At 39.0% G+C, this 121,896-nt stretch overlaps 3 protein-coding genes across 4 annotated transcripts; 1 reads left to right on the top strand and 2 right to left on the bottom strand.

The window, feature by feature from the left end:
- The first annotated feature begins 7,359 nt into the window (after positions 1-7,359).
- On the top strand, positions 7,360-34,278 carry LOC121488637 (2'-5'-oligoadenylate synthase 3-like). Its single transcript, XM_041750968.1, has 9 exons — positions 7,360-7,518; positions 8,842-9,028; positions 11,846-12,036; positions 14,571-14,731; positions 19,180-19,304; positions 23,952-24,141; positions 27,172-27,381; positions 27,877-28,029; positions 34,091-34,278. The coding sequence occupies exons 1-9, from the start codon at positions 7,360-7,362 to the stop codon at positions 34,173-34,175; spliced, it is 1,461 nt and encodes a 486-aa protein (XP_041606902.1). The 3' UTR covers positions 34,176-34,278.
- Positions 34,279-34,421: 143 nt separating this feature from the next.
- On the bottom strand, positions 34,422-86,396 carry LIX1 (limb and CNS expressed 1). Of its 2 annotated transcripts, none has more exons than XM_041750970.1 (6): positions 85,992-86,396; positions 67,538-67,701; positions 49,745-49,885; positions 47,432-47,527; positions 38,713-38,790; positions 34,422-36,353 (listed from the first exon to the last, which is right to left on the bottom strand). In XM_041750970.1, exons 1-6 carry the CDS (start codon positions 86,071-86,073, stop codon positions 36,066-36,068), a joined length of 849 nt encoding a protein of 282 aa, XP_041606904.1. In that variant the 5' UTR covers positions 86,074-86,396; the 3' UTR covers positions 34,422-36,065. The 2 variants fall into 2 exon arrangements, with proteins under 2 accessions (XP_041606904.1, XP_041606905.1); XM_041750971.1 differs by lacking the exon at positions 85,992-86,396 and adding an exon at positions 85,199-85,430.
- A 10,446-nt stretch (positions 86,397-96,842) lies between these two features.
- On the bottom strand, positions 96,843-119,815 carry RIOK2 (RIO kinase 2). Its single transcript, XM_041753028.1, has 10 exons — positions 119,637-119,815; positions 115,702-115,840; positions 114,786-114,902; positions 113,043-113,218; positions 109,889-109,977; positions 107,765-107,956; positions 104,893-104,985; positions 103,809-104,327; positions 101,954-102,050; positions 96,843-97,165 (listed from the first exon to the last, which is right to left on the bottom strand). The coding sequence occupies exons 1-10, from the start codon at positions 119,700-119,702 to the stop codon at positions 97,001-97,003; spliced, it is 1,653 nt and encodes a 550-aa protein (XP_041608962.1). The 5' UTR covers positions 119,703-119,815; the 3' UTR covers positions 96,843-97,000.
- Positions 119,816-121,896: the final 2,081 nt, after the last annotated feature.

The raw sequence follows: 121,896 nt of genomic DNA, 5'->3' as shown, positions 1-121,896 counted from the left end.
ATCCCGTCTAGGAGGAGTCAGTGTGTGGACTTAGGGGGAGACTACCAGGACCCAGAGGTGGGAAGGTGCAGCCAGGTCCCTACAGGAAGGAATCTTCTCCAGGATCTGTGAAATAGGGGTTCCCGTGGCTTAGGCAAGAAGACTGTGGCCCTCAGAGGTGTTCCTTAGTTGCCTTGCAGATGGTTGTCCAGAGTTAGCCCAGGAGCAAGCTCAATTCATACTGAGGATGAAGGATCGACTGTGGTTTGCCATGAAATGTGGTTCCAAAGGACCTCACGCTGACTGTGCAGAAGAGAACTACAGCTCTGGGTCCTCAGCCTACTGTTGCTCCAGGAAAATATCCTCTTTCACTTGTTACCACGCCAGCTCTGCAAATAGTTGGTGGAAAAACATAGAAGATACGTTCAGACCAGACTGAAAGGATGGGTATTTGAGGGTCTTGGTCACTGGACTTCTGTTGGAGAAGGCTGTCTGGTAAACGTGCCCTCTGTGACTTTCATAGCTCCACTCTCCACAAGGTTTGTTCAAGGTGATGATGCTTTGAGGCAGGTGCTTCATGACTTAGAATACCAAGCTTTTTCATGCTCCATACACACTAACAGTCCACTTTTGCAGACTCCCCTAGGAGAAGCATCATCATCATCCCTGGAGCAGGGGAGCCTCTCCCTTGCTTCATGCAGTACAGCAAGTGGCTGAGGATGGGGTGGAGAGAGGCAGGTGGATTAAAGTTTATAACATCTCAAGTGTATAGTGCTACTCAGTTCCTCAAGTCCTTGTATGCCACTCTTAACTCCTTTCCTACTATGGATAAATCATTTCTGGCCCCAGCAAAGTAGTAGAAGTGGAAGATATCACATGAAAAGAAAACTACAAATCAATATTTTTATAAATATAGATGCAAAAATCAACTAAATATGCAAACTGAATCCAACAATATGCATAAAGGATTATTCATCATGACCAAATGAGATTTATCCCAGGAATGCAAGGTTGGTTTAGCACTCAAAAATTAATGTGACACAGCATATCAATAATATATCATACAATAAGACATAAAAACAACATGACTATCTCACCAGATGCAGAAAGAAACACTTGACAAAAACCAATGCACTTTCATGAAAAAACACACAATGAGGGATGCCTGGATGGCTCATTGGTTGAGCGTCTGCCTTTGGCTCATGATGTGGTCCCATAGTCCAGGATCAAATTCTACATCGGGCTCCCTGAGAGGGGCCTGCTTCTCCCTCTGCCTGTGTGTCTGCCTCTCTCTGTGTGTCCCTCATGAATGAATGGATAAAAATCTTTAAACACACACACACACACACACACACACACAATGAAGTAGGAATAAAGGAGAACTTTCTCAATCTGCTAAAGGGCATCTATGACTCACCAATTGCTAATGTCATATTTAATGGTGAAATATTGAAAGATTTTGTCCTGAGATCAGAACAAGGTAATGAGGCCAACTTTCACTACTTCTATGCAACATCATACTGAAGGTTCTAGCCAGAGCAATTTGGCAAAAACAAAACAAAATACCATAGCAACAACAACAAAAACCCAATAATAAAAGGCATCTGATGAGAAAGGAATAAGTAAAAACATCTCTATTTGTAGATGGCATGATCTTATACATAGAAACCCCTTAAGTATCAAAATATATATATATGAGAGCTAAAAAATGAGTATAAAAGGTTACAGAAGACAAGATCAATGGTACAAGTCAGTTTTGTTTCCAAACACTAACAATGAATAAGCCAAAAGTGAAATTATGGCATCAATTCCATATATAATAGCACCCAAAAAATTAAAAGACTTAGGAATAAATTTAACCAAAGAAGTTCAATATCTGTACTCTGAAAACCATAACCATTGCTTAAAGAAATCAAAGAAGACCTTGATAAATAGAAAGATCCCACATTCATGGGATCACTGGAACACGTTATATTGATAAGATGTCAGTACTCCTCAAACGTATCAGAATCTATCAGAATCCCAGCTACCTTCTTTGTAGGAATTTATGACCAGATCCTAAAATGCCATAAAAACTCAAGGAACCCAGAATAGCCAAAACAATGTTGAAAGGAGAACAAAGTTGGAGGACTCACCCTACACAATTTCAAAACCTACTATGAAGCTACAATAGTCAAGACACTGTGGTAAGAGCCACAGGGACAGGCATACACATCAATGGAATAGAACTGAAAGTCCAGAAATAAACCTATGCAGTTGTGGAGAATTGATTCTTTTTTTAAAGATTTATTTTTTAAAGTAATCTCTGCACTTCTTGTAGGGCTCAAACTCAGAACCCTGAGATCAAGAGTTGCATGCTTCAGAGACAGAGCGAGCCAGGCACCCCTGGTCAATTGATTTTTGACAAGGGTACCAAGATAATGCAATGGGGAAAAAATAATCTCTTCGACAAATGGTGCTGGAACAACTAGATAGCCACATATAAAAGAATGAACTTGAACCACTACCTCATACCATACACAAAAATCAACAATTAATCAAAATAGATCAGAGGCCTAAATGTAAGGACTAAAACTATTAAACTCTTGGAAGGTTTTTAAGATATGACACCAAAAGCACAGGCAACAAAAGTGGAATACATCTGACTTCATCAGAATTAAAAACTTTTGCACATCAAAGGACCCTATCAGGAAAATGAGTAGATACACCACAGAATGGCACAAAATATTTTCAAATCATATATCTGTTGAGAGTTTGGGATCCAGAATTTATAAAGTATTCATATAATTTATTTTTTTAATTTATTTTTTTAAAGATTTTATTTATTTATGAGAGACACAGAAAGGCAGAGACACAGGCAGAAGGAGAAGCAGGCTCCATGCAGGGACCCTGATGCGGGACTCAATCCTGGGACTCCAGGATCACGCCCTGAGCCAATGTCAACTGCTGAGCCACCCAGGGATAACCCCCCTTTTTAAAAAGATTTTATTTATTTATTTATTTATTCATTCATTCATTCATTCATTCATTTATGAGAGACACACACAGAGAGAGAGGCAGAGACACAGGCAGAGGGAGAAGCAAGTATTTGTATAATTTAACCATAAAATGACAGCCCAATCTTTCAAAAAAGAGACAAAGGATCCAGACATTTCTCCAAAGAAAATATACAAATAGTCAGCAAGCACGTGAAGATCCTCAATGTCATTAGTCATCAAGAAATGCAAATCAAAACTCATGAGATCCACTTCACACTTAGGAGGATAGTTACCATTTAAAAATGGAAAATAGGGGATCCCTGGGTGGCGCAGCGGTTTGGCGCCTGCCTTTGGCCCAGGGCGCGATCCTGGAGACCCGGGATCGAATCCCACATCAGGCTCCCGGTGCATGGAGCCTGCTTCTCCCTCCGCCTGTGTCTCTGCCTCTCTCTCTCTCTCTGTGACTATCATAAATAAATAAAAAATTTTTAAAAAAATGGAAAATAATAATAAAAATGGAAAATAATGTCGGTGAGGATATAGAGAAATTGGGACCCTCATACATCGGCTGGTGGGAATGTATAATGTGGAGATCAGTTTGGCTCTTCCTCAAAGGGTTAAAGATAGAGTTACTGTAAGACCCACTTTCAGATACCCAAGAATTCGAAACAATGTTTATACCAAAATTGGTAGTTGTATGTGTGGACGTTCATCACAGCATTGTTCATATTAGCTAAAAGCAACAACCCAAATGTCCACTAATTAATGTGTGGATTAATAATCAAAGTGGTATGTCCATTCAGCAGAGTATTCAGCTGTAGAAATGAATGAGGTGATGATACAATGCTTGGATACATATGCTTGGATCTTGGAAACTTACACTAAGTGAAAGGTGGGAGGAGAGCGATCTCACTGAGAAGGCCTAGTTAATCCCACTATTCTCTTTCCTTCAGTCTTTTGATTCTGGACGCACAGCTCATGCTGGGAACCTCTGAGTGATGTGCTAGGTCATATCTGTGAATGCCCAGCGTTGCCTCAACACCCTTTCTTGGAGAAGTTGGTACATAGGCTTATGGATGAGTTGTGTACCTGCCTACCCCCTTCCCTGTAGCTAAGGTTGACTGGCCCAGGAATGAACACCTGGTGTAGGAGAAACAAATCACAATTTGGGCAGATCCACTTAAGTTCTCCAAACTCCACAACATTGGGGCTTGGAGGAACTCGGTGTGATAATTCACAGGGACTGGCTGCTTTTATGAGGCCGAGTCTGAAGGCATCCTCTGGTGCAATGGTAGGGTGACCACCTCCTTCTAGTTTGCCCGAGACTTTCCTCGTTTTAACACTGATAGACTTGCATCACAAGAACCCCCACAGTTCCAGGCAAACTGAGCAGTTTGTCACCCTAGAAAGGGGCCATTCTGGAACAAGTATACGTATTTGTGCAGAAGGAGGCAAGGGAAGCAGACATATGTAAGCAGGGATGCAAAACTACAGAGCCAAACCTAGAATCAGTGGGAGCTGCTGCCTTGATTCCTGATGACTCTCCAGTTCCTTCCTCTACCCGCCTGTTCATCCATGTAGTGGACCAAAGGTTATTGAACACTCACCTTGTTTTAGGCGATTTGGCAAGAACATAGATGACCTTGAGGTCTGGGTTTACTTCCCATTCCTTGGATTTTCCAAGATACCCGAAACTGTTTCAATAAGCTCCGTTTTATGTTCAGCAGATCTCTATTCCTTGCAACCAAACTATCCTTAACATACTCGCCCACGAAAATGTTGGAGGGGACAAGGAAGAGGGAAGGAAGAGGGGGTTTGAGCCTAAAAACTCCACAACTCTGCATCAGTGCATAAAGGACTCTCCTGTTTATGGTCTATGTCAGCCTGTGTCCTTGTGTGGGATCAGGTCTGGGGACAGTGACATCCATAGATCTTAATGGCTGGGAACAGGAAGACTAAACAGACATTCTAGACATGTAACTTGGATGAAGAAAACTTCCATTGTTTTCTAAAAGGTCTCCAATGAATTCTGGATGTTCTCACTAGGCCAGTGGCTTTCAGATGTTTTTTTACTTCTATCCAATGAAAGATGTACAGCAAATAGGGTAGATATCACCATGGATTACTCTGTAGCAATGAAAGCGATGGGCCAGAGTGTGGATAGTGTCTTTTCAGTTTAATTTTATATCAATAAAAACACGAACCCAGAGTAAAGAATATTTTACAAAAACATACAGAAAACGAAAATAGAAGATACATTTAACTCATTATAATGGTTGCCATTGGGGTCAGGGAGGTGAATTGAAAGTGGCAGATGGAGGATTAAGGGAAACAAGGGATGGAACTTCTGCTGACCAATGAGAAGATCTGAAATAAACTAATTAGTGTAATTGCGATTTTTTAAAAATACATTTTACCCTGCAACCCAGCACACAAATGCATATGTTTAGCTGTAATGAATATTTCACAAATCATTATTTACCTTCACTATGTTCCGTGTTCTCCAGTTTTGTCTTATTTGATTTTTTTAAAACACTAATCACAACCCACTCCTTTGTTTTCACGTCTTCCTAACGTGATAGGACCTGTAGTTGGAGAACTGTATCGCACCTCAGTGAGAACACCTGCTGGGCAGCTGTTCTGTGTGACAGTCTGTGTGACAAAGACTCCAAAACCGATGTTTTTGCAAGGAGAGGAAACAGTTTGCCGCTCTTTCATTTCATATAGATACATCCGGGGTTCATTTCTATTTCTGATTGAAGTCCAGAACTACAGTGTGTTAGGCAAAAAGTGGTCTCACAGGGCAGCCTGGGTGGCTCAGCCCAGGGCCTGATCCTGGGGACCCGGGATCGAGTCCCACGTCGGGCTCCCTGCATGGAGCCTGCTTCTCTCCCTGTGTCTCTGTCTCTGTCTCTGTCTCTGTTTCTCATGAATAAATAAATAAAATCTAAAAAAAAAAAAAAGAAAAGTGGTCTCCTAAAGGCGTCCATGTCCTAATCTTAGGAAGCTTGGAATTTGTTACCTTCCATGCAGAGGAGAATTAAATTTGCAGATAGCCTGAAGGTTGTCCAGAGCTGACGTTAAAATTGGGAGACTAGCCTGGATGATCTCATTGGGCCCAGCGGAGTCACAGGGATCCTTAAAAGTGGAAAGGGGAGACATAACGATGCAATGTGAGCAGGACTGCGCTTCCTTTTGCTGCATTTGAAGATGGAGAAAGGGAGCCACCAGCCAAGGAATGTGGATTGACCCTGGAGGCTGAAAAAAAAGCAAGGCCGTGGATCTTACCCAGAGCCTAGGGAAAGGAACTCAGCCTTGCCAATGCTTAGATTTTAGCCGCTGAGACCTCTATCAGATTTCTGGCCAACAGAGTCGTAAGATAATTTCGTATGTTTAAGCCATTAAAGTTTGTAATCATTTGTCACAGCAGCAGATACAAAATAATTTATGAGGACAGTTAGAAAACTTGGATCTTGGGGTGCCTGGGTGGCTCATTTGGTTAAGGTGCCGACTCTTGATTTTGGCTCAGGTCATGATCTCAGTCAGGGTCTTGAGATCGAACCCCACATTGAGGTCTGCACTCATTCTGCTTGGGATTCTCTCTCTTCCTCTACCTCTTCCCCCACAAATTAAATTTAAAAATCTTAAAAAAAAAAAAAGAAGAAGAAGAAAAGTTGGATATAATCAATTGCTAAGAGGCTGGTACCTATAAATCCCATAATTCCAACCTCTGAGGAAGAAGCTCTAAGCTTCAGACAAGCTTTACAAATCCAAGCAGAGTTACTTGGCAACCAGGAAAATAAACAGTTTCAGGAGCAGCCTGCTGGAGATTGGAATCGCCAACATCTTCCTGACTGTGTCTCTTGGTACAAACTTCTGCTTTTATCTGCTTTAAACTACTTTTAAAAATCCAGGGAATGATTTAGAAGATATATAAATCATCACCCATGATAACTTTCTCAAATATAGGAATTCACGGGGTGGTAAAAATGGAAAAGACAGTGGCTCTCGGAGAGTCCTTGAGTCAAGCTTGTGTCTAAATCACATCTGCTAACATTTTGGGGTCACAGATGTACTTGAAATCCTTTTTAGAAGAATGTGCGTGTATACCTGTAGACAATTCTGCGTTTGGTTTTACTGATGCCAAAGCCTCCTTACTGTTTATAAGCCCAGGTTTACAAACAGCTCATCTATGTAGGTGTTTTCAAGGTGTTGTGTTTGATTTGAGTGGGGGATAAATTTCTTAGAAGATATTCATGGGACTGAGTGCAGATTAGCAAGTGCACTCGAAGCGCTGTCTGTATGCCAGTTAACTGCGAGGGGCTAGGTTTTCTTCAAAGGGCTTATGCTTTTTTGTTTTTGTCATCAGTAGGATCCGAATCTAATACTTCATTGGGAAAGGATGTGGGCTCTTAAATGCTATAAATGTGAGTGCTGTGGGAGTGATTTTGTCAGCTGCAAGGCTCTGAAGTATCACTTTCGACAGAAGCATTTTGGAAAAGCTCCCTGTGAAAAATGTGGCCAAGAAGTCCTCAGGGAAAACCTGCAAGATCACAGTAAGGTACAAGTCGGGGAACGTAGGGGGAGACTTGGGATTTTGCTCCACTTTTTCTAAAACACCCATGCTTTTTATTTTTTTTTATTTTTTTTAAGATTTTATTTATTCAGAGAGAGAGAGAGGCAGAGACCCAGGCAGAGGGAGAAGCAGGCTCCATGCAGGGAGCCCGACCGACGCAGGACTTGATCCCTGGTCTCCAGGATCACACCCTGGGCTGAAGGCGGTGCTAAACCGCTGAGCCACCCAGGTGTCCCTTTTATTTGTTTTTTTTTTTTAACTCTCTTCGTGGAGATTTATTGACAGAAAACCAAAAACGAGGACAAACATGCAGTCATAGGCCGGACGGTGGGATGTGGCTGCTGAGCTGTGTGTCTCAGTCCCTGCTCTGAAAGCTGCCCCTGGGTACGCTCAGCAGAGTTCACTGGGCACAAGTGTTGGATCCAGGGCAGCTGCTCTGGTTTAATCATTATTCCAAAATGCTTGTGAAGTGAGAGGATTCTCACAACCCTAGAACTACTTCCATTGTAACCTTGGAGGTCGATTACTGAACTTCCCCCCACCCCTTTCACAAATGAGGGAGCAGAGACCCAATGAGGTTAAATGATTTGCCCAAAGCCTCCAAATAGTCAATGTCAGAAAAAGAGCCAGGATTTCCTTCTTCTGATTTTATAAAACAAAACCTAGTGCTTTAAAAAAAAATTGTATCTCTTTTTCAGCACTGTGGTTCTCATGGTTCATTTATTCATCTACAGCAGAGTTCTATCCATATCAAAAGAACAAATATATAAAAGATAGTGAAAGGGAATAAAGGGGAAAGGAGGAAAAAATCAATAGGAAATACCAGAAAGGGCGACAGAACATGAGAGACTCCTAACTCTGGGAAACGAACTAGGGGTGGTGGAAGGGGAGGTGGGTGGGGGGTGGGGGTGACTGGGTGTCGGGCACTGAGGGGGGCACTTGATGGGATGAGCACTGGGTGTTATTCTATATGTCGGCAAATTGAACTCCAATAAAAAAATTAAAAAATTAAAAATAAAATAATGTGTACAATAAAACAAACAAAAAAAAACATACCAGCACTAATAAAATAGGCAAATCAATACTGGAAAACAAAAACAAAAACAAAAACAAAAACAAAACAAAAAAACCAAAAGAACAAATGGGCCCTGCTGTGCTTCGGAGACGCAGAATGAGAATCTCTCTGCTCCTGAATGGCAGCATTTAGTGAGAAGCCAAATGAAGATGAGGAGGTCTATCAAATAGCTCTTGTAATTCCTTTTTTTTTTTTTTCTCTTGTAATTCCTATGTTATGTTTCTTTTTCTTAGTCTGTATATGACAGGTCAGCCATGGAGAGACACAAGCTCAACTGGGAAAATCTAGAAGAAAGGAATATAAAGCATAAGGCTACAGAGATATCAAAAACCTGCAGGATGTGTTCTAGGCACTTTGGAACAGTCTTTAGTCGGAAGAACCATGAAATACAAGAGCATCACTTCACAGCCAATAAAAGAGGTAAAAAAAAAAAAAAAAGACACCTGGCTCTTTCCCTCTGTGTATATTTACGTAACATAGAAACCATACTTTGGTTTTCCCTTAGTGCAAGGCTTCAAGGGGTGTTTCTAGGGACAGGAAATAGAGAAGGAAGAGGATGGAGACTGCATGCTCCTGGAGTGGCAGGGCCGAGGAATAATTTTGCAAAGCCAAATTTGAGGAAGACGCTGGGAAGCCAGGGTGTCATTCAAAGAGACAACACAGCAGGATTCTGTGGGCTTGCAGTCAAAAGTGAAACAGTGTCAGGAATTCACGTGCGAGTCAGGTTAGGGTCCATCCATGTCAAAAATAACCACGAAACTAGGATCTTATACCTTTTGTTCTCATATTTGTGGTCTGACCTCTAAACTAACTGCTGCTCTATGACAGTCTTTATTAAATTAAAATTTTTTCCAGGAAATAATAATTGGTTCTGGATACAGGGATGTCACGGAAAAGTAATTATTTGTTGATGAACTTTCCCAAAAGACAGTAGTATACAAATTGGATGTTATGTTTCAAGCAAACGAATCAGAGTGTCAAAAAAAAAAACCAAACAAACCCAAACCACAACACATCACAAGAATCTATCAACTTGGCTTAATTGATAAACAGGGGCCATGTATTCCTTGAGCACTGATATAAAATTTCTTTAAAAATAAATAAATAAATAAATAAAATAAAATAAAATAAAATTTCTTGTTACTGATTAGTTCTGAGTATGTTCTGATTTCTGTTATGATTTCTTCTGTGAGCCATGCTTTATTTAAAGTACGTATTTCTTAAAATTTCTTAAAGCATGGTATATTTTTAGGTATTTTTATTACCGACTTCTCATTTAATCACATGGTGCCAGAAAACGTTATCCGTGGGATATTAGTTCTCTGATATGAGCTGAGTTTTATCTATAGCTCAGTATACATTCCATTCTTGTGAATGTTCTATATATGCTTGAAAGTTCATTCCGAGAAAAAAAAAAAAATAAGAAAGTTCGTTCCGAGAGAGAATTAACGAATTCTTTAAGGCATTTGAGTTCTCCAGCCAGAGGCCAATCTAAAATTAATTTTCAGTGCTACTATGAATTGGTTGTATAAACCTGAATGAGGGATACTTTGTGATTGCAGATACTGAAGGATTTTTTTCCCCCCTGGTCCATCCAATGCAGAAATGATGTAAGTTTCTTTGCTATTGAAGCGGCTCCAGATATGCCACCCCAAATTATGCCACTTTGGTGTACTGATTATTTGGAGGTGAGGCAGTTGAGAAACAGTAAAAGCAAGAACACCCCACTCTCCCTGCGTGAGAGCAGGCCAGCCAGGCTCCCGCTCCCTGGCCTGGGATGAGGAGGGTAGCCTTTCTCCTTGGAGGCCTAGAGATGGCACATGAGTCATTATAAACAAACCTTCATAACCTTTATCTTTCATTAGTTCCCCCTGTATGTTTCCTGGTCACCTTCCCACAGTCCATTGGCCTTCGAAGGCTCCAGCCCCCTTCCCTTTGTCGAGTCACTTCTCCACCATTTATTGTCCTTTGCCTAAGTGGTATACAAGCCCCCAGGTCTCAAGGCTACTTGAGAGTTTTCATTTCTTTTCTGTAAAGAAGCCTGTGCATATATATATAAAAAAAAATGTTAACACCAGTAATATTTGTGTGCCTCTTCTGCTAATCTGTCTATCATCAGTTTGGTTCACATGCCCCTTTCACTGAACCTGGCAATTCAGTTACTCACTTCCTTCTCGTGGAGGATGTGGTCAGTCTCGTCAGCTCTTCTGGCTCCAACCAAACACACAGCTATGACATCCCTGTTTTTTATATATATATATATACTTGTTTATTTATTCATGGTAAACAGAGAGAGAGAGAAAGAGAGAGAGAGAGAGAGAGAGAGAGAGAGAGAGAGAGAGAAACAGAGGGAAAAGCAGGCCCCATGCAGGGAGCCCGATGCGGGACTCGATCCTGGGTCTCCAGGATCACGCCCTGGGCCTAAGGCAGGTGCTGAACCGCTGAGCCACCCAGGGATCCCCGATGTCCCTGTTTTTTTTTTTTGTTTGTTTTTTGTTTTTTTTTTTTAATGTACTATCTCCTGATTTCTAGATGTTGGCTCAGTCTTTTCTTTTTGAAAGCACTGTGCAGGCCAAACCAAACACTCTGGAGGCACAAATATGGCCTTCAAGCTGACAGTTTCGCACCTTTTAATAGATGGTTTAATGTGGAGTTCTCTACCCTGGGATCATTCTGTTGAAACTTGTTAACAGACCTGTTTTTCATTTCGGAACTTGAAACAATTTAGTAAATTGGAGCAAAGTTTTTTTTTCCTTCACATACGAATGTCGGAATATGTGTTTTCTGAGAAATTCAGCCATTACTCTAAGGGACCAGGGGTTAAATGTCAGCTAATCTGCAGGGAGTGAAGCTTGCTCCCTGGCACCGAAGGTTCTCCACTTGATGTCCTCCCCGCAGAGTCAGTCTCCCTGTTACCACAATGAGGTAGTCCTGGTGATTAACTAGACATAATTTGCATATAAAATTGGATTCTTGGGGATCCCTGGGTGGCTCAGCGGTTTAGAGCCTGCCTTTGGCCCAGGGCGTGATCCTGGAGTCCCGGGATCGAGTCCCACGTCGGGCTCCCTGCATGGGGCCTGCTTCTCCCTCTGCCTGTGTCTCTGCCTCTCTCTCCCAGTGTCTCTGGTGAGTAAATAAATAAAATCTTTAAAAATATATTTTAAAATTGGATCCTTGCCTTAGACACACATCATTTCTGTGCGGTGTATGCCAAATACTGATCATGTCTCTATGCAGCCCAAATGTCTATAGGATTTTCACCTCAGAATATGCTGGAGTGTAAGAGTCCCCAGGAGCTGCAGAGATTCGCAGATGAAAATATCCACCCGGCCCCGGGTGCTCTGAGCGCTGCCTGCGTGGCCGAGGTCGGGGCCCTGCTCCAGCTGCTGCGGGCCTGCTTCCCGGTGCCCGCCTCCCGGGTGATCCAGGTGAGCTGAGCCCTGGCCCCCCCAACCGGACACACAGCCCAGGGACCGTCCCTCCCCCTGGAGCTAAGCACATCAACTGGGCAAGGGCACATGCTCAAAGGCCAGCGTGCCTCCTGCGTGGGGTGACACGGCCTCCAGGAAGCCCTTGGAAATGCCAGGGTAGGCCTCAGGTTGGCGGGACAGGCACTCAACTGTGGGACACCTGGAGCCCATTAAGATTGGCAGTTTTTGCCCAAGGGATGAAAGTGCCTTTACGTTGGCAGGGCCTAGGAATTGGCTCACACTTGACCGATATTTGTAAAAGCTTAAGGGAATTTCAGGCCAAGGGGTGAGCCTGTCCCCCAGGGCCCTGTTTCATGCCTGAGCAGTCTGCCTGTGGAAATAATTAGGTGCCGCGCTGATGGGCTCCCTGTCAACTTAAAGACCACTCGGTGTGTCTAGGAATGGTTGTCCACAAGAGCGCAGGACATTCCTTACAGAAAAATGGCCTGAACACAGGAAAGGAATCCAAGTAACAATGACGATGTGGGTTCCCCCCATTGTTATTATTATTTTTAACATTAATACCATCAGTGTATACTCTCTAATCAGTGTCTAGAGAAAAAATCCAGGGCAGGGATCCCTGGGTGGCTCAGCGGTTTAGCGCCTGCCTTTGGCCCAGGGCGTGATCCTGGAGTCCCAGGATCGAGTCCCATGTCAGGCTCCCTGCATGGAGCCTGCTTCTGCCTCTGCCTGTGTCTCTGCCTCTCTCTCTCTCTGTGTCTTTCATGAATAAATAAATAAAATCTTAAAAAAAAAAATCCAGGGCAGTTCTGAGGGCATTTTATTCCAAAAATTTTTCTACTCCTTCATTGAAAAATGCACACATCGGGGTGCCTGGCTGGCTCAGTGGGTAGAGCATGAGACTCTTAGTCTCGGGGTCCTGAGTTGGACTCCATGTCAGATATGGACATTCCTTAAGAAAAATTTTTAATATTTTAAAAGATGCCCCCAGATGCACATATAATTGTTATAAAATCATCTTTAGGCCATAGGTTGATGTTAAAGCAAAATTTATTAAAGGCCAAAAATGATCTTTTAATGTAACTCTCTAGCAAATAGGACTTATGAGTATGATTAAATTCCTCCTTAGGCTAGCTATGGGAAAGCCTGGACATGAAACTATGTATTTTCCTCTACAGATGTAAGGTGCAGGCACAGAGCTGGAAACTGGGAGCCAGCCGTTCTAGTCCCATCCCGCATGACGGGCCGAAAACAAGGGCCAACGATCAAGTTGCAGAATTGTTGTGCCCTTCACTCTGCTCTTGGAGATCGACAGTGCATGTACATTAGCGTATTGAGAGCTCTCAGGTTAAGGATGCTAAAAACTACATTTCTCATATTCCTTTGTCACTATGATTTCTGATGGGAAGTACGTTTCATAAATTAGTTGCTCTAGCGTGAACCGTGTTAAGAATGGAGTTAAGTTGTGGGGGAGCCCGTGGGGCCTGAGACACCCTCGTGTTAGCTAGTCGTTAGCTAGTCCTTGTGACTAGCAGAAACAGAAGGACTTTGGAGCCAAGCTTTGGAATGGTTTCTAACGTCGCATGAAATTGCATTGTCCCTTCATGTGTCACCGTCTCCCTTTGACAGGTTGCTTTTACCCAAATCGCAGGTCACAGGTTTCTCTTACCGGTGAAGAGATTCCTTTGGGAACCTGCAGCCCAAAGTTTTCCTTGGGTGCTAAGGAAGGCAACAATGTACTGTTAATTACTTCGAGTTTTGACTTTTATGAAATTACATTTAGCAAGAGATCTGAAGTAGATTCTTATTAATTCTACTTACAGAACACTTTAGTAAAATCATCCAAGATCTATTCAGAAACTCAGCAAACTAACGTCCACCAGAGCATCCATCGGTCCCTGATGGTTCTGACTGTCCCAGGCGGGGTTTGTGTTAGGGCAGTGGGCCTGGGACGCCCGCAGCCCACGTGTGAGCTGTAGACTGTGCGGTGGTGAATTTGATTCCTGTGCCAGTAGGTTCCTTCCAGTCCAGTGGCTTTCAAGCAGAAAGAGTCTGAGAACTTGTGGCTCTGAGTCTTAAGGATTTTCAGGCTTTTTCTGCAAATCATGCTTTCTTGTTCATAGCTGGACCTAAGTTCTCAGTAGACCGTGATAGATTGCTTTCTCCTTCTGTCCTTTTCTTTTTCCAGGGTGAGGAGCATTAAACAGCACATATTTAAGCTATTGCACAATGTCAATTTTTTTTAAGTTTTTTTTTAAAGACTTTATTTATTTATTCATGAGAGACACACAGAGAAAGAAAGGCAGAGACACAGGCAGAGAGAGAAACAGGCTCCACACAGGGGGCCCCATGTGGGACTCGATCCTGGGACTCCAGGATCATTCCCTGCACCAAAGGCAGATGCTCAACCACTGAGCCACCCAGGTGTCCCCCACAATGTTAATTGACCTTAAAATGCTACAACTTGAAATCTGTGCTTTCCTCAAGGTTAGTTGAGGTCTTACCCACGTTGTATCATTCGCCTTCTACAGGGTGGTTCTTATGTAAAGGGGACCGATACCCAAGGATGCTCTGAGATCGACGTCGTGTTGCTCAGTGATGTGTTTGCCAATGTGAACCATTGCAAGAAACAACTGAGAGAAGGGTTGAACGCTCTGAGAGAAAACTTGAAGCAAACTTCACGTGGAAACAGGTCTGGGTGAAGGTGTTCCTGTGAATTCTTTTATTCCACAGGTGGAAAAGTCAGCTAAGGGAAACTCTTAGCCTGGCACAAAAGGGCATTATTGGGTAATAATTACTTGTGTATGCTAACATTAAATTCTTGGGAGCAAGCTTGGAGAGGCTGCCCCAGAGGCATTTTTTTTTAAAGACTTCTAGCTAAACTTTCAATGAAAGTTCATGAATTTGAGATCCCATGATTTAAGGACTAATTATGTCTTCTCCAACGCACCTTTATTTAATTTCCATCCCCTTAGCTGAAATCTGACTCTGAGGAATGCAAACAGGAAGGGGTGGGCAAGGTGCCCCCAAGTACCAAGAGTCTTTGAGACACGTTTGTCTGATAAACATTCCCTTCAGCGATATCCTGGGGTCTCTTGCTGATGTGGCTTTGCTGACATTAAACACAATATGTCTTTGCTCCAAATGTTGAACTAATCAGGCCTGGTTTTTTGGTGTTTTTTTTTGTTTTTTTTTGTTTTTTGTTTTTTTTTTTGGTAAGTTTCAGAAAGAGAAAAAGAAATTAAAAAGCCTTGACATATTGTTATTTATTTTTCTATTTCATTTTTACATCTTCTGTTATTTTTTTCAGTCTAGTGAATTGTAGATGAAGAAAAATATCTCTGTTGTAAAATGAAGAAAATATTTTTTTCCTGAGAAAAAGAGACCAAGCTGTGTGCCACTAGAATTCTAAAATAAGATCAATGATTTAAAACAATGTCCCAGAACTGTTTCTTAATTTAAATAATTGATTCATTACCAAGCCCTTGCTTCAACTGAGTATAGAGAAGTAGCTTGAATGTGTCTTTTATTGAAAAATACTACCTTCAGGAATACCAAGCACCTACTAAATTGTGGCAGTTAGCAAAAGACGTCAGATGAATGGCATAATGGTGACTATAATGAAGTCCATTGGGTTGGAAACGCAGAAAGGGAAATGTTGGAGTTTCACATGCGATTACACTTAGGATGGAGAAAGACCACCTTTAAGACAAAAGAAAACAGAAAGGAGAAATGGGAGAATGTGTTTTTCATTTTACCCATTGCTTCTTCCAAGTTTTCCCCATTAAATTTGTAAACTATGGGGTACATTATACCATTGTTATTATTATTTATCAAAACAGAACGTTAATGTACTCTAAAGACACATTAAAAATAAGAGTTAGACTATATCCTTTTCATGGTGACCTTATTTGGAATCAAAATATTTGTTTTTCATTGTTAGGTCCTTTTTCTCTACTCCTTGCCCACACAGCTTCAAAGAACCTTATGGACGCGCTCCCCCTAAAGCTTTTCCCCCTCCTCCATATCTCAGGTGCCCTTGGTCCTGGAAAAAAACAGTCCTGGAAGGTCTGTTTAGATTTCCAGAATGAGTTTTGAAGTAAAACCCATGAAAAAATAATAGCCCTGAAAACCTTGGTTCATTTGCTCTAATTGTTCCCAACTAAAAACAAGCGAACTCATTTTCTCATCTGTGTTCCTTCTGTTCTTTCAACTCATTAAATAGTTTAATTGAAATCCTTTAAAGTTGAACTGAATTCCCAGGCAACCACCATCTTTCCTTTGCACCTGTCAAGTGCCTGTTCATTTTCTCTTACCCCAAGTGGTTTTTCCAGGGACGAATTGTTTTAATTCAGCCTAGAATCTATTTTATCCCACGTTTTGTCTCTCGGAATGGCTGAAAAGGAGCATGTTTGCTAAGGGCTGAGTCTTAGAGGCAAGCCCAGGAGGGACTGTGAAGGCAGGGAAGGAGGCCCATTGTCCAGGGTGTTGTCCTGTGCTGAGATCTGTACACAGCAGGCGCTTTGTCAGGCTTTCTTTTCCCCTACCCAGAGCAACCAAGACCATACCACAATCCATGTGAAGGGAAAATTAAATTAAACGTGGAAAAGAAGCAGATATGTGGGTCTGACAGTTGGTTTTGACTCCCACCCACGGAGAGGGTAGAGTTTATTGTTTCAGTTGATGCCTGGTTTTCAGTGATATATTGTTTGTTGCTGTTATTTTAAAAGCTATTCAGTTCCTTTATTGTGAGAGATGGATGTGAGAAAAAAACTCTTTCTTTTCCTTTGAAACTAGTCCATGTCTTAACCTACCAGTAACAGCAACTGTTCTGTGTCAGTCATTTGCAAGGCCCTGCTGGTGAATGAAATCTCAGGAGACCTGGCCAATAAGCCCAAGGTACTGGAAATCATTTACACGCCAGAGGAACTGTGCTCCTCTCTTTACACATCAGTGTGTTTAGTATTTAAAAACCACAGTGGGAAAACATACTCTCAGTTTTTAAAGGAGACAGTGCTGTAAAATGTGTCGTGCCTATAGTGGTTATGGTTATGACGGGGATTTCTCCCCATTATCTCTTATTGCTTTGACTTAGAGGTCTTGGAAACAAGGATCCCTGTTTCGTTTTATTATCCAGTCAGAGCATCTTCAGGCTCTCCTCTGGGAAATAGTCTTTTGGCGCCACATGGCAGGACGTGGAGTTGTCCTGATAAGACGTGGACAAGACAAGGCATATTCGTGGACTGGGTGGGAAGAGTAGGAATGGCTAGTAATACCACCTGAGGGCTCGTGAACGGGCACTGCTAGGACTCATGCCTCATTTCATCTAATAACATTAGCAAGAATCCGTTGGGATACTCATTGGACAGTAAGGTGCCTGTAAAGTAGCACTGACATTCTCATTAACCTTGACCCATTCTAGATAGAACACTGAACTCCTCGATGGATTTAATCCTTCATTCAAGCTCTCTGGTATTCTCAAGAGTAAACTTGACATACGTCTGGCCATGTCTCCCATAGCCCTGTCTCTTGGCATTTCTAGTGATTTCTTAAGATTCAAGCCAGGACACTGTGCATACAAAATCCTAGAGGCTTCAGCTGATGTTCTTTTTCCAAAGAGGGTTTATGCTTTCTTTCTTCACCAGTTGGCGAGAATAAGAGCTGATTACTCACGTCGCACCTCATATCCGTTAAAAAAAAAAAAAATGTCTGGAGGCGAGAGCATCCTAGTTTTTAAGGATCCCCAGGTATTTCGAATATGCAGCAAAGCTGATGGACCACTGGTACAGCCCTAGTATGTTCACCAGAGGGACTCCCCCTAGGCCTTGTCTCCTCAGCCCTTGAGGCTGAACCATAAACCATGTTGTTCACCCTGGAAAGACTGTCAACACTCCCATTCACATCTTCAAGGCATCCTGCTTTGTTTCCTGAACCATACTTGTCTCAGACATCTTCAGAATTCAGCGGATGTTTTAAGGGAAAAGGTCATATTTCAGGTTCAGCTCTCCATCCTTCCCTTTTCATCAGGACTGTGGCCTCCAAGTCTCTTAACGTCATGTCACCCCCATGAGCTTGACAGAGTTCGGCTGGTTTCTTTAATACCAGCAGCTTCTCTTTAGTCACATGAAATCCATATCTTCAGCCTCTTGTCTGTTCCCCAGGTCAGTGTATGTCATATGTCCCCAGAAAGAAACCAACAGAATATCTATCCACCTCTCCAGGATCTGATGCCCCCACCCTTATGGGACCTCAGCTTCCCCAGCTTCATCAACTCCCTGGTGCCTCTCAAATATGCTTATGCATGGTTTTTAGAATCTAATTTTCTAGTTCTTTTTTTTTTTTTTAAGATTTTTATTTATTTATTTGACAGAGAGATCAAGAGCACAAGCAGGGGGAGTGGCAGAGGGAGAGGCAGACTCCTTGTTGAGCAGGGAGCCCAACGTGGGGTTCAATCCCAGGATCTGGGATCATGACCTAAGCCGAAGGCAGACACTTAACCGACTGAGCCACCCAGGTGCCCCTTCAGTTGTACTTAATGAGGCTCAGCCTCTTATAAACAACTCCTTTATACCAGGAAGTCGAAGTCTGATTTCTTTCAAAATATTTTGCTTAATCATATTCATGATTAGCAATATCTTGTGCTCCAATCCATATTCAGATAATAATTCATTTAACAATTACTTGTTAATCACCTACTATGTGTCAGATACTAGGGACAGGGCAGTGAACAAAGCATACACAGCTCCTGCCTTTGTTCAACTAACACCCTAGTGTGAGCGAAATAAGCAAAAAATATAATTCCAAGTGGTAACCAAATGCTGTGAAGAAACATAAAGCAGGGTAAGGGGGCAGGGAACAGGAAGGGAGCTCTTGTTTTAAAGGGTGGGCAGGTAAGGCCAGATGGGGCAGTGGAGGCCTGAATAAAGCCAGAGCTGAATCCACGTGGGTTATCTTTGAGGAGCATATTCTAGGTATAGGAGCAGCAATTGCGAAGACCCTGAGGAGGGAACATTTCTGGAATATTCAAGAAATAGCCAAGAGAGTAGCAGAGCTAGAGTAAGAGGAAGGATGGTTGAAAATCATCTTGTGTTTTCTTTTTTCTCTTTTATTTCTCATGCCACGTCATGTTCCTTTTTTAAGGATCCTAATGGGAAAGAAAGCATCATTGTCTTTAAGATTCAATTTTTTATGTACGGAAGGTCTTCACAGTCATTCCTTTGAGATCATGGCCTGCTGTGACGTCCTGGGGCCTGCCCCCTCCACAGGTAGGATGTATTTGTTTTGTTCCACAGGAAGCCTTAAAATGGCTGCTTATTCAGGTTGTCTTTCAGGTTGTCTAATCCATGATGGGATTAGAGCCCCTAGACAGGGAACCAGACTGCCTATAGCAGAACTGGAACATGTAGTGTTTTTAGGAGCCACTTTTCTATAACACGTAAGCACCATGCATCTGTATGCTGCCAGTTTTTAATTTAAGAACCGTGATTGGGATCCCTGGGTGGCTCAGCGGTTGAGCACCTGTCTTCGGCCCAGGGCGTGATCCTGGAGACCCGGGATCGAGTCCTGCATTGGGCTCCCTGCATGGGGCCTGCTTCTCCCTCTGCCTGTGTCTCTGCCTCTCTCTCTCTGTCTCTCATGAATAAATAAATAAGATCTTAAAAAAAAAAACTGTGATTAAGGACTAACTATTTGTCAGTATGATGGAGTAGAGAAAGAGTGCAAAAGAAGTATGGGCATGCCTGCAAGGAGCTGCTTCTTGTAGTGGGAATCCTTATTTGTGCCTAAGTAAAGTTTGCACCAGGATTCAGCCACAATCTGGTGGACTCAGGAGGGTAAACAAGTCTCTCCCAGTGGGAAAGATGGATTAGAAACACAACTTTGGTCCAACTTCAGATCAGTATTGAAGAGAGAGTACTCAGCACCAGTGGACTCAGCACCAATGGACCCATGCGTCTGTCTCTTAGAGAAAGATTTCAAAAAAATTTTTTTTGAGTGAACACCAGAAGAGCTGCATCCTGGCTGTCTGCTATGGCAGCCAGAGCTCAAGTCAGTGCAGCTTTGCAGCCTGAGTGGCAGAGTACAGCTCAGAGGTGATTGTGTGAGCAAGGAGGGCATCCAGAAGGCCTGAGCAGCCAAGAGGCACCCTCACTTGGACTTGTGAAGATGCAAGAACAAGCCCCCCTCCTCGATGCTCTTACTTTCCTTGTACTAGCAGAAACAGTTGTGACTTTGGCAGGCATGGCCACACCTTATGGTACTGCTGGTTTTGGTAGGATCATCAATGCTTTTGGTAACAGCAGCCACAGAAGACACCAGACAGCACAAACGATGGGGGAGAAGATGGTAATGGCCAATAGCATGTGGTAAAGAGTCTGCAAGCACGTGTGAGAGAGTCGAAGGGGGCATCTTAGATAGGGGAGGAATTTGAGGGAACTCCCTAAAGTAATGTGAAATGAGAAGAACAGAGTCATAGAATGACATCGTTATGGCCGTTGTCGAGGTTGTTTTTATCCCTAAGGTGTTGTGGTATCTGGAATGAGATATGAAATATAAAATTTAGTCATACACATAAAAAGGGAGAACAGAGTATCTCCATTAGGCAAGAAGATGAAGGCCCTGTTATGGGCCCCTCTAAATTCACATGTGGAAGGCCTAACCCCCAGTGTGACGGTATTATGAGGAGAGGCCTTGGGGAGGTAGTCAGCTAAGATGAGGTCATGGGGCTAGGACCCCCATGATGGTATTAGAGCCCTTAGAAGAAGAGGAGACCCCAGAACTTCCTCTCTGGGCCATGCAAGAAGGCTGCTAATTGCAAACCAGGAAGAGACCTATCACCAGGAATCGAATCTACCAGCACCTTGATCTTGGACTTCTCAGCTTCTAGAACTGTGAGAGAATAAATTTCTATGTTTAAGCCAACTGGTCTGTGGTATTTTGTTATAGTAGCCCAAGCAGAGTCTCAGATGACTAAGTGATTTATGTAGATGTATATATATTCTCCAGAGAAATTGGGAGTTGAGTCTAGGGTTTTGCTTGACTAGAAACATTTATATGTGTCTTCTTTTTGAGTCAATAGCTTGGAACTGAAAATGCCATTGCAGCTCATGAGCCAACATGTGACCAGTGATCCACTTATAGCTTAGTAGGACATCTTAAATATTTTCATTGATTTTCTCATTTATCTCATTCTACTATTATTTGTGGAATATCTACCATGTGCTCTTAGTTACTTACAATGAATTAGATGAGAGTTCAAGATTTTTGTTCTTCTGGAGCTCATATATTATAGAGAAGAGATTCATGAGCCAAGTAACTCTGAAACTTTCAAGCCTCAGTTTTTCATCTATAAAACAGAGATACTTGCAAGAATTAGCAATGGTTTGAAGTCATGTGATAACATGCTTGGCACAATGAATATTAAAAAAAAAAGATAACTCCATCTCCTTAAGTCTTGTATAGGCTCACGAAGCTCTCATATTTATGCAAATGTTTTCTTTCGTATGTGTGCCTGCACAGACTTCAAAAGCACAATTGTTAGCCAACAGTAGCTCCTGGTAATTGTCTTGAGGATTTGAGGCTATATCAGTAGCTCTCGAGTGAAAATGTCTCCCAGAGGAGCCAAAGCATATTTTTACACTGGCTTCTGAGTCCCCTAAGTTCTTGAGCACAGCTGTGTGAAATGAATTGAAAAATTCTAGAATTATTATGTAGTCCTGCTTCTCTCCCCTGATGATGGGAAGTGGGTTTTACAGGACAACAACAATCCAGCAACTCAGACAAGTCCTAGGATTCCAAGGAATTTCTGTGGGCAACTAAATGTTGCTACAAATTGTCAGAGTGAGACTCAGATGATCAAAATCTTCACAGATGTCCTGAGGTTATTGCCGGCACATCTTGCATATGTGCTGGACAATTAACAGCATGACCCATGTGCCACAGAGCAGCCCAGGGCCATGAGATCTGATAAGACTGTGATTGACAACATTCCTGCTTCAGATATGGTTCACAGATCAGCACTACCAGTGTCACCTGGGAACTTGCTAGGCATACAGAATCTTGGGCTCCATCCCAGACCTGCTAAATCAGAAACTTGGTTTCCAAAGATCCCCACATGATTCCTGTACTCATTAAAGTCTGAGAACCACTGAATTAGCCACCATTAGGAAGCATTTGGGCTCAGGTCTAACCTGCAATAGAGGGCGGTAGGGTGACAACAGATGGCTTAACACCCCACCCATGCTGACTTCGGGGAATCTACTCAACCTCTCTGACTCTATTTCCTCATTTGTAAGCTGGAGAAAATAATAGTTCCTGTATCTCAGAGATGTAAAAGAGTAAATGTGTTAATAATTATAAAGCACTTAGAAGAGTACCTGATTCAAAGCAAGGGAGCTAAGTCTTCCTGCTTTACAAGTGATGGTGATGATATGATCATGATAAAATGAAGCTTAATAAACTCGCCTAAGTCACATAGAGTAGAAACAAAAAATCATAAGCCTCAAAAATGAGTTAGAGACCACTAACTTGGGTTCCTGCCAGTGAAGAACTTTAAGGGAGGTGAAATGTTGATATAGTAGTGGCTTTGAGTAGATAATCCCTGGGTCAGCCATGGCATCTTATCAGATAGAGTAGGTCACCAAATACCTGACATGCCTATTGAGTACCAAAATTTGAGTTGAATTATTGTGTCTTTATCATCGTAAATCGGAGTTTCTGTCCAAGTCTGATTGCTAAGAAAGGCAGAGAGCCTCCCAGTAAAACTGAAAGGTCTTTTTAATAGACTGTTGCTTGGAAAGTTTAGGACTAGAATAGATTTGTTATAATATGCCTTGGTAAGAGTACTTTCCATATATAACTCTATTCGTTTATATCTATCATAGAAATTCGATTTTACTTTCTAACCTGTTGATAATCAACCCACTATTATATCTCTGATTTGGTCCTCAACGGCTGGACCAGTATGAAAAGACTGTAGAGATATGCTTGAAATTAGGAATCCAGATCAAACTACATATAAGGGTTTAATTTTTTTGTAAAATGTATTTTATAAGTAAAATAAAGTTACTGGGCAGTTAACTTTAAAATACATATTGTAGATTCAAAATTTGCCACGATTAACTAGTGTGTCATGGTGTGACAATTTAGTTGGGCAAAAGGATAGGTACTTATAAGGGCTGTCCAAAATAAATTCATATTAGAACTTATAATTGTGTTGAATTGGGAAAATTTAAATAGATTACGATGAAAGATACTAAACATTTATATTCCATACAAATAGAATAAGCACAATCCAAGGTGATGTTTTAGGGGATTGTAGTATTAAGTCGTCGATGATTATTTGAACATTCTTGCCAATTTAGTCTAGTCTTCGTCCCTCATAGTATATCACTAACTGAAGTGGATTATTTGTTTTAAATTTGATCTAAATACATCTTTTAAATCATCTCTACCTTGATAAATATAACAAATTTCCTCCAGCGTCCAGGTGGCGGGATCTCTTCTGCAAGAACGTATACGAATAGGAACAATTTAGATATTAACCAAGGGGGACTATGGAAGTTATTTCCAGAGAGCCTGGTGACATTTAGTTTACATGGAGATGATATTTGCATAAGGTAATGAAATCTGCTTCTGGGAAATAAACTTCTTCCACGAATAGACAGAAAATCTGCCTCATTAGATTTTCTTGTACCAGAGTTTGCTCCATTCAAACTGCTCCAGCGTCATGATGTTTGAAGCTTTCTCTTTTAATTACTTGGGTAAACTGGAACAGCTTTCCTAAAAAGAAAACAACTGCTTTGTTTTAACTGACCAAGGTCTAATTGATCAGAGCTCCTTTGTATCAGGGGAAACCAAGAAAAGAGAGGAGGGAGCAAATTCTCACAACTGTCTTTGTTCCTTGGTGTTCACAGATTTGAGACTTCACCTTTACCGCCAACTGTACCTCTGTCACGACAGTGAAATGGCACAGCTGTGGGCCTTGGCCCTCTTGCCATACCAAGTGGATTTTGTCAAGGCATCTGTGATGAGGGTGAAGGAGCTCATTCGTTTAATGGTACACTGGTTCAGGACATCCTTTGCCAACTCCACGGAGGAAAATAAGTATGTAGCCAGCACGGGCACCATGGGCGCTTCCTCGTTTCAGATCCCTTTTCTTCCTTTATACTTCTAGGCCCTACCTCTTTCCTTGGTAGGCACAGGAGAGGGAATATACGGGGAGAGAGAGAGAAAGCAATGTCCAGAATAGGAACATCTATATTACGTTATTCCAAAACAATATAATGGTTTGGTAGGAACCAGAGAACAGAAACAAACACATTCAGTGGCATAACCAGATGGATTGGCACAAAGAACGAAGGTGCAGGGAAAAGCTCAGGGGAACTACTAGCATGTTTGAATGGGATGTTTACTGTTGGAGCTCCAGTTGTTCCTTCTGCCTGGGGCCAGTTCAGTCAGAGGCAGAGTTGTCTTTCAGAGAAGGGGGGATCCTCACAAGTTGATACGCCCGTGTTCTTGTATCTTTCCTTGCCTTTGGTAGGAACAAGCTCTAATTTAGGATGAAGGGATGGGAGGGAGACTCAGGGACTCGTTTGAGTATTTAAAGATAAACTTTTGATAAAGAAGTAGAAACGAACTCTCTCCACTTGGCAGAAATAGCAGAGACAGGGATTTTACTATAAGATACTTATATATGGCACTTTCTACAAGGATTATGTCTTCTTTGTCTTTGTATAAAGTTGCTAATAATCCTGATTTGTTCATCTGAATCGCACATTCTCTATACTCTGTATTTTTCTGTTTACCATTGAAATCATTAGTCACTTTGCAAAAACATATAGTACTTCGATATAATTACCTCCTGTATCTAAACATCTTTAAACATTCTATATGTTTTTTTCTTATTTGGTTGAGTAAAAATGTATTATTAAAAAATAGAACAGAAGAACAAAGAAATAAAGCTTCCTACCTAAGTAGATCCGTGGTTGGATAACAGGACTGGTTTTGAAATCTAACACTTTTTTTTTTAATGGAGACCATTTATAGGTCTGCAAAAATAAACTTATCTATTAATATAGCAGAACAATAATTCTAAGACTTGAAAAGGTGGTATTGTGGGGAAATTGGACCACATATGTTATAATATGGTAATTGGTTTTCTATTTTGGGAAAGTAATCTGGTAATGTTGTATTAAACATTTATTATGTGTTAAGGATTTTAAAATATTCAAACCATTTGTCAAGGTAATTCCCTTATATGAAAAAAAGTGACAGTAAAAAGTAAAAAAAAAATGTTTATTTATTACTCAGTTACAAAAAAAGAGTTGAGGCCATTTATGACATTAAAAATATGTCATAAAGAAAGAGTACATAAAATATAAGTTTAAAAAAAGAATTGAGAAATACCTAGAGAACTAACCTTAGAGAAAATAAATCACATTTAAAAAAGGAATTTGTGTAAATATGTTCAGAATAGTGCTGCCTAAGGTAAGGAAAACTGGGAACAACAAAAATGCCCCTGAAGAGCAAATAAACTTGCACACCAACTATGATGAAATACTATTCAAGGCAAATTTGGGAGCATTGTAATACCTGGAAGAGGTTAAATGAAACAATGTTAAATGGCTAAAATAGAACCCAGGATAGTGTGAACATGTATCAGAGGTATGTAAGTACACATGTAAACATGCTGTAAAATGTCTTTCTCCCCCGTTAAATTTACTCTCATGAAATATGAAGAGCATCTCCTGCTTGAGTCGTTTTCAACCGTGGCTTGCTTTTGGCACATGGGAGTATCAGCTGGTTCAAGTGGAGATGGATTTGAGGTCTGGTGTTTGTTGTTGTCAACCCCTAAGGGTGTATTGCAAGAAATGAATTATTGATCAGCTGAAATCTAGCTTGCTGTCCCATTACCAGGATAAAATATTTCGTCTAATTTTAGTTTTTCCTATTTCCTTTACTGAAGTAAAAACAAATGACCAATAGTGATAGTAAGAAAATGTCTCCATTCTATTAGGGAAAAAACTGCTTGATTTTGCAACGTATCCTCAAAAGAGATTACTATGGCTAATGAATGCCAGGGTAGCAAAAATACATATTTGGATAGCAACCAACATGAAATCCTGAAATTCTCTGTTTTTTCTTTCCTCCCATGAGTTTGTTTTTAACCCTCAGCTTTAGTTTTTATTTTATTTTTCCCTGATGTACATAAACCACAATTTAAAAAATTAATGTAAGAAAAAAAATTTTTTAATTAAAAAAATTAATTTAAAAATTAATGTAAAAAAATTCTAACAATGTTTAGGACATATTTTGCCAAATTTGTTTTTTTACATATGCTTGGTTTTTTTAAAAAAATACAAAGGGTTTGCAGTTTGTGTATCACTATGAAAATTGTTTTTTCATTTAACCTGTATCTTTTTATATCTGTACTGAGAGATCTTAGAGATCTACTTTCTTTTAATGACAGCATAGCACAGATCACTGCTGTGGTTCAAATCAAACTACATATGCAATATTAGATATTCTTTTTTTTTTTTTTTAATATTAGATATTCTGGTAGCTACATTAGAAAGGTAATAAGTAATAGATGAAATTAATTTTTTTATGAAATTAATTTTAATAATATATTTAGCTCACTATGCCCCAAATATTATCATTTCAACATACAACCAATATAAAAAGTAATAATGAGTATTTTCCTTTTTTTATTTTTTATTTTTTTTCCTTTTTTTAAATCTAAGTCTTCAAAATCCAGTGTGTGGTCAAGTCAGACTAGTCACATTTTCTACAGAAGGAATAGAAATGGAAAATGCTATTGAAAGGGATGGAACATATCAAATTCAAATAGAGTTTGACTGCATTAATTTACAAAAAAGACTGTATTAATTTATAGTCTCACCAATAGAGTATGTCTATTTTCTCACAAACTCACCAGTGTTGGATATTATACCTCTTTATATTTTGCCCATCTGATTGGTGGAAAAATTATTGTTTGATCAACAGTGAGATTGGAAATAGGATTTCTTCTCCTGTAAATTGCCTGTTGAGCTTAAATTTTTCTCGTAAGTGGATAAATCTGTCTTCATCCTCTGGGTTAAGGGAAGCAGACAGTCCTTCATTCTGTGTCTCTAGGTTCCGGAGACTTCCCTCATCCTACACAGTGGAGCTCCTCACCATTCACATCTGGGAACTGGCAGGAAAGCCCCTGCTCTTCAGCCTGGTGCAGGGAATGAGGGCAGTCCTCAAACTGCTGGTTCGATATGCAGAAATCGATGTTGTTTGGCACAGACACTACCATCCCAAGTTTCCCATTTTTGTAAAGGTGAACCAGAAACACACAAGGTAACTATTTATCTTTCCTATGCCCTGAAGATAGAAGAAGCACGTTTGCCATCAAAAAAGAAAATCCAGAGCAGAGATAGTTCTATTGTGATACACTGTAAAATGAGAAGGCCTTAATTGGCACAAAACCAATTCCCTTTGATTACTTCTCACAGAACTTTAATTCTCAAGTGTGAATTATGAGGAATTTGAGTAGAATGAATCAAATGTGGATACACATGGCAAACGAAGAGGAAATTGAAGGCTGAAAGCAGGGAGGAAATGCCTCCCAAGGTAAAGAGGAAAAATGAGAGGGAGTCAGAGTTGGGGGAGCAGAAGCAAGATGCTGTTTTCTGATAGATATTAGCCCTCCGTGGACTTGCTTCCACCCTTCACAGAATGCTTTTCTGCACCAAGTTCCTTTTTGAACTCTGACGTTCCCTTTTCTCACTATGCAACAAATCAAAACTGAGTTCAGACATGGATAGTTTTGTGTTTTGTTCTGTTTTATTTTAGGCCGTTCATTTTAGACCCTGCCAACCCTACTGTCAATGTGTGTGACACCTGCAATGCCTGGGACGAAGTTGCTCTGGTGGCGAGACATAGCCTACTGAAGCCTCTTTTCAGCAGAGTGAGGGCTGAGCCCCCTTGGCTTTTCACAAACAACTGGTAAACTGGATAAGGAGCTACTGTCCTTGGATTTCCATGAAGAAACTAAAAAGGATGCAAAACATATTCTCAGTTAGAGTGCTCTGGAGGAAAGGCAGTATGAGGGAAGCTTGTCTTAACTCTAATTGACTACCTTAGTGACCCAATCTTTAACAAACATATGGATGTGAGTCATCATTTAGGATAAACCAATCCACTTCAGCCTTTAGGAGAATTGGAGCCTCCTCTCCTTTCCTTTTTTTTTTTTTTTTTATTTATTTGCTTTGGTGGCCTTGTGGCCAAAACACATTTTAAAAAATCTAAGTAGCCACAGTGAATAAATAAATAAAATTCCCAGGTCCTTTCAGAGAAGATTAATTGAAAGGGTAAAATCACTCCCCTTTTTTTTTTAGTTTTAACTCATTATGGTTTCAGGTTGACTTTTCAACTCTCCGTGTGGTCTGGTATTTCACTGAGACTCCTGTGTTTTCAAAATTTCCCCATGAAAACCTGCTTGCACTAAGTACAGCCTATTCACTTCTAGACATAAACTAACAAATCACTACCTGGAAACATGGAAATATCTGGAAGAAACACCATGGGTTGCCTCAGAATAAACTGTTTCCAAAATCATTTTATGACTGCCTATGTCACAATGCATGGGTCAGAGTGGAGCCATTCTTAAAGGTTGCAAGGGGCTCAGTCATAAGTAGGGGCAAATTAAGTATCCAGGCTATGAACTGTCCAGTTTTGCCACAACTATTTTCATTTGGTGGTATCAACTGTTTTCTTTTCTATTAAGTAGCATTAGTAGCCACTGATAATGAAAGCCAGGGCCCACCAGAAATAGACCAGAGGAAATTTCCTGACTCACTTGCATGGCAACAATTCATCAGCATGGAAGATGTATGAAGTGTGACTTCAGATTAATGCGAGTGATTAGGCTTCTCCACATGACAAGAACGCTTACATATAAATGAGTATTGGCCCCTTCAGGCGAGTCCTCACAGAACTTGTATGCTTATTACAGTGATGTGATTGGTCTGGAAACACTTTTAGACTTCCCCTCAGGGGGGAATGTTCTTTTGAACATCCTTAATGGTGACAAAATTTGTCCTTTGAGGGTGGATTTGACTTTTGGAAATGGTACAATGTATTCATAGTGGGCATCTGTTATTTTTTTTGTCTACCCAGAATCCTTTTCCCCAATTCATGGTTGGAGAGTGCATTTCTTCTATTCATTCTGCCTCTGAAGCCTCTCCAGGGAAATGCTTTTTAAATGACCTGGGAAATGGTCATATCTCCTCACTTTGGTAACTGAACCCATATTTCCCTCCTTCTCTACTAGGCCTATGTTGTTTAGGTGGGATGAATTGACCACAGGTTCTAGGGAGACAGGGACAGATGTGTGACTCGGGAATGGCACAGGGATTGATCGAACTAAAACACCACTATAGTGCTCGGTTCTGGGATTTGGATTTGAGCTGCTGGGAAGAGAATTTCTTCTGCTGCTATGAGGGAAGTGTGAAACTGCTGGTCACTATCTTGCTGCTCCAAGGAGACAGTCTGCCTAAAAACAGGGCCAACATAAAAGGAAGCTGCTTTGAGAAATGAGGAATAATACACATAGATGCACATATGTACACATCACTGTCACGAGAGAGACCAAGTCCTGGTTTGTGCTCCTGGATACAGACGGGACCTGGAGCAGAAACTCTTGTGTCACAAGCCAATAAATTCCCCTTTTGCCTAGTAGGTATGATTTGGGTTTCTACCTTACAACCAAGTGAGTCCTTGACTAGTCCAGTAGGAAAAAAAACAGGTCTGGTGAATGAATGAACTCATCATCAAGGAGTAAGGAAGGCACCAACCCACTGATAACAAATTCTACTCAAGAAATATTCACTGAGCACCTGCTAAGTATTTGATCTAATGGTCCAGATGCTAAAATAAACTAGTCAGTTCAGGACGGCAAGGAGCTTTCAGCCAACAAAAGACACTGCTTTTCTTCTTCCTTTGTTCACATGGATTCAGAGGACCATTTCCAAAGACAAGTCCAAGACTGGAATGTCTTTGGCAAAGGCTATATTTTTGAGCATTGTCAGAGCTTGTTATTAGCTTCCTGAGGTAATTAATTTTTTAAGAGAACAACAGTTATTGGATGTTATGAATTCTATCTTTTTCAAAATAGAGTCCTGTTTTCCTTCTGTGATCATACATCCTGTAGAACATGAGAACACAGGAATTTCTATGCAGGGGAGCAAGGGCAGGATGATCAACACGTAACACATAAATTTATTTAATAGTTTGAAGGACTCCTGACTACTGTGAGACCTTACAGTGGAGTGGGAGGGGCAGTGAGTGGGGAAAATGTTAACTCTGTCACCAACCAGTTCTAGACTTACTTTTCTCAGCAGCATTTTTATCACTTGAAGAGGCTCTTCCTCATGTTGGTTTTTTGGGTCTTCTCTGAATATAAAAAATCCAGAATAATATTGTGTGATTTTGCTCTGAATGAATAGGGTCCGTTTTCTTGGGCTGCAAGGTATGTGATCCACTCAGATAAAATCATAAGAAAATTTATTGCAGGGCACTTTGGCCAGCAGCTCTTGCCATCCCCTCATGGGCTTCATGCTTTTACCTTCTCCTTGCGTCTCTGCCTCTCTTTGCATCTGCTCTCTGCACCCATTAGTGTCTCCTTTTTCTACTGAGCAGCTTTCTCTACTAACTCCTTGTTCCTTCTTCCTCCTCACTTCAGTTTGCACAGACCATAGCTCTCATGAACATGACTTCCAACTTCCCCTCCTAACTCAACCTGCAAATTCCTTTCATGTTTCTTAGTTCACATTCCTGATCAGTCCAGTTTGGAGTTTTGAGCTAGATTACCCAGAATCACTGGCCAGTTACGGGGCAGCTGTGATCAGTATAGGGCAGTGTCGTGTGGAACCTAATGAGAACACCAAAGAAGCAGGAAACCGTAGGAGTATGGGTGCATGGGATAGGCTCTGTGGCTACTGTGCTCAGTGTAGTCCTGCTTTGGGTGCCTGTGCCTTTCCTCACTTATCTACACACTGAAAACAGTCTGCAGAGAAGCTTAGTAGCTGCCATTTTCAGGTCACACAAATATTCCTGTTTCTCTAGTGATACCAACTCTTAGAAATTTTCAGTTTGTAAGAAGGCAGGAAAAAGTTACCTTTTGTTCAGTACATCAGCAAGTAGAAGAAGCATAAAACCATGATCGGAAAAGCAGCAAGTTGGGAAACCATGATCGGAAAAGCAGCAAGTTGGGATGCCTGGGTAGCTCAGTGGTTGAGCATCTGCCTTTGGCTCAGGTCGTGATCCCAGGGGTCTGGGACCGAGTCCTGCATTGGGCTCCCCACATGGAGCCTGCTTCTCCCTCCACCTATGTCTCTGCCTCTCTCTCTGTGTCTCTCATGAATAAATAAATAAAATCTTTTTTTAAAAAAAGGAAGAAGCAACAAGTGATGGCAGTGGGTAGGGTATTGGCAAGGTAATCTATGGGGGGCATAAAGAGAAAATAAAGAACCTGGAGATCCAGTTTGTGAGTGACAAATATGCCCCGGGGGGGTTATCAATACTATGCCTTAGACCCACAGCTGCCCTTGTTCTATTGTCCCCTGCCCACTCGCAACCTAGAGGATGTATGAGGTCCCATAGATCAATGTTTGGGGGTACCCTACTGCTTATATAGGCTCATTTGGGAAACTTGCCACCATGTATGACCTTGTTCTATAGATAAATGCACCCTCAGGGTTGAACAACTGACTTAAAATGTATTTATGGTACGTAATTGTTGCTAAAATTGGGAACTGCTATAAATAGTAATCTTGGATTTTCACTTGCAAACCACTGGCAAGTCAACAGCTCTCAAGGAGCTTCTGCTTACCTTTCCCACAACCTACTTTGTTCCAAGGTACAATGTGCTACCAGGGTTTAGTCAGGTTTAAAGGAGCGACTTTAACCATGAGCTAAAAGATCTTTCCACGGTCTCTAGTAAAGGGATTAGAAGTAATTCCAAATGTTAAGGCCAAAGTGATAAAAGGGTGGAAGCTACTCTTTTGGTAGAAAAAAGGCAGCCATATCTCTTTGCCCCTTCTGTTTTTCTCCAGCTTCCAAAAAGGGTAGAGAGGCAACATTCCCTTCTCTCCTTTATTCCTTTCTGCACTCTACCATAAGAGGTGGTTAGGTCCAAAGGGGCAGAGCTGTGCTGCCCACCAAAGGATGTGTTAGGTAGCTTCAGGCCAAAAGAGCTCAAATTTAAGTCTGATCAGAAACACCTGGTAAATCATCCAGACCTTCTCCTATAATTTGGTCAGCAGGTCTAGGGTGTGGCCCAGGAACTTGTATTTTTAAATGAGTACCCCAGATGATTCTGGTATGGATATTTCATGTATCATGCTTGAGAAAGCAAGCCTGGACCCTGGGGCAGAATCTGTCTATACTGCTAAGATATAGTGTGTGTAAGTATACTCACACACACACATGCATGTGCTTGCCCTGCTTTAGCTCTGGGCTCTAGGAAAGCCTGTTGCTCAAGCAAAAGATTTTGGTCCTACCTAGCTCAACATATGAATTGGGGCCAAGACCAAGTGGAGTAATAGCTCCCACTGGTTAGGCCAAGGACCTAAGAGCCAGACCTTCCTGGGTCGGGCAGACATTCTCAAACCTTGTTGCACATTGAAATGACCCGAGGAGTTTTAAGAAATACTGATGCCTGGGCCCCATTTCCAGAGAGTTTGATTTCATTGGTCTGGATATAGTTTAGACATTTAGCATTTTTTTCAAGCTCCTTGGGTATTTCTAATGTGTAGGCAAAGTTGAGAACCACTGTAGTAGAGAAAACGATTTTCATGTTCTGAAGAGCCCTGGCTAAAAACAATATTCACTCTTTAACACCATAGATACCAAAGAAGAAAATATCTGCATTTATGTAAGGCAAAAACAAAAAAGTATCAACAATATATAAGTGATAATATCTTGAATAGTGTTTACTTGTAAACGTAGTCAAGGATAATGGAAATATTCTTCATCTGACTTCTTCAGTTCTTTGGAAAGAAAGAAAAGTATGGCATGATATAGCTCAGAACTCTCTAAAGCATTTCAGAGATAAAGTCAACTACATCAATACTGCTAGCTTCAAAAGTTTCTCCCCAAAGAAACAGGGAAGTATTAGATATTTATGCTTTCTTTCTCTTTTTCCTGAGACATTAATGATCAGTTCAAAGTTGACGTAGGTACGGCATTTCAGGAATATCTGTGATTTCTTTCTTCTCCTTTTCTAGAGGTAACTAACTGAATGAGTTTAGCAGAAAATATATCAGTGAACTACAGCTTTTAAACCAAATTCTGATCATTAGAGGAACAATGACTTCATTAAATTGGTAATATTCTGATAGGTTCACACACATTTAGTGACCAGTTTGCTTTAAGTGGCTTTTTCATAACATTTTGGTACATTTGGATTTTGTGAAAATTAAACTATCTCTTGTTAAAATGCAGTACAATTCTGTATGTAAGGATGATGACATTTATCTTAGAGATGGGCTACATGGGGCTAGTGTCTGAACTCGCTTGGATCCCTGCTGAAAAGCTTAAGAGACAGTAAGTCTGCGCTCAAAATTAAGAGTTCTAAACTGGAGGTTCTTGGACAGAGCAATCCATGCGCTTTGGAGAAGTCCACAAACTCTCTGAAACTGTTTGTGCAAATTTGAGTGTATATACTTCACTCTATTTTCCTAGGAAAAGATCATGACTTTCATCAGATTCTCAAAAGAGTTATAACCACAAAAGTTTAGGACTCAGAGATCCATGTATTTAAATAGAAAATCCTCCACTCTAATCCTTTTCAACACGGTGTGTCTGTGTGGAGAACAAGATACAGAAAAGGAAAAATAATAATAATCTTCTTTACTTTTCAATCTGGCTTTTCTTGCGTCCAGAATTATAAATGCTTAAGTGATGTACTGACAGCCCTTTTGTCTTAGCTGGCATTGATTTTGCTATTGAGCATCAAAGGGCCCAGCAACAGCAAAGATTCTGACTTTTGTTTCTTTTTCTGTAGGTTCCGTACCATTCCAGAAAGAGTAGGCAGTTTGGGCCAGCTGAAAAAAAACCGCAATGGGCCAAGGGAGAACTTCTGCTTTTAGTTTACACAATGGTGCACTTTTCTGATTGTAAGGTAGAGAATAAATTGAAGTATTTTCCCAGCTGATTCTGGTTCCTATATCTAATTAGATCGTGCCAGCCTGAGGTGGACATTGTCAAAGTCTGCAAATGCAGAAAAGATGCACCTACTTTAAACATACCTAGCATGGGAAATGATTAAAAAGTGATGACTTTAAAAAAAAAAAAGTGATGACTTTATGACAAAATTACTTTAAATAGAAAGCTTCTTTAATTTTAAAATTTATTCAACTTACAAATATTAATTCTAATACCTCTTTGGGATTATAAGGGAATACAGTTTTATTCCAGGTGACATTTAGCCTCATTATAGATAGGAATGTGACATTTGTTAAAACAATATTTTTAAGTTTATCTAATACTATATAGTATTACCTTTAGCCATTTGATTAGGACAGATATGAAACTAAATTTTCCCCTAATGTGAGAGATATAATATATGAAATTAATTTTTTACACTCATGCCTACTTCCAAAATACATGATCAGTATACATAATTTTCATGGGAACTTAAGGAATGATGATTACATCTGCACATCTGCACATTTAGATATGAAGTTAAACTATCTGTGAACTTCAATGTAAATATAGTGGTTTTAGCCTTCAGGAAACAGTTTGCACTTGCTTAAACATGAAGAAAAGGAAATCTTGTTTTACATTGAAAAAACTGTGTTCTTTATTTTGAAATTTTGGACTAAATGCAAGGGTTATCTTCAGGTTATAAATATGAAATTTCCTACAAGTGTTTAAAATTGATACCACTGCCATTCTGAGTGACCAAAAACTAACCAAAGATTAGTCTGTATTTGCTTTTGGCTTTCTTATCAGTTAATTGACCCAAGCCATTTTCAAAGGGAGATGTCTAATTAAAACCTAAAAGTGACACTACATTTGAGCTACTCATGGCTTATGTTGTTGAACAACAAAAAGACAGCTAAAGATTTTTCTCTAATGCATGAGAAACTAATGAAATGCAAGCATGTTAAAAGCTAATAATGACTTTTCAAAATGTTTTAACCTTTAAAATGCCATTAATTTTTTCCATTATAGATACATGACTGTGGTGGCAAAAGTAGAAACAAATCAATTCAAGTAATCTATTTGCAAATTAAAAATGAGCATGACTGATTGCAGGGCTCATAAAAATTAGATATTAATTCTTCTTGAGGAATACAAGTGAATGTACTATTCTGGTTGACATCCTCATATGGAAGAGTGTAGATTTTTAAAAATTATTATTACTGGCATTTTAAGCCAAATTAAACTTAAGTATTTTCATACCATTATGACTTTAGGATCTTTGATAGCAGGATGTCCAGATAAAATACTGACTGTAATTTTGGGTTACACCTAGTAGAGTATAAATATCTCTTAGCTTATGAAGCTTAGGAAGAAACTCTGACCCGTGCATATTTTCTACATTGTTTATTTAGTCCCAAGTATTTTCAAAAATTGCTATCATGCTACTTTCCCCAGACCAGGCTAATGTTCTTTTGGGGGATACTACACTGACCTATTGTTTAAAACAACCCTTATAATCTAGCAAGGCACATGTCAACAGGGCTTTAGGTTGAAGCCAAACCTGGAAAGTATTTTTCAAACAATCTTATCTCCATCCTTTCAGTAAGAAGAGAAACTCTTGAAAGCACAATGGGAAAATTGCATCGAGTGGGATGGTGGGTCCTGTAAGGGTCCTACTACTCTCAGATTCTCGGAATGGAATGGATGGGAAGAATTAGTACAGCCTTCAGGTAATAGCTATAGGTGCTAAAGCCTCCAGTGACCTTCACTGAGCTCTCTAATGTTAAGAGTCCGGCCTCTGCCAACCTTGAGGCAGCCGACATCTGGCCTTGCTAGTGGTAGCCACAAAGAGCCGTTAGGCTTAGCTGATCATCACTGGGTGAGGAGGTGTCAGGATCACTGTAGATCTGAGTCAGGGCTAAACTCAGGATTTCTTTCTTTTCTTTGTAAAACCGCAGTTCTTGTCCCGCTTTCCTGGCTTCCTCCAACTCCCTCAGGGCCATCCGGAGCTCTTGAGAGAGGATTCCTGGTGACTCCTTCTCCTTCATGATCCAGTCCAGGGCCATATGACTGCGCATCTTTTCATCTAGGGAATACTGGGAATAGTAGGAGATGACTTCCTGGGAGCCAAGGAGACAAAGTCCAGAGTGTCAGTGAAGAGCAACAAAGGCACCTGTGTTCATGGCCTTCCAACATTTCATTTCCTTTGTCTCTGCAACCCCCCACATTCATATCCATAGGAGTTTTGCCAACAACTGGACCTCTCTGATGTTCACAAACTGAAGGCAAATCTCAATACACATTTCTTAAAACAGATGAAGGGCTAACCTGGTCAAGCAAAGCAAGGTCACTTCAGGTTGAGTCAAAACATTCCCACCAAGAATGACTCAAAAATGTTCACAAACAGAACTCTGACCTTGCTAGAAAATGTCTTCGTTCGAAAATACATTCCTCCGGGACACCTGCACCCCGATGTTTCTAGCAGCAATGTCCACAATAGCCAAACTGTGGAAGGAGCCTCGGTGTCCATCGAAAGATGAATGGATAAAGAAGATGTGGTGGATGTATACAATGGAATATTACTCAGCCATTAGAAACGACAAATACCCACCATTTGCTTTGATGTGAGTATTATGCTGAGTGCAGTAAGTCAATCGGAGAAGGACAAACAGTGTATGTTCTCATTCATTTGGGGAATATAAATAATAGTGAAAGGGAATATAAGGGAAGAGAAGAAATGTGTGGGAAATATCAGGAAGGGAGACAGAACATAAAGACTCCTAACTCTGGGAAACGAACTAGGGGTGGTAGAAGGGGAGGAGGGCGGAGGGTGGCGGGGAATGGGTGATGGGCACTGAGGGGGACACTTGACGGGATGAGCACTGGGTGTTCTTCTGTATGTTGGTAAATTGAACACCAATAAAAATTAATTTATTAAAAAAAAACCATATAACAAAATAAAGTGCCTCTGAAATAAAAAAAAAAAAAAAAGAAAATACATTCCTTCATGCATGAACATCACCTCGTTTATTATTTGAACTCTTCTGCCCAGCATTATCTCCTTCAGCAAGACAGAGAGACAGAAACAATTATATGGAAGGATTAGGGCAGAATTTGGTTTGGTCACACCCATTGCAGAGAGCAGGAGGCTTTGAGTCAGGACAACGCTTAGAAACAAGGAGAATCAACTTCCTAACTGCTGTGTTGTTAACATAAGATAGATGGCAGTCCAAATGGTTCACAGAAACTACAGAAAGAACTTTAAAAGTGTACTGTGGAACGTAGGCATTATTGATATCATAATGGTACCTTCATGTACATTCTCTTTTCTGTTAATAATTCAAAATTAGTCACTACCTGTCAATTCTCATGTGAAAAATTTCCCAATGCATCATAACATCATGTATAGGTTTGATGGATACACTTTAAGAAGATCTTGTAGAGGGGATGCATTGCTTATTTTTATTTTCAGGAACATGTGGTATTTATTTATGACCTTAACAAATTAAAAACAACCATGGAAAAGTGTTTATAACCAACCCAGCGAATTTCAAAGGCCTTTTATAAAATCAAAGGAAAAGAAAAAATAGCCCAAGCCATTGTCAACTACTCATTTCTTTTCCATCCTTGACATTTTGAAAGCCAGACTTTCTAACCAGAGAACAACTAAAAACTCCTGGGGCTGCAGTAGATGGAAAACTCTTATATCCACCCACATCTAGCTGACTGGTAGAGGCTTTATTCCTCACACAAATTCCTGTTAGCAAATTCTAAAAAAAAAAAAAAAAAAAAAAGTCATTTTTCAAAGTCTACTGGTGCACAAAGGAAGGATAAATCTTGGAGGATAGTAGGTGAAAACTGTTAAAGACACAGGAAGGGAATTGCCTTTGCCATTAAAAAAATGGGGGGGGGGAGGGATGCTTCTTATAGGATTATATATATCTTATATCTTATATAGTGAGACTTTGTTTCTGAAAAATAAAGAAGAAACTTCTAAACCAAAAAACTGAAGTGACTGAATGCCCAACATTATAATCATTTCTGTTGTCTTTTGGGGACTTCTGGTGGGTGTGAGAAAAATCCTCCAGCTGCAACCAACTTTACCTCTCTTTAGTAAGGAGGTTCAGAAGCAGTGCATTCTCAAATTTATTTCTGCATGGAGAGTAGAAGAGGGCACAGATTCTAAGGTGGGGCAGGTGCGAAGAGAGATTCAGCATTTGACTTAGAAACCAAGTCTAAAAGATCCCTCCATTCTGGCATTTAGTATAGGTATCAGTCCTACATGCAAGCAACATTCTCCTTAGCATATGTGGTCAGTCTCTGGCTCAAATGGGACTGGTTTTCATGTATCCTCTGCTCTTACTAGATAAAGTACCAGATTTAAACAGAGAAAAATCCAAATAAAGGAAATCTAGGAAGACAACAAGCCATCTGCTCAGTCCATAGGACATAAATTCGTTCTCAATTGGAAAATCTCACCTGTCGGGAACACTTTGTTTCACGAAGGGCTTTTAGGCTTCCATTCCAGTGCAGTAGCTGGAAAATGGTCATCAGCTCCTGCAAAACCCAAATACTTGCCATTACTCTCAAAGCAGAAATGTAAAACAAAGTATAAAAGCTGGGCAGGGCATAACTCTGATTGCAACTATCTCAGGGAAATAGAATATACAATATCAATGGAACACTTTAAGACATTTCAAACACCAGAGTCCTCCAAGCTTCTGGAGCATTCTTCCTTCCCTCCTCTATTATATTAATATTTGCACAATAAAATGACTAAGATACCAGTTGACAAGTATCTTTCAACATTAAAAATACATATGCTTGGGGCGCCTGGGTAGGCTCAGTCAGTTAAGCATCAGGCTCGATTTTGGCTCAGGTCATGATCTCAGGGCCATGAGATAGAGCCATGCTTTGGGCTCCCACTGAGCATGGAGCCTGCCTCCTCCTCTTCCTCTGCCTCTTCCCCCAACTCTCTTAACCACCCCCCCCCCCAAAAAACATATGCTCTAACAATTTTACACCCAAGAAGTTATCTAAATATACCAGCACATCTCAGAATAATGTATAGGCAAAGTTATTCACTGTATTGTTTTTTAGAATTGCCTGAGGCTGGGAATGTTTTAAATGCTAGTTTTTATTTGTATTTATTTCTAAAGATTTATTTATTTATTTAAATAGAGAATCCTCCACTCTGATCCTCTTCAACACAGTGTGTCACTGAGAACAAGATATAGAGAAGGAAAAGGAATAATAACCTACTTTGCTTTCAACCTGGCTCTTCTTGGGCCTGGAATTATAAATGTTTAAGCGACATACTGACAGGTACTGACTGATGTGCCTTATGTCGTAGCTGACTGATTTTCTATAAATGAACATCAATGGGCCCGGCAACAGCAAAGATTCTGACTTTTGTTTCTTTTGCTGTAAGTTCCATACCATTCCAGAAACAGTGGGCAGTTTTGACCAGCTGGGGAAACTGGCATTGGCCAAGCGAGAACCTCCGCTTTTAGTTTACAGAATGGGTACAGTTTTCTGATTGTAAGGCAGAGAATAAACTTAGTATTTTCCCAGCTGATTCCAGTTCCTGTATCTAATTAGGTAGCGTCAGCTTGAGGTGGACATTGTCAAATTTTTCTTTAAAGACCTATTCATTTTAGGAAGAGTGTGTGCATGAGTGAGGGGAGGAGCAGAGGGAGAGAATTTTCAAGCAGACTCCCCGGTGACTGTGGAGCCCAATGTGGGTCTCCCTCCATCTCACCCATGAGGTCATGAACTGAGCAGAAAACTGAATCAGGTACTTAACCGACTGAGTCACCCAGATGTTCAAATGCTCATTTTTAAAGGAATAGTTTAAAAAAGGATGAGACTGAAGAGTAGCAGAATTTGCTGCCCAAAAATAAGAGTTCAGGACATGGCACCCTAAAACATGCCACTTTGGTATATTAATTATTTTAAGGTGTAAGCACTTGAAAAACAGCAAATGAAAGGAAAGGCTTTCTCTGAACTCTGCTTATCTGCCTAAAGACACATCCTCCAAAAGGAACCCAATTATGAGAAATTCCCTCCTGAGGAATTTCATCAACCAGGGAACATTGACTCATCACAGAAGACCAGACCAACATAACTGCCACCTATTCTTCTAAGGGTCCATTCATCTTTCTTAAAAATCATTTACTATCCCCTAAGAGGCCTACACCCCCCTCCTCTTTCCCTGTTAAGATGGTATTTGATCCTAAATTCCAAGCCGCCACAGAAAGATACTATTTCACCCTCAGTATCTCTCATGTATACATGAAGTATATGTGTCAATAAACTTCCATTTTTCTCCTATTAATCTGTCTTTTATTACAGGAGTCTCAGCTAAGAGGGTACAGGGAAAATTATTTTTCCTCCTCTACAATACATTCATACCACTGAATCCTTTCATTCACAAAGGATGAGAAGGTCTCTAGGTTTTAAAATAATCTCTATGATGTGGTGTTAAAAGAAAAGCGAGGTCCACAAACATATACTGTGCACTTAAAAAAGAATAGAGAATCTCTATAAATATTTGTTTGTAAGTGCCTATATGAGTTCTGGCAAGATACAAAAGAGCTGGGCAACATAATTGTCTCTGGGATGGGAACAGGAATGCCTGTGGGGCAGGAGTGGGAGGGAGACCTCCCTCTGACATTCTTTTGTACCTTTTGAGTTTTGAATCACATGACAATATTATATATTAAAGAAAACCATTTAAATTTTTTAAAAAAGTCAGCCAAAAAAGTAGATCTAGATAACATATAATGGACAAGCTACAGAAACTGTAAAATACTCCTATGCTTATAAGTTCAGTCAAGAAAGTCCTGAAAAAGTAGATAGGTTGAACTGACATTAAAACCAATCCATAGTTTTCACATCCAATGGCCAGGGCTGAGCAAGGCATTAAGCTTCTAGTAGCCTTTCCCTTCATCATATTAAGGGCAAGCCAAACTGTATAAATACTGAAGATTTTACTTTCCTAATGTGATTAGAAGTAGCAGTCTTGTATCTGCATCTTTTTTCCTTTTTGGTCAGAGAGACATCTATTATGGATTAACGGCATAAACCACATACACACAATACAATTAAGGAAATTCTTGGTCGTGACACTAGTTATGAAAATGTACCATCTAGACAGTTGTCCTACTGACCATTCAAAAAAACGATTTTTATTGTCTTTATCCGTACATGCTCAGGAAAAAGTTTAAATTATGAAAATGAGGAGACTTAAGACATTCTGAGATTTCAGACATCTTAAAATTATTAGGTAAATTCTAAAGCTATAAGATAATCAGAAGAGCAAATATCATCATTCTTATGTCTGAAATTGCCAGTAGAGTATAATAGGGTTTTTTCCCCTTCTTTTCAGTTGGAGATTTTGTCTGTATTCCACTGTACAGTAAGCACTCAAAGAGCCCATAGAGACTTCAGTAAAAGTAAAATCATGTGTTTCCATTAATTAAAATGAGACATGGATACCCGTGGAATTATTCCACCTGCCTCAAACAGAGACGCCGCCATCTGCCTAGGGTCCTGGGCCCACTGCCCAGGGAAGCCACCCACCCCTCTCATGTCCTCTCTCCTCTACTTGTCCCTGTCCCATCCAAATTTGCACTTTGTCACATCACTATGATAATCTGGAAAAGTGAGAGTGGTTAGTTCTATAGCCAAATCTTACGTAATCTGCCTCTTACCCCTGTGCTTCTCATCAAAGTTACCCCAGTGACTCCTCAGGATAAATCTGTGCTGCCTTTCTCACTGTACCTTTAAACCCACTCACTAAAGACTTTGCTGCCATAAAAATGAAAAGGATCACTTTTTATGTCCTGATAAGGAACAGTCTCTGTGCTGTTACAGAATAGTCACTATTTCCAAATAAGACGTTTCTTTTCATTTAATGTTTTAAGACTCCCCTTGAATTTTGCATTCTAGTATATGTCCATTTTTAAAAATAATAAATACCACCTCCCTTCCCCCATCTTCCCCTTAACCCAAGTTTATAATGATTAAACTCTGTATGACCCAGAACGATATACCGAGTTCTTCGGTGACTTTCAATAGCCATCTTGGTATTGTCCTGGTATTCTTGTGGCCCGGTTTGAGAAACAGCCTGCAGGGCTCTTAATTCCATCCTCTGACAATTATTGCCTTAGTAACATATTCTTCCTCCAATGTTTTCTAAGCTCTCATTCTTATTTATATATAGTAACCATTGCCCCCCTTCCAGATAAACCCCTGTCATTCCACCCAGCAGTCCTCCTAAGACTTTAGAACCCACAATTCTTCTATGAACAGAGCCAGAAACCATTCTCATGTCTCTTGGCAACCTACATCTCTCAAAAACTTGCCCACAGAGATTTGAACTGTTTTTGACTGCAGGAGACTCATCCCCCATATCTCTTCTGGCTTACCTAAATTCTCATTCCATCCCCAAAGAATTTTTCCTGCAGCAGTAACACAACTGCCTCTTCCTCAGTGTTGTTCTCTTTCCCAAAAATTCCACAGGGAAGATGACCTTATTTCTGCCTTCGTACATTATGTACCAATCTAGTTCTTGCCCTCTTCTGTAGAGATACTAATCTTACCATCACTATGTAAAGTATATTGAAATATTTCCATATTCTTTCTATCCTACTTCTTTATTTCTCCTCATAATATCAAATTTACTATCCTCAGATAGTCCCGAAGCTGTACGAGTCCAGGTGAGCCCAGGAAATCCTTGTATGCTTCTCACTGATTCCATTGGAAATCCTTGCATTACTGTAGACTGGTAAGAAGGGGGCTGTGGACTTCTAGAAGGATTCATTCCCTAGTTTTACCATGAGTCCTTGCTGCCTGGTTTTCATCGTTTTACCTGTCAAAGCCTTATCGCTTAAAGGAAATCTGTTTGGTAAGTTATCTGTCCTGCTCCTCATTCATGGCTTTGAGCTGTGCTATTTGTTATGCACCTGATCTAGAAGACCAGGGAATCTGGGTAGGCGGACAGATAAACCAGAAGCTGGCCTATAGGTTGGGTTGGGACTAGGATGACGTGAGTGAAGCAAGATTTAAGGTGACTAATGAAAGTCCAGGGCCTTTTATTTCAAAATCTGTCTTTAGGGGCACCAGGTTGTCTCAGCTGGTTAGGTGTCTGTCTTTGGCTCAGGTCATGATCCCAGGGTCCTGCTCAGTGGGGAGCCTGCATTTTCCCTGGCTCCACCCCCCCACCCCACCCCATTGTCTCTTTCTCTCAAATAAACGAAAAATTTAAAACAAATTTTGTCTTTATTTAAAATTTTGATATTTTGTTTATGAATTTTTTACACATTCATTTTGAGTTTTTAAAATATTGCATTATAATATTATCTTGATCACTGAGTTTTTTGACACTCCTTTAAATTTTGTGCCTGAGGTGAATGCCTAACTCCTGTTACCCTAGTCTAGTCCCTTCTGGTGAGTCTCTGTCTCAGGGACAAGGCCGGCTTCTCACAGGATCCCAAGCTTGATTTCATGCTCCCCTGACTTGAAATTCTTAGTGATTCTTTAACAAAAGGCCTTGCATTTTCATTTTGTATGAGCCCCAAGGATTATGCAGCCAGTCCTGACCAGTAAAATAAATTTGAAATCAAATGGAGAAGCAAGCCCTGTGTTTTCTGCATTCAAGTTTCAGCTTTCCTTCTACAGCTTTCCTGGTTCGATTTGTCATTCATTCAGTTTAAACCACCAACAGCTGGCCTCTGTCCTCATAGTGCTCCATGGTGTTGCTTCCTGTTAGGAAAAATGTTTGCCCTTTCAGCTACTTTGTGGGAAGAAAAGGCACTCTGCTTCTCTCTGGAACTTTGTCTGGGAGACTCGCTTGGTTCTGTGATTCATCAGAAATAAGAAAAACAAACACTGTAAATGGAGAACTTGAAAAACAGGTGGGCACCATCTCCCCACCCAAGAGAATGGATTTAAGAGGAAATTTGTTTATGGGATGAGGTTTTAAAAGGCGACCTGGAGAATTTAGCAAAGATGTAAATAAACAACTTGTCCTTGGACTGCATTAGGCTTCAGAATAAATATATTAACCAGCTTCAGTCAAAGTCCGCCTCAAATCTGACCTTGACAAGACCCAGTGGCTAGTGCTGTCGCCATCCCTCCCCCCAAACTTAAGGCAGTTTTGGGTATGGCAAAGCTACTCAGCTTCCCTCCCACGAAGTGAACGTAAGCAGAAGCCTATCACATTTCCTCTGAGTGCTGCCTCCTTGACAGCCCCCCTGGAAAGCCTGCAGGCAGTCAGGAGACACCAGCCTTGTTTTTATATGGCATACTCATCCGTAGCTACATACAGACACACATCTATTACCCACCAGGGGTACTGAATTGCTGTGTTGGTTGCAAACAGCCCAGGTCTGTGGTCAATTCCCATTATGTGCAGAAACAAGCTGATGCATTTAACCCAGGCCACCAAGGAATGTGCCGGGACCCAGCAGGCAACCTAGAACTGGCGGAAGGAAAAGGGATGTGCTCAATAGCCCTCCTCCTGGGTTGCCAGCATACCTACTGGGGGAGTGAGTTTGGATTTTTCCTGCCCTCACATCTTCCTCTTCCTTTGTCCCCCATCCTGCTCCCAGCTTCTTTTATGAGAATTTATGAAGCATTTCCACAGTTTGATTCAAGTTATTATTTCACACATTTAAACACCTTACTACATAGACCACACAGAAAACATACAGCCCATCGCAAGGTAATTAAGAATTACTAAAAGTTTGAGTAGAGCCATTCATAGTACTTGGACAAAATTTTAAGATTTATTTTTTTTAATCCTGCCTTCTCCTATCTTTGGCAGACTAACTCAATTGCATTCAAAAATTATTCTTTTTTTTTTTTTTAAAGATTTTATTTATTTATTCATGATAGTCACACACACAGAGAGAGAGAGAGAGAGAGAGAGAGGCTGAGACACAGGTAGAGGGAGAAGCAGGCTCCATGCAGGGAGCCCGACGTGGGATTCGATCCCGGGTCTCCAGGATCATGCCCTGGGCCAAAGGCAGGCGCCAAACTGCTGCGCCACCCAGGGATCCCTCAAAAATTATTCTTAATTTTCTGAAAATAGCTATTAAATCACATACAAGCTATTACATACCAGGGCAGGCAACATTCATTTTATAATAAAAAAAGTGCAATATTCTTTTGTTGGGGTTGAGAGGGGAGGAATTAACATAAATGGAGTTCTTCCTTGGGGAAATTACTAGACGCTTTATAAATATCATGTTGTATAAATTTCACAAAAATCCTATACAATGGGCATTATGATTTTTATTTTGTCAGTTTTTAAAAATCGGTGTTCTTTCACTTGTGTTATACTCCTCCCGTTTGTTTTTTTCTCTGTTTGTCTTTAGTTCATTATGGGGAAAAGAATGGACCCTTTATAGCTCCACCCTTTATTCTACAGCAAGAGCCCTGAGATGTTTGCAGGGTGCTGCCTTGTCCTGATGTGAAACCTTTAAGTTACTTAAAACCTTAAGGTAAAGTTGTCAAGGGGATCCATGCGGTAGCCTTTGGCATTTCAAGTGACACAGTCCTTCTTCAGAAGTATGTATAATAACAGCTGTCAATCTTCACTGAGTATTTACCATATGCCAGGAACTGTTTTGGACTCTTTCAATATTGTCCCATTTAATGCTCACAGTGGCACTGGGAGGTTGCACTAGTACTATAGGTCTCCCTAATTTACATACAATGAGGAAACAGATGTAGAGTTGAAAAGTAGAGCCAAGCTAAACCGGACCAGCCCACTTCAGAGTCTGGGCTCAGAATCACTGAACTCAAGCATGCCCCTATCTATTTCAGAGCTTAGGCTTTAGGGATATCTGTTCTCTTCAAACCCAAGGCAATCAACATCAAAGGTCAATGAGAACACTACCACTTAAAAAGAAAATTGAATGACCAAATGAAGAGGGAGTATTTTTGCTTCAAACAAGGGACTAAAAAAAAAAATAAAAAAAAAAACAATAAAAAAATAAAAAAAAAAAAACAAGGGACTAATGGAGGAAAATCCTGATTTAAAAAAAAAAAAAATGGGCAAGAGGGACGTATCAACCCACAAAGTGGCTATGCTATTGCAGTCCAGAAAACAGTTTGAAAGGTATTTGAAGGCTGGTGGCTTCAGGGCTCAGATGAAACACTTGTAAATTACACCTGGATGAACATTTTCGTCCATAAAACTGTATCTCTGATTGCTTCTGGGAATCTAACCTAAAATAATAGAAATACTGGGGACCGAGTCTCTTCATTATAACACTGTGTATTGATTCCTACTAGCATTTCGTAAATATGGATAGTCAGCGTTCCAGTTGTTTTTTTTCAGAGGGCACACATTTCATGCCCAATCATACTGAATTTTCATCTCCCCAGCCCAATAAAAGATAATAGTTGTGAATGTGAGCTCAGAAATCAGACTGTGGGGGTCTTTGCTCTGCAATTGACTAAGCTCTATGGCACACTTCCCACAGTGATGACAAAGGGATAATAAATACTCATGTTTATCTTGAGTGTTGAGCTATGATATTTTTAAATGCTTACCCCAGTGAGCACAGTGTCAGAGAAAGTAAGCATTCAGTAAGTGTTGGGTATTATTATTCTTATTGTTAATGTTATTAAGATGGTCGTTTATTTTGCAAAAATAGGTATTGTGGTTTCTCAGGTCTATTATCATTTGTCAGCAGTGGGTGAACAGGGTTACAGTTGGCTGAATCTTTTGACCTAGTTAACAATGGGTGGTGGTAGATCTTGTTTAATGGAAATACCAGAACTGAGGGGGGCATTGTTTAATGTACGTTGCAGACAGTTTCATCTAAGACTTCTGAAAATTAAGAACCAAACGGTCACAGCCAACTCTTCAAACTGTTCAACTCAGCTTAAAAGAGGAACTTAGTACGGAAGGGCCGGTGAAATGTTACAGGGTCTTCAGATGGTGTTTTTCCCCAGCTGTTTCTTAGACTTAAGTGCTTTACTTCACTGCAAGAAAGCAAAGACTGTGCCTTGTTTGTTTGTTTTAGCCTTCTGAGGTGTGGCTAAGGGCTACCATGCTGGACTCAAAGAGGGTTAAGTTAAAATGACCAAAACACAAAACAACTAGGTTATCAGCACAGGAGACGTTAATGATAAGAGTGGTATTCTCCTAGGCTTCTGGATTGTACAGTAAGTCAGGTACCTGAAATTCCAGCATGGTCTTCCCCATGTTTGACTCCAGCATGTAGTGGTAGGCTCCAATACTGGTGCTCGGGTCATCCGCATCATCCAAAGTGCCCTTGGGAAGAAAGCAGAAAAGGAAAATATTATGGATTTTCCCTCTTCTTCTTTTGTGGTCACGAATTAATGCTGTGGCCCTATAGTGAAACTTCTATTATATTGACCCTTCAGGTATGCATTCTACGACAGTCTCCAGTTGATTTGGGATAAAAATCCTTAATCTCACCTTGACTCAGGTAGAGGACTTTTGTAATCCATTTGATCAATTGTCATTAGAAAGTTAATTGATAATATTCTTGCTAAAAGAATAATTTTCCCAAAGTAGAAATTCTTTTATCTTTGTACAAGGTTTTTGCTGTTGATGGGGGTAATGTTTGCACGATTGCCCTCTGAGGCTGCCTTCATCTGTTATTTGAAATCTTGAAATGCTTGTTCTGATTTGATGGTAACCAGGCAAGATTATATAACCGGCAGGGAAAGAATTCTCTGGTTGTATGAACCATTCATATTTTACTGCCATGATTCTTAATGGGGGATTTTTATAATATGCTGGTGTTTGACATGGAGACATGGATCTCGGTGTGTATTTTTTTCATTTCTGGACTACCTAATCTTTAGGAAACAACGTGGGTGGGTGACGAGTAGAAATGAAATTGCCCTTCAATTTGGTTAGGGGCAGGGGCAGTAAAAAAGCTAACACAAGTGCTAGATTGGCATTGGGGCTTACCCTGCAGGATCCCAGGGCCTTGGATTTCTGGGGAGGTAGGCAATGCCTTTGTGAGGCTGAACAAACAACTGCCAGCATCAGATAGCAGCAAATTTATAGCTTCTGAATGCAATAACATTAACATGCTGCTGTTGAAATATTTATGTTGGCTTTTTAAATATCCCAGAGGAAATCCATCCAGAAGCCTGCAAACCTTATATATTCTCTTCCCTTAGAAATTTCCATGAAAAAATGATAAATTACATTTACACTGAGGGCCCCTCCCTGCTCCTGAGTAAATTCCACACATATAAATCAGGCATCATTTTCCTAACTTCTCTTCCTCAAAGGCCCTTGAAATTTACAGGGCAAGAAAATAAAAGCTTCCTTTCATCCTGACAGCAGATAGAGAACAGAGCTCCCCGATGTCTCCCTTTCAGGTCAACCATTCTCTGTCCCCTGCCCCTTCTCTTATCTCTCCTGTGGGTGACAAGAGCATTTATGAAGGGAAAAGGAAGAAAAGGGTCACTGCTAGTGTGACAATGTGTCCTTCACTTTCAGCAGCTTCTCCAAAATGACAGAAACTTTATAATCAGATTAAGGTAATCAGAGAATGTAAATCTGAGATGGGGTTTATTCATGCTAAAAGCAAAGCCAGGAGGTGGCTAATTCCCTCAGTAATGCCAAGTTTCTGCCTTTGGAGGACACACAGGGAGACACCTGCCACAGTGGGAAACCAAGGCTTCCTCCATTATTTGCAGTTTGTAGGTAGCAAGTAGCAGAAGTTCTTAAATAACTCATGGGGCAAATCATTTATTCCTAGATTGCTGAGAAAATACCTAAATTTCTAAGAAGAGTTTTTGCTCTAATGCATTTTGCATTAACTATGTCCATTAACAGTAATTTTCTCTGAAAAAAATGTTCATCTCTCTGAAAGAATTAATACTAAGCATGATAATTCTAAGAACTAACAAATATTGGGCATATGGCTTTTCCATGTCTAAGCAGTCAGCTTTTCCTTAAAAATACAGATTGCAGGACTCCCACACTGGCTGGGGAATTGATACTTTTAATGCACACTTAGGATAATTTTTATGAATAATAAAGTTTGGGGGAAAAATGAGCTAGTTTACCTCTAGATTAAGGCAGTATATATTGCATGCATTTCCAGGCCCTAAAAGAATCAATACTTTTCAAACAGCAAACATTCAAATAAATTAGGATGGATCAAATTATCTATCTTGATTTAAAATTTGATTAATGCTCATCCAGGGTAACTAAAAAATATTTCTGACTTGGGGCAGAGGGAGCCAGCTAACTTCTTGATTTCCAAACCAAGTGTTCATTTTGTTGAAAACCAATGATCTCATGGGTTAAAATTAACCCTGCACAATTTTGTTTGTTTGTTTTAAAGTCTTTGCCCAATGTGAGGCTGAAACTCACAACCAAGCCAGCCAGTCTTCCCAAACTTGCACAATTCTTAAAGAATTTGCTCACTTTAGTATTTCCCCAGATGCAAATGCCTCTGTGCTTTAGTACCCCCAGCTCTCTACCCTAGTAGATACTCACACTGGTGGAGGCAACTGCTTCCTGTACACTCTCCATAATGAATTCCTTAGTGATCCTTCGAGAGGGCAGCTCATTGAAGAGGGAGTTGATGAGGGCCACTTTCGCTGCATCTCGTCTGGCCTCAGCTCTACTTAAGCAGCACTTGAGAAGGGAAGGAGAAAAGGAATCATTACAGGATTCAGCATCTCACCATTTTTGTCACTGCCTCAATGGATTTCTGGACGCTTTCACTCATATGTTTACTCTCTGCACCTATTCTCTCTTACCCATTGCTAATACCCTGAAGATCATGTAGATTTTCTTTCTGCCCTAGAGTCCATGCAAATGTCTTAGTTTAGGTCTTCAAATGATTTTTGTATTCCCTTATAGTCTTTGAATGTTATGTTTTGCACCAGAGACTTTGCATACTGTTGATAAATAATAATAAAATTAATGAGTCACTATTGTGTACTTGACGATTACATTCATTTTCAAGACCTTCCTCAAATTCTTATTTCAGAGGGAAAAAAATGTAAGGAAAGGAGGGAAATAAGAGATATTTTTAAAACAATAATTAAGAACACAGGTTCTGGAGTCAGACTGCTCAGATTCAGATCCCAACTATGGTACTTATTAGCTGGAAAACTCTGAGCAAGTTATTCTGTGCCTCAATATCTTCCTCTGTAAATGGGAATAACAGTAATGTCTATGTCATCGGGTTGAAGACAGATAACAATTATTTAATATACATGAGGCACTGAGAATACCTAGCACATGGTAATACTCTAGGGGACTATCCCAGTCTTTTTTTTTTGTATCCCAGTCTTATATGTACTCATATGTCCAGGTCAGGACAAAGGAGCTGCCGTCAAAATCTATTGTTTTGGCTTTTCCAGCATTTATCCCCCCCTTTCCCTCTAATAACAGTTCCTTGAGCTTCTTGAGGACCATCCTTTCCACCTTGCTGTCAGTCAACACAGTTTGGGTGCGACATGCTCCATTTGGCCTTTCTGGAGTTAGGAACCATAGGCAGACTATGATTAGCAACTCATTAAAAAAAAAAATTCTCCTAAAAGGAATATTGTACTCCATTCTCCTAATCTGGCTTTCCAATGGCTCACTTGGGTCTGCTCAGTGTATCCTGATTCTTTTCTTTTTTTTCTTCTATTGTCTCTTTTGTTATCAACTACAACTCCTCTTTTCAAATTCTGGCTTGACATGGATCCTGGGGATCCAGATAGAGGGATGAAACCCTAATGAGAACTGCACTGTCCTTGGAGCCCACTCCTACTAGAGGATGGGATGCCATTTCTCCTACAGGTTCCTGTGAACTGCCAAGGGTCCTAGACCCTACTCTAAAACTCCTGGTGGGAAACAAGCCCCTGGTGGGAAACAAGCCCCTGGTGGGAAACAAGGAAGAGAAGCACAGGCTCAGGTCCTGGCCAACATGTTAGACTGGCACCCCTGGCTCTGCTACTTAGTGATGGCGAGACCCAGGCATGCTGAATTTTGGGACTTATTTCCTCACTGGACAAATGGGGATGCCAGGCTCTCTGATCTCTAGGACTCCTATCACCTAAAAAGCATGATTCTTAGAATCAGTAGTGTTTGGTGACCGATAAGAAAGAATAGGGCAAGTACCAGAGATCTCATTTTATTCTCCCATTTTGTAGCCTCAAGGACTCTAACTCCACTGGGAAAAAGCCAAACCCCCTCCATTTGCTTCCACACTTCCCTATCTCTACTTTATCTGCCCCACACTGACCATCTCTGTGCTGACCGAGGAATGCTCCAAACTCATGTTCTTGTATCCTCTAGGGGTTGGCCTCCCCTCTCTATGAACTCTGTATGAGTCCCCTGAGATCAGGCTCCAGCCCCCTCTGATTTTCTCACTTCGACCTCCCTCTTTAGACAGTAATGATCCTCTGTTTGACTACAGATTACCTCTTCCTGCCCTTCAGCTAACCTCCAGGCCTGGGTAGGGCCACTTCTGTATTTCTGGAGCATTCTCCACAGTGCCTACTCCCAGGATCAGCATTTGGAAATGCTCACACGTGTTTAGTATTCAGATGAAATAATGACAAGACTTCTGAAAAAGGAACATGACACCAAGGAGGACGGGAAAAACATGTGTCAGTAGCCTAACAAAACAGCAATTATACACAGCAATTTTAATTTACAACACAAAGAGAGTTCCAATATTTCCTTTTTAAAAAGAATGGTGCTAAAGTTCTAAAATGTATGTGAAAGTGGTTTGGGGTTTTCCTCTTAGAGTTGAATGACAACGGAGAAGGCTTTGGGGGTCACTTCAGGTGGCAAAAGCCATTGAAGATTTAGACCTCTTCCAAAGTTTAGGACACTTGTATTAAATTAGGGGGATCTGTGCAGGTAGGTTGGGTTTGCCTTATGGACTTGGGATTTATGGGATTTATATCTGAGTTGGCAGGCTTGCAATGAAGCTCAAGTGCCACATCTTCCAGAAAGTTTTCCATGACCACTCCCAGGGCCAGGGTGGGAGGATCACTGTCCATGAGAGGCATTCACCACACTGCTATGTAATTATCTGCTAGTACTCTGCCCCATAACCCTAGGCTGTGAGCAGTCTAAAGGCAGAGTCTGTGACTAAGTCATTTTTGTGTCTCTGTACCTGAAATACAGTTTGTTGAGTGAATAACTGAATGCAGCCTAGAAAATTCAAACACAAGTCATTAAGGTACCTGATAAAATGTTCAAGAAATCCTCATAAAGATAATTGAATATATATACTTATTATTAAAATAATCCCGTTTCAATATATCTTATATGGTATGTATAATGTAGTAATATAAAAATATATTAATATGTGAATTTCAGAGGGATAATTGACCATTAACTTCAGACAGTCTAGGATTATTATTTTTGCCTGAGCATTGGCTGTGCTTATTATTCTTTGAAAAAAATCCATTTCCCATGAAAAAGCAAACAATTTTTTTGCAAATATTACCTGACATCTGTAGGATTAGCTCATTTTAATAGGAATTTGCTTTATGAAATCTACAATAGAGTCATTGGGGTTTTAGAGTTTAGAGAATTAGATTCAGATTTGGGCAGTCCTAAGAAACTTCATATACTTTCTATCTAAATAATAGCAATTTAAACCATCTTTCATAGAGAGAGACCTAGTAAACACTACTTAGATAAAAGAAGCTATCTATTTTAAATAAGACCAACTAAGTAGTAGATCAAAGGCGCCACATACATTTACAACCAAATGGCACTGCTTCTGAGATCAAAGTACTGCTGGGCTGAGAGAACAGAAGAGCCTTTTCCCAGAAAGCATGAAAAAGGACTTCGGAGACCTAACCAATATCAAGATTTTAAAGCAGACACATGTCTTTACTTATTTTATTGTTCCAATGTACAGAATCTTTGGTTAAAATGGGGGAGAAAATGTACCAATTAATAAGTACATAAAATAAAATAAATTCTGAACCATCAAAAGGCTTTTCTTGCTATTGTTCTTTGCATTTCTGAAAGACAAGTACTTCAAAATGCCTATAATGTTAACCAGCCACTTTCTTCTAAAATTTGGAGCTACAAATCCAAGCCAATAAAGGCTGCATATTTGTCTTTAGGGATCTTTAAATGGGATGTCTCAAACCATAAGGGTCTGCACTTGGGCAAGAAATTTAGCCAAAAGCAATCCACTTGGCAAATCTAAATCAGAGTGTGGATTCTGCTGTAAGAACAGGCACCATTAGAATTACCACCAGTAGGAAATTCTGCAAGAGAATAAAATATGGTAAGTGACAGGACATTTTATTGATGTGTCCAAACTGGTCATCAAAGAGTTTAGTTGGGGAATGAGTGAAGTATGATGTTATTTCAAAGCAACTTCCTGCTAGAATTGGACTTCCCAGGTTGTATGGTTTATTCTTGCTGTTTTTCAGCCAGACCTCAATCATAAATACAGATTTGTAAACCGTGCCTTATCCGCTAACCATTCTTACTTGTTAATATAGAGAGACAACTTCTGTCCTTTGCACTTTGTTAAAGTGCAGAGCTGCAATATTTAATAGTTGAAATTTTACTAAAGTCAGCCGTGGATTTCTTAGGCATGTGGATCCACATGCTTTTCAAGAGGCTAGTAGACCCCACTCAGACATTTATCTTGATGCTCAGATGCCTTTCATTTGCTGGTACATTATAAACCACCATAATCATTTCAAAGCCTCCTGGTTCTAATCTAAAATTAAAGCAAAAATAAAAGATTAAAAAAAGATAAAAGAGTGTTTGTGGCATTGCTGAGGAAAACTATTTAAAGGCAGCAGCAGTAACCAGCCCCGAGACAGCCCCCTGGGATCTCTGCTCTTGGCATTCATGCCCTTATGCAGTCCCCTCCCATACTATGCTACAGCTGGTCTATGTGACCAATAGAATAGGACAGAGCTTAGCTTATGTCACTTTCAATATTAGGTTATAAAAAGAACTGTGGCATCTGTCTTCGTAATAGTTGATTTCTCTCTTAGATAGCTTGCTCTGGGAAAAGCCCACTATTGTGTTGTAAGCAGTCCTACAGAAAAACACACGTGGTAGGCAACTAATGCCTTCTGCCAACAGACATCTGAGTGAGATTGAAGCTGATCCTCCAGAACTGATCAAGACTTCAGGTGACTTCAGCTCCAGCTGACAGCTTGACTACAACCTCCGGGAGACCCTGTGCCAGAATTACCCAACTAAGCTGCTTGCAGGTTCCTGATCCCCAGAACAATAGGAGACAATGAATGTAAGTTTTTTTTTTTTAATTTTTATTTATTTATGATAGTCACAGAGAGAGAGAGAGAGGCAGAGACACAGGCAGAGGGAGAAGCAGGCTCCATGCACCGGGAGCCCGACGTGGGATTCGATCCCGGGTCTCCAGGATCGCGCCCTGGGCCAAAGGCAGGCGCTAAACCGCTGCGCCACCCAGGGATCCCTGAATGTAAGTTTTGAGGCAATTTGTTACCCAACCATAGAACACGAATACAAAGGCATTTCTCTTTGTTGTCCTTATTTTGCAGATGAAGAAACAGGTTATATCTCAAGGTCATACAACTTAAAAAGTGATGAAAAAGGGGTGCCTGGGAGGCTCAGTCAGTTAAGCCTTCAACTCTTGATTTCAGCTCATGTCATGATCTCAGGTTGATCTCACAACCCTGAGATCAAGCCCCACATCGGGCTCCATGCTGAGCATGGACTCTACTTAAGATTCTCTCTCTCTCTTTCTCTCTCTCTCTCTCTCTCTCTCTGTCCCCCTCCTCTAAAAAAAGGTGACAAAAAAAAAGAAAAGAAAGGAAAAGAAAAGAAAAGAAAAGAAAAGAAAAGAAAAGAAAAGAAAAAAAGATTCAACCGCAGGTCTGCCTGACTTGAGAGCTCAGATTTTTGACTACTACACTATTCCACTATTCTGCTTATCACAGAAATGGTCACTCACCTTGGAATAGAGAGAATATAAAATCTGGTTAAAATCTCATAGCACTCCCCAAATCAATATAGTTTTTTTTAGCTAAAGCTCCTACTTTGATATTCTGTGGGCCATTTTGACAAAAGACTTCAAAATTTTCTCCACCCATCCCCATCCGACAAATTCAACTTCATTCAGAATAAAAGTCCAAAGAAGAAGCAGCACATGGTGGCAAGCAACTGTGCTCAATGAGGAAGGCAATGTGCTGACAATTATTTTAATATCTGCTTCCCTTCTGTCCTTTCCATGCTTTACCTGGACTAAAGGGAGGAGGAAAATGGAAAGAGGTGTCAGCTATGATTACATGAGAAGATCAAATGCCATCCACTGTAGGAAATTTCTCTGCTGGCTGAACATGACCCATTGATTAAGTATGGGGCCAAGAGAATTTGGAATTTTACCACGTAAGATTGCTCAATAATTTTAAGAAGTGTTTGCTAACTCTTTAGGAGCAAAAGTCATTTAAATTAAAGTTCCTCAGCTCCATTGGATGAGAAATTATCCCAAGACCAGCTCATTCATGCCTTATATTTCATTTTGCATGTTAGATCACTAACAAGCCACTAGGAGCCCATAGGGTACACTATGAAGATCATTGATAAACCTAGGCCAGGAGTCTGAACCAAGAGTTCAAAAGCTTTAGTGTTCATAGTAAAATCATCGCCTGGGGGAAATTGCTAAAAATGTACATTCCCAGGTACCGATGTGACCACTTAATCAGTTTCTTTAGATGGAGTACATTGGGCACAGGGAGGATGTCTACACTTAATAAGCTTTCCAGGTGATTCTGAGGCAGGGGAACCCAGGACTATTTTCAAATTATTGCTCTAGCTTCTATCCCATTTCTAAATGTCAGTGGCAGAACCAGATTTTGTGGGGCCTGAAGTTTATACAATTTGGAGAAACTTGAAATTTAAAAAGTTGGCATTGTGATTTGGAAGGACCCTGAGCAGAAGCTTCACTGGCTTCATGGTTGAAAAGGATAAGTCTCTCCTCTAATATACTATAACAGTCTATACACTTCTATCTTCTGTTCACCAAAACAACTAATTGCCCCACACAAACGAATTCTAATACACCAGCTGGGCGTCCTACAATTTTACATAATTCTTAAACAACCTGCCTGGAAATAGCATCACGTCCCACAGGAGGAGGCGCCGCCAGTTTACTGAGTTTAACCAGTAATGCCTTTTTTTTTGTTTGTTTGTTTTAATAAAGTCTGTCGTTTATTTCCACCTGTCATCTCCTTCATGGGGAGGAGGGTGGGAGGCTGGAGACCCATAGTAAGCAGGTCAAGACAAATGTTTGACCTGCAGGGGCCCCAGGCCCAGCCAGCAGTCATTCTAGTGGACTTGACTGGGCCTGGGATCTTAGTGTCTTAGGCTTGAAGAAGAGGAGCAGGAAAAAAGCCTCCAGACCTCCCTACCTCAGGTCCCCAGGTCCTAGGCTGGCCTAGCTACAAGCAAAGGCTCAGGAGGGACCCACACGGATGTGCGGGTTCATAAGCGGGTCCAGGTTGGGATCGCTGTCAGCGGCAGCTCGGCCCAGGCGAGACATGAGTGCAAGGAGAGCCAGGAAGCCCAGAAGCCCCAGGAGCAGCAGCAGCCCTGCCCACAGAGGAATGGCTCTGTCCTACAAGACTGCCTCCACTTCAGATATCAATAGCAACTCCAGGTTGTCACCTTGGTTTCTGATCAACCAGCTAAAAATAAGTAGTTCTGATGACCCTCTCCTCTTGTTCTACCATTTGCTAGAACAACTCACAGAACTCAGGAAAATGGTTCACTTACTAGTTTACTGGTTTATTTGTAAAGGGATACAACTCAGGAACAGCCAGAGGAAAAGATGAATAGTGCATAAGTGTGGGAAGAGACTCAGAGCATGATGCCCTTTCTAGGTGCACCACCCTCCCGGAACTTCCATATGTACACCAACCTAGAAGCTCTCCGAGTCCCAACACATAGGCTTTTTATGGAGGTTTCAAAATATAGGCATGGTTGATTAAATCTTTGGCCATCAGATTAAGTCAATCTTTAGTCCCTCTCCTCTCCTGGGAGGTCAGATGCTAGGGTGAAACTTTCAAACTTCTAATCATGTGATTGGTTCCCTTGGCATCCAGCCACCATCCTTAGGGGCTTTTCAGAAACCACCTCATTAACATAAACTTAAGTGTGGTAGAAAGGGTTTTGTTATGAATAATAAAAGATACCTTTTTCATTCTTACCACAGGAAATTCTAAGGGTTTTAGGAGCTCTGCACTGGGGACCAGGATAAAGACCAAATATATATTTTTTATTATAAATCACAATATCTACAACACCTTTCCAGAACAATTCGGGGTGATCATCCTTTAAAGTGTCTATAGTACTTCTCTTTGGTGAACTACCTTTTTAATGATTTCTAATTTAATTTAACTTTATTGTAGTCAAAAACACACTCTGAATTCAGTTCTGAAATTTTTTAAGACTTTTTTTTTTTTTTTTTTTAATGGCTCGGAATGTGGCCTACCTTCATGAATGTTCCATGTACGCCTGGAAAGAATGTGCATATTCTACTTTTGGAGTTTGGTGTTCTATAAATTTCAATTGAGTTTTAAGTTGGGGTTAATAGTGTTCAGATTTTCTTCATTACAACGGTAAATCCACCTCTGCTGATATCAAAATGTTAATTTCTCACTAGTGAAATTGCCTCTACCCAAGAATCAAGGAAAGCAGTGTTCGGGTTGAAAAAAAAAAAAAGTTCTTTATGACATTTCCGAAATTAGGCCCTTAGGAAGTTTATAAGCACTGCTGACTTAATTGAGGTCTCAATTTTCCTTTCGTGCTCAGTAGTTTTTATTTCCTCCATGATAATTTTCCAAAGTGTGACACTGTAGAATGGCAAATTAATCAACCAAGATCAATTCGTGGGCCAGTAGTTTGTCCTGAAATAAAATAGTGACCTACCAACTTTTTAGGATGTACAGAAGTTCTTAAATTAAGTGAAATAAAATTTTGGTAGTCATGTATGTGTTATGAAAATAGAAATGCCTACTAAGAAGCTAGGTTTATTGTTAATTATTTATTAAATGCTTATAAAATTATTGACAAATGTGTTACTGTTCATAGAAACAGCTTCTAGTTAGACAGACAAAATTTATATTCTGAATGGTTACTACACTGGTAACCTTCATTTGATTAATAATTTTCTCCATGTTTAGTATTAGGAAATGGACAGAATGCATGTGTTGAAAGCTGTTTGTGGATGCCACGGTTTTACTGTACATACATCCGACTACAGTGTTTTCTACAGGAAAGCACTTGCAAAGACATTAATTTAAGTAAGTTTTCTCCATCTTAACAGACTTCTGGAGGTTTTTCATATTTGTATTTTAAGGACATCAAGAAAAAAAAAAGTTTTGTATCTCCAAAATGTATAAAACCAAGGCACACTTTACTCAGTCCCCTACCAATGGTCACCAAGAAGTTGAAAAACAGTCTATAAGGAATGAAGTTTTTGAATAAGAACAACAACATAGTAGCAAATGTGACAGATTGAATGTACATATGAGCCCAAAGCTGAAGATGTTGTTCCTCCCCACCCCGCACCCCCAGGGGTCAAGGGCAGGTCAGTGTTATTTAGGTGGCATTTGCTCAATAGCACATATACTCCAGGGATCTCCTGAGCTGGGACTTTGCAGGTGGCAAAACCAAATAAACCGACTCTGCAAGAGGTGAGAATTCTTGCCCAAATCCTTTCAGCTGTCAAGTCTGTCATTCAGGTGGTTGGGAACATTTCGCCTTTGTGAATCAGAGTTCAAGTCTCAGCAAGTGACTTGCAGAGTTTGTGTGTATGGTTGGCCAGCTCTGGTCAGTGTCACCAACACCTCCGTTTCATCCTGACAGCAAGGCATCAGCACAAAGAATGCCGCAAGCCAGGCCTTGCTGCTAATTGTCCCCTTTTCAGTTTCCTAAGACCTTGACTGCCCTGGTCTTAGCATGAACATTTGCATGTGTTCCAATTTATCTAATTGTGGATATATTAGCATTTCCCCCACCTTCCAGATGGTAATGTGAAAAAGGGCAACCGTTGAAACTCAGTCACCCAGGTTAATACTGTGTCTCTTTCTCCATAGTTCAGGCTGGCTACAAATATGTTGGGAACAATTTGGAGCTCTGTGTGTGCTGGGAATGGGGGTCTTTGCTAGGTATGGGGGAGGGGAGTGGTCTGGGAGTCCAATTTTCAGAGAAAACTCACCAGTTCCTGTCAACTGAAAGAAACGTTTCATGCACATGGTAGGTCAGAATGTTATTTTTATAATATAAACCACCTGGCCTCCTCCTCGTTTACCTCTGCCACAAATGCTATTCTACACACATACCTAGACCAACATCCCTGGTAACTATTACAAAACCATGTTGTGTTCTGCTCCTTGAGGTTTTTTCTTTTCTCTTTTTTCTTTTCTTCTGTTTCTTTTTTCAAGTTAAGGTGAAGACAAGATGAATTGATCAGGGCTCAAAGTTTTGGTTTATTTTTATAGTTGCTTTGATGTAAAAGGACTTGGCTCTGATTGCACTGAGAGGGATGCAGGGGGGATGGGGAAGGATGGAGTCAGCTTTTCCTCCTCACTCAGCAACTCCTGAGACAGTTAGCATCTTCCTAAAGCTCATCAACTAAAGGCTTGGAGACTCCTGTGAAGATAGTCCCAAGTCTTTATTTATCACAGATTCTCTTCCTAAGCATTGCTTTTGCTGCACTCTGCTGTTCTATTTGTAGGCCAAGCATCTCTTTTCACGTGACTTGCTAAGAAAAGACACAGATTAAAGTCAGGGGATGGGATTGGGGAATAAATACAACATCTCATTAAAACAATATGCACTCCCAATTTCATGGGCAAGTCATTAAAATCTTGACATATGACTTTCAAATGAGAAGGGCTTATAACTAACCTTCCTATCTTTGGGTCTCATTAGTTGCAAAACAGGATGCTTTCCTGGGGAGATTTCTTCCAGGAAGTGCCTCCTTTAGAAGTTAAGTTACACTGCACAGTGTGTTGTGCATTGGAGTCCAGGTATACAAGTCTAGAGACAGAGAAGAGGTTGGGAATGATTTCAAATAGAGATGCTTGGCATTAAAACAGCTTTAGTGCTGGGCAGTAGTCTCAATTTTCTGGCAGGAACTAAATCTATTTGGGACATAGAATGTTGAGGCAAGGCCTTATTTAATAAGCAGTGAAAAGAGTCTTACGGTTCCATTTAGTCAAGTCTATGAATTAATAAAAATTTTTCTTAGTCCTTCTCTCCTGGTAAAAGCTTAATCTTATAAACTTAGTTTATTGTGATTTAAATATATTTTTAATTCCCTGGACTTGGAGAAGAATCATTCAATGTATGGAAGCATAAAACATGTTTTATATCTGATAATACAGGTGAAGTGTGCTTACTGCCTCAAGTAACTTAAAACACAACAAAATCAGTCTTATCTTCTTTTAGACAGTATGCATCTTGGAAAAGTAATTTTTCTAGGTATCTTCATAGACAAAGGTTTTTCTTTAAAAACTAAGAGGCATAAAAATGAAAGGCCTTTTAGAGACAGAGATTTGCTAGGAGCTCATCTGCTCTGAGTGTTCCTCTCACATCTCCCAACTGTGCAGCCGTGTTTTGCAACACCAAGCCTTGGTTGAAAATGAAAAAAAAAAAATCAATAACAGCCTGCCTATGGAAATATTAAATGTCTCAGTTCCATGGGTTGCTTGGAACACAAAGAGCCTAAATACCCAAACTGTGTTTAACACCTATATTTATTTTCCATGAAGAAATTTGAAGAATAACAAAATATTTACATGAAAAAGATATGATACCCAAATGAATTAGTGTCCTACACTTCAAATAATTGAGCTATCACATCAATGTTTTAGCCAGAGAATACATTTTTTTTCAATCCTAACTTATACACATAAATAATTGCACAGTCTAGTACTACACTCAAAGGAATTTTTGGGTTTTATTCCAAATAAGAAAGAAATTCATTAATCCAAATCACTCTAACAGATGACATGGAAGGCCACGTCACTGGCTAGAAAACAAAACTTGAATCGCAAACCTTTTAATCAAAATACAAAATAAGATAAAATACTTAAATAAGTTCTCCTTTTGCACTTGAAAACAAAAACAGCTGCTGAAGCAGTGAGTGGCTTTCCTTCTGAGTTCATCAAGAGGGGAGCCAGACGTTGATCTGATGGCCCTTGTGTTGCTCTTATTGTAAAAAAAAATGGAAATTACTGCAAGTTTTCATGGTCATGATATGTGGCTAGGGAAGGATTAACTGCCTAGACAAGAATGGCATAAAGAAAATATGTCCAAAATGCATGAATTCTTACTGAATGCCTGTAATATTAGAGGATGGTTTCTTTTATAAAAGACGCAATAAGAACTAATGTATTTCAATATAGCTTTCTAAAAGAAAATTTAATATGCAGATCATTTTATCGTTTTGAAATTCAAAAATGAATCATATTCTCACTTCTCTTTTTCTAATACTGTCGTAGCTTTAAATGCACAGTTTAAACAAGATTATGACTGCTTTCTTTCCCTCTGGCCCTCTGTTTTTTGTGGGTTGTGGTGTCAGGACTAACTGAAAATTCTTTAATTAGTCTACTTGGACACAAGCCTCCCATTTACTTCAGTGGGAGGTTTCTTTGCATAAAACCAGTGGTTTGTGTCCATCAGAGCCTTTGACTGCTTTCCTTTGATTAATCAGAAAACTAAAGCTCAGTCTGAATACCATTTTTCTAAAGAATGAATGGGCATAATCTCTTACAGCTTTCATGAAACCAGAAGGATTAATCCTTCAATCCAGTCCCATACTCCACTTCAAGTATTTTCAATTACTTGGCACCATTGGAGGTGACGTCCATGGCTCAGTAAGAAGGCTACTGCTGGCATAATGGTTTCTCCATGTCTCAGCACATGGTCTTGGCATTAATAATCCATCCTGAAATGATTTGCAATGCACAAGGGTGACATTTGATTACGTGAAAGGCATTGCAGGAATGAGCATGTAGGCTCTTACTGGCCAACTGCTGGCAAAAACATGAGGAAATGTTATATGGTGAAAATAGCATTTAAGAAGGTTTCTGAACGGACAAAGAAAAGTGTAAGGACATTGCTTTAGGAGAAATTTTCTTTCTTTTTTTATTTTACTTCCTGGTCCTTTCCCAAATCATATCTTGGAGGGCCAAAGGGGTTAAGGGGCCAGATTTGTCAGCCAATCATCCAAATATATTTTCAAAACATTCGATTCAGGAAATTCTGCATCTTTTAAAGCAAGGATGTTAACTATCCTCCTGAGAACCTTAAAATATAATGATTTAAACATAAGGTAAAGGAGACCCTGAAATGATTAGAGAAATCACCAAGAGGCCTCCCTGTTGAAGAGTTCACTTTTTTCATTTTGTCTTCTATTTTTTAAAGATCACTAGGAGGATGTTGAATGTACTATCTAGGGGAAGTCTTATCATTTTGAGTAGAAATTTATAAGATGATTGGGAAATTCATAATTCTCAAGGTCATGAAAGCAAAAACAAAAACAAGGAAACTTGAATTTCTTAAACTTATATCCTCTAGTTCCATTCACTGTTGTGTCAAATATGTTATATTCTAGGAGATTATAGTGAATGCATTTATTACATACAAACATAATGCACACCTAAGTGAGAGAATGTCCAAATCTTGCTTATTCTTGGTCATGGGTATTGGGTGGAAAGAAAGTTACTATGCATAAATTAAATTCAGAGAGAATCAGATGTTTTTTTACATCAATATTTTAAAATTAATCCATTTTCAAAACTTTAAACTACTGATATAAATATAATAATATTACCTGATTTTAATGTTCTTGACTTTTCTTTGGCAGCCTACCATCTTACAGTTAGGTAAAATATCTTATTTGATATATTATATTCTGTATAATAGTATATACTATTTTGTATATCAATCAATAATGATTAGATATAATAATGGACAAATATAAACTTCACTGATTTTTGAGATTTATTGTTCATTTACTTAGCTATTCACTCAACAAAATGTACTGGGCACTTACTATACACAAAGCACAGTGCTAGGAGTCATAGGGTTATAAGGATAAAGACCCTGACCCTGAGGCATTTATGTTTTATTGTAGAGACAGAACATTCACATAAGTAGCAGTTAGAAGAGGTCAAGGCATGAATGAGGAACAGTTAGGCTGAAGCACTGAGTATCAGGAGAGGAATTTAGGGAGATAAAGCTGAGAGGGAAAGTTGGGGTCAGCTACAGAACTTTTAATTCCAGAGTAAGGAATTTAGACTTTAATAAGAAGGTAGTAGCCATCGAAGATTTTTTTAAGCGTTTAATTTTGAAATAATTTTAGATTTATGGAAGGGTTTCATAGATAATACAGAGACTTCCCATAAAGTAGTCAATATCATCTCTGTTTAATATAATTGCTTAAGTAGTATTCTTATATTATACTCCTATAATTCCTTTTATCATGCTTAGCATAGTATATGCTTTGCATTTTTTCTTACTCAGAAATGCCAAAGATTTTTCTTTCTTATTTATCTTTTCAAAAATAATTTGTTTTTATTGACTGAGTTTGACAGTTTTTGCCCTGTTACATCAGCTCCTCCAAAGCTATCTTCAATCTACATTAAAACAAAATTAAAACTAAAAACCAAACCAGTGAGATCAATTATAAATCCAGATCCATTTTTTAAGCAGAATTTTGTCTCTAAGTTCTATATGGCCATGGTGCCCTGTGATTCATTTGTCATGATCCTGTTTAGAAATATAGTGGACCACTTCAATATGAAAATTTGTGTTTTGGGCAGCCCAGGTGGCTTAGCGGTTTAGCGCCGCCTTCATCCCAGGGCATGATCCTGGAGACCCAGGATCGAGTACCATGTCAGGCTCCCTGCTTGGGGCCTGCTTCTCCCTCTGCCTGTGTCTCTACTTCTTTTTCTTTTTTCTTTTCTTTTCTTTTCTTTTCTTTTCTTTTTTTCTTTTCTTTTTTCTTTTCTTTCTTTCTTTCCTTTTCTTTTCTTCTTTCTTTCTTTCTTTCTTTCTTTCTTTCTTTCTTTCTTTCTTTCTTTCTTTCTTTTTCTTTCCTTTCTCTCTCTCTCTTTCTCTCATTCTCCTCTCTGTGTTTCTCATGAATAAATAAATAAAATCTTAAAAAAAAAAAAAGAAAATTTGTGTTTTTCTTTAACTCAAAGAAAGTTGTTTCTGTGGAGTGCCTGAGTGGCTCAGTTAGTTAAGCCTCCAATTCCTGGTTTTGGCTAGGGCATGCTGTCAGGGTTGTGAGATTGAGCCCTGTCTGGGGCTCTGCACTCAGCAGGAAGTCTGCTTGAGATTCTCTCCTCCCCCTCTGGCTCTCCCCCCACTCATGCTCTCTCTCACTCTCTCTTTCTCTTTCTCTCTTTCAAATAAAGAAATAAACAAATAAAGAAAGAAAGAAAATCTGAAAAACAATAGCTTCTGTTCTTTATTTCCTACCCTCTATTTCCTTCATCTCTTTCTAAAATTCTTATTAATGTTTACTCCAGGATTTATCTCCATGTCTCTTGTGTTATTTTTTTCCATCTCTTTTTGTCTTTTTGCTCTATGTTCTAGAAGATTTACTTTACTATTTATTTTTTACTTTGTCATCCTTCACTAATTTTGCTGTGACCTATGTCTACTCATCTCTTTACTCCTCTTTTATTTGTTTTTATTTTAAATTTCTTATTCCCTGCTTGCTCCTTTTTTCATAGCTGTTTTAGGGATAAATATCCTCCCACAATTTTCTGAGGATATTCACTGGAATCCTCTCCTATGTCATCTGTGGCTTGAATTATTTATTTACTTTTGTTTGTTTGACTTGGCCTTTCTCTTCTGTTTTTGGTTTTCCTCAAATGTTTGGTGGTCTTTAGTCCACTGACATTCATGGACAAAGAGATTTATTCAGTTCACTGGCAAGACCTTGCCCTGTGGCTGAGTAGGTCTGTTTCCCTAAAAGTTCTTCCCTGAACAGGAAGTCAGATGGAAGCGCTGTATGTATAGGCAGATTTTACCTTTGAATACTCAATGATGGACCTGCAGTCTCACATGGATTAAGAAATCCCTTCCTCAGTTTCTGCCTTTCTTCCCAAATTCTCCTGCCCCACATCCTTGTCTAAGTGTCTGTGGTTATATTAAGCTCTGTGTTTCTGTTTCATTTTTTTTAATATTGATTGATTGATTGATTTAATATATAGAGAAGTCATGAGCAGGGGGAGGGGCAAAAGGAGAGGGAGAGAATCTCAAGCAGATTCGCCACTGAGCTCAGACTCCAATGCAAGCAAGGCTTGATCTCATGATCCTGAGATCATGGCCTGAGCCAAAATCAAGAGTTGAGTGCTTAACTGCCTGAGCCACCCAGGATCCCCCTTTTAAGCTCTGTTTTGAAGTTTCTAGACCCACTTTCAAGTCATCCTCATCAGGAAATTCACTATCCTTAATCGGAGGTCAAACAGAGGTCTGCTGTTGATCAATGTTCAGGGTAGGAGAAAGCAAGACCTCAGTGGCTGGCTGGGCCAGAAATTTGAAAACAGTTCCTTAATTAGCCTTAAAATTACCCCCCATGCTACTGCCAGAATAATCTTTCTGAAATATATTTGAATACATTAGTCTCCTGCTCAGAATCCTTCAGGGGTTCTGATTTTACATAGAATAAAACCTGTTCTCCTTTGCAAAGCATAAAGACCCATTATGGTTTGATACGAGTGCCTAACCCATCATCTCCTACCACTTTCCTGCCACAGACACACTTAGGCTTCCCAAATTCTGAAAGTGCTTGTGGTTTTCTTTTGCTTTTTTGTTTTCTTTTGACATACTGTTCCGTATTCTAGGAATGTCATGTCCCCTATCCTGACTGGCAAAAACACCCTCAAATGCATATTTCAGCTTGTGCTTGCATTCCCCATGGATCCTTTGACTTATCCCAGTCAGACATAGGTTTGTAGTACTATTTATTAAACTATACTCTCCACTTCATAAAGGTTTGAAATAATATGTAATAGGTACACAGTAACAGGATAAAATAAATGAGTGAGGCACACTAGGTTCAAAGGGAGAGTTAAGGTAGAAAATATAAATAATATCAAGTATGCCTGACATTGGTCCAAAATATTACATGACATTAAGTTTTGTAAACTTATACTACAAAGAGATACATTGAAAATTTGCCTCTGGTGTTCCTAGTTGTCAAAGCTATGGGGGACACTTGAATGTTGTTGAATATATTGTCCATAAAATACAAATAAGGCATTTTTGCCAGTAATTGAAAATTGAGAAATAGTTTACTGCAGTAAAGGACTACTCATAAAGGTGACTGGTAAACTGAGAAGTTTCTTTTTATGCTTTCATCGACTCTCAGATATTACCCCCAGGCAATATTTAATTACTATAATGTTTTTAAACACTAGTTTCCTCAAAGTATGGACTATATCCTCATTACTTGGCCCAATGCTTGATATTTCCTAGTCACTGAATGCATATTTGCCATATACACTGGACAATCAGATGTTGATGGTTAATATAGGCAATATTTTTGTGAGTTGGTACACAACTAGAAATGCATTCATCATTTACCCTTATCATAGACATACTAAAGATTTAACCAACTAGATGAGTCTTTATAATAATTACAAAAAAATACTTGAAATACCTAGTATGTGCCAGATAAATATATTACATGTATATCTCATGACTCCCCAACCAACACCATGGAAACTATTCCCCATTTCAAAGTCAGGGAAATCAAGAAGTTAAATAAGTTTCCCAAGGATATACAGTTCCCAAGGAAATCAGAGGCAGAACTTGGGCTTAGCACAGGTGCCTAAATCCAGACTTGTGAGTCGCAACTTTTGCTGTTGGTTCATGCTTTGCTGTGTAGTAGATTGATTAGTATTTGATTCAAAATTCATGGAAGTGGAGACTTCCTACTCATGAAAGGGCCCTGATGGAAGGACTTTATAGAGGTTTCTTTGTTTTTTATGGTTTATTCCAAAATATTTTGAGGGAAAATTCAGCAGCTATCAGGCAAATAAAATGCTATAAAATTAATTTTCCATAAAGAAATATCAGGGGATACCCTAATATAAAACACTTCCATTTTAAAAAATTGGAACACCTGACCAATTTTCCTGGGTATTATGTGTTGCATAATGGAATGCAGCACAACTTTTTTTTTCATTACAACCAGGAAAGCTTGTAATGTTACCATTTTATAAAAGGACTTAGTCTATTTTAACCCAATTAACTTTTACTGACCAATTTATGGTTGTTTCTTACCTGAAAGTTGCCAAAACAGCTTCCCCCTGGGAGGGTCACATAACTCACAAAGGGAGGTCCTGGAGATGGCAGTGACTCATAGACCACCACGCCTTCACTTGGGAATGCAGCTCTCTGCTGCTGCTTGCTTTCCCAAAATTCCTGTAACATCGACACAACATTCACTGGAAAACATAAAAACCATAATCAGTTATTAAGGATGGATGTACTCTGGAAAAAACAAAATTTTAGTTGCAGGCTGGATTGTGTAACATGACATTTCCAGTTTAAGCAGAACAGTGTATATATGTTATGGCTGGGAGGGAGTCCTTTCAGATGTGAAAGAAGCAAATCCTGATTAATGCAAATATGTTTATTTCTTCATGAGTATGGCTCAAGTGGCTTGGTGCCCTAATTCCAAAATTATTTCAGTATATTAAACTTACTAAAATTATAAATTAACTTTTAATATAAAAAATTTAAAAATCTCACTCTTTGAAAATTTGTCTCAATAAACTTTGTTTAGAGCTATGGTTATCCATAGCCCCTGCTCCCATTTATCATAGAATCTTAAATCTGCAAAGCAAAAGCCAAATTTGGAGATAAAGATATAAACAATGCAATTTTAATTGGGACCCACCTATTATAAGAATTAAGAGGAGAAAGGCAGAAAGAAGAAAAGTCTTTCATGCTCCCCTCCATGACAATCTAAAGGAGAATGAAAGGCTATTGTGTAATAAGCAGGAGGCTGGAAAAAACCATAAGTGAAACTAATAACATGGAGACCTTTTTAAGGACCATGTCTGTTAGATGACTTCAGAAAACAGGGTAATGGCTATAGCCATGTGTTTTAGATTAAATGACCTGTGATAGCCTGCAGAAGTTTCAGATCAAATTTGGTTGGGTTATTTATCCTGTACTGCAAATTGAATTGTGGAAATTAACAAAGATAATAGAATTGTAGCGTCAAAAGAGACCTTTCAGGTCATGCAGGCAAAGCTCTGCCTAATGTAGGAATTCCTTATACAACACTATTGACAGCTGCCTATCTGGTTTGTGCCTGAGCAAATGGAAAGACCTGGTACTTGGCACACCTTGAGGCAGCTTATTTCAACTTCTACTGGTTCTATCTGTTGTGAAAATATCATTCTTGGGAGTAAGCTGAAATCTGCTTTCCTGTGAGATTCATGCAAGTCGTCTATTTCTCATTTCTGGGGCCTCACAGAAGTTTATCCCCTTACCCACATGAGAGTCTACTGCTTGCATGAAGGCAATATAGGAAATCTGTTGTTTTTGCTTGCCTCGGAACAGCACAAAAATTTTCCTTAAATAATCATCTTTTCTTTAACCACGTTTTCTCCAGGGCTGAGGGATGGGGATTTGAACAAAGTCAAGTCCTGGACTCATTCGAACCAATGAATCCAGGACTTCTGTTGGAAAGGTTGAGAGATTCTCCTTTTTTCCTAGGGTTGCTGGGGTAATAGGAGGTAAGTGTGGCACAGCCCAAGCAAGGGGAGAACTTGGCTGAGAAGACAGCCAACAGAGAGAAGGGTAGAATGAACAAATGCAGAAAGAAAAACTAAGGTCTGATAACATACTTTGAGCCCCTGAGCCAACACATCTAATTTTTTCTTAAATCATTTTGAACTGGTGTCTCACACTTGCATATGAAAGTGTACTAAAACAGACAACTCTCAGGCTTCCTCAAATTCAGATTAAATAATTTTTGTTTTTTTCAGTCTTTGCATAACATGGTATCTATGCGCTTTGGCATCCTCCTAAAATACATTCTTAACTGTGCTTCAAAATGTTGGGTTTTAAAAAAAATGTTGGGTTTTGATATTTTTCAAGTGGTCAGGAAAGTCACAGAGTTTGACCTAGAGGCAAAAACAATGCACAACCACCTTCTAAGCTATTTACTGAAGCACCTGGCTCCTTTACCTCATCGCTATGTCACAGATCAGCTTCACATAGGTAGCTCGGGCGAATTTTCAAGATGCCTAAGGAACTAGATGCCTGTGTTTATTTTAAAACTGTAGTGTTGGGATCCCTGGGTGGCGCAGCGGTTTGGCGCCTGCCTTTGGCCCAGGGCGCGATCCTGGAGACCCGGGATTGAATCCCACATCGGGCTCCCGGTGCATGGAGCCTGCTTCTCCCTCTGCCTGTGTCTCTGCCTCTCTCTCTCTCTCTCTGTGACTATCATAAATAAATAAAAATTAAAAAAAAAAACTGTAGTGTTTAGTATTGAAGAAGTATTTTGGAAAAGAAACTGGGAAAAGGTAAGATTGTCAGCGGGGATAACTGAATTAACTAAAAAGTACATGTTTAAGTGGTCATGGTGAGATTGGCCATTACAGAGTTTCTCATTCATGCAAAAAATATTTCAATAGTATTTTCCACCAGTTGATGCAATTCAAAATAGAATTTTTATATTCTTAACTGTATTTCTGCTCTGCATCTTCCCCTGCCTTTCAACTCCAAGAAAACAAGGATTTTTGAGCTCGTTGACTTGAATTTCTGCTTGCAGGTGACATCCAGAATTCAGCAGGATGTCTTAAAGATCGAAGTTTAAAACCAAAGCTAGTGCTTGTTGCTCTGATAGCCCACAAGGCACATTAGCCTGCTATTTTAAGTTAGTTCATTGTTGAATTAATTTTAACTGATAACTGGAGGAGGAAGATGGAGACTCCTGATTGTCTAGGTAAAATGAACATGAGAATTCTGCAATGTAAAGCTATGTGGATTAAAAGAGTTCAAAGGTATGTACTAAGTGGAATTCTACAGGAATAAAAGTAGCAGTTTTCAAATTTTTCATTCTGCAACTTTGGAAGACGTCTTTGATAATCCTATGTATGTCATCACCTCTAAAAAGTACAATGTATGTACATGCACACACACAATCCATCTTTCTATCTCTATCTCCTCTTGTCGACTAGAAAACCAGATGAATGGAGTGCAAAGGGAAAAGGGCCAGCTTGCTATTTGGAATTTCAAAGATCAGTATATCAGAGGATGCTCTATTTAAAAAACACATGCTTCTTTATAATTTTTTTGAAGTAGCAACAACAAGGTTCATGGACAATGTCAAAGAAAATGCAAGCAGAGGCTCAAGTTCTGCTGAAGAAAAGCACCCAAGAGAAGCCACATTACGCAGTTTAGTCCTTAGCTGCAGTTGCACTTCAGTGCTCAGCCAATGATCCTGCCTTCCTTATTTTGCAACAAATGTGGGCTACCAAGTATGTGATATCCATCCCCACCTCTAGTGACCCACCTGCGCAAGGGTCCAGCTCCACATTATTTCTACCAGTATCAAATGGCATTGTTCTAGTAATTATTCTCTTCACCTCCTATTCTTTTTTTTTAAAGATTTAATTTATTTATTCATGAGACACACACACACACACACACACACACACACACACACACAGAGGCAGAGACATAGGCAGAGGGAGAATCAGGCTCCATGCAGGGAGTCTGATGTGGGACTCGATCCTGGGTCTCCAGGATCACGCCCTGGGCCAAAGGCAGGCGCTAAACCACTGAGCCACCCAGGGATTCCCTTCACCTCCTATTCTTAAAAGTTTCCTCTTTATTCATATCTTCTCAGTAGCCATAGTATGCTCAAGAGAACAAATAAATGAATCAATCAATCCATTCATCAATTAAATGAAACATTCAACCTTGGGACTATTTTGGGCTACTAGTTATTAAATATTTTCCTATTGTAGTGAGGCTGCTAGAAAGAATATTTTATATTACTTTCTCTGCTTCCTTATGTTCCATTCATTTTTAGCACTCCATAATCTGACTTTCTTCTATACTTTATTCCACTGAAACTGCTCTGGCAAATATCACCAATTCCTAATTTTCAGTCCTTATGTATTTGACCTCTAACTTCATTTTTACACAGTTGATCAGTTTCCTCTAGAAGCTCTCATATCTCTAGGCTTTTCTGACAGTATTTGTACTGATTCTGCTTTTCTGTTTCTAATTGTTTCCTCTCAATTTTTTTTGTGGGTATCTTCCTCTGCTTACCCCTCATGTTGATTTGAATAAAAATCTTGTCTTTGTCTTTTCTTGTTCTCTTTCTACCATTCTCCTTAAATGACAGAACCTATCTCCATGACTCCATCTACCATAATATAGCCTGACAGTTCTCACACTATTCTCCTATAACTCCAACTTTATTAATAGATACTTCCTAGTTAGATGTGACATGAATTCATCATTTCCAAAACTCAACTCATTTTCTTTCCCATAAAGTCTTCTCTTCCTCCTGAATTACTTAGAAAGTAATATTAGCACCTACCCAGTCATCTAATTAGAAACCAGGCAGGAACCTTAAATTTCATATCATGCTCTTTCCTTCCTAACAAATGCCCAAGTTTTATTAATTCCATATTCTAATGTTTCTCATAGTCCTTACTTCCTCTTAATTTGTACTGCCATTGCTGTCTTGGTTCATATCTCACCAAGTATGCAACAATATCCTCCTGCTTCCATTATTCGCCTATCCAACCCGTCCTCCTATTGTTTCCTGAGTAATCTTCTAAATCACATAGCTCATCAAATCACTCACATCTTAAAATCCTTCTGTGAGTTCTTCATTACCTACAAGATAAATGACTCCTTGGCAATGCATAGACGACCCTATGGTTGATACACTGTCTCATTCCATACTTCTCTCCTCAAGCCACCTTCCAGGCCCCAAATAATCCTATGCTTTTTATGCTACTGGCAAGCTTTTTACTTCCATTACTACACTTAGAATGCCCCTTTCTCCACTGACTGTTGTCTTCCTGGATGGCCTATTCATCTTTTGAGATTCACCTACAGGATCAGCTACTTAAAAATAAAAACAAAAACTAAATCACTAAACCTTTAAATCACTAAATCACTAAACCTAAAAACTAATCACTAAACCTTGCTATGGAAACTACAGTCCTCTAAGAGGCAGCCTGGATATCACTTGGGGACTTGTTAGAAATGCAGGATCTCAGGTCCTATCCCTATTGAACCAGAATCTGTATTTTTAACAACATTCTCAGGTAATCTGATATGCAATAAAGTTTGAGAAGTCTTGTTGTAGGAAGAAGTCCTTATTCTCATTTCCTTTACTATGTACCTACTATATTTCAGGAACTATGCATTTTCCCACTTAATCTTTACAACATCCCCTAGAAATTGGTATCATAATCCACAACTTAAAGATTAGAAATTAAAGATTCTCAAGGTATAATCACAAAACTACAAAGTCTTAGAGCTGGAATTTTTAAGCTACTGCTGTTTGAGTGTATAGTCCATGCTCTTTGTTCATTCAAAGACATTCTCTAATTATGACAGAATTCAAGTCGTTTTCATGTGCATCCACCTCTACTGGAGACAGTGCTCTTTAGGAGAAGAATTATATCATTTTCCCCAGTGTCTGGAATATGGTAGGCACATAATAAAATTAGTGGGGTATTTGAATATTTTCAAAGTATAAGAGATATGCTGCATTTGTGAGGCTGTTGGCAAAAGAATTACTTCACCTATGTTTTCCCAGGGGCCATTTTTTTGGACACTTGTTCTTGACAAAGTCAAATAAAGTAAAGGCCAATATTTGTATGTTTTCATACAAGTGATATGACATATTTCTATCTTGGAGCTGCCCTATAGAATGAGTAGTCTCTTCCCATGTGAACAGGTATCCTGATGACCAACCTTTAGCCAACACTGCTCTGGTTTAAAGCAATGGTGTAAATACCCACCGATTATGTGTCCCAGAGAGGGCTATGACTGGGCTTTCTATCTAGTCCCTCCCTTCAAGTAAAGTTGACTAGAGGAGAGAAACGGGAGAAACGGGAAGAGCAAAAGGAAATGACAAAGACTGAGGGGGGGTCTTAGACAGGCTTCCTAGACAGAGAGCCATGAGCAAAAGTCAAGGTCGAGACTCTCTGTTTGATTGTGCTTTCCACCTTAACATGAAGAAGCTATAGTCCAGAACATATCTTTTTTGGTTATGCATTAGTTCTCTCAAAGTTTAGTAAAATTCTTTTTATAAAGTTTCTATTTTGTCTTAATGGAGACTAAAGAAAAAAAGGCTTTATCCACAGCCACGACAAGATAAATTTGTCATCCATAGTGAATTTGGAACAACAGGAAAGAAGTAATGCATTCTCAGGTGGAAACTGGGAGAAATCAAGTGGCTAACAATTTGCCTGATGTTGGATTCAGGACAAGCTGAACAGCCCTCCTAGTTGAGGGTTTAACACCCCCAGGTTATCTAGTGTTATCTTTATCAAGGTAACTAATGTTAAATTGGTAAAATTACTACAAAGAAGTAAAATATCAAGTGGCTGAGAATAGGGATGTGGGAGGACATAGAAGGAGAGCGAATTGTTGGGAAGATCCTAAGAATAACAACATGAAATCTGGTTCATCTTTGTGACTTTTATCAGTTTATAATATCTGAGAGTAAAGAAAGCAATTTAACCTCTGAATTTACTTTGCACATCAAATTTCTTAACCCATTGTAATGCCCCAAATTGCTTTCTCAGACACAAGAGATTAATCCTGATACGGACTAAATATTTGTGCCTCCCACCTCTCCCCTCCACCACACCACACCACCCCTCCATTCATATGTTGAAGCCCTAATCTCTAGGATGATGATATTAGAAAGTGGAGACTTTGGGAGGTAATTAGATGAGATCATGAAGCTGGGGCCCCCATGATGGGATTAGTGCCCTTATAAAAAACAGACAGACACACAGGGGCCATGTGAATATACAGCAAGAAGGCAGCCATCTGCAAGACGGGAAGAGGTCTATTAGGAACCAGATATGCTGACAACTTGATCTTGGACTTCCCCCATCTTCAGAACTGTGAGAAAATAAATTCCTGTTGCGTAAGCCACCCAGTCTATGGTATTTTGTTGCAGTAGCTTGAGCTAACACAAACCTCTTCAGCAGTTTTGAATATTTTGTATATCAACAAGACAATTCACAAAATAGTTTACAGGCATTAGTGTAGTTACTTTCCTGGTGACTATTTGAAATTTGAATGTGGCAGAGTTTTGAGAATGGTAATTCGATCCACAAGAAAATCTCTCGTGAATGAGATTTTCATTTTTCCCTACCTCAAGCTTTATTTTTGATTATAAAAAGGTGAGCATTAAGGCTTACACAGAGGCAATGGACCAGTGAAGACATCCAACAATGTGGAATACCTTGACCATCCAACCTTTGATTCTCTCTACAGAAATCCTCAATCAACTTCAGCAAAGCAGTGTCTTTACTTGTCTCTGAACATAGAATGCTTATTTATTTATTTATTTTTTTACCTCTGTCTTGGCTCAAGTTCTCTCAGGAGTATTGTTTCTGCCCCTCCCCTCTATCCATCGAACTTACTACCATACTTTAGAGGAAATACCACCTACTCCATCATGCCTTACTCACTGGTTCCAGCCCACATGAATCTCCTTTGCTGAGCTCTCATTCCATTAGTGGTCATGTGTCTTAGCACTTAATCTCCTCTAAACCATGCTAATGAAATGGATGTGGTGTTCCAGGCTAAATTGATCAAGTCAGACTTGGCTGGACTTCTTTCTAGCCAGAGGAATGAAATGCCTTATGATAACAATTCATCTTACAGCATACAGTTTTCTGTTATTTAACTCACAGCAGACTGTGAGAATCTGGAGGGCAGGGAGTCTGGTTCTTTTTTATCTCTAGTTTCCTTGGTACCCAGCACAGGGCTATCTACCTAGAAACAATCATAGAATTCACTTGGAATATAAGAAAATTCTACATTTTTGAACCATTGGTGTGCAGCTGAATAAATGTATAGAAGGTAAGTGAAGTCACTATGATTCCTGGAGAGGTTGAGACTTCCTTCTTGAATAGGAGGTTTCACATATACCCCACTGTGGAATTCAAACAGCATGGAAGTGATGGTAACAGCCATGCTGGGGATGGTGGAGTAGGTGCAGAAAGATCAAGCCTGGTTAGAGTAGACATATGATTGTCACTTCTAGCTTGGTCTTTACCATCATAAAAACTAGGATTTAGGAAAACCCTGAATGGAGATAAGTAATTTTGTCTTGGAGTGCCAACCCTAATCAATTTATTTGACTGCCTGGAATAGGATGTTGAAAGGATTTGAAAGTAGTTTCTGTGATTAGTGGAATAGAACACCATAATTAACTAGCATTGTGGCACTGGCATGGTTTATCAGATGACCCTCACCTTGATGATATGGAGTAAAAAAAGAAGTTCAAAACAGGCTTCTTCCCATACAAATCTACAATTTGATTGCAGAAATAATAAAATTAGTAAAGAAAATATTAGAGTGCTACATTGTAGAACAGAGATGATCTTTTTTAAAGACTTTATTTATTTATTCATCAGAGACACACAGAGAGAGGCATAGGGAGAAGTAGGCTCCCAGTGGGAAGCCTAATGTGGGACTCGATCCCAGAACCCGGGATCATGCTCTGAGTCAAAGGCAGACGCTCAACCACTGAGCCACCCAGGTGTCCTGAACAGAGATGATTTTTAAAGCAATATTTAAAACCTAAAAACTTATGGGACAATAATTAAATCAATACAAGAGGAAAAGTAGATGAATGTAGGCTGAAAAGTTCAGGAAAAATCTACCCTGGAGGAAGGCCTAAGCTGATCCACTTCAGAAGATTAAGTTCTAGACCGTGATGAGAGAGAAGTTGTGTTCTCTTGACAAAATGAATAAGAAAAATAATAATGCCTCAGCCAAGGAATTAAGTGAAGGCGGCATAGGAGAGAAGTATGATTTGACAGGAGACAGAGTAAGGAGACTTAGCTTCTTTTAATAACTGGAAATCAACCCCACTGTCCTAGTGCCCTAGCTGTACCTGCATGGGTAAGAATGGCAGGAACACAGAGTCTCTTGCCCTTTGCCTTTGCCTAAGGTGCTGTGCTGCTTATGGTGCTCCATCCAAGAGGCAGGGCCCAGACACTTGGAGAGAATGTATGGCTGCTCTTATAGAGCTGGGTGACCCCAGGGAGAAAGTTTCTGGGAGGGGTTTGGGCATAAAAATTTATGAGAAATGGGTAGGGGATGTGACAAGCAAGGGGGCTCATTTCGCTGCCTAGAAGGAGTATAAAGCCCCTTCAGACAAGATCCTCAATAACTGGATACTCAGAGGGCTTTTATCCAACCAATTCAGAGCTTTTCATTTTCATGGATTGGATATGATAAAGATGCCAATAGGGACACATGATTTATGTTTTCATAAAGGCATTCTCGGATGTACAGAATGTAAATGCCCCATGGATTATAGAGTATGTTATAGAAGAGTCCTCAATACAGTCACTGGTTCAAACACAGTACCATGTGTACTGTGTCTTGTCTCTTTACCTTTTATCGACCAGTAGACAATTTACTTAGTAGTTAAAAGTATGAAAACTGGAGCCATAATTCCTGGGTTGGAATCCTGTCTGTACCACGTAAGATATCTACCTAACTGCTCCAGTTCTATCTGTAAAATGCAGGATTTAACCACACAGAGTTTCTGTAAAGCTTAAATGGAAAATGCTCAGAATAAAGCTTCACACATAGTAAGCCATGAGAGTGTTAGCCATTATTTGTGGTTAAAGAAAGTGAAGGAAGAAAGGAAAAGGCATGATTATATGCTTGCATATTGCATCTTTGAAACTGTCTGTTCCTGGATTAGAAACCATATCATTAAACATTCTAAAAAAGTCTGTACATCTGAAAATTCCCTAATTGTACACATTGTGCTATTTATTTCCAAAATATGTAAAGAGTTCAGAGACAAAAAAAGAGAAGGCTCTTTTTGATATTATTCACTAGTAAAGTCAAAGCTTCATAATAGCCAGAAAACAAAGGGATGAAATGCTACATCTGAAAATCTGGAAATAGGGATGTTTGTCCAAATTATTCACTTTCTAATGGATGCTAAAGGCAATAGAACTGCTCTTAGCAGAAATGAGAGGAGCTAATTTTTATTTAAAATTAATGTTTAATGACTGCTTATGCTTCAGGAAAATAGAGACATTATAGTTCATTGCCTAGTTCAATTACCTAATATGAAATAAGTCCTGAATGGGGGACAGTCATTTGTCAGCAAAAGGGCTCTTAAAAGTATGTTATAAATCTATCAGAAAAAAAGAACCACTTTCTTTTTGCCTTACGAGAAAAATTCTAGCTGGGTAAAATACCCTTTGCCAAAACAGTTAAAGACAAATTGGAAAGGCTTCCATTTATGGATAAATCATTAAGAGGCTTTCAAGATGATTAACTTATTTTCAAATTGATTCTCCTCCTCCAAACAGATGGATTTATGTTATGCAATATTTTAATATAATCTTTAATTAAATTAGCCTTAGCAGGTGATATTTTAAAATAAAGTTAATTAGTATTTTCGATTCTAACAATTCGATCATGTACAACTTTCTCTTGCCAAATGTGATTTCCTAGATTTTTTTTTTTTTGAGGAAAAATAGAAAAAGGACCCCCAAGTAACTTAAGGGGCAAGCTCAAGGTGTGATGCCAATTTATGACTCATGCCAAATGGGTTGTAAAATGGAGTAAGTACCTTTGGGTCTTGTGGCTGGCTTGGTAAAATCTAGGACACTGATAACAGACCTAGTTGTCTAATCATTTATAACCATCTTCAGGCCCTACTAGGTTTTGATCCAGCGAACAGAATCTTGCTGACACAGCTTGTGTGTCAGATTGGGTACAACTTGTAGGAATCTTGGGCCCCTTTTTCTTATGTGTAGACACTCTTTCAAAGATAGCTACAGCTATACTGCAGGCTTGAGACAGTTTGGAGTCTTACTTTGTTCCCAGGAGAGGAACATTCTTTTAGTAATGCTCCAGAGTCAGCACCTAGCTCCTTCAGCAGCTGGGAAACTGGTTGTGTTTCTCCTTTTGTTTGCTTTTTCTTTTCTTCTTCTCTGTTCCATGCTCTTCCCTGAATATGTTTCTTTAGTGAATTATGATCCTTTGGGTTGTTTTACAAAGTTAACCTCTTGAGAGATTTTTCAAAATGTGCAAAAAGTATCTCATTCTTCTTGGTTTAATTTTCACCTTCAAAATTTAAAATTGCTGAACTGTAAATCATTTGGGAAGAAATTTAAATGACATTTATTTTTTATATCTTTGGAAGTACTGGGTAATTTTTTTAAAGAAGGCAAAGGGGAAAGAATATGAAGGAGCAAGAAGGAATTACAAATTAAAATAGATAATTAAGAATACCAGAATTAAACAGCATCAGCATCAGCAGCCTGCCTGAGTTCCCATGTGTGTTTTATGCATGCACCATGGTCAGATGATGTCATCCAATCACAAAAGCTACATAAAATAAAAACCTGATGTACACTATTTAACCAACTAGGATGTATAACTCTTTCCTATGTTCCATCAGGCACTGACATTACATTGTATTCAGGAGACTTTGTAGGACTGTTGATTTTAGATAACCAATCAAAGATTAAAAAAAAAAAAAAAAGGCAAACACCGGTTGCTTTGCTGACCAATTCTGTTTAGTTAAGATGGCCAATCTGTGCAAATATGGCTTTAGGCATACAGTGTACTCTCCTTAGGAATAGTCATTATAAGAAAGCAACTCTGCAATAGCTATCTAACTAGGGTTTATGCACAAGTTCAAGGCATAGAGTTTCACCCCAAAAAGCATGTTGTGGGGCAGCCCGGGTGGCTCAGCGGTTTAGTGCCGCCTTCCATCCAGGGCATGATCCTGAAGACCCAGTATTGAGTCCCACATCGGGCTCCCTGTAGGGAGCCTGCTTCTGCCTCTGCCTGGGTCTCTGCCTCTCTCTGTGTGTGTCTCTCATGAATAAATAAATAAAAACTTAAAAAAAAAAAAAAAAGCATGTTGTATGACCTTTGGTGACCAAAGATGAGGTTAAACCCTAAAGATGAATATAAGGATTGGCAATCTGAATTACTGTGCCAATTATGGCATACGGAAAGATTTGGGGTGCTCTACCTTGACCAACCCAAGACAGTGCTCTGGAGAAGTTATCTGAGGTGGCTGTGTTTATTTCCAGAACCTCTTCTTCCTTCATCCTCCTCCTTCCTCTCCATCCTCCATTCTGACATCTGGCTGTCAGTTTAATCCTGCATGCAGTTAAGCTGCGGCAGTGGATGATGTTTTTATAAAGTACAGTTTATTTTATAGTAAAGGAGAATACTCGACAATAGGAAAAATCTTCCTCCCTTTCCATGAGGGAGAAAACCAACCAATTTGCAACCAAAAAATATCTTTTGTGCACCTGCTAGGTGACTGACCCTGTGGGAGGGCACATCGGAGGGCAAGATATGGCTTTGCCTTCCTGAGACTTGCAATTTAGATGTGGACAAAAATGTGCCAGCAAAGCTATAACTCATAATGCACAAGAGAAATGTAAACTACATAGCACAGGCCATGAGTGCCAAAGGAGTGGTGACTAAATGATGGGTTCCCACTGCTGCCTAATGGGATGAGATCAAAATAGGGATCAACTGATTATCATCGCGGCAAGAGGTAAAAAAAAAAGCGAAACCATAATTCAAATTCCATTCCATGGACAATAGAGAAAGAATACAGAGAACTACAGAGAGTATAATAATTTACTATTTGCTCAATATTAAACTTCCAATAAGATTTTTTTTTCCATTTTCTTTAAAATAAGATTGCTTTAACTACCTTGACAGACTAAACTTACATGAGCATTTGAACATGGAGGAAAAGAAATAAGAGCCTTTGGGGTTAAAACTTCAATATGAAATGTATTAAATACAGAAGATTCTTTTATGAAAGGCTTCTAAAGTTGTCTTACATTTCTTAAATCAATCTGTAGCACATAATCAGTAAAACCGTATCATTTAAACAGAAAAATCATGACTTCGAAACTCACCCTTGTGCAGCTGTATCCTATTATGGCTGTAACTTAACACATGAGTTTCAGAAGTTGTTAAAGTTGAGATCAGGCTAACAAATCTTAACTGTTAAAAAAAAGTCTATGGTGAGATGAGACAGTAGACCATGAAGAAGGACTAGATTTGACCACAGGTTGAATGTTGATCATAGCTTATTTTGATTTGTTAAAGATTACTTACATATTAAAAAATAAATGTATTAGGACAAATGGTCATTAAGTGATCAAGAGGCCACTGTTTTTTTTTTTTTTTCCTACTTTGAAAAATTTTCCTCTGGGGCTGAGACTTTCAGTATTTAAATCTACTATATATATATATAAACCGAAAAAAAGGATTAGAGAACAGGGCTTATACCACTAACAGCTGAACTGAAATCTGCATTTGTCTCTTAGTATAATTAAAACTAGCTGGGATGCCTGGGTGGCTTAGCAGTTGACGGTCTACCATTGGCTCCGGGTGTGACCTTGGGATCCCAGGATGGAGTCCCACATCAGGCCCCCTGCATGGAGCCTACTTCTCCCTCTGCCTATGTCTCTGCCTCTCTCTCTCTGTGTCTCTTATGAATCAATAAATAAAATCTTAAAAAAAAAAACTAGTTGTATCCTTTAATTCAGGAAAACCAGTGCTTGAATAACCTTCAGTAGAATGGATGTTCACAGTTTAGATGCTAAAATTATCAGAGTTCAAATTATTGTAATTAAGATGCTGTTGTAAATCCACAATAAGTGATTTTTCACTTTTTTTTATGCTAGTGAGCAGTGGAGGGTTGTTTTTTTCTTTTTATTAACTATATTCTTTTAGGCACACTTTATATAGTGGAATGTAGTATGTGTAGATTTTACTCTGCAAGTACCTTCATCCCTTACCTCCTACTCCATTCCTTTCTGTGAAGTGCAAAAACCATAAATGTATCATCAAATTTATAGATTTCAGATAACTACACTAAAAAGCATGCAATGGAGAAAATACTTTACTCCTGAGGATTTTTGCTCTTTTGGGTTGCATATGGCCAGATTCATGATTACTAAGATGTTTTTAATAGCTCTATAGTCTGGTCCAATTTTTCCAAAGGGTAAAAGTGTACTTTTTGAAGTATTCACCTATCTGATATAAATAAAACCTTTCATGCAGAAAAATATTTCCCAAATGGAAGGTAATGCACCTCAAATATGTGAGAAATTTGCTTCTAATTGTGCAATGTTCAGTAAAGGTTTCTTCTCACTTTTTCATTATGAAACTTGGAATAACATATTAATGAAACTTAATGCCATTTTATCAGTCAGTGCTGGAAACCACAGATTCTCAAGGCTTCAGTGATGACTAAGATCGTTTTTTATCAATCTGTTTTAAGAAAGTTTGCCTTGTACTTTGGCTTTCAGTTAATCAAAGTGATTTCTCACTACAAGCATGTTTACATTTGCAAATTTTGCATCCTGTGTGAATGGGCAAGAGGACAAGAGGATTTTTTTTCTATTGAAAAAGCTGCAACTCTCCCTAACTTAGTATCAGGAAGTGTACCTCCAATGGATGTCAATATAATATTTCCCCCAATGCAATGTAAGGCCATAAACTTACAGAACTAATCTAGCATCATCATTAACTCTAATGGCTCCCTGATGCCTGCACTTCTGCATGATTTCACCTGCCTTTACAGCCTTGTCTCCACCTCCCCAATGCACTGTTCTTGTATTGCCTGATATGTCTTTGGACAAGCTCTTCTTTCTCCACAAAAACACTCTTCCCCTCCGACCCTGCTGTCACATTCCTGCTCAGATGTACATTTTATTTTTTAATTTTTTTAATTTTTTTTTTACAGATGTGCATATTTAATGGGCTCCCTCCATACTCCCAGAGGAGTTCATTTCAATCCCCTCTCCACCCACTCTCCATTTTCCCATGACAGTATAAATGCCATGGGAATGTAAGACTTCTGAGAGGTAATGTTTTGTAGTGGCTAAAGGTGAGGAATTGGAATAGGCCTTTGAATTCTGGCTCTATCACTCATTAACCATGTGACATTGGGGAAGCAACTTTAACTTCCAGGAGCTTCAGTTTCCTCACCTACAAATAACAATAGTACCTACATTACTGGTTTGCTGTGAAAAAATGTCCTTGCAGAGTGTCTGTCATCACATGATGAGGACTTGATATCTTAGCATTACCGTGAATGGATAAAGGGCAAGCCCAAAGATGGCAGATAAACATTTTATGCTCTTGTCATGTGAAGAGTTAACTTAGAGTAGAATCTGAAAGTGCAGCCATCTTGAAATCATGTGGATTTCCTTTGAGAAAGCACATGAGGAACTGTCAAGTGGTGGCAAACAAATAGTAAGCTCACCCACACACTTTCTTTAAATTTTTTTTTAAATTTTTATTTATTTATGATAGTCACAGAGAAAGAGAGAGAGAGAGAGAGAGAGAGAGAGGCAGAGACACAGGCAGAGGGAGAAGCAGGCTCCATGCACCGGGAGCCCGACGTGGGACTCGATCCCAGGTCTCCAGGATCGCACCCTGGGCCAAAGGCAGGCGCCAAACCGCTGCGCCACCCAGGGATCCCCCACACTTTCAAAAGAATTGACAAGGGCTGCTTTTAGGATAGCTCATCTTTGATTGTGACACTTGGCAAACGAAAAGAAATTGGATGCTGAACAAGCCAGAAATGAAAGGCAACGTGGAGAGATGCCTTAATTTCCCTGCAAAGAAATTCTGTCTGTTGGTTTGGAGACTCTAAGCATTACTTGTTATAACTTTGAGACATTTAGATAGTGGAGAACAGTCCAGTATCAGCTTAGATGAGCAAATTCCAAATGGAGAGCCCACCTTATTTCCATTACTTTTCATTTGAAATGTGAAATAGTTCTGGAAAAAAAGCAAAAAAATTGTTATGGAATTCATTTCCATCCAGGAAAGAAAATAAAAAAACAAAGCACAACTCTTGCCAGATGAACACCTTGTCTAAAACAAATAAGAGACTTAATGCATTGCAACAAGCCACTTGGAGGGCGTCCTTGGCTGAGAAAAGCATCCAAATGATATTTCCTTAAATGAATATAACTATCCCCATGTGTATCAGTCTCAGACCAGAAAACTCTCTGGGTGCTTTTCCTGACCAACTTGAAGAGAAAATTCAATTTACAATTGCTTGTTTTTAAATAAATCAAAAGCCACTGAAGGCAAAAAAATTAATCCAATGATCCTTTACATCCCTTGTATTATGTGCTTCCAAAGAATGAAAAGAGAAAAACACCGCCCTTGCATTTGTAGAAGAGAAAATAAAGAAAAACATTTTGAGAGAGAGAGAGAGAGAAACTGTGTATATGTTAATGCTCCTTTGTTCAACTGTGCTGGGTTTTAAAAATTCTTGGATTGGCTTTTCATCTTGCAGGAAAGCAAGGTAGCAATTTTTCTTAAGGATCTGGCAGTGATGTACTCAAGCGCTCAGCTCTTTCCTTCTGGCAGGAAGATACTGGACTGGGGTGGGGGGAAAGGGGCTGAGAGTGACGAGGAGGAGAGGAGGCTGCTCAAAACCTGCCTTTCAGGACTGATGGCAGCTTTTTACAAGCTGTGTAAAAGATGAGTGTGGTGGCAGCAGCTTATGGGTGTGCCAAAGAAAATGAGTCCGCGTGCTAACCTCTGGCACGTGCACGATAGGTTGCCAAGGCATGGCATAAGCCCCAGGCAGACTTTTGATGACCTGCCCCAGAAAGGGAGTAAGCCTGTTCCCATTTACTCGATGAGGATGCTGAGTGGTTAGGTGTTTCAGTGTTATAAAAACTGCTGGTACAGAAATTTGCCATTTGGCTTACTTTCATTTAGTCATTTTTCAGATTAGAAACACCTGAAGGGAGAGGATCAACCGTTTAATACTCACACCTATTAAGCCAAGCAAGCAGTTGTAGAGTACAGCCTATTCCAGGGCAATGCTATCGGATCAACTTTAGGTTCTATGTGAATGAATGAAATATATAAAGTAAGACATTTCTTTATCTTTCCATATAAAAGAGTTTCTGCAAAGGTCTGGATGACAGAACATAACGTGTGCTTTATTTCAACTCCTCTTCTATTTTATTCTCTCTGCTAAATTGTAAATAATTATTGGGATTTAGTTCAGCTCAAAAAGAGGACCTCATAGTTTCAGATTAGATTTCTTAAATTCACAAGAAACTGAGGGAAAAATTGCTCCTCTATTTCTTCTTACTGCTTCGACTCTCCAAACCAGCAGCATAAGACCCCTGGTTCTATACAATTTATCCAAAGCTTTGAGCAGGTCAAGAGCCCTTTTACCCTTCACTGGTGAATTCAGTGCTATTGTAGGAGAAAGACATTCTTTCCTTCCCTTTTCACTTAAAGAAACACTCTAAACCTGAATAGACTCCAGGCTGGTTTGGGGGAGGAGTGATTTTTATGAGTCTAGCATAGCTATTGACATATGCTTGAAGACAATATTTAAAAAGACAGAAAGAAGGAAGGAAGATAAGAAGGAAATAAAGTGCTTTAACTAAGCCATTAAAGGGCATATTGGTAACAGTTTAATTTCTAAGAAGAATATTTTGTAGAATAAAATGGCCTAACATTTCTTTTTCTTCATCACACATATGAGAAATATAAACTAAAAGGACATCTGGAAACTAACATTATTCAGCAATCAGAGAGCAAAAATCCAAAGCATTGATGTTTTGATGGAGACAAACATAACAAGATTCACAAAGAAAGCTGTAACTTATTGAAGAAAAAAAAATTCCATATGCATTTTACCTTTTGGGCAGTTCCATGGCAAAATTCTATTTCAGAAGCTCTTTGTAATATGAAACTCACTGTAGATAAGATACAACACGAAGATAGTCTGTGTTGCAGCAGCAGGAAATCAAATTGGTTCCAGAAACTAAGTTACATGACAAATGGTTTAATAGTATTGCTAGAATTGGAGAGCTTGATCGAATTATTTTTCATAAACAATGAAAAAAAGATTTTGAAATAACTTTGCTATAGCTGCCCCTCATTTTTGGGGGGGGGGGTGTTGCAAAGGTGGGAAGACTCTAATTTTATTGGCCTTTTAACTAAAATGTTAGAATTTGTTACCAAAATTTAAGAGTTCACTGGTGATTTATTGTTTGTTTGCCACAAAAATTTTCAAACAAACACATTATTTGATTCAACACAGTTAATATATGTTACTGAGGATTAAACAGGTTAACAAATACAGAATATTTATAATCATAGATAAGTTATTTTTAGTTTTAATCTCAGTAGCAATCAGCCTTGCTTTATTTAAAAAGGCATCTGGAAGAGTTCATTAAGTCTTAGGAGACTCTTGTATTTTAGAAAAGACTTCTAAACGGTTAGCAAGATGTATCCCTGACAAAATAACCCAGCGACTAATACTCGTAGGTGAAATGAAATCATTCTCCTGACTGAAGTCAGGAACAAGTTAAATATCACTTAGACCACAGCACACGACTACAGAGATTTAGGAGAAATCATACTTAAATAGGATGTGACTAGACGTTTAGGACTATTTTCAGAAAACTTTTTCCCCTTCAGTACTTACAGTCTTTGAAGACTAAAGCCGGGTCTCTGTGAGGCAAGACTTGGGCAATGATGTGTCTCAGGGATTCCAAGGTTCTGTCCATCTTGGGTCTGCCTGTGTGAGCCTGCTGCACAGTGTCCTCATGCCTGAATTCTTGCAGTCCTGGACTGAATTTGTACAGCTCATTGATGCACAGGATTACCAAAGAATCCCTTTTAACATCTGCCAATCAGACATTTCCCAGAATCTAAAGACCCCTCAGGGGGCCCTCCTCCCAGGCTCACTTATCTTTGTTGTATGCTGAGCTAATTAGCTCTAAAGGCTGGCTGACAGGCGGGTTCCCATTGCTTCCTTCTGTTAAACACACCCACCTACAGGCTAGCTGGGGAAGCTCGCTAATCATGGGACCAGCTTTCCTCTCCAACCAGATTTTGCCTGAATGGCATACAGCTTTCTGACTTGGGAATTTCTTTTGGTTCTCCAACGTCAAATGTGCTGTCCTCAGGTATAAAATCAAGAATGTTCTTTCTCTCAAGGAAGTTATCTTAGTAACAAAGGAATTTCCACCTCAGGATTTCCAGTTAAAAATTAATACAATCTAAGTTCTTTGGTAAAGAAGTGCTGCTATAAAGATTTTGAATATAGCCAGGCACCAAATTATGCTTTCTATTTGAATTCAGGAGCATCTCTTTGGGAACCATGATTAATTTTTTCCCCCTCACCCAAGCTATAGTAATTTCTGATGGGTAGTGGCAAGTAAAACCTTGTGCACTGTCTTTTGGCTTGCCTGGGAATGTTTGTTTTCCTATTTATCTTCGAGGCAATCATTCCCAAGATTGAGTTTAATGAAATCTGGTATCACTCCTTTTTGTTTCATGGTAATTCTTTCAATTAAAATTTTCAGGAGAAGCAAAAGTATATTTTTCAAAAGAATATGTTCTTTTGAAAATACCTGAAATATCTTAATAGATTTTAATAGATTTCTCTATTTCCCATACCACTCACAACATGGTTAAATAGTTTTTCCACCGGAGACATAAATATAAATCATGGGATTCCATTGTAGTAATTAGGATTTATACCAGATATAGAAGAACTGATTTTAATGGCTGTAACCAATGTTAGTTATTGAAGACTTGTTGAGGACTACTCTACTTTTGCTTCAAGTACTTTTCCAGAGTTGGCTCAAGAGAGTGCTCTCCAATGTTCCTTCCAATTTTCAGATTCCATAATGGTGTTATATTATATGATTGACTGAAAACAGTCTTTTAAAGACAGTATAAAATGTTTTGCATGTGATAGGTTTCCTCAGCTAGTTGGTAGAAGGGTGGACTTAATAAAAGGAAACAAAAGAAATGGCCTTATGATAATTCTTATCATAATGACTATTACTTACTAAACGTCCACAGGGAGTATATGTCACACACAACAGAGACATGGGGCTGCCCCATTGTGCAATGATATTATAATAAAAAAGACCTTGAAAGAAGTAGCACTTCAGGATAAGACATTTATTTAGGGTCCCACAGTGTCCTTTACAGGGGCTGTGCCAAATAGGAAATCATCAGTATCTTTGCCTTTTATGAGTTTATAATTTAAAAGAGAAACTATATGGTTTGTAGACAAAAAGCCTATTATTATAAAGTGACTGGACACGAAGTATAAATGAATGTGAGTATTTCCAGTATGATACTGAACTGGAAACCAGGATATTTAAGGTTTCCATTAGAGAAACAAGAATTGAGATTGATAATATAAAAACTGGTTGATGCTTGAGTTTCAATCAATAAATGGACTTCTTATGGGCTTCAACTTAATTCTAGAAGTACATAAAAATATTTTGGTTGGGTTGTGTCCTGGAAAGAATTTTATATTAGTAAGAATTTTATATTAGTAAAATTTAAGATTTGATTTTTTGTTACCTGTATTACATTGAAGAAGTCATTTGTTTCTGGGCTCAGAGTCCTCATTTAGAAAATTAGAGGGCTGAACTGGATGCCTTCTTTCAGATCTAATATCTGTGATTCCGTAGCTATATTACAAATGACCACAAATATTATTACACATTTTCTAGTCTTCTGAAAAGTTATACACTTACTTCCTAACAGTTGGACTGGTCTTCAAACCACAGTAAATTCCCACAGTAAATTCAAAGATAGGGTGAACTTGAAGATATTCATCACTAATGCCAAATAAGAATTTGTTAAGAAAATTAATCTTCCACTTCCATATGATTTTTTTAAAGAAAGCAAACTGTAATTAAGAGTCTGCTTAGAAAACCCCGAAACAGCTTTGCAAAAATAATTCTGTAAAAATATCATGATCTTTAACTGAGTTATATTTTAAGAAACGAAAAAAGAGTTCTAGAAAGGTGGACCGTACAACATTCCATTTGGATAGTATAGTTTCTTCTTTCTAATCAGGTCCAAAGCTTCAGCGGTTTTCCAAATCCTCTGCTAACCATTTTTTCCTTGTCCACCCATAAAGACTTCTTACCCTACAGTTTTGTTGTAAGACAGTCTAAAAAACCAACTCAGTGGTTTCTTACCATTCTCTGCCTTTGATGTAGAAATTACCTGAGGGAGATGGAAAAGCCTGAGAAACCCTTACGTAATATATCTATTTTGTACAGATTCTACAGTTCACAGGCTAGATTTCACTGTCAACCTCAACAATCTGTAGACATATGCCAAAAGCAAAATTCAAGTATTAAAACAAGGGTAGCTAACCACAGTGAAAACCAAAACGATATCTTTACAAAACTTGTTAGAATACTACACAGAAGTGTGAGAAATGGCATCCAAACGACATATTTAGTAATCAAAACTTATTACCCAATGGTAAAAGAGGAAGGCTCAGGGCAACAGCATACTTACCAAGCTCCCAGGGAGTACTTCTGAAAAGGTAAAAAATCAAAGTAGTATATTTTGCTCCAGTACATGTATAATGCCACAAAAGTCTATGGAAATAATAACTTTGCTGGTAAGGAAAAGAAAATTCATTCCTATCATTCCAGTAATATTTTTGTTGTTAAGTTGCTTATTACAGGTAGAAAAAGGATAAGGAAGTGGGGATCACTAGTTGAAATAACATCCAGAATGTTAAAATACATAATAGATGCATCAAAGAATCATCTTTGGTTGAAAACAGGAAAGAGCTTCCACTCTTCTTCTTGCCTCCCCACTTCAGGATCTGCTCTGTCCTAGAGGAGGAGGCTGGAATAGGTGAACCGTGAGAATGGGCATGTAGGTGAGTGAACAATTCCAGGCATGCAGGCATGCAGACTCCTTATAGAAGAGGCCTGCATAACTGAACCTGAGCCAAGTCATAGCTACTCATTCCAGGAATCAAGTGATAGAGAGAAGGAGAAGACACTAACCGAAATTTTTGAAGATTATCTTTCCTGAAATAATTTCTTCACTTACTTGCTAATGTTTTGAATCTTGAAAATTTACAACTTAAGACAAAGTAAATAAAATGACAAAGAATTGAAGTGATACAGTTAAATAAAATGAGAGAGTGTGTTCTTTACAAAAGCAATAGGAAAGATTGAGAGTGGCTCCTTCCAAATTCCAACGGGAGATAAGTGAAGGGAGCTAGAAGAGCCTAAGAGCTGGATTGGCAGAAGAGGGTCAGGGCTGTGAGCAAGACTGTTTCTAGGGCTGTGTTGGAGGGTGAAGAAGGGCAAGGCCAGGAAAAAACTAACTTTGCAGAGGTAATGACTAATGACTGTTTAGTGTCAGCTAAACAAAGCTGAAGAGACCGGTAGGAAGAATGAATGGCTGGTTAGCATCAACTTTGTTAACTCTCAACTGGGAAAGGACCAATGAGATGTTTGAATCAAGGTATTTATGGTTGTTTGGAAAGGCAACTTGAGACAAAATAAATGCAAAAGAACCAGGTAACATAAGGTAACTTTACCTCAGACAATTTTACTCTGATATTTCACATTTAGGAAATCATCATAAATACTAACCTGTATAACTACATGAACAGATGATTAGAAAATTGATTAATATCCCATTTACTGGTTAAAAGAATGTACATCTCATTTGCATCCAGTATTACAAAAAAAAAAAACACCTTTTTTAAAATAATATCCTTCCTTACCAGATAAAACTACTAATAAACTGCTCTTTAGCCTTGTCAGGGCAGTCAGAATCAACATTCTTAACCAGAAAGCACAATGAAAGTATACACCCATTTACCTGAACCTTCTGTTTTATATATAAATACACATATATATTTGGGGGCCTGAACGAGCCCATGTCATCTTGACTGTTTTAAGTAAGCAGTTACGCAGCCCTGTCTTGGTATTTGGTCTTGAAAGAGAAATAAAAAATTGATTCTTTAAGAAATACTTGAGGGGCCAAAGATCTCACAAGAGGAGGTTTTGCTAGTTGACAGGTTAAATTTTTCAGGATAAACCCAGAAATATTTAAAGGTGAGAAAACTTGAATGTTCATTTACAAGACTGGAGATAATGATGCCAAGCCCTTGGGTGATTAGATATGTGTTCTATGAAAACTGAACTCACTACCTTAACTGTGGCTGGCTGACTTCTGGCATAATATACATTTTGAAAAGAATAGTTTAACATTTTTTTGTTTTTGGAGTGAATCTTTCCACTGGCCTTTATAACAATATTTTCTTTCATGTAAGTTTATCTAATTATTGGTTCTTCTCCCTCTCCTTGCATTTTTTTCACATGAACCATCCCCCCTACACTCCTCACCCTCACATCCTGCTGTCCAGGACAGGAGTTTATTTTGCTGGGTGTAATTACAAGTTGTGGCTATAGAGTGATCAGATTGATCCTAAAAGAGGCGTGTGAACTCCAGCTGAGTCTTTGAGCCTCTCCTCAAATGAAGAGTTGAGGTCTTGTATAAAGGAAAGCCATTCTGGGGGGATGAAACACACATTGTTTACATAGGCTAACTGAAGCTACCTTCTTTTTTTTTTTAAACAGTAGATAGCCATGTTTCTGGGGGTATGTGTTCCTTGGGTTGTTTAAAATCTTTGCGACAGTAATGAGCCTAGTAAAATGAAAACCTAGACTGTGAAAAATATTAATAATATTAGATTAAAACAAATCCAGGAAGAATGTTTATTGGTTATAAAAAAATGACTTAAGCCTGAGATTAGTTGATGGCTATGTTAGGTTCAAGCAAGCCAGTAATTTCATAGCTCCATATATTTTAGATGAAGGTTCCTGTAAAGATTGCATCATTAGTATACTCTTAATTCAATTCAGGCTATATTTATGGATATGCTTACATTAAGATAAAAGCCTTGTGCCCATCCATTTCACACTGTAAACTATAATTTCCATTTCACTTCCTATGCAGTCACTACCAGAGTACTGCACTTAGCATGCATCCTGTTGACACAGGAGAAATACTTCTTTTCAAAATTTGTTTAAAGGAAATAGAAAACTGTATAGAAAAGGGGCCTATTTTTCCACAAAAAGAAAACTAGAGAAAGACCAAGTTCGAGAATAATATACTCTTCTGATCCTCTCCAGATACTTCAGGAGCCTTGAGCTCAAGGAAAAAGTACTGTTCCACCCCATCACCCTGCCCCCTTCCCACCTCCCCACAAAAAACCAGAAGTGTTCCACTCCAGGCTTTAGTCTATTGAGATGGGTTTTTTTGGATCTCTGAGAAAATGAAATCCTTATCATGGAAAAAACAAAACCAAATCAACCAACCTGTTTTCTAAAAAGGGAGGAAATTTTGTGGGAGATAGGACTCAAAACCTGGACATGGTTGTAAGGACTGTCTCCTCTCATACCTCCACAATACCAGGAAGACACGTCAAAGTGTGTGGACCTTGGTAACTTTGCACAAGAGACCCTTGGGCTGGATACAAAGTTCTAACCACTTGAGTACTCTGGTTTTGCTACCTTTTGCCTTTCTGGTAAGTACCAATTCCATCTTTTCCTTGCACTCACTCCCAACCCTATGTATTACTCCATGTGACTTGGGCAAGTAATTTTACACCTAAAAATGCTTTCTCATATCTAAAATAAAAATAAGATAATCAATAATCTCTATACCTCTAGTAAAATATTCTATCCCAGACTGTCTTAACCTTAGCACTTGAGCTGGCTGTGCAGCATTTTAGCTTCTGTTTGATTCCTTTGATAAATTGTCTAACACAGACGTTCCCTCATTTCTCCCTCCCACCCACTTTATTATTCTTAAATTAAAAAAATAATTAATTTTTAAAATAATGTCTATTCCCAATGTGGGGCTTGAACTCATGACCCCAAGATCAAGAGTTGCATGAGTAGGGTGCCTGGGTGGCTCAGTCAGTTAAGTGTCTGCCTCTGTCTCAGGTCCCAAGGGTCCTGGGATCTAGCCCCGTTTCAAGCTCTCTGCTCAGTGGGGACTACTACTACTACTACTACTACTACTACTACTACTACCACCTCCCTCCCTCTCCCCCTCCCCTAGCCTCTGCACCCACGTGCTCTTTCTCTAATAAATAATCTGTAAAAAAAAGTTGCATCATCTACCAAGTGAGCCAGCCAGGAGCTCTCCCAGTATCTTTAAAATCAAATCACTAACGTGTTCAAAATCTACAATTGTTCCTTTTGCAATACATCAAGGTAATTCCAAAAAAATTTTTAAATCATCTTTAATTTGGCTCTTTGCTGCGTAACACCCCTTTCCCAACTACAGCATATTACATCATCTTCTGTATGACTTCCTCTTTGCGAGGTCTTTTTCAGTCTACCTATTCAACCAAATACCTCTTCCCCACAACTCACCAAATCACTGGCCTTTCACCTATCCATTGTCCTTAGAAGTTCCTCAGCATGAGTTCAATGGTACCAGGTTCTTCAGTCAGTCTACTTTGTACTGTCATATAATTGCTGCCTGTTTATTCTTGTCTCTGCAAATATAGTGGAGGCTTTCAGTAGACAAAAATTTTATCTTAAAAATCTATATACTCCCTCAATATCTTTAGACAACATCAAGCACTTGCAAAACTTATCTGCATATTGTATTCTTTTCCTAGTGTAAGCCAAACCTCTTCTATCAATAGCAGTTACAGTAAGCTTTTTAATTCATTCAGGTGGTTACATTTTTAAAATGGATGCATGTAATATCGTGACAAATGTTCTAAGTACCATATTTGTGTTATGAGGCACACTCCTATTTGTGGAATTAAGCCTACAATAATGATTTTAAATGTCATATAAAATGCTAATTTTAATGTCATCATTTACAATATTAAGGGAAAGTAAACATATTTATTTTTTATTTATTTATTTATTTATGATAGTCACAGAGAGAGAGAGAGAGAGAGAGGCAGAGACACAGGCGGAGGGAGAAGCAGGCTCCATGCACCGGGAGCCCGATGTGGGATTCGATCCCGGGTCTCCAGGATCGTGCCCTGGGCCAAAGGCAGGCGCCAAACCGCTGCGCCACCCAGGGATCCCTTATTTTTTTTTATTTTTTATTTATTTATTTATTTATGATAGTCACAGAGAGAGAGAGAGAGAGAGAGGCAGAGACACAGGCGGAGGGAGAAGCAGGCTCCATGCACTGGGAGCCCGATGTGGGATTCGATCCCGGGTCTCCAGGATCGTGCCCTGGGCCAAAGGCAGGCGCCAAAAATGACATTTTTTTTTTTTTTTTTAAATTTATGATAGTCACAGAGAGAGAGAGAGGCAGAGACATAGGCAGAGGGAGAAGCAGGCTCCATGCACCGGGAGCCCGACGTGGGATTCGATCCCGGGTCTCCAGGATCGCGCCCTGGGCCAAAGGCAGGCGCCAAACCGCTGCGCCACCCAAGGATCCCAAGGGAAAGTAAACATATTTAAAATACAGAATTATTAGTCACTCACTGCAAGTGTCGTAGTCTTTGGAGCTATTCCCACACTCCTAGTTATTACACAACTGTGTAAGCCATGGTTATTTTGAACTTTACCTCATTCCCAGCCTTCTACAGTTGCAACAGACTGGTTCCAGACCTACAGCAAATCAAGGTCAAACTAAGATATGGTCTGATACTAAGGAGATGTTGAAGAGAGATGGAAAACAATGGAGATGGTGAGCCTTTGCCATCCACAGTATTGACTTCACATTTAACCTATACCTCAGGGTAATGCTCTCCCTGAGAACCAAATGAACTCATCCCTCCACCTATGGAAGCAGCTGATAAACCTTTAGGGCAGCAGGTTTACCTGTTAGGTTCTTTAATTATGCAACTATTTCTTTTGTCATAAATTTTACTGAGTACTTGACTAAGAATGATTATCTTCTGGCTAGTACCCTTTAAAGATCAGGAGAAAGCTCAGAGAGCCAGCTATGCACCAAAGAACAGACCAACAGCTACCAGGATCACAAAGTTACTTAGCACAAGTATAAACTGCATTATCTTGCGAAAAACTTATTTAATAGGAGCAACAAGAACAGGATGCAACCCTACGAGCAAAGCATTTGTGTGTCTAGAGAAAAACACCATCAAAAAGATCATAGTCGAAATATCAGTAACCTGGAAAATAGGAGAGATTTCTCTGGAATCCTCCTTTTGGTAACCTGAAACCATCTGAGGAATACTTCCTAACATATAGCATGTATCAGGCACTGTGCTAAGCTCCTTAGATGTTATTTAATTTTTACAATAACTCTAAGACACTATTAAATGTCTTACAAGTCAAAAAAGTGATGTTAGGCTACAGAAAGCACCTGAGGGTTGGGAAATGGTAGAACCAGGATTTAGATTTGGAACTCCCAGGGAAGCTCGTAGGTGGCTCAGTTGGTTGTGTCTGCCTTTGACTCAGGTCATGATCCCAGGGTCCTGCTCAGTCTGGAGTCTGCTTTTCCCTTTCCCTCTGCCTGCCACTCTGCCTACTTGTGCTCTCCCTAATAAATTAATAAAAATCTTTAAAAAAACAAATCTGGAACTCTCAGACTCAAAAGTGTTTTATTAGCAATCACAGTACAAACCTTGACTACGTTAGTAGTATGCTTATATTTTGTTTTTGCTTATTATGCACTATGGATGTTTTAAAATGTGAGGGTTACATGTTGTCTGATAAGGCAAGCTGATTTCCAATGGCTACTCAAAAACATCTTTTAGAAATTGTTGTGTTTAGACAATGAATAATTTGTTTATATTTGTGCATTTGACTAATTTGTCCTGAAAAACACAGGAAATCTCAGGCTATTAAGAATGAAAACTATGGAGACGCCTGGGTGGCTGACCGTCTGCCTTCAGCCCAGGGTGTGATCCCGGAGTCTGGGATCGAGTCCCACATCGGGCTCCCTGCGAAGAGCCTGCTTCTCCCTCTGCCTGTGTCTCTGCCTCTCTTTGTGTCTCTCATAAATAAATAAATGGGAATCTTAAAGAGAAAAAAAAAAAGGCATTGGAACTATGTATACTTGCCTTCAAAGTTCCTTAAATAGCAGCATGTTTTTTATGTAGTAGGTGCCCAAAAGTGGACTGCAGGAGATCAGTAAAATTGAGGATGAAGTCATATAGTTTTATTGCCAGTTTACTTTTGACATTCTAAACACAGTATGTATTACAAAATATTCTTTGGTTCTATTAAGCTGTCTTTAACACTGTTTTATGCTATCGAAATATATATATTTTTTTATCGAAATATTTTAAAGTAGATTTAGACACACCTAAAATTCAAAGCTAGGTAAACACTTCCCAAATTAATCTAAGTTAATTTTCAGGGGAATTGAATTAGAAATTTTCTTGCATCTCCATTATTAAAGGTAATTTACCAGATGATAGGTCTTGTAAATAGTAGAATCAGTTTTACAAAGGTGAAAGGGAATCTGCCATCTTTATCATTTCTGGAAATAAATCTGCTGTTATTTCTTCCGGTAGATCATTATCACACATGCAAGTGGTTTTAGGACATTCAGTCGGGTGACCGTGGAGTGACACTGCCCTCTGGCGGCCACATTTCACCACAGGCGATAATCCTCTTGGCCCAGTGGGCAAGACTGAGGAGACTTGAATGCAACATCAGGTACGTGTACTTTAGGGCCCATCTTCACATCTCACTGGATTACAGTCTTTGAGAGAGGAGTCATTCCTTTCGCATTTTCTTTCTTTCCTGTACTACGTATTTGTTAGTGTCAAAGTGAAAACATGTTCTGGACCCACTCAGCTAAGAAAGAAGTTTTCATTCCTCATCCCTTCTATTCTATCTCCTCATACCTCTAATTCTTCTACTTCTGGTCAGGCCTATATAAAAACTGGCAAATGTAGAAACTGTGGTGAGACCTTCGCAACCTTCTGTTCCCATGACCACATTACCAATTTAAAAATGCAGAAAATAAAATTATGCATTGGTGGCTGATCCTCAATACTGAAAACTAAAAACAAAGATGGCGGTATATTCTTCCAGTGGTTAAACACAATGTAACCAAATCATTAGAATATCAGAAGGATAAACATGATTACAATGATCATTCTAACAGCTACACTTTAAGGAACATTTATAAAGCCTTGGGAGTTGTTATAAGTGCTTTCTGTGCATTATCTTATGTAGTCTTCAAAACAACCCTACAAAGTGGTTATAAACCCAATTTTAACAGTAAGAAAACTGAGGTGGAAATGGAGAAAGAGAAATATGACTTGCCTAAAGTTGTTTCTATCAGCAAGTGGAAAAGCTGGGATTTAAAACTGGAATCTACCTGTTTTTTATAGAGAACAAAAAGCAACAAAAACAGTGATATTTATTTTTTGAAAAATACCCATATATACCTAATGAAGATTATTTTAAAAACAGATTTTTAGTGGATTCACCAGTTGCCTAAAAAACCTGGACAATTAGATTGCATTAGCAGAATTACTGTAATTCTTCATTGGAACACATATACCAAATGAGTCAAATTAATAGATGAAAGAGTTTATTTATCCATTTATGTATCTGCCTTGGTCTAGAAAAGACTAGTGAAGAGGTGTCTTAAAAGGGGATCATAGTAACATTTTGAAAAATATTCAAGATCTTTTTTTTTTTTTTTTTTTTAATATTCAAGATCTTAAATATATTACTCTCCCCAGAAGCTGGCTGCTTCCAAGCTTGACTTAATATTTTGCATGTTTTCTCTCCGTTGTTTTGTAAATATATTTGCTTCTCCTTTTTGCAATCGACGTCTTACAGCTGATTTTTGCTGTTTTGTCAACTGACGTTTCACCTTCTGTTTCACCAATTCCTGGAAAGATTTCATGAATTAGTATTACTGATAACTGACCATTCTGATAAGTAAAATATTCAATACAACAAAGATTTGTATTTTTTCAAAATTCTTAAGAGCATTAATTTCTTAAATTCCAAACACTGACAGTACTATATTAAACAGGAACAAAATAAACACCAAACTAATGGTTACAAAATAGGAGACCTTAAATTCCTAACAGAAATACAGATTATAGCAAAAAGGAGTACACAGTTCTTTGAATAACACAAATCGCCAGAGTGCCACCTAGCGTCCATCAGGAAAACCAAAACCAAAAACCAAAAACCAAGATACCCAACAAGATAAAAAACTGCTTCTCTGCTTTCAAGGTAAAAGTAGACATGTCTTCTAGTAGAAAATTATGTTTGAAAGTATTCACAACTGATCAAAATGTATCCAAGAATGCCTCCATAACTTCAGGTGTAGAGATAACCTGATGGCAACAGTTCTATGGAAGAGTTTTTGTATAATTTCTGGGAGATAGGGAATGCTTTCTCAGTATAAATTCAAATTATTTCTTATTAAGACCTAGGTCACCAATGTCACTTTACAAGATGAATAAAAAATTTGAATATTCTGTTCCCAATAACCTTTTCTTCATCTGAAGCACTAGAGCTGGTTATTTAATTGTACATAACTTGCATCACCCAACTTATTTCCTAAAGAAGAAACACTGCAAAGGTTGAAGCAAGGGTCTCTTGTTAATAAGCCCCACCCTATGCAACTTATCTAGAAGCATTTATTAAAAATTGGTCAGGTTAAAAAATTAGTGGATCTCGCAGGGAGCCTGACACGGGACCTGATCCTGTGTCTCCAGGATCAGGCCTGGGGCCGAAGGTGGTGCCAAATTGCTGAGTCACCCGGGCTGCCCAGAGGATTATTTTTAACATAATACATGTACATGTAACATACTTAGAACTGTATTTGACACAGAGTAAGCAGTATATAAAAATAAACTTTTATTATTTTGAACTGAAAAAAAAAAAATTAGTGGATCTGAGGTAAAAATGGGCTAGAAGCATTAGTCTGCCTAACACAGTTTCTTGGATTGTATATGTGTACTATAAAACTCTGGACCAGGTAAGTTAGGCGGAGATTCTGCATTATTTAACATAGGTAAGCAGACTACACTCAATTAAATAACAGGCTTTAACAAGTTATCCTTCTTAATTTTAGTCTTAATGATTCTCAATGGGAAGAAAGGTAAGAGAATAGAGGGTGGAAACAGATGGAAGAAACAGAAGTTAGGTCCCTGCAGAGGCTGATACCCCATGAGATATAGTCACCCAAACCCAGTAAGGCAGGAGACTTAGAAATCTGGTATCCTGGAAGTTTCAGAACTGAAAGCTGTAGGATGGGCTGAAAGTTTAGAATAAGCATGACTGGCAACTCTTCCCTAGTCTAGGAAGACAGGCAATTATCAGCCTTCTCAAAACAACAAAGATAAAAGAGCAATACCTTCAGAATTTGGAGGGGAAATTATTTCCAAACCACAACTCAAACAAATTCCCAATCAAGTATGAGAACAGGAAAAGACATTTTTAGCAATAAAAAGTACCGACTGCCCCATTCTCTCATATAATTACTGGAATCTATACTGCCAAATAAAGTAATCCAGGTAAGAGACCATTTGCTTCGACGTGGATCGAACTGGAGGGTATTATGCTGAGTGAAGTCAATCGGAGAAGGACAAACATTATATGTTCTCATTCATTTGGGGAATATAAATAATAGTGAAAGGGAATATAAGGGAAGGGAGAAGAAATGTGTGGGAAATATGAGAAAGGGAGACAGAACATAAAGACTCCTAACTCTGGGAAATGAACTAGGGGGGTGGTGGAAGGGGAGGAGGGCGGGGGGTGGGGGTGAATGGGTGACGGGCGCTGAGGGGGGCACTTGACGGGATGAACACTGGGTGTTATTCTGTATGTTGGCAAACTGAACACCAATAAAAAATAAATTTATTAAAAAAAAAAAAAATAAACCAGGTAAGAGAAAGAGATGGTACTAGGAAAGAAGGTAATCAATAAATAGGAGATGAAAAGTCCCAGGAAATTAACAGGAGAAGATGCACCACATTTAAACAAGAGTAATTAATTCATAGATGCCTCTAGAATATTGGCAAGAAAAAAAAATCAATTTCTTTTCTAAGTGTTCTACTTGAATTTCCCCTTGGTTCTTCACTTTGATGAGACCATATGATAATCCTATCAAGAAGCTGAAGTAAATAATGAGAGATTGTATTACAATGCAAGTACTTCTTAATCCATAACACTTTACAATCTTACAAGGTTAAATTTTTTCATGTTAAAAAAAGAGGGAGAAAAATCGTGTTTAGTATCTATTTTTTAAAATGATGAAGCACAAAAAAGAATAAAAAAATAAAATGATGAAACAAAATACTTGTGTATTATTTCAGGGAGTACATAAAAAAATTAACAAAAGTCATGCATTTTGTTGATTCCATTGTTTGTTTTGTTGTTGTTGGCCACATTTACATCTATTAAAAAGGAATATACCTTAATGTTTAATTAGAATTTGTTATATATTAGGAAGAACAGGATTGGCAAGTGGCAACTTTGCCAAAGGAAAACTATACAAGTATTTATATGAAGAAAACAGATCTTACAATTACAGTTTCAAAGAAACAAAGAGAATCTTTTACCAGACACCAAAACAATAATCATGAAGTTAACGGAGGTTACAAAATAAACTGTTTTCTCCCGACCCTTTAACAAAATAAAATGTGACCTAAAGGAAAACACTGACCAAATTACCAAAAGAATGTAGAGTTAAGATGATCAATTTGTTTCCAATGACAACAGGGAAACCTTTTAGATCAAGCTAGGCTAGATCTTTTTTTCTCTTAGATGGCAAATCTGTATTTTATATTACTATAGGCTTAACCCCATTTTAAACTTTCAGTTCCTGTTAGCTATAAGGCAAATAGGATAAAGTCAAGACCTAAAGACAATGTCAATGTCATCATCTTTATATACAGAAGACAACATAATTTAGAATTTAAGAAAGTAGCATTAATTAGTAATTTAAACTTCTTTATATGCAATTGCCGATTTTACACCACTATAATTATATAAAAATACTTATGTTTTGAATCTGAGAAAAAAGAAAGAATCTGAGAAATAAGGGGTAAATAATACTCTTTAAATATAGAAAATACCAAAGCTAATGGTGGACAGGCAATCAAAAAGTGTGAGAAATTCATTTTTTAAGATTTATTTATTTTGGGAGGAGGGGCAAAGGAGAGTTTTAAAATTATTTAAATTCAATAGTTAATTATATATTAATTAATGTTAATTGTACACTACATATTAATGTTAATTATATGTTAATTAAGTGGTAGAAGTCAGTGATTCATCAGTCTTCTAAACTACCCAGGGCTTGTTACATCTCCTCAGGGAGTCTTAAATTCTGGTTGAGCATTAAGTCTGACAAGGGGCTTTCGGGCTAGATCTCCTGACCCTAAGGTCATGACCCGGGTGGAAACCAAGGGTCAGACGCTTAATTGTCCTACCTAAGGCATCTCTAAAGAGTATGAGAAATTCTTAATAAAAACTGGTTGATAATACTTAAAGTACTTGCATTGCACTTAAAGAGAGACTTATCTTTTAATGTAATTAATAGATGTTTCAAAAATTCCATAGATTTAAGTTTACATCCAGAAAATCAAGTGAATTACCAGGCCAACAAAAAACAGTATATAAAAATCAATATTTACAGAATTTCACATTTTTATTTTTGTCTGATAAGCTCTAAATGCTTCTATTATCAAGTTCCTAGAATCATTAAAAGTCTGTTATATTATAAAATATGATATGTTATTTTTAACTTGTCTTTGATCATTCTCATTTAGTTTTGTACATATCCCATATTATATCCATAGGACATACATTTTAACTTGCTGACAATATATATGAACTTGAAAATCAGAAGTTCAGTAACTATAAAGTTCTTACTTTTTTTTTAATTCACATTCCACATTATTTTGCTTCCTAACTTCTAAATTGATTTTTTTTTTTTTTAATTTTTATTTATTTATGATAGTCACAGAGAGAGAGAGAGAGAGGCAGAGACACAGGCAGAGGAAGAAGCAGGCTCCATGCACCGGGAGCCCGACGTGGGATTCGATCCAGGGTCTCCCGGATCGCGCCCTGGGCCAAAGGCAGGCGCCAAACCGCTGCGCCACCCAGGGATCCCTAAATTGATTTTCTTTTGCTCATTTTAGGTGAAGTTATCAGTATAAACTGGTTTCAACGGTATTCAACTGAATGCCCTTAAGCAGAAGGAAAACAACCAATACACCAACAATGTAATGTTATCTCTTTCCTTAGAAACTTCAAAGGAAATAAACTGATTCTTCCTATTGGGTACCCTGGAGAGAAGGATGACAGGAAGCAAAGCTCCTGAGGAGCTGAACTATTTGTATTCACTATCCTGCAAAGAAAATGTCCCTTATGAGATTCTTTTGAACATTCCTGCTACATGTCTAACAAAAATTTAGGACACCAAAAATTTTTAAATCACGTATTTTTCTCCTTCAAAACTGAAGAACTAGGTAGTGACACTGGTGCATCTTTACACTTCATCTGTAGGACTGTCACTGGGGAACCCTGAGCAAAGGCACATAACCTATCTGGGCCTCAATTTCCTCACTGTTAAAATACAGGGACTAGACCATATAGGAGTATCTACATCTGGCCACAGTAGTGACCTAATCATCACTGGAAAATGTTGAATAGTTACCGGAGGAATTGTTGAACAGCTTAAAACACTGCCCACAGATGTAACACTCAGAGTTCTTGTTCTGTATTGTTTAGTATCTTCTGTATTTTCTTCATTTCTAAAATTAAAAGAAAATCACAAATTATCCAGTTAATTTTTTATAGTTAATTATGGGTAATTAATTTATATTTTCCTACATGATAGTAAAACCTGAAGACATAACAAACGGCCCAAGATCATTATATTGAAAATTTCTGTGAAGGTAAAACTACCCACAATTCAGCCCAATATATTAACACTTCATTTGTCAGCATTCAAGTAGTCACTATCAAAATCGCAAAATAACAGAATGTTTCAGCCACCAAATTTGTTATCACTTCCCCCCAATTCATACCTTTCCCACTTATCCCCTCCTCTTCTTTCACTGAACTTTACACCTATCTGCCTCTTATATATAAATCCTTGGAAAACTTCCCTGCCATTTTCCAAACAACAATAGATGGAACATAGACAGTACTCTTAGTCTATGAAGTCTATTTTACTAAGGCAGAAAAACTGCAATGATGGAAACTAACTTGTTTTACACGTTGTCCAAAGTTTTAATGAATACAAGGTATAACAAACTCAGACAATATTGACCCCTAACAGTCAATAGTATTCATCAACATGTTATCTTGTTTGTACACTGAATAATAAAGATTTTGTCCAACAGGTGTTCAAAGAGAACAAATTATTATGTGCTAAAACTATTTAACCTGAGTAGATTTTCTTCTATTACTTGTAATCCTCAGCCACTGCCACCCGTGACTTTAATTCAGTTTTACAAGTTTATTAATTGAGTGATTATAGCCGAGACTCCAGATACAGTTTTACAAAAAAGGCAGAAAATTTTGTGTTTTCCTTCACAGTAAAACTCTAAAGATTAAAACAGCCTTAGCATAAAAAAAAAAAAACAAAAAAAACCCAAAAAAACAGCCTTAGCATGTAAGCCTGAACACGTATCAAGAAATGCCTAATAAATGTACTATTGATTTAATTTTGTAATATTATAATTTTGAAATAAATAAAAGCCCATTTCATTAAATTATAATTGTTTGATTCTGGACAAACTATCCTAAATTAATTTTTTAATCTTTTGCTAATAGTATTTGTAAGAAGAAAGTCTTATAAGAAAAATAACATAGTAATATTATATAATCTTAACCGTACATAAGTAAGGATATAGGGTTCAAAGTACCAAATAAAATTCACTGTAAGTAGATATTTTATGAAGAAAGTACACTTACTGCATGTTTGTTGGACTATGTATAAATCAAACATATAGGGATCCCCAGGTGGCTCAGTGGTTTAGCACTGCCTTTAGCCTTGGGCATGATCCTGGAGTTCCGGGATCGAGTCCCATGGCGGACTCCCTATATGGACCCTGCTTCTTCCTCTGCCTGTGTCTCTGCCTCTCTCTCTCTCAATCTCTCTGTGTGTCTCTCATGAATAAATAAAATCTTTAAAAAATAAATAAAAGATACATCAGATTTAAAATTACAAAAATATATGAGCATTCATCCATCTTCAATTTGATCAATTTATCAACTATTTGTAAATAATTCTTCTAAACTAATTGAGTTGCATTTTTAAGGCAGAGTTGCTTAAAACTGAAACAAAAGGTTGTCTAGGATCAGGTCTCCTGTAGTGGGTAATGTGAATTTTACCAACAAAGGGTTGATTTCATTTTTTACATATAATGGGGCAGAATGTAGCTCTACTGCATCATTTGGGAACAAACAAACACACCCATTCACTTACCAGACTTGAAGAAAGAATAGGCCTCCATGTTAAAGTAAAACAAACAAACAAAAAATCAATCAACAGAGATCTATACCTGAAAGGCGTGATTTCTTTGTTTAAGGACAAGGCAATCAGATGAGGGCATGCATCTTCATACTCTTCATGGCCCATGGGCATTCCTCCTTGACTTGCTTTACCATCTTGCCTGGTGTCATTTTTAGTTTTGTTTTTTTCCTCAGAATACTCAGTGATAGAACTGTTGTCAATGACCTGCTCTTCTATTTCTTCTAAAGCCTGACTGAGTTCAGGTAATTCAAAATTGTGTGCATCAGCACTCTCCTCTGACAAATCATCTTCCTTTATTTGTTCAAGGTCTCCAGATGATACACAACAGTCAGGTGACTCATCTGTAGAGTTTTGATCATTCTGATTTTCTAAACTACAAACATTTGCTTTTTCTGACATCTCCTCATCAGAATATGAGAATTCAGACTCATCTTCTGTTTCAATATTTCTATCAGTTGGACCTACTGGATGAAGTAGTTCATCATCTGCCTGCATTTCCTTTGTGTAGCCGCTGGCGGAAACCTCTACATCAAGGGAGTGCTCCCTCCTAGGAAAAAGAGTAACAAGCAATAGGAAGAACTGCAGTTAGAGAAACTTCAGTTGATACTGATTTAATAAATTAACTTTCAAAAGGGGCCAGAGACGACTTCTTTTAAGTTATGTCAAACATTCCAAATCAGAAAATAGTATCTTAACTAAGTATATAAAATAAGTGGGAAAATTTTGCTTTCAGAATTTACATATGATTATTCCATGAATCAAAATGGCTTCTGTTCTGAATGAAGGAAAAACATAAATCCAATTAACATTTAACTTGCTTCCTTAAAAATTCACATATTAAACTGCACGGAGTAAAAAGTCTGTGAATTTACAAGAAACTATGCATGTTTCCCCCCTAAACTCAGTAGCATGCCTTAATAGACCAAAGGCAGGAATTTATCTAGTGTTTAAGCTTCATTTATACATTAGACAGCAATGATACTCAATAGTGATTATAACCTGTCAATGGTCATTATTTGGAAATTTTTTTTAGATTAAACTAACTTAAAACTTTGGAACTAAATAGATATTTAAACAGAATTTTATCATTTTAAGCAAAGCAGAGTACAAACCTGGTATCACTAAAAGTTGGATAAAGCTCACTTTCATAGCTGAAACGTTTCATGAAGAAATCTCTAATGCATTTAACATCTCTGTCAAAATACCTGTAAAAGCAAGAATTTTCGATATAATCTTTATTCTTATGCTTTTTATTAAGCAATGACAATATCCTTATTAATGAGACACTCCTAATCATTACAAATAAGGAGGTTACTCATAAGAAAAAAACATAAGAAACAAATCAGTTACTAGTGTGTTCAAAAAACTCAATCTAAAAGCAGAGAAACTAACAGGAAATATAAGCTGTCAAAGGCATACAGTATGTCCCTGTAGTTAGAAAATTCGAGGTCTTCCCATATGTAACAGACATACTAAAAGAAAGTAAAATTTATATGAATCTCAGAAAATTCGCGATCTGTGGTGTGGAAGCAGGTTTCCACTTTTCCTGTATAGTTTCCAGTCTGTCTGGTTATACTTCTCATCAGCTATACCCACTAGAAACCCAGATGACTGCAAAACCTAAAGTTAAAATAGGTTAGTGACACCTTAAAAAAACTTTGGGGATTATTAAATCATGTTTTATTTATACATCTTTATTATCTATTAGCTAGTTTGCAAGAAGAGCCAAAAGAGATAAATAATGCTGTGGCTTATAAATCTTAAGACATGTTAATCTGGACCAAGGGTAGAGGACTTGTGAATATCAGGTTGCTTTTTAGGACACCATAAAGCAGTGAGGACGCATTAAATTCTCTCGGTTTCTAGATACGGGAGAATTAAGAAATAGGGTGATGTAAAATTGACTACACACTTGAAATATTAATTAATATTTTAGAGAAAGATGAAGTCCGGAAACAAAGATAATGCCACTCTTCTTTCCTTTTTTAGGGCATTCTGGGATAAATCTCAATAAATTATTCTAAAATGATCTTTTTATATATGTCTATGTCTCATCTAAGTAGACAAAAATTTCAAGATCTTCAAAAGCAGAGACAGATCTTTTTATATTTTAATTATTTATTATTTTACACCTTAATTTCAGGTGATTAGCACTTCTTTTTCTTTTTTTTTAAAGATTTATTTATTTATTCATTCAGAGAGAGCAAAGAGAGAGGCAGAGACACAGGCAGAGGGAGAAGCAGGCTCCCTGCAGGAAGCCCGATGTAGGACTCGATCCCGGGTCTCCAGGATCACACCCCAGGCTGCAGGCGGCACTAAACCGCTGTGCCACTGGGGCTGCCCAAATAACTGCAGAATAGAATTAGCACTTCTTTATCCCAGAACTTGCCCATTAAATCCCAAATTAAATCACACTGTTTCCTTATAGAATAATGCAGCCTACACTTGAAATGTCATGATTTGTCATCGTTTCCTTCACTTCTGGTGGTTCCTGGATGTTCCTTCATTGTGTGACTATGTTACTCCCTATTAACAAAAATGATGATTAGTCATCATCCAAAGATATATTAACCACTCAAACACCTATTCATCTAGTAATAACTGTTTGGTTGGAAATATTCTTTAAGTTTATATTTAACTGACATTTCTCTTTCTAAAGTACAGACATTTTCTAATGAAAATCAGGAAGAAGAAAATCTTGGCTGAACACAAATTTGAGCTCCCATTTTCTAAGAATTCATTATCTCTGTTATGTAAGTAATAGTGGTTGTCATCTTCAGGAAAAAGTTCCTCATATATATAAATATATCCTATTTCACAGCTTAGCTAGCTTACATGGGTAAGTAAATATGAAGAATAAGATTATCACACTATATAAAGTGATTCTGCCCTGTGTCAGGGATGAAGTTTTACATAAATTCTTTTCTAACAATAAAATGAAAGCTAAAATTGACGGGAGAGATATTCTTGGTTTGGCAACTGAGTCCACTAAAAAATCACCATTTTTATTAAGGCCATCGCAATGATCAAGTTATGCTTGGTGAACAACCATGGAGCAACCACGGAGCAGAGAGAAAAGGGGAAAGGCAGAGAGTATGGGGTGCTAGGGTTCCCTTCTCTATGTTCCTACTTTTTATGAGCAGGCTTTTATTTGTTTTACAAACTGCGCTTCCACCTAAAAGTTTGAATAAAGGGTCCCAGGGCTAAGAAAGAGGGCTTTTGAAAGTCTGACAGATTACACAAGTTACTGAAATTCTTTTGATGGTTTATAAAACAGGCGGTTTCTTCAGATTTCCCTTATACAGCATAAACTTAATGACTAGGTTTTAAAAACTGGATCTAAGTGCATTTTTCCACCCTTTAAAACACTGAGGAGTAAGATTCTTAGGAGGGTTATCCTAGTTTGAGATCCTTTATTTTTTTATTTTTTTTAAAGATTTATTTATTTATGAGAGAGAGAGAGAAGGAGAGGGGCAGAGACACAGGAGGAGGGCAAAGCAGGCTCCATGCTGGGAGCCTGACATGGGACTTGATCCCGGGACTCCAGGACCACGCCCTGGGCCAAAGGCAGGCGCTAAATCGCTGAGCCACCCAGGGATCCCCTAGTTTGATATTTTTTAATTAAAAAAAAAAAAAAATTAGAGGCGCCTGGGTAGCTCAGTCTGTTAAGTGTCCAACTCTTGATTTGGGCTCAGGTCATCTCAGGGTCCTAGGACTGAGTGCCATGTCAGGCTCTCTGCTCAGCAGGAAGCCTGCTCAAGGATTCTCTCCCTCTCCCTCTCCCTCTGCCCCCACCTTTGTGTACCGCATGCGCGCGTGCTAATATATAAATTAAAAAAAGAAAATCCAAGTATTTAGACCATTAACATCAGCTACTTCGAACCAGTTATTGATCTAAATCACAGTATTACAAAGTTGAAAAATTAAGAAAAATATTACATCACACATAAACACACTCATATCCAGAATCACTTTAGCATATACCATTCAGCATTGTGATGAGAGGTTGAAACCATCTGTGGAAAATCAATCATGGTGATGTGGTCATCTTTATCTAAAATGAGATTGAATTCATTAAAATCTCCGTGAATCAGTCCATGATTTGCAAGTTTGACAATTAGTTCCATAGCTTCATCATATACTGATGCAGGATCTTCCACATGGTGTATCTGACATCTGAAAGTATCAAAACAGATTATTTGTACTTCTTTATGATTTTCATGAAAGCAAACATATGTGTGTATTATTATTTCCATTCCTTAGTTCCCTAATGGTTTTCTCTTCATTTCTACCAGCACACAAACATGATATAATAACTCCCACCTATTTAAAAAAAAAAAAAAAAGCCACACCCTGCCTCAATTCTATATCCTTATTCCACTATATACTTTCTTTGATAATTATAGCCGAACTCCTTTACATGCACTTTCTTCATTTTTTTCCCTTCCATTCTAACAAACTCATTCCAAACACTGTTCCAAAGAAAGAGGTCTGGTCAAAACCACTTATGACTTCCATGTATAAATCCAGGGGTCAATTCACAGACTTCATCATATTTGGTCTGTCAGTTAACCTTGTCACCCTTGCTCAAACATTTCTTCACTCGACTCTTGGTACACCAGCTCTTCAGGCTGTCTTCTTTCTCCATTTATCATTCCTTCTTAGTCTTTCTCACTAGTTCTTCATCTTTCCCTGACCTTTTAAATTTTGGAGCTCCTCAAAGGTTATTACTAGGAGCCTTATTTTTTATTTTTATAAATTTTTTTTAGGAGCCTTATTTACAATCATTCTTGCTGATCTCATTCAGGCTCACGTTTTAAACACCATATATACACAGACCTCAACCTAGACTTCTCTGAATTCCAAGGTATCTCAAACTTAACTATGTCCCACACTGAACCTCTGAATATATTTCACTAACTCCAAGCTGTTCTTCCTGCAGTCTTTCTCATTTCTGTAAATGACAACTTTGTACCTCCAATTAATTTGTTATTCAGACCCCAGCCTTGGTGTTATCCTTGACATTCTCATTCCTTTGTATCAATATCCAACCCCAAACAAATCATATTGGCTCTACCTATAAAATGTACCAGAATCTACTTTTGGTCACCTTCAAATCTACAACTTTGATCTAAACAACCACCATTTCTTGCCTTCATTATTGCAACAATCTCCTAAGTTGTCTTCCTAATTCTGTCATCTCCTTTCAGTCTATTCTCAAAACATCAGCCATAGTAATCCTATTATAACAGTCACATCATGTCTCTTCCCAGTTCAAAATCCTCCACGGCTTCCTATCCCAATCAAAATATAAAAGCCCTTGTACTAACTACTGCTACGTCGGCAATGACACCGTAACACATAAGTGTATGAAATCAACATGTTGTACACTTCAAATTTATATGTTAGATGCATTAGAAAAGAAATAAAAAATTCCTTGCAATGGCCTACAAACCTTAAATGATCTAGTCCCCTGTTGCCTCTGTGATCTCATCACTTATCATCTCTGCCCTCACTCATCAACTCCAGCCACAGCAGCCTCTTCACTGCTTCCATCCCAGGACCTATGTACTTGATGCCCCCTCTGCCTAGATCGCTTCCATATATGCATGGTTTGTTTCTCTCATTCTTTTAGGACTATACTCCAAAAACACCTCATCAATGAGATTCTTCCCATTTACATAAAATAGCAGCTTTCTCCACCTCCCTCAGTATTTCCTGTCCCCCTTACCTCCTTTATTTTTATCTACTGCATTTTCTACCACCTGATAACCATGTATTTCCTTGTTTAGCTACTTATTGCAAGCCTCCTTCCAACAGAATATAAGCTCTATGAAGGCAAGGATTTCGTTTTGGTCGCTGCTGAGCCTAGAACAGTGCTTGATATATACTAGATTGGTAATAAATACTTGTTGAATCAGAGAAATTATAAAACCCATACTGTCAGAATGAAACTGAATTTTTAATCTGCATTTGAGACTACAGCTTTATGGTAATTCCTAATCTCCCAGAGGCAACTTCCATTTAATCAAAATAAATTTAGTTTTGAAAACTAAACCTTACATTTATTTATTAAGATCCATAGTTTCAAGAATAATAAATACTTACAGAGGGTAGCCATTTACGAGTTCCATGACCACTGCATGGCGGTTATAATCAATTGGTTTTGGGACCGGGAATTTCCGGTCATACAATGCCTAAAACAGAGCAAAGCAGGTATAAACTAATGAAGAGGTCATTAATTTTTAGGGAAAAATAAAAGTAAACATAACTGCCCACAACCAGAAGAAAAAACACACAAGCCTTTACAAAATTACAGTTAACACATACTTATTTATATATGGTTATTCACAGTACAAAATGAGCTATAAATGAAACAAAATTTTAAGCCAGTTTACTTAATTTACTTTTTTTAATCAAACAATCTACTGAGCATTTGCTAAATATTAAACATGGTGCTAGGGTTACAGAAACGAATGTTAAAAAGTCTGTCCCCTAAGAAGCCTACAGTCTCTTAGGATAGATCTTCTTTTCTTGTTAAGTTTCTGTCATTAATTGGGAGTGTGCTTAAAAATTCACATGGAAATAGACTGATTTAGGAAATACTCTTGTCTTCTGGCAGATTAGGAAATGAAGTACCCAGTAGATAAGGCATTTTAGTTTATAGAGCACTGACCACCACAGGAAAGATAAATAACCCTATCATGTGACAAATATACACACAGTCGTAGTCTGAGTCAGATGTCACTTCAGATCACCATTAATGCATCCTTTCCCCATATCCTTTACTTTCTCTGTTCTATTGCTTACAAAGTACAAATATCTTAGATTTATGCCCTCTAAATTTGGAATGCTACCATCTCAAAGTAGGCCTTTATTACTTTAATCTGTTTGCGCCAACAGTGGTCCTAGCTCGTCACCATATCTAACCTTTATTCTGTGTATCAATACCAAATTAAAATACTATGTCAATGTTTCATTTAAAAAAATCTACAATGTTTCTAAGTATTGATTTCAGTCTGGAAAACTTTTCCTAGTTTTCAAAACTTTTAGTCCACTTAACCAGTCTTTTTTTTTTTTTTTTTCTTACACTCTCTTTAATAAGTACTCTGGAGGACATTCGGGGCTTATACCCATATTCATGTCTTTGCCCATAGTGACTTCTCTGCAATGTACACTGTTTTACTATCTTTTCCTTAGAGATAAAGCATATCATATGCATGCTTCATGACTCTACTCAACTCCTACTTGCTTTATGAAACTTCCTTCATCAACTATTCTAGTCCACACAAGTTTCTCTAAATATAACATATAATTTAATTTTTAAATTGTTCTTCATGGTATATTTGTGTTCTATTCCCAACGTTAAGACACTGTATTACTTATTCCTTTGGTATCCACATCTTCAGCCCACCATATGCCACGTACTTGTTCACTGGTAGACATACAACTGATATTCAATATACACTTATTAACAGGGTTAGGTTTTTTTTTTAAGATTTTATTTATTTGTTCATGAGAGACAGAGAGGCAGACACATAGGTAAAGGGAGAAGCAGGTTCCCTGCAAGGAGCCTGATGCAGAACGTGATCCCAGAACCCCAGGATCATGACCTGAGCCAAAGATGCTCAACCACTGAGCCTCCCAGGTGCCCCCAGGGTTAGTTTTATAAAGCTGTCTACTTTCTTTGTTAGAGGAACTGAACTACTTCCCACTCCCCGAACGTTTTTGTTTGGTTTAAAGATGGTTTTTTCAATCAAAGTACTTTCAAACATACCTTAGCAGCTCAACAGCATCTAATAACCTTAACTACTGTCATAGTGGTCTAGCCCTTACACTATGGCTTAATCCTTAAGCTATAGCCCAATCTTATATTACTCTCTCCTAGGAAAAAAGAGAGTAAATTTAAGGAGCATATTTATGCACAACCAGGTTCTATTCTAGTACCTTCATATAAACATCTGAAAAAAACACCTAATACAGTTTTGGGAAAATGTGTAACAACCCCTATCAAACTGCCTACATATTGACTATCATAGGTTACAAACCATCAGTATAAGACCAGAAATACCTGACATGTATGCTATGAGCATCATTTATTTATATTGTCTTAAGAATACTTCCCCTGTGGTTATTAAAAATTTAAGCACATGAATTAAAATAACCTACTTAAAAAACATAAAACTGAACCTCCCAGGAATTTCACATACTGGGCAAATACAAGAATGACCTTTTTAAAAAAAATGTATGTATGTATGTATGTGTATATTACTACTAAACTCAATACCTAACGTGGGACTCAAACTCATAACCCTAAGATCAAGAGTTGCATGCTCTTTCAACTGAGCTAGCCCGGTGCCCCTAGACGGACTTTTAATAATTCAAAATGTTAAAAAGTGAAGATAAGTAATAACAAATGAGGGATCCCTGGGTGGCGCAGCGGTTTGGTGCTTGCCTTTGGCCCAGGGCGTGATCCTGGGGACCCGGGATCGAGTCCCACGTCGGGCTCCCGGTGCATGGAGCCTGCTTGTGTCTCTGCCTCTCTCTCTCTCTCTCTCTCTCTGTGACTATCATAAATAAAAAAAAAAAAAAAACAAAAAAAATTTAAAAAAACAAACAAACAAAAAAAAAAAACAAATGAGCATGACTGGAGAATAATAGTAATAGAATATTATTTTCTATTTACTTTAAATGTTATTGAAGATATTTAATTTGGTTATTAAAGCTATTTAACAAATCTATCCTGAACTTAATTGTGAAAGGAAAAGGTTAAAGGCTAATGATTTTTTACCTTTCCTAATATGCATGCAGATTTGTAAAATCAACAATTCTCCATTACATGAAGGAAAAATGCTAGATAACTTATATTTGAGACACTAAGGTTTCTATAGATAACTACTATAGGTAATTCCCTGAGGTTTTCAATTAGAGACAAATAGATACACATTCACACACACTTGTGAGGCAAGCATATCATTAATTAAGGCTATTTGTTAGTATTGCAGAATATTATACTACAAGGTCTTATCAATACTGTAGAACACATGTTGCCTTTACACATTTAAGAATAATGAAAAATGTCTTCACATAGAAAAAAATCACCAGAAAAGCAAATAACAGAAATAATCAACAGTTAAAAGTAAATGAAAGAATTGGGATTGAGGGTAGAGAGATGTGGCGGCAGCAGTCTGAAAAGTGTCACTCCATCTTTCCAGCTACATGTATTATTTGGTTAAGAAATACAAAATTATTTACCAAATACCTTCATATAGGCAAATTCTTTCATGGCAGAGAGACGAGATAAATAAAGCCAGGACATGTTATGCCTGTGTTTATGATAATCACGCTTGTTTTTCAGATTTCGAAAGGAGGTTCTTCCCAGTCTGTGAAGCTTTAACGCAAACTGCTGTCCTTCTTCATTTGCAACAATGTAAATATCTAGAGCCACCATTTAGAAAAGATCGTTATTACACTATCACTCCAAAAAGTTCAAATGTGATTTCCTAATTTTAATTTTATTTGTACTAAATTTTCTTTCCTAATAATCAAGAATACTCACTACTCAGCAAAATTCTCTATTTTAATTACAATCCAAAGTAAGATGACATGGATTAATAACTACTACAAAAGAAAACAGGGATGTAGTGTGTCAAAGGTTATTGCTTCCAAAGGTGCTCAATACTCGATTCAATTTAGTGGGAAAAATCTGATCGTCCCTTAGCATCCTACATGTATGAGAAGTGACTTAACATCTTCCTTTTCAACAACATGAAGTTCAATTCTTCAACTGCTTCAGTAAATAATATTCAGTGGTGAGAATATAATCTTATAATCATCAGAAAGGAAATCTCATAAGTATTCCAACTTTCAAAAAAAAAAAAGTTGCTTTTTCAAATACTGACATTTAAAACACGTCCTAACCATTCGTGAAAATTTTTGACTGTTATACATCAAGAAACTTTCACATTGGCAGGATTATAAATCAGTGTCAACTTTTGAAGGGAAATTTGGTACTATCAAAATTTTAAATGAATGTAACTTTTGCACTAATAATTCAATTTTTACGACCATATTATGAATTTATTTGCACAGACACGTATAAGGGTGTCCACCATGTCATCATTTACTATTTAAAATTCTACAACTATGTAAAAGACCTATTTGTTAACATGAAATAATATCAGAAATGCATCAGAGGCACCTGGCTGGCTCAGTCAGTAGAGCACAGGATCTATTTCAGGGTTGTAAGCTGGAGCCCCATGTTGTGTGTAGAGATTACTTAAAAATAAAATCTTAAAAAGAAAGAAATGCATCAAGTGGGAAAAATCAAGGTGTAAAATAATAACTCATGTTTGCTCTCACCTGTGATTAAAAAGATATGTGAATGTATATACATATATTACATAAACTATTTCTAGAAGGATATATAAAACATCAACAGTAACAGTTTTGGGAAGTAATAACAGCAGATTGAGAGCTGGTTTAGGAATACTGTACTTTCTTTTGTACTATTTATCATTGCCTTGTAGTGAAGTTCTTAAAAACCAAAAAAGCCATTTTTCTAAGTTAAAAAAGTGGACACAAAAAAAATTAAGAGGTAGCATATCTAAAAAGAGGTCATTACCTCATTTTATACATTTCACACACACTCACTGCTATATTTAGCACTCCTGCAATACTTACTTGTTTAATGCTATTTTAGAACACTTTTTTCTATGTTCTACACATACCTAATTTGTCAAATGTCTATGATGGAAAAATGTGTTTGTGGCTGTTAGATATTCACTATCTTCTAATACTTCCTTCTAATACTTCCTTGTATTACATATTTTAACTATTACAAATATCCACTTATATATAAAATTTCATCATCTATATTGCTTTCAACCAATTTTCTAATTTTAGTTGGAAAAAAATGGAAAAATTAAAAGATGTTTTCTCAAGGGGAAACATAAATAGAAACTACAGCAAAGAAAATGAGTTCAGTAGTACTGTTAGCACTTACCCGATTCTTTGCCAACACCCATCTGGTTTCCAACGGACTCAACTACCTGCCTAGAAGAAAGTGTTTTCAAAGCTAGGTAATCATAGCCTGCATTTGTCAACCGGTAGCCCTGGACAGCTAGACAAAAGAAAATGAAAAAGACTGTATTTTACTTATATCGTATAATTAAGTCACATTAGTTCAAGTCATGAGAAAAATTTAAACATAAGAATTCTTAGCTGGAAAGATTAGCTTACCCAGTCTTATGAGTTTGGCATTTCTTCCTACAATTTGTATTTTTTTCTCTAGAGCAGTGTTATTCAAAGTGTGACTCCCAGACTGACACATCTCTATAAATATTTGTAACCAGTCTGTGATAAGACACAAACTGAAATGGTTACGTTCAGAAATTTGTATATCACTTTGACCAAGTTATTTATGTCTTCAACTCTAACAAGGAATTTGTGCCTGTATTATATCAATTTTTAAATTCCATTTTCCTAGTAATTATTAACATATTTATTGTTAATATTAACTTTTTAATTGTTATTTTAGAAAACTATGGATCCACAGTAGGTTGAAAAAAAAGAAACTCATTCCTCACAACAAACGGTCTGAGAATTAATGCTCTAGAGTCTTGCAGCAGAACGTATTTTCCAAAGAAATTGGCAAAACTTTTATCTCTATCCTACGATCTTTTACAAGTTGGAACTTGTTAATCCCCTATCAGGAGATGGAGGCTATTTCTCTACTCTTCTTTGATTTGGGTGGGCTCTGTGAATGCTCTAATAGAACATGGTAAATGAATGCAGTTTTCAGGTCTATGAAGAGTACTCTGCTGGTCTGGAAACTTTAATTTTCCACCTTTCAAAAATGCCTGCTCTGGAAGAAGCCAGTTACATGAAAAAAAATCACAAATGGTGCCACAAATACTTACTTTTGGTACGCTCCCAAGCTATCAGTTTATGTTTCACTAATTCTCTTAAAACTTTATTACAGCCACCATGTTTAAGGCTGGCTATAGAAGCAACTAAACTGCAGGGAACTATTTCATGGTTCTTCATGCCCATTTCAACCTGAAATTAAAGGAATCATATAGTTATAATCAACACAGAGCTATTGTCTATCAAATCCTTGCTAAGAAATTTAACCTCTTCAAATTTCTCTGACCATGCAGTTCCCCAACCAATTCTGAGACAGAAATACTACCTTCTGTGGATATATTTCTAATCACAATTTGATATATAATCACAGATATTCATAATCTGCTCTCTACTAGACTCTAAATATAAAAAGTGCAAGTTCTTAAGAGTTACTGACATGTGGCAAAATACTAAAATATTTATTGGCCTCTAAATATTTATGTTTAAAAACTAGAGGTATTTCAGATATTCATTAAGAAGGTATTTAATGAAATGAAAGTACCATATGCAGGCATGGTAGAAGATTAAAAAATGTATAAAAAATACTTTCCAGGGATGCTTGGGTGGCTCAGCAGTTGGGTGCCTGCCTTTGGCTCAGGGTGTGATCCCGGAAGTCTCGGGATCGGGTCCCACGTTGGGCTTCCTGTATGGAGCCTGTCTCTGCCTCTCTCATGAATTAAAAAAAAATAAAAAGTAAAAAATAAAAATAAAAATAAAACTCTCCAGGGGGAGAATTTATTATCTAATTGTGGAAATAAGAACCTACGCATCTAGCTTTATCAGAAGACAAGGAATAGTAAGTGCTAAAAAAGTGGCTCAGGGCTGAACAAAAATAATTCTAGCTGAGGAAGAAATAGCCCTTGAGATTGACTTTGAGATGCAGGAAAACAGAAAAAGCACACAAGGGAATATGAGAGAAAGGCAAAAGATATGAACATGGCACATATGCAAGAAAGCACAAAGCCCAGCAGCAGTTAGTACACTGATAGCTCAGATGTGAGGGCAAATAAGAGTTCATGAAAAGAAGGCTGGAGAATGCTTTTGATTGAGTAAGATAAGGAAGGCCCTGAAATGCAGACCAAAGGGTTTTAGATTTCTGAGAAAAGCTGAAAACCTTGAAGGTGTTTATGTAAAAGAGATTTGTGAACAGGGATGTTTTAAGGACATTCATCACAACTCAAAGTTCTGGAAAGTCTTTCAAATGAAGATTTTCTGGACTGAAGTCATAATTAAAGGGGAAAAAATGGTTATTTGAGGCAGGTAAGGATAAAGCTATGAAGTGGATATGATCATTGAGCAAGACAGAATGAAAGACAAAGGAAGGACGACAGACAGAATTTTGGGGGAATTTCACATTAAAATGTAAGGCCAGCCAGCTAAAGTATGATTACTGACGTAGGAGGCGCCTGAGAAGTAAAGGGAAGACAGTCAAGGAAAGGTGGCCTCTGATACCGAGGATGGTAGGGCTCAACTGAGACTGAAATATTTAATGAGTCATTTGTTGGTGAGCTTCAAAAAAGAACTTAAATATTGCAGAGACCGAAGCTTTGGAAAATAAATCCGGCACTGTTTTCATGTCCCGACCAGGATCTCACACCTTAACTCACTTTGTTAGTCTCTCACATTCTTTCTCACTACGCCCGTATTTCTGTCAGAGGCATTGAGGAATAAGTCCATGTGCTGAGAGGGACCTATTTTTCAGAAGTGACAGCAGGCATTTAAAGAAAATACAGCTGGATCAAGCATCTTCCAAATTTCACACTGAATTTGCATGTGATACTTTACTGCCTATTTAATTGAAAGATAATAGCTTCTAAACAAATTTGTTTTATTCTGGAAATGCCTAATCTACGTGTTGTTGATCTTTGTCCCCTAAGACTACGGCCATTAAAATCAGTTTTTGAGGAATGCCTGGGTTGCTCAGCAGTTGAGCGGCTGCCTTTGACTCAGGTCATGATCCCGCAGTTCTGGGATCATGTCCTGCATTGGGTTCCCTGCCTGGAGCCTGCATTTCCCTCTGCCTTTGTCTCTGCCTCTCTCTCTCTCTGTGTGTGTGTGTCTCTCATGAATAAATAAATAAACTCTTAAAAAAAAAACTTTTTTTTAAAGAGTTTATTTGAACAAAAATTCATTCAAAGGTTCTTGGGTGGCTCTGTCGCTTAAGCATCCACCTTCAGCTCAGGTCATGGTCCCAGGGTCCTGGGATGGAGTCCCTGCATCGGGCTCCCTGCATGGAGCCTGCTTCTCCTTCTGCCTGTGTCTCTCATGAATAAATAAATAAAGTCTTAAAAAAAAAAAATCCGTTTTTGTCACTGGTTAAAACATTCAGCAGTTCCCCTATATGTGGAGTATCTTCTGAATTCTTTTTTTTTTTTTTAATTTTTTTATTTATTTATGATAGGCACACAGTGAGAGAGAGAGGCAGAGACACAGGCAGAGGGAGAAGCAGGCTCCATGCACCGGGAGCCTGACGTGGGATTCGATCCCGGGTCTCCAGGATCACGCCCTGGGCCAAAGGCAGGCGCTAAACCGCTGCGCCACCCAGGGATCCCCTCTTCTGAATTCTTTACCAAGCTCGCAAGGCTCTGCAGCACACGACCAGTCTCTCACCTTGTCCAATGCCATCTCCAGCCATTAAGTCTCTTGCTCACTATGCTCCAGCCACACTGGCCTTTCCATTCTTCATAAACTTCTGAGGTCAGAAGCTTTGCACGCAGTACAGCTGTTTCTTTTCTTTTCTTTTTAAAGATTTTATTTATTCATGAGACAGAGAGAGGCAGAGACACAGGCAGAGGGAGAAGCAGGCTCCATGCAGGGGGCCCGATGTGGGTAGGACTTGATCCTAGGTCCCCAGGATCACGCCCTGGGCCAAAGGCGGTGCTAAACCGCTGAGCCACCCAGGCCCCCCCCCCCCCCGCCGCCTCCCCCCAGTACAGCTGTTTCCTCTGTCTCCATCACTTTCCAAGAACTTCACTGGACTGCCTCCTTTTCATCCAGCTCCCATTATTTCCCCATCTCCCCTGCCAGTCTTTCTCTTACTTGGCAAATATTTCTTCAGTATCTACCAAGCGCCAGGAACTTTTTCAAAAGCCCTTAACTCTAGTTACGCACAGTAAATAAGCAAGATTATTTCATTTAGGTAGTCATCCCCTTTTTAAAAAAAACTTTTAAAAGGATTTTATTTACTTATTCATGAGAGAGAGGTAGAGACACAGGCAGAGGGAGAGGCAGGCTCCATGCAGGGAGTCCCACGCCAGACGCGGGACTCGACCCCGGGTCCCCAGGGTCACGCCCTGGGCCGAAGGCGGCCCTAAACCGCTGCCCCACCCGGGATCCCCTCAGCAGCCTTCCCTGACGTCGCACCGAATCTGAAGATGACATCCATACCCCCCCACCCTCCACGTGCACGTGGTTTCTATTTTACGGACCTCAGCGCTTATTAGCTGATTGCACCTCATTCCTTTCCCCGTTTACTCGGCGCGTCACCCTCGTCTTGGGCCCCCTGCGAGTTCCCTCACGTCGTCACCAAAAAGCCCAGACAAGTCAGCGCCGCTCGAATCACAGTGAATAAATGCTGCGTGAGTGCCCGTGTGCGTGAGGACCCCCGGCGTCCCCAGTCCTCGGGGGTCTCGGAGCCCCCGTCGGGGGGTGGGGGCGGAAGGGCTGGCCCCGAGACGCCGTCCGGGCCGCGGGGACCCAAGGGCGGCCCTGGAGCCCGAGCAGCGGGAGCACAGAGGAGGGAAACGCCCACGAGAGCGGCCCGGCTCTGCTTCGGGGCGGACGGAAGCTCCCGAGCGACCTGACGGCCGGGCCCCGTCCTGCACCTGGGCCGCCCGGGTCTCCGAGGCCTACGGCGCGCTCCGCCCTCAGGCGAGAGGCGGGAGGCGGGAGGCAGGAGCCGGAGAGCGCGCGGCCGGCGGGCGGCCGGGGGGACACGGCGACTCCTTACCGCGGTCAGGACCCTGAAGTCATCCCGGCTCAGGTAACGTAACTTGGCCACGTTCACCTTCCCCATGGCGCCCGAAGACGAAGCCCGGAGCCTCCTCCTCTGCAGCCGCAGACTCGCCTCTGCGGGCGCCTCCCGGGCACCTCCCGGGCGCCTCCCGGCCGCCGGGGCGCTCGCGCATGCGCCGCTGCGCGCTGCAGGTCCTCGTTAATAGAACGCTCCCGCCCCGCGTGGGAAAATCACACGTCCCGCGTCTCACGCTGGACGCCGCAGGGGACGATGCAGAATATATATATTTTTTGGATGGCGTTTTTCATCTAAGTGAACGGACTTTAAATCTCTTTCGACCTCTACAACAGACCGTTTTATTTTTCCTATCTGTCAAGACCCACTTGCCGAGAGGAGGAGGGCCGCCTGGATCCGAGCGGAAAGGTAACTTCCCGGGGTCGGCGGCGGCGGAAGCAAATTGTATTCCTCGACGGCAACTGCTTCAGGCAAAGTGAGTTCCAACAAGGAAGGGGAGGAAATGAACCCAAAACGTGTCCAGACACACAAGGCGGTTAAAAAGGAAAATAGCAGGAATCAGGCAGGCAGGCCCGCCTTTTTTTTTTTTTCTCCACAGCGCCCGCCTCGGAGGGGGGCGTGGCTAACGAGAGCTCTCTCCTGCGCGTGCTCAGTGTTGGCTTTAGGGAGGGCGGCGGGCCTCGGGAGTGCGCCTGCGCGGGGCGGGGTGGGGGGCGGGCCTTGGGCTGCGTGGAAGGCGGGCCTTGGTGGCCGAGTCTCCCACGCCTTTGCACCGGCCGTGGGCCGTGTTGACGAGTTGGGTCGGGTCCGCGGAGGTTGCTGATCAGAGGCCACGCCGTGGGGCTTTAGGAGAGCTACGCACTCGGAACCTGCAGCCCTTCTCTACGCCCACAGGAATGGTAACCCAGGCAAGACTTTAAACAACATGCGCCCCAGGCCGGGGGCGGGGCTGCGTTACCCTCCCTCCCCTGCAAAAGCAGCGAGGGTGACCAAACTCGCCTGATGTTTGTGTTTCTATCTTGTTTCATGAATCACACCTTTTTTTTTTTTTTTTTCTTAAAGACCGTTACCTGTCTTGTTAGGCCCTCGCGCGTCAGCTGCGGGTGCAACATACGGTCGCGGAGGATTGTGACCTGCAGGAGCCTCGACGGCGTTTCCAGCTTCTTTGTGCGTTGAGTCTCGAACACTCGGAGTGTGAACTTTGGAGTTCAGTATTTAGAGTCCCATGTTTTTCCTGCTGGGGTTCCGCTGGCCGGGTGTTCAGCCCTCCGACGCCGTACGGAGTATGTTGCTTTGTGCAAACAGTTATTAGCCTTTTCATACCCACCCCCCCCCCCCCCCCGCAGCGCAGTTGGAAGGCAAGCAACTGCATATGCCCTTTCTTTTCCAAGTCAGAATAGTTAATACTCTGAAACCATGGAGTACAGGCAGTAGAACAATCCTCTATCCCGTCTACACTGCAGCCTTTGCATTCTTTTTTTTTTTTACACGTGAATGCCGTAAGCCTTCCATTGACCATACTCAACAAATGGTAACCTCCACTAAAATCGAATTTTTCATTCTGTACTTCACATAAGAAGACATGAAAATGTCAAGTTGGTTTTTTTTTTTTTAAAGATTTTATTTATTTATTAATGAGACCCACACAGAGAGAGAGGCAGAGACACAGGCAGAGGGAGAAGCAATCTCCATGCAGGGAGCTCAACGTGGGACCGGATCTGGGACTCCAGGATCACGCCCTGAGCCAAAGGCAGATGCTCAACCTCTAAGCCACCCACGAGTCCCAAATGTTAAGGTTTTGCGGAGCAAGATTGAGATGTGAACCACAAGTTGTTTGGTTGACTATTCCTAATCCAACATTCTAGCAGAGGTTGCTAATCTCTTAAGGCACACATTTTGGGTTACTTTAAACTCTGGCTCCAACCACCACTAATTGATTGACTTTGGCTACAGTCGCTGTCCTGGTTCTGGAGAATGCCCCGGGGTTGATCACACTGAGCCCACATCTCTTCTACTTTTGGTATTTGTATGTATTTTTTAATACAATCCTCTTAATCAGGCCCTTGAAGAGGAAAAGTGATTCCAGTACTGTTCAGTATTCTGAATTACTGTGTCATACCATACTTAGTAATGACAAACAAAATAATATACCTTTTTCTTAATTCACTCATTTACAGTTTATCAAACGTATATGCCAGATTTTTCACTTGGTCCTGGGGAAAGAATCCTACCACTTAAG

The sequence above is a fragment of the Vulpes lagopus genome, chromosome 4 (genome assembly GCF_018345385.1).
Source record: "Vulpes lagopus strain Blue_001 chromosome 4, ASM1834538v1, whole genome shotgun sequence".
NCBI classification, from domain to species: Eukaryota; Metazoa; Chordata; class Mammalia; order Carnivora; family Canidae; genus Vulpes; species Vulpes lagopus.
This window is presented reverse-complemented; position numbering and strand designations above follow the sequence as displayed.

Bases quoted from the DNA above. Each gene is read 5' to 3' on its own strand.
- LOC121488637 (XM_041750968.1), top strand. From the start codon at position 7,360: ATGTGGGCTCTTAAATGCTATAAATGTGAGTGCTGTGGGAGTGATTTT. The intron at 9,029-11,845 runs GTAAAAAAAAAA...GTCTCTATGCAG, and splicing joins CTTCACAGCCAATAAAAGAG to CCCAAATGTCTATAGGATTT. The intron at 12,037-14,570 runs GTGAGCTGAGCC...CGCCTTCTACAG, and splicing joins CCGCCTCCCGGGTGATCCAG to GGTGGTTCTTATGTAAAGGG.
- LIX1 (XM_041750970.1), bottom strand. From the start codon at position 86,073: ATGGACAGAACCTTGGAATCCCTGAGACACATCATTGCCCAAGTCTTG. The intron at 47,528-49,744 runs GTGAGTATCTAC...TTTCTTCCCAAG, and splicing joins AAGCAGTTGCCTCCACCAGT to GGCACTTTGGATGATGCGGA. The intron at 38,791-47,431 runs GTACCTGACTTA...TGGGTTTTGCAG, and splicing joins AGACCATGCTGGAATTTCAG to GAGCTGATGACCATTTTCCA.
- RIOK2 (XM_041753028.1), bottom strand. From the start codon at position 119,702: ATGGGGAAGGTGAACGTGGCCAAGTTACGTTACCTGAGCCGGGATGAC. The intron at 113,219-114,785 runs GTAAGTGCTAAC...TGGTGGCTCTAG, and splicing joins GGGTGTTGGCAAAGAATCGG to ATATTTACATTGTTGCAAAT. The intron at 104,986-107,764 runs GTATATGCTAAA...TTGCTTTTACAG, and splicing joins TCTCATCACAATGCTGAATG to GTATTTTGACAGAGATGTTA.